The sequence below is a fragment of the Pan paniscus genome, chromosome 13 (genome assembly GCF_029289425.2).
Source record: "Pan paniscus chromosome 13, NHGRI_mPanPan1-v2.0_pri, whole genome shotgun sequence".
Classification (NCBI taxonomy): Eukaryota; Metazoa; Chordata; class Mammalia; order Primates; family Hominidae; genus Pan; species Pan paniscus.
In genome coordinates, this window is record NC_073262.2 from 38903821 (window position 1) to 39031143 (window position 127323).

The window sequence follows — 127323 nt, forward strand, 5'->3', positions numbered from 1 at the left end:
TTCCAGTGTTCCCATCCTGGTTCATTGTGAGCTGAAACTGTTCGCCTAACCCTCAGGGTCAAAGAGTTCTGTGTAATTGGAACGCTATTTTGTTTTCAGGCTGTTTGATGTTAATGGCTTGATTACCAATACAGTGGTGTAGCAAGGAGTTTCATTTTGGGAGGTCTTAGTACCATATGTCAACAAATAACAAGAAAAACATTCCTTCGTGTCTCCAAAACACACACACACACACACACACCCCAAATCCTGATTTACTCCCCCAACAACAAATCTCTTTCTAAACATTCCATCTAAAAAGCTTTCCAATTAAATACTTTTTTAAAACCAGCTTTTTATTTTGGAATAACCTTAGATGAACAGGAAGTTGCAAGGAGAGTACAGAGAGTTTTTGTATACCCTTCATCAATTTCTCCTAATGTTAACATTTAACATAACTTTGGTTCATTTGTTCAAACCAGGGAATAACAAACTGCAGCAGCCTGTAGGCCAAATCCAGCCCACTGTCTGTTTTAGTAGGGCCTGAGAGCAAAGAGTATTAAATGTTTAATGGTTAAACAATCAAAAGAAGACTAATACTTCATGGCATGTAAAATTTATATGAAACTGAAATTTCAGTGCTCATACATAAAATTTTAGTCAAACAAGTTGGCTCACATCTGTAATCCCACCACTTTGGGAGGCTGAGGCAGGAGGATCACTTGAGGCCAGGAGTTTGAGACCAGCCTGGGCAACATAGTGAGACTCTATCTTTACCCAAAAAAAAATTTTTTTAATTAGCCAGGCAGTGAAGTGTGCCTGTAGTCCTACCTATTTTGGAGGCTGAGGCAGGAGGATTGCTGGCACCCAGGAGTTCAAGACTGCAGTGAGCTCTGCCATTGCACTCCAGCCTGGGCAACAGGCTGGGCAACAGAGCAAGACTCTGTCTCAAAAAAATAATAATGATAAATTTAAAAATAAACTTTTACTAAAATAGAGCCATGCTCATTCCTTTATATATTTGTCTGGTTGCTTTAGCTCTACAGTGACTGAGTTGAGTAGTGGCACACAGACCATCTGGACCACAAGCCCCAGAGTATCTCCTCTGCTCCTTTACAGAAAAAGCTTGCTGACTCGGGGTCTAAACTAAGAAATTAATGTTGTTACATTACTATTAACCAAAGGACAGGCTTTATAGCACCAATGTTTCCAATTTCACGATGCAATCCAGGAACCACACTACATTTAACAAATGTATTTTCGTATGGTGAGCCTCCATCTATTTATCCACCAGGTGCATGGTAGGTTCTACTTTGGAAAATTTTCCTGACTCACAAATGAATTTCAGCTGGCCACTTGAACAAGGTTTGTTTTTGTTGTTTGTCTGGGGTTATTTATGTCTTTCACACAATAGGCAGACAATGGAATACAACATCTGGGCTAGGAATGCTGTGCGAACTTGAAGATGGAGGAAGAGCTGTATTTGTTCAAGCAGTTCACGCGCTGGGCTAAGATAGAGCACCAATTCAGGGCCTTGAGAAAAGGGGGTTCCCAATGTCCCCCCTCGCACGGTGTGAGGCCTTCTCCTGATCCCACGCAATCCCTGCCTCAGCTCCCTGTCCTTTGTTTCCTGTTCCCCGGGACCGGCCTGTGAACCACGCGGCTCTGCCTTTCAACCCGGCTGCGGCGGCTTTCAGTGCGCTCTGCAGGCGCGATCGGGCGGCGTCCAGTTGCCGGGCAACGGCCTGACAGGCAGCTCAAGTTGCCGCCAGGGCCAAGACATCCGCACCAGCCAGTCTGCACCGCGAGCCTGTGGCCTGATTTCTCCCCCTCCATTGTTGTCGCTAACACAAAAGGCTACAACTCCAGTGTGGTCACTGGGCCTGCATTGAATTACACGCCAGGCCATTCTTCGGGCCGGAGCCTTTGTAGGCTGGGCTGCGTTTCCTCCCAGGGCCAGAACTCTGGGCCTCGCCAGCCTTTACGAGTTGTCTGCCTCCCTCCGCCACTTCCACCCACCTACCGCCTTTGTTCCTTTCAGCTGGCAGCCAGGCCCTCGCTTGCCTTTTGGTTGGTATGAGATCACTGGCGGCGGGCTTGAGCAGTCCTTCCCACCCGCTCCCCTCACTCTCAATTAAGCACTGCGCGTAAAATCCCAGGCCTATTCAGTCATCTCTTCTTATCTCTTTCTCAACCATCCCCCCAACACCCATCCCTCTCTCTCAAGTTTCTAAGGCTGCCGTTGCTAGGGAACTCAAACCTGAGGGCTGAAGGGAGGTTTTCTAAGGTGTCTGCCAAACTCCCAAAACTCAGAGGGCGGAGGCAGCACAAAGTCTTTGGGATTCCCCAAACGCTGAAGAGAGTTACATGTAACTCACCACCCTCTACCCCATATCCTTGTGTTCAGCATCATGTTTGGATTCCGGGAAATTCAGTGGTGACGTGGGAAAAGAGATTTCAAATCACACTAAGAAGCAATTGCTCCTAATGTAAAAGCTGGAAGGGGTCTCCTCTCAAAGGAAAAACATCCCAAGGTATGAGTTTATTTTTCTTCAACAGTGTAACATGGACAAAGAGTGTTCTTACATCAGCTATTTGATAGAAATCCTTACTTAATGAGGGAGGAATGCGTGACGATAACAATATGCTATCTGGCTTTTTAAATACCAATACCAGGCTTTACATGGTGGCTCACGCCTGTAATCCCAGCACTTTGAGAGGCCCAGGTGGGAAGATTGCTTGAGTCTAGGAGTTCGAGACCAGCCTGAGCAACAAAGTGAGACCCCTGTGTCTACAGAAAATAAAAATAAAAATAGCCAGTTATGGTGGCCTGAGCCTGTAGTCCCAGCCACTATGGAGGCTGAGGCGGGAGGATGGCTTGAGCCCAGGAGTTTGAGGCTGCAGTGAGCCTTGATCTCTGCAGTGAGCCGTGATCATGCACTCTAGCCTAGGTGACAGAATAAGACCTTCTCTAAAAAAATAAATAAATACTATTACCATTGTGAAATGCCTCCTCAGCTGGGGTCCCCAAGTGTGGGCTCCACTCACAGCGCCATCCGCAGGCCAGGGGCAGGAGTGCATGCTGGCTACAACCAGTGTGGGAATCCAGGTCTACCTTGCTCCTGCAGCCTTCTGCCATCTCTTTGTGTTTCTCCGATTATTCCCTCTACCCTCTGTGTAATATTCTGTTAAAACCTAGGCATAAGGCTGGGCATGGTGGCTCACACCTGTAATTCCAGCACTTTGGGAGGCTGAGGCAGGTGGATCACCTAAAGTCAGGAGTTCGAGATCAGTATGGCCAACATGGCAAAACCCTGTCACTACTAAAAATACAAAAATTAGCCAGGCGTGATGGTGGGCGGCTGTAATCCCAGCTACTTGGAGGCGGAGGTGGGAGAATTGCTTGAACCCGGGAGGCAGAGGTTGCAGTGAACCGAGATCATGCCACTGCACTCCAGCCTGGGTAACAGAGCAAGACTGTAAAAAAAAAAAACAAAAAACACCTAGTCACAATGAAGTAAGGTAGGCCATGAGAGGGATTCAAACCATACATTGTAACTTATTCTTAATACACAATTCATATTATGAGGGTGGCAGGGAGAAAGTCAAAGCCTGTATATGTTTCCTCTATTTTAACTTTTTCAGTTGGTCAAGGCTAAACTCCAGTTACCATAAATCAGTCAAGCAGGGGTGATGTGCAAATATTTGTCAACCAACGTGGCACAAGCACTGACCTATCAGAACAGATGCCTTACGGAGGGGCCTGGACCCTGGCTGGTAGCCAGCATGAGCACAACCCAGATGAACAACACTCCTGATACCCACTGAGATCACAGCCCCATACTAGGCAATTGCTGGGCTTCAAAGGGAAGCCCAACAGGCAACACATTGTCTTCTCCTCAAGATATTTACCTTTTGGTTAAAAAATAACTAAAACTAGCATACATGAAATGATACCAAATATTAGAAGAAAATAAAATTTACTTCATAGCTTGGCATTTTCTCATTAATAATAATAGCTAAACTTTCACAACAACCCTAAGAAATTATTAGTATTATTATTACCCCCAATTTACATATATGGAAACTGAATCACTACAGACTTCTTCCCCCAGCTTTGGTATATGTAGGATAGAAGGAAAAAGAAGAGGAAGACACTTATTAACTACTGCGGTGTTTCAGGTGCAGTTCCAGGCAAGATGGGCCATGTCTGCAAATGACCACATTGTAGAAACATAGATTTAGCAGGTATGTGTAGGACAAATAGGAGGAAGAAAAGCTGTGATCAAGAGCACTAATTAGGAGACGATTGGAAGAGTCTAGATCAAAAAGTATAGGAAGGAAACTAAGGGAATCATAGTAAACTAGTTTCAGTTATCTAGCAAACTCAGGGCAGCAAAAACAGAATGCTTTGAGGGAAAAGAGAAAAGAATGTCAGGGCTATAGGGGATCCCTGGGAGGAGGGGCTCCAAGCCTCAACCACAGAGTGGCAGTTGGGTAATAAGGCCTTCCTTCAAGACAAGCAGATGAAGAAAGGAAAGAAGTGATGTAAGAGGCACTTGGGAAAGAATCTTAGCCACTGATTTGTGAGGGGGATGAGACAGAAGAGTAAAAGTGGTGGAGGTTTTAAACATGCAGAAGTTTGTTATAATAAACAGCTAAAGTGCCTAACTCATCTCTGAGTAGCTTACCAGCAGAAAAACTGAACTAATGAATAAATATTAAATTACTTTATGTTATGCAAAACAGTGCTAGGCACACAGTAGTAGCTAATTGAGTATTTATTAATTGCTTAAATAAATTGAGGAACAAAGATATGTGCCAATCCTAAACTTTTCTTCAAATTGATGTGCTTTCAGCTTCTGCCCTGGGTGCAAGGCATGGAGGTACAATAGAAAGAAGCAGAAGACTGGTTTGTATCCTGGTTCTGGCTGTAACTTGTATGTCACACCTTAAGGTCATTTCATTCCTCTGTTCTTGGGTGTCCTTGCCTGTCGAATGCTGAGGCTGGACTAAATAAACTACGAAAATCCAAATTTTACAAACATATATCCACCCAAAGTACTTGAAGAAAAATGAAGCATTTTGCACTGAACAGAGCTTGGCAATTTTCTCCAAAGGCAATAGAAATGCATCTGACTAAATGGTGAAGGAGATGATCATAGGCTCTTTTCCTATAAGAATCCTGGCAATTTTCACACTCTTGGAGGGACTTTCCCATCAATTTTGATTCCCATGATTTCACACTCATGGAAATTTCCTCAGAGAAGCAGTTTCTTTGGCAACTTCATGCTCATGATCATCATAGCATCAATAGGAGTGACGCAGACATGTCAGCAGGAGAATAGGCCTCTTCTGAGCAGTGGGAAAAGGCGCTGTCTCCTTTTGTTACCAAAAAAATAAATACACAAGACACAAAAGATTTTTACCACACTTGTCACATACAGTGGCATAAGTGGAAGATAAAGCTAAAATAATCTCCATAAAACAAAGGCTTTGTGTGTGTTTCAAAGACATTTTATGTTGCATAACATGGAATTAACTCTAGCTCTTTGAGCATTACATATATATATGAGCATTACATATATATGAGTATTAATGCTCATATATGAGCATTATATATATATGTGTGTGTGTGTGTGTATAATGCTCAAAGAGCTGGAGCTAATATATTCTGAAATGCAAGTATATTGAATTCTTCCTTATGCTTCCCCTCCCAGGAAAACAGGATGCCACTTAAAAAAAAAAAAAGACTGAAAAGAAACATTGTTTGGGGAGAGCTTATCTATAAACAATGAGTTGTCCTCAACAATAAACAGTTCCACCAAGTGGTACCCGTGGTCACATTCACTATGCCTTGGTTTGGTATATGTTGTACTAAAATCTTGACTTAGCTTTGATTTACTATTGTCTGTTTAGTTGCATGTTCTTCTGATTGTGGTCCGTGGATCAGCAGCAACAGCATCATCTGGGAGTTGGTTGAAACACAGAATCTCTAGCCCTACCCAGGCCTATTGCAGCAGAATCTGCCTTGTAAAAAGACCCCCAAGTGATTTTTACATTATTACCAGAAATAGACTGCTCTATTCTACAACACCCCCTCTATCAGAGATAATGTTCAAAAGTGGTTTGATTATTTTGAAATGGCATTTTCCTTTCTGGGGAAAAAACTATAGAAATCATTGGCTACATCGGTCAAAAATGGCACTAGTACTCCAGTGACAGAGAACAATGAAATATAGCATGCTATCATTAGTGTAAGAAAATGCCAACAGACACCTGTGATCAATGAGGCTTGCATTTGTGGTAATTTTGGGACTCCTCCATCCACATTCTCTTGACCCAGGCTTCCTATGACCAAATGTTCACTTTTGCAAGATGGCTGAGGTTAAGAGTGCGATCTGGCCACAGAAAGGAGAAAAGCTTGCTGACCCATGCTGACCTCTGACCTTGACCTCATTAGCTAACCAAATGAGCTAACCAGCCATGGACATCAGAGAGCATTATGTGTTGATTGAGCCGAAGCATAAGAAGGACCAGTAAAAGATCAGTCATAAAGACATTTCTACCTTGATCACCTATACTTATTAAAATGATATGAGGAGCACATATGCGATTTCTTTTCTATCTTCCTGCATTTTTCCCCATTGTACAGCAGGACTTGAAGACAACAAAAGGTTCTTTTCTTTCATAGCTCTCTACTCTTTTCCTTCAAAGTAATTAAATTGTAATTATAAATTTATTCTTGTCTTTATTCATTTATGATAGTCTCTACCACTAAAACCCCTAAAGGCAGAAATCTTCTTCCTCTGGTTGGTCATCTATACCCAGCACTTATCAAGATCTCCAGTGCCCAGTAGGAGTTCAAGAAACATTTGCTAAGTAATGGACTAAGTGAATAAATGAGTGAATAGTGGGTCAGAGCTCTAAAACCAAATCTACCAAAACTATCCTCTAACATTCAAGAAGCATTGAATATTCTATTATGATAGGGATTGGATATACAAATTTGCCTTCCTTTTTTCCACATTCCTGTGGAAAAGATAGATTTATAATAATATTAACAGCTAATATTGTAGTCACTGCTTCAGGCACGTTACACATATTAACCTTGATCCCAACAGCAGCTCTAGGAGACATTATCTCCATTCTGTAGTCTGGGCCACAGAAAGGTTAAGTAACTTGCCCAAGGCCACACCTCTAGTACCTGTATGTGAATGCAGGCTGGCTGGCTCCAGAAGCCATACTCTTAAGGCACGTTGGTTACTTGCCTTCCAATAAGCCAGCAGCGACTGGATATTATGAGAAGCGGTCAAAGAAATAGACACAGGATCTAACAAAGCAGAGAAGGGACAACTAGTTCCAAACCCAGCCTATGCTCTTCAAACAAATAATCAAAAGCGAGCACTTGCTGCCAAGGAAGAATTCCCTGGCACGGTCTGTGTGGTGGCTGCAATGCGCAGCATGGTGTTCCTTGGGGTTGGAGTCAGCCTGCCGGAGGGTCAATTTCATCTTTCCTCAGCTTGCTCTTTTCAGCCTTGGTAGCAACAGAGATCCCAGTCCAATAAAAACGTGTATTAACCTACACTGTGAGTTTGAGGCAGGAAGCAAGCCCTGGCTTCAACAGTTTAGTGGATTCAGAGGAAGCTGGAACAGAATATCAATGACATCCAGATTCACAACTTAGGGCACAAGAGGATAATCACATACCCAGGCACAACGCGTACAACTGTTTTCCCTCTTGGCCATCTCTCTACCTTTATTCTTCCTTTCTCCCCCGGCCAGGGAGGGAGCTGTCTCCTTCAGTCTTCACATACATTAGGGTCTTTCAAGTAGAATCACTTCCTTTAATTCCTGATAGGTTATGAGCGTGACCTCTGGTTCCGCTTCATGTGTTTCAAGCTGAGATACCATCAGAAATCACATTTCCCTTCCAGGGCTTCACAAATTACTCTGGTGTGCAGATGACATAAAAATATACTCTCAGTTCCTCGAAGTAGTTTAACAGAATTTGAAACTTGGGGGAAATTATACACTGTGGCGCAATTTTTAAATAACTTGCTTAAACCAGTTAAGTTGAAAAAGGAAGATGTCATGAATTCAAGTCTTCTCGAAGGCAACTATTTTTGAGTAGCTCCTTGGTCACTGAATCCATAACTCTGGGACCTTTTTCTAAGGAATAAGTTATAAGAAGTAAAATAAAAGAAATCTTTCACTAAATTAAAACTTACTTAAGTCCAGGCACAGTGGCTCACATTTGTAATCTCAGGACTTTAGGAGGCCAAGGCAGGAGGATCACTTGAGCCCACGAGCTTGAGACCAGCCTGGGCAACATAGTGAGACCCCATCTCTACCAAAACAAAATTTTAAAGAAACATTTTTAAAGTTACTTGATATAGTCTTGGTCCATTTTATGTCTTTTTACCTTCTGCCTCCTTTTTTGGTTAATTGTACCTTTCAATGTGTTTTGTTTCTTTTCCTATTCCTTTTGTACTTAAAAGGTACCTGCATTTTTTATTCAAAAGAAAATCTCTCTTACAGCAATTCCACTTACCCTTTGGAGTTTGGTTGTACTTCCTCCTTCCCCTTCTTTTTCACCAGCCCCTCCCAAATTCTTTGCCTCTAAACTTCTATTTGCTTGCTTCTCCCACCACCAAATTTATCTTATTTCTCTCTCCCTTACATGCCTGGATGGCACAAAATGAACAGTATAAGGTGATAGTATTTTTATATGTGCTGTTAAATTTATTTGTATTTTTTCCTGTCTGTGCATATATTATCACAGAACTTGGTCATTCCTTGGAAAACATTACCAATGACTTGCAACTCAATACTAACAATTTCTATGATTCCCATCATTATAGAAATATACCAGCTATAGCCATATCAAGTGCAACTGATGACCAGGGTGAAGGCTAGGTAGTGGTGAGTGTTCTCTCCTTCCAAGTCAGTGCCCTCCCTGTAGTGGCCTGGGTGAAGGCGGCCATTTAAGTAAGGGGCACACTGAGTGGGAATGGGGTAGGATGCAATGGTAATAAATATTTTTATTAGAAACCATTCTGTTGGGCCAGGCACAGTGACTCACGCCTATAACCTCAGCACTTTGAGAGGCCAAGGAGGGTGGATCACTTTAGACCAGGAGTTCAAGACCAGCCTGGCCAACATGGTGAAACCCCATCTCTACTAAAAATATAAAAATTAGTCGGGCGTGGTGGCTCTTGCCTATAATCCCAGCTGCTTAGGAGGCTGAGGCAGGAGAATTGCTTGAACCCAGGAGGCGGAGGAGGTTTCAGTGAGCCGAGACCGTGCCACTGCTCTCACTCCAGCCTGGGCAATGAGCAAGACTCTGTCTCAAAAAAAAAACAAGAAACCATCCTGTTGATCTCATTTGCCCTGCGTGGCCTGACAGAAGAGCCTGAGAGCTTTAAACTTGACATTAATAACCACTTACTTATGATTTTCCAGCCATGTCTACTTTCTGAGTAATTGAAATACTTTTCTGTTCCTGATTTTGGACAGGCAGTACTTTCAATGCGCCACTGTCTAAGACACACACAAAAAATAATTTGAAAACTCAATTCAATTAGGTAGAATTATAAATGCAGTCATGTAATGTTTTATTATTAATACCTTATGCAGCACAGAAAGAATGGTTCAAATACTTTTTTTTTTTTTGAGAGGGAGTCTCACTCTGTTGCCCAGGCTGGAGTGCAGTGGCACAATCTCGACTCACTGCAAACTCTGCCTCCCGGGTTCAAGTGATTCTCCTGCCTCAGCCTCCCAAGTAGCTGGATTACAGGCGCCTGCCACCACGCCTAGCTAATTTTTTGTATTTTTAGTAGAGACGGGGTTTCACCATGTTGTCCAGGCTGGTCTTGAACTCCCGACTTCATATGATCCACCCGCCTCGGCCTCCCAAAGTGCTAGGATTACAGGCGTGAGCCACTGTGCCCAGCCGGTTTAAATGCCTTTAACATTTGGGTAACCACTTGCTAAATTTAACTTTTAACTAATGCTTGCTGGTAAGAATAATCCTAAGCTAACTGAAGTTTTCATTACCTTCCTATCTAACAGCATTCACCACAGTTTAACTCTTCAGCCCACCAAGGGAATAAGCAAGACTAGTGGGCAATTTTATTTTCATTGTATAATATCAATTTTATTTACATCCCAAGAAAGTATGGATGAAAAATTACAGTTGAGCGGTTAGACTAATGTGGTATGTAGTATTGCCTAATACATCAAGTTTTCTGCTAATAGTATTTCTAAATCTATTACCCTATTAGAATAGAATTAATAATTTGCTATGCATGCATAACAATAGAAATCAAGTTGGAAGCTTGTTTCTTCCATAGGTCTTCTGCACTGTCACTGTTCAAAACAAGGTCTCTTTCAACAAAATGCCCACATCCGACGAGTGATGTTGAAATGTTAAGTGATTTGTAATTCCTAATAATAACTTTCGTTTTGTTAAGTCTCTTTTTTCTGCCCATTAGCATCCTTCAAAGCTTTAATGATCCATGTAATTAAATTACAACCCAGAATGAGAACTTTCTGGAAACATATAATACGAGAAATATAGATTTTGATTAAAATCAAAGCAATGTAACTTAAAGACAAATGTCTAAATGTCATTAAAATTGGGGGAGCCTGGGCCTAAAACAAGTGCTTCTGATAAAGAAGCGAATTGAAGATGTGTAAGAGGGCAGAGAACCACACCCCTGAGGCCAAGGTCAAGATTAATTCACTTTCTAACTAAGACAGATGAGAATCATTGCACAGGAGCCCACAGAGATGAGGGCCATGCATCAAACCCTGATGCCTATGGATCCCAAATGCTTCTAATAGCCACTAAAAATTCATCAATTCCGTTTCAGAGGAGCAGTCTTAATGAACAAGGAGCAGGGCTCAGGCAATCACATAGTTCAGACTTGGGGGAGTTTCTACCCAAGGAGTAAGTGGTGTCAGATTCCTGCCAGAAACAGAGCTACAAGGGAAAAAGAAAAAAATAAAATAAAGCTGAGTTTCATCATCATGGGAGAACATTTTGCTATTTTGTCACCTGAAAAGAAATAACAGCACAACTGCATAGCTGATACCTTTGGATGAGGCCCTGCTGTCTTCAGAGAAAAGAGAACATCTGAGAGAAAAGCATGGCAAGTTTCTCAATCCAGATCCTCTGCTTTCATGTTTTTTAAAAGGTGAAAAAAAAATATTAAGGTATGAAATGAATGTGAGTGCATGTATGTGTGCACATGTGTGTACTCAACCTTGCTGCTAAATATATTGTGAGATTTCTTATTGCTAGACAAAGCAAATTAGCTATGCTGTTCTAGGTGGTCAGAGGACAAAGGAAAGAGCTCATCCTCCCCGACCCTATCCCTTGTACAGTCCAGGAGAAAATGTCTTCTGTCTATTGTAGTGCACTTTAGAGGATGATTAGCTTGGTCAGGTTCATTCTAGCATAGCATTTTAGTAGAGCACATCTGTTTGAATTTCTAGACTGATGCCTCAATGTCTACTCCCCAGACACTTAATTTAACACATCTACCAGACAGAGATCAGAATCTCCTGATATTACATGTTAGCCACAGATCAAAATAGTTGGCCACATGACAACTCTAGCTCCATCTAGCAGTTCCCACAACAGCTCAGCTCTGACCCATTATCTGCAATGATGAGAACTCACATCATCCTAGAATTGTAAAGAAGTAGCCAAAATTTATATTTGATAGAAACTACCCTTTAGGGTTTTCTTTCTACCCCTTAGAGACTCACTGTATCTTTCTTACACCTTTTTAATTGCACTTTTGAAATTACAACAGTTCATAGCTCTATGACACTTTCAAAATGGTAGGGAGGAGGTTTTCCTAAACACCTTGACTGAATGTGCAGAATCCATAGAGAAGGATAAATAACAATTCACAAATACCAACTCAGTTTTGTTTGGTTTATGTTACCTTTGATTATCCGCACTTAAGCCATATGAGATTATTTCTCTTTGACTCGAAGCTTAGTGATGCTTTTTTTTTTTTTTTTTTTTTCTGAGACAGAGTCATTGTGTTGGCCAGGCTGGCGTGCAGTGGTGCAATCTTGGCTCACTGCAACCTCCGCCTCCCAGGCTCAAGTGATTCTCATGCCTCAGCCTTCTGAGTAGCTGGGATTACAGGTGTGTACCACCAAGCCCAGTTACTTTTTGTGTTTTTAGTAGAGACGGAGCTTTTTTTTTTTTTTTTTTTTTGAGTCAGGCTCTTGCTCTGTCACCCAGGCTGGAGTGCAGTGGTGTGAACATGGCTCACTGCAGCCTCAACCTCCTGGGCTCAAGCAATCCTCCTGCCTCCATCTCCTGAGTAGCTGGGACCACAGGTATGTGCCACCGTGCCAAGCTAATTTTTATTTTTTGTAGAGACGGGTCTTGCCTTATTGCCTAGACTGGTCTCCAACTCTGGGGCTCTCACAATCCTCCCACCTTGGCCTCCCAAAGTGCTGAGGTTACAGGTGTGAGCCACCAGGCCCAGCCTGGTGTTTTTTATTTGTTTGTTTTTTAATGACAGTGCTGCTCCCAAAAGATCTTCCAAGATGATTTATACATTGGACTATCTAAGAATTCCTGAAAGCCAGGGCACTGAAATTCCAGACCTGCCTGTTGCCTAACCCTTTGTCCTCCAAACCTCGTGAGTGCCTTTTCCACACCTCCTAGCTGGTCTTCCCTCTCCTCAACAGGGAGAAATTCAAAAAGAGCGGGGAAGCAGCAGAGTGGGGAGGTAGAGGGAAGCCCAACAGAATGTGCCTGAAGGAGCCTGGAAAGAAAGAAAAATCTGTCAAGCAGAATGCCAGTGAAGAGCTTGCTCTGTGTGTTTGGAATACCAACTAAACAGGGTCCTAAGGAGAAGAGTTCTTAAAATAACTTTTTTGTCTTTATGTAACCACCATGTGATACTACTTAGAGCAGGGAAAAGCCAAGTGAAAGGCAATTATTCCATCTATTCCACATGCTCCAATTAAATATTCCCACTGTAACTTGTTTGTCCTATATTTTATACACAGGAATTTGGGACAATATAGTTCCTTCCTTGAAAAACAAGCATTTTCCCTCCTGGCCACCACATCATAACACAATTGTAACCCTGGTATGCTTGATGGGCCCTGTTGAGCCTGCAGCCTCTCCTTCCTTGCTGCTCTGAGAGCTTCCTCCCCACACTGTGTGTGCTCCAAGAGTTTGCTCTGCCTGAGCCTGTTTATAGCACGGGAGGAGGAAGAAACAAAGCAATTGTGAAGCTTGTTAATAGGCAGTTCATATGATATTAAAGGTGACCTTGCCATTTCCAGTTCTATTTATTCCACTTCCTTCCAAACCGGGGCAAATCCTTCCTTTCAGGGCAAGAGCACCGCTCTGTGGATACAGTCTGTGGGAACGGAGAAAAGTTCAAGCCCTCAGAGGTTATTCATTACCCAAGTCTGGAAATATAGTATTTCCCATTCACTCACATGTTGGGTCTGTAAATCACTGCTACTTGGCAGGAGAGGAACCTTGGTAAAAAGTAGTTTTTGTTGTTGTTTACTGCAAAAAGTATTCATATCAGTGAGGTTTAATTTTATCCCACTAGGGAACTTTTAAAAAAAAAGTAATGATCTCCTTTTTGCCAATATAATACATGCATATAAGAATTTATACATACTTACATACAGTGAAGAATCCATACTACATAGACTCTACATATATATGTGTATATATATGTGTGTGTATATATATATATATATATGACTTTTTTTTTGAACTTGGCCTTAGCACAATCTGCAAATATTAATCACTCAAGTATCTAACCCTGTCAGAGAGGGGACAACAGTTCACAGTTTGGTGTCAGCTGGCTGGCTGTGGTGGTGTTTTGGGTTGTTTGTTGCATTCTTCAGGAAGCAAAGGTATTTCCTGAAGGGCCGAGAAAGCCAGCAGGTGTATTGTGAAGTATAATAGGACATGTAGGTATGAGTTGTACTCAGTGGGGACAGAAAATTCCTTAGCAACACTTAGGCTTGACTATTCTGAACAGTAGTTAGGCTGTTCAGCTTAACTTCCTCATTGACAGTCTCAAGGCATTTGCACCATCAACATAAATGGAGTTTTTGCTGTATATTGAATCTGGGAGGGTAGAAATCAATGTGCGTCATTAAAATGCTTTCAAATTCCTTTTTCTCCACTGAGAACACTTTGTTTCTATTTTTATTTTGCCCCTCAACTATATGGATAGTCCTCATCTCTTCATTTTGTGGACAAATGTGCTGTCGTTGAGGCAGTAAAAGAGCTGATAACTTGACCATAAGCGCTTACCTCGTTGCAATGTCTTCATCAGTTCTCCCTTGGTAAAAACTCTAATTTATCCCTCTTCCACTAAGTATTGGGGTGACAGGGGTTGAGAGTGGGAAAGACTGCAGTTTCGCTTACCATTCTGGTCTCCCCTCTCAGTGGAGAGATGAGAGGCTCCCTTCAATGGCTCAGATGAGAAGTTTCAGCCTGAGGTCTCATGCCACACAAAAATCAAAGAGCATCTTTAGCACTTGTCAAGTTTATTCCATGTCTGCAGAGAATATAAGCATTTGGCTCCAAGTGTATTTTTGCATTCACTCACTCGCTTATTCAGTCAACAATCATTTTCCCAGCATGCTTTATAACTCTGGGGGTATAAATCTGAACAAGATTGGCCCCTGCCCTCAAGTTGTTCAAAATCTAACAGGAACAAAACAAGACAAAAAATATATACACACACATATACATATATTTCGGTAACTCTAACACAGGACAAGGGTGAGAAGAATAGAAAATGAACAAATTGCTATGAGCATACAGAGAAGGAAGTAAATCCTTCTGGCTGGATGAGGAAGGGGGACATCATAATAACATTATGTAAGGTGGCTTACACAATTGGGTCTTGAAGAGGTGAGACCTCAGAGATTAAGGAAAGCCATTGAGACAGTGGGAAAGCACGAGCAAAGGCAGAGAGGCAAGAAAGTGTATAAGGTCAGTTCAGGACACAAATAGCAAGTTGTCCTATTTGGCAGAAGCACAGAATATCTGAAGAGGAGGAAATGGAGGGGAGGGGATTGACCTTGGGTAGAATTATTAATACTAACTTACCTAAAACACTTGGAAGATTTTTTTTTCTAAGTCACTAGGCTTAGTTTCTAGGCATAGTGGACTGCTACTGTTCCCTTCCTGGCATAATACTTTTAAATTTATTAACCTGTTTCGGGGCATTTCTTTCTTTCTTTTTCTTTTTTTTTAGACGAAGTTTCGCTCTTGTCACCCAGGCTGCAGTGCAATGACACAATCTCGGCCCACTGCAACTTCCACCTCCCAGGTTCAAGAGATTCTCCTGCCTCAGCCTCCTGAGTAGCTGGGATTACAGATTCCTGCCACCACGCCCAGCTAATTTTTGTATTTTTAGTAGAGAAGGGGTTTCACCATGTTGGCCAGTCTGGTCTCGAACTCCTGACTTCAGGTGATCTACCCACCTTGGCTCCCAAAGTGCTGAGATTACAGGCATGAGCCACCGCGCCTGGCCGGGCATTTATTTCTTTACTCATTCTTCCCAATAATAAGCAAAGCTCTGAGGAATAATTTTGTACACAAGTTTTTGCATAGGTCCATACTATTCCTCTGGAATACATTCCTGGAAGTAGACTTGATGAGCTATTGGATGTGGATTGTTCTCCAGCCATGGTGAGCCAAGGAATATTCCATAGATAGAAGGAGAGAGCCTGTCACTCCTAACCTCCCCAATGCTTGGTGGCCATTTTAAGTCTTTATCAATTTGATAAACCAAAAACAATGATTGAATTTTTATTCTAGTTTTCATTCCTTTACTAATGAGGCTAAACACCTTAATCAAATACTAACGGCCATAGAGCCAACATATAAAATCCTTCAGGTTGGATTTTATTAGTGTGAAATAAACTAGAAAGAATGCTTCAGATTCATTTTCATTTTGCTACCCAAAATGAGATTATAAAACTGTTGATCATGAAACTGCATCTATGGGAAAATAGGAGAGGGTGGCCTGATTTTCCCATTGATTGCACCTGCCCTCAGCTTCCATCTTCGTTTGACTGGGAACAGCTGGCCTTTGAAAATTGGCCATGCTGTAATGCATTGTACCAGAACCCCAGTTCTGTGCCTTATCTTAGGCTTTTTGAACCTTGACCTCTTCTTCCAGCTCTTTGAAGCCTCATTAAAATTTATTCCTCTCTAAAGGCATGTATCATATCATATTTTGCTTGGAATAGGCACTTAGCTTTCCCTTCTACAAAGTGGTAAGTTTTTTGAGAGCAGCTTTGTCATATTCATGTTATCCCCTGCAATTGCTAACATGATGCCTCCAGCATTTTTTGAAAATAAATAAATATAACAGTTTAAAATGTATTTATCTCCTTCTCTTAAAAACAATGACATTTTGTTGTCATTGGGATTTCTTATTCTTAGAAAAACTACCCCCCCAACATGAAAACAAAATCTCAAAAAAAAAGATATAACCAAATTAAATAAAACAATGAATTAAATAATACACTTAATACCTAAGTAACACCCAAAAAGGGTATTTCCTCCTTTCTAGAAACTCTGCCCTTCATGGGCCAGCTGTCATTGAATCATTAAATTATATTGTATTCTAGTGGATGCAAATAAGAACGTGTTTTTAAGCTAAATATGGTTGGGTTTTTGGACCCAGTTGTTTTTTCCCTTCGATTCTAAAATAATTTCAGATTTTTATACATATTTAAGGACTGTTTATTTAAAACCCCAGATTGAAGCATTTTCTAAATATAATTCATGTTGTATTTCTCCACTGGAAAGGTTCACCTCCATTGAGCACAGGGACTTCTGAAACAGAACCTTAATAGCATACTTAGCCAAGGAATAGTCACCAGCTGACTAGCTATTGATTTAATGTTCCATCATTTCCATGGTTCAATCACACCTACCATGGTGAATCAGTTGGAACATCCTCAACGAACCAATAAATGAGCAATTTCCCCCACCAAAGGGATACGTTTCATGTGCAGCAGAGGCATACATAACTTATCTCAAACAATGTGAGGATCAAGTGCAGCATTGATTTACCCTGAATCATCCAGCCTTCTGTTTTCAGTAATGGTTTAGTCCTCTAATTGGCACAAACCCCACACACCAGCTTTTTGTTTAAATATTTGGGCATATGATGTATCTCTGCTTGAGGTCAGGGACCATTTCTTACATACTTTATCATTTTCAAGACATATATTAGGTGGTCAATATGTATTTGTCAAATGAGAATCATACGTTAAGGTAGAATAGGGCCAGAGTTTGCTATATGCCTGTGGTTCTCAACCCTCGGTATCCATTAGAATCACCTGGGGATCTTTCTGAACAATACCCAAGCCTCACCCTCAAAGCTGTGGGCTTAATTGGGTCTAAGGTAGGGTCTGAGCATTCCATCCAAACCTTACGTTTTAAAAGCTTCACAGGTAATTCTAATGAATTGCTAGGCCTGAGAAGCACGGCTATATTGTGACACAATTAGGCAGGCAGGAAGTATGGTAAATGGTCCGGTAAGTACCACACAGTACCATACTTCTCAAAGTGTGGTCCCTGGACCAGCAGCAGCAGCAGCATCCTGCCACTTGTTAGAAGTGAAAATTATTGGGCCCCTTTCCAGACCTAGAGAATCAGAAACAGGCCAGGCATGGTGGCTCACGCCTGTAATCCCAGGGCTTTGGGAGGCCGAGGTGGGCGGATCACTTGAGGTCAGGGGTTCAAGACCAACCTGAACAACATGACGAAACCCCATATCTACTAAAATACAAAAATTAGCCTGGTGTGGTGGCGCAAGCCTGTAATCCCAGCTACTCGGGAGGCTGAGGCAGGAGAAGCACTTGAACCCAGGAGGTGGAGGTTGAAGTGAGCCAAAATCACACCACTGTGCTCCAGCCTGGGCAACAGAGCAAGACTCCATCTCAAAAAAAAAAGAGAGAGAGAGAAAGAATTAGGAACTGTGGGTGACATCCATAAATTTGTGTTTTTGTGCCCTCCAGATGACTCTGATGCCTCCTAAAGTTTGGGAACCACTGTAATAGAGAAATCTATGTTGAACTGAAAAATGGCAAGGCTGGCACTGTCTTAGAGAAACTGATTTCAAGTTATATTAAACTCAAAACATAAAGCAGGTTATGCTTCATAAAACAACACTTTGAATCATAGTTTTTTCTTTTAAAGAGACAGGATCTCACTCTGTCACTCACGCTGGAGTGCAGTGGTGCAATCATAGCTCACTGCAGCCCCAAATTCCTAGGCTCAAGCTATCCACCCACCTTGGTCTCCCGAGTAGCTGAGTAGCTGGGACTATAGGCACGTGCCACCATGCCCAGCTTATTTTAAAAAAAAATTTTTTAGACACAGGGTCTTGCTTTGTTTCCCAGGCTGGTCTCGAACTCCTGGCTTCAAGTGCTGGGATTATAGGCATGCTGGCCATTCACTGCCCCCACCCATAGTTTTCCTTGGTATTATCCTTTTAGCACCTGAAAACAAAAACAAATTTCAGTATGTATAAGACACTCCACTAATACCAAACCATGAAGATGGCCATGTCGGCCTTCCCTATACAAAGATACTTGGCCTAGAGGGGGAACCAACCACATGTCATCAGCTCCTGCCTTCATTGCTGTATGCTTCGTAGTGGCCCTTAATACTTGGGCAAGAGACCTGTTACTCAACCTCAATTTCCACTCATTGTAAAATCAAAGGCAGCAGGAACCTCAAACCACAGGCCCAACTTTCTAGCCAGGTTTGCAGAGCTTCTTCAGAAGCCAGGGTCAGAATTAGGTGTGCTTCTTCTCCCAGCTGTGGGCTTGTGAATGTAGAATGGGAACACCCTCATCCCGCCTTCCACAGTGGCTTCTTCCTCAAGTGCCCAATGCTGGATCTGACTCAGCTATGGAGGGTGAGGAGCAGAGGGACAGTGGCCGTTGGTGGTGGCAAGGGGGAAGTGACAAAGGGAAACGGGAGGGTTGGTGGCAACAGCAGAAGTGATGACTGGCAGCACATGATGTGGTGAAGGGGTGATGCCGTGACTGTCACACCCCACTGTGACAGGAGGCTTGTTTGCCACATCTTTATCTGGATCCATTCAAGGGACAGGCAGATTAGGGTTGCTGGTTTAAAAGTGATTAAAAGGCCAGGCGCTGTGGCTCACACCTGTAATCCCAGCACTTTGGGAGGCCGAGGCAGTCAGATTGCTTGAGCTCAGGAGTTCGAGTCCAGCCTGCCTCTAAAAAAAATTTTTTTTAATTAGTTGGGCATAATGGAACATGTCTGTGGTCCCAGCTACTCAGGAGGCCGAGGCAGAGAGGATTGCTTGAACCCAGGATACAGAGATTGCAGTGAGCCAAGATCGTGCCACTGTACTCCAGCCTGGGTGATAGAGCAAGACCCTGTCTCAGAAAAAAAAAAAAAAAGTGATTAAAGGCCTAACAGAAAGTAAGGTTGGTGATGCAGTGCTGTGAACAAATCTCTCCAAGTTTGGCTGCTGTGCTACCTGTGTCAAAATCACCAGAGGTAATTGTTAAGGCTGCAGCCTCCTGAACCCCCACCCCAAAACTCCTGAATGAGCATTTCCTTTTTATTATTGTTTTATATTTTACTTTAAGTTCTGGGATACATGTACTGAACATGCAAGTTTGTTACATAGGTATACATGTCCATGGTGGTTTGCTGCACCTATCAACCCATCATCTAGGTTTTAAGCCCCACATGCATTAGGTATTTGTCCTAATCCTCTCCCTCCCCTTACCTCCCACCCCCGACAGGCCCTGGTGTGTGATGTTCCCCTCCCTGTGTCCATGTGTTCTCATTGTTCAACTCCCACTTTTGAGTGAGAACATGCAGTGTTTGGTTTTCTGTTCCTGTGTTAGTTTGCTGAGAATGATGGTTTCCAGTTTCATCCATGTCCCCGCAAAGGACAAGAACTCCTAAATGAGCATTTCTGAGGGGGGACAATCTGTAAATTTGCACACTAAACAAGCTCTTCATGGGGTTCTGATACAGGTGGTTCTTAAGATCTCGCTTTCAGAAAACCACCCGAACATAATTTTGTTGCTTGGAAATTTGAAGTTGCTTGTCCTTCAACGTTGACTCTATGCAAAGAACTGCAGAAGACACATAGTCTTAAGATATAGTCCCTTAAAAAGAAATTAACCATAAGTATTATTAGGAGGAGGAGCAGTAGTCGTGATAAACAAACAAATAAACACTAAACTGCAACAAGGTAGAATGAGGGAGGAAAAATAGCAATGAAAGTTTATGGGCATTAAAATGAGAAAAGTTAAAACTCGGGGTTTAGGAAAGGGATTGGGAAGGAGGTGACAGTTCAGACTTCTTAAATAACTTTTTTCCTTAAAACAATATGTGTGTAACAGTGGTTTATGTTCCTTGCAGACATCTGAGATCATTCTTGGACGAATGAAGAGAGGATTTCAACAGGTGGAGCAGGAAGGGGAAAGCACAGGATTCCAGGAGGAGGGAAAAACATAGGCATTGATGTGTGTTGACTAGTATTTCTGTCATCTCAGGAATTTGCCCTTAGTAAGAATCCTCAAGTGCCTTAACGTTAGGACCTTAGGAAATTGTGTTCTCTTTCAGGCTAGCCAAGGCTAATTTACATTTTTGGGGTCCAGTGATTTCTTATAATGTTTCCTGGTTCCATAATGTATACAAAATTGAGGTATTAAATTATTAAATGATGATAAAACACTATGCTGCTTTAGGGGAAGGAGTACAGATGTCTGCAATTCACTTCGAAAGGCATCCAGGAAATAAGGTGATAGAAGGATGGATAGAGGGATAGTTAGAAAATAAACAAGTTTAATAAAATATTAACAGTAGAATCCAGGAAATGCATATACAGCTGTGTCTTGTAAAAATCCTTTCAACTTTGCTGTGTGTTTGAATTTTTTCACAATAAAATGGGGGTGGGGATGTTCTGCTTCTGCAGGTCATGTGATTCTGAGCAAATCTCTGCTTAGCTCCCCTCGGCTTCACTTTGCCATTACTTTTAAGGGCAAAAACTGCAATTACTTTTGCACCAACCTAATGGTTAATCTGCAAGGTCCTGTCCAGTTCCCAAATTCTCTCTTATTCCCTCTTCTCAGACAGGGAACACAGGGGTTACTACCACAGAGAAGCAGTCCTCTAACCTACCATGACTTAGCTCTGCTAATAAAGGTAGTTAATCTTCCTTATGGTGTGGCAGGGATGACCTAACTTGGACCCAGACAGTGTCAAACTGCTGTCTGTGGTTCTAGAGCAGGTGCCAGGCGAGTCAGACCTTGAAATTTGTTTTGAAACTGACCACCTGTTACTGTAATTGTGTGGCTGTTTTCCTGGCTTATGGGATTTTATTTCAGCTGTTGTTCTCAGGCGAGAGTTTATTTCCTCTAGGAATCACTCAGTTCACTTGCCCTAAACTTAGAATTTGAGTGTAGGGATCTTCCGGAGACTGAGTCAACTACGCAAATCTGAATCTTCTGTCAAAAATCCTGAAGTTACCTACGGACTTGAGTAACAAATTTTAAGGGAAAAAGTGAGAATCCTCTTTCAAGTCTTTTGTTACAGATAAAACATCTTCTGAATTTTGCAGGGAGAAGCAGCTAAAGGATTAAATTTATGGTTGCTCCTCATTTTTGTTCCTGGCTAACAGACAGCATTGTGCTGAGTCAGCACTTTCCTGGCACTGACCACCTCGCTGAAAATTCTCATGCCCAAAAAACTTTACTGCAAGCTACAACTTAACAAAGAATAAGTCAATTTTTCCCTGATAGTTAGAAGAGAATGCCACAATTTTGGAACTAGAGTGGACCTTAGTGATTAACTAGTTCAATCCTTCATATTAGAATTGAAGCAAGTAAAGTTCTGTGACATTATTATAAACAGACTTGATCAAGATCATAAATCTTGTTCAGGGCTGAGATAGAAATCTCCTTATGTTGCAGAATGCACTCGTATAAAGGGAAAAATAATAAAAGCAGCTTAAAAAGCTGTGCTTATGAATATCAAGTTATTTTCTAAAAAAAAAAAAAAAAAAAAAAAAGCTATGGTGTTCTAGTTTCCTATTGCCGCCTAACAAACCACCACAAAACAGAGTGGCTTCAAACAACAATTTATTATTCCCTGCCATGGTTCTGTGAGAGAGGATAATACTAGGCTCCTGCAGGCAGTTCTCACTCGAGGTGAGCAGTGTGGTTGCATCAGATGGTAGCTGGGGCTGGGCATCTAGGATGGCTTCTTCACCACGTCTGGTGCCTGAACTGGGGATGGCTGGAACAACGGGGGGCTGGCCAGATGTCTCTCCAAGTGGACAGCTTGGGCTTCATACAGGAAAGAACACTTGAGCAGAATCATGAAAAACAAGTGGGAGTTTGCCATACACAGGAGATGGGAAAAGGAAAATCAATAGAACAGACACAGCATGTACAAAGGCATGGAAGCAGAAACATCACCGAGAAGGGAAAGCAGCTTTAGACTGGGAGTGAGAATGCAGTGCCTCCTCCCTCAAAAAGAGCCCAAAATGGAGTTAATCCTAATGGGGAGAAGAAAGTTGTTGAGGCCAGGCGCGGTGGCTCACGCCTGTAATCCCAGCACTTTGAGAGGCCCAGGCAGGCAGATCACCTGAGGTCAGGAGTTCGAGACCAGCCTGGCTAACATGGTGAAACTCTGTCTCTACTAAAAATACAAAAATTAGCCATGCGTGGTGGTGCATGCCTGTAGTCCCAGCTACTAGGGAGGCTGAGGCAGGAGAATCGCTTGAACCTGGGAGGCAGAGGTTGCAGTGAGCCAAGATCATGCCACTGCCCTCCAGCCTGGGCAACAGAGCAAGACCCTGTCTCGAAAAAAAAAAAAGCTGTTGAATATTTCAAGGGAAAGCTGAAGGAAAATAATGTTCCTAAGTGAGTACCATCTTGGGGTGAAGTTCCCCTTCATTATTTGAAACTTCACAGTTTTGTTAGAAATTGAAGCTTCTGCTGGGTAGCAACTGAACTCCCTGAAGCTCTCTTCTTTTGAATTTTTCACTGCTGGAGAGAAGGGTCCTTTCTGCCTTGTGAAGGTAATAGAAACTTTCCCAGACCTAACATTGACAAAGATGTGTCATGTGTCTCAGAAATTAAAATGGAAAACTCTTTTTTAAAAAAGTGAAAGCAATTTGACAGCACTGAAGCATAGAGCCAAAAGGAAGGAAGAGGAGAAATGAGGTCAACTAGAAGCACCGACAAAGGGACCATTTTGGAAGCCATCATGACAACCCAAGCAAGAGATGATGAGGGCTTGAACTGGAGTTGAGTAGAGATGAAGGAAGGGGTGGTGATTTGAGAGCAATCTAAGGAGTACAATGAAATGACTGGTTAGCTATCCAGAGACAGGATGGAAGGAATCCAGAAACTGCCTGGATTCCTGGCTAAGATGACACAGTGGGTGATATATGTAGTCATTAGCTGATAGAGTGTAGCCAGGAAGAAGAATGGATGGGGTGGGAAAGAAAGTAATGAATTTGGACATACTAAGATGAAGATGCCCGCAGGTCATCTAGAAGAGAACTGTTCCATATGCAGTTCAATGTATGGGCCTGGAGCCAGGGAAGCTGGGGCAGGAGAAGAGATTTGGGAGTTACTTGCCCATTTGGAGAAGTATTTTTAAAAGTTACTGTTTTTAGGCCGGGCACAGTGGCTCATGCCTGTAATTCCAGCACTTTGGGAGGCCAAGGCAAGTGGACCCCTTGAGCCCAGGAGTTTGAGACCAGCCTGGGCAACGTAGCAAGACTCAGTCTCTACAAAAAAATGTTTTTTAAAAATTAGCCAGGACTGGGCATGGTGGCTCGCACCCATAATCCCAGCACTTTGGGAGGCTGAGGCAGGTGGATCACCTGAGGTCAGGAGTTTGAGACAAGCCTGGCCAACATGGTGAAATCTCATCTCTACTAAAAATACAAAAATTAGCCTGGCATGGTGGCACGTACCTGTAATCCCAGCTACTTGGGAGGCTGAGGCAGAAGAATCACTTGAACCCGGGAGGCAGAGGTCGCAGTGAGCCGAGATCGCACCATTGCACTGCAGCCTGGGTGACAAGAGTGAGACTCCATCTCAAAAAAAAAAAAAAAAAAAAAAATTAGCCGGGTGTGGTGGTGCACTCCTATAGTTCTAGCTACTCAGGAGGCTGAGGTGGGAAGATCGCCCCCAGTGGGTGAGGATGCAGTGAGCCAAGATGGTGCCATCGCACTCCAGCCTGGGCAACAGAGTGAGGCTCTGTCTCAAAAAAAAAATTTTTTTAATAATAAATAAAAATTCCTGTATCACAAACTAATCAGGAAAACCTGCCACCCCTTAGTTGATGTCCAGTTAGTTGGTTCTATACACAACTAAATTATATACAAAGAAACAGTCCATTGTCATGGAGTTTGATTCTCCCTGGTTTACAACAGTAGCAAGTAGGGTTAGGGTCTAATAAAGGTGAAAGAATTACTGCCAGTTTGTTTTAACTATTTTCACTAAAAGATACTAAAGATCAATATCATTCTTTATCATTACTTACTCTTCTCAAGACTCTCTAAGAGCATGCCTTAGGAATGAGGAGCTATAAGTTCTGATATCTATTCCACTGTTTCCTGTTGCAATTGGTTCTCAAACTTTTAGCTTTAGAATGTCCTAGGAGCTTCTTTTTTTTCATCTAGATTCCAGAGCCCCAGCCGCAATGATTCTGATTCAGTAGGTCTAGGGTAGAGCCCAGGTATCTGCAATTTTAACAAGCGTTCCAAGTGATTCTGATAAAGCAAGTATTACCAACACAAATGGAATAATTTCCTAAGGCTCAATTTCTTCATCTGTAAAGGGGAAATAATGACACCTGCCATGCCTATTCTCAGGGCTTTTATGAAGTCCAGAACAACAGCGATATATGTAAGAGAGCTTTGAACACTGTGGGTTCTCCACACTGGTAAGATGTTGGTATTGTGTGGGGCAGTGCATCAGAATTACCTGGCAGGCTCCTTAAAACATAGAATGGTGAACCCTATTGCCAAGATTTCTGATTCAGTAGGTCTGTGGTAAGGCCCAAGAATTTGCCTTTCTATCAAGTTCCTAGGAGATATTGATGCAACTGCTCAGGGGACCAGGCTTTGATATGCTCATCCGGGCACCCAAAAGCACTGGTCTTAGGTCAATCAACTGAAAGCTGTCAGGTTGGTTCAGAGGGTGACATATTTTACCTTAGAATTGTCTGGGCCTAGGTTCTCAATGTTCATGATTCCCAAAACTGTATTCATTTACCCAATAAACATTAACTCAGCACTTTTGATGTGCCAGGCACTCTTCTGAACACTGGACACACAATCCTGAATAAAATAGACCCAAAAATGAATGAATAAAATTACTTCAGATAACAGTAAGTGCCATAAAAATATAAAACAGGGTAATGGAATAGAGAGTAGCTGGGTTGGAGGTAGTTCTTCATATAGAGGGGTCAGGAAAGCATCCTCAAAGGAAGTAAATTTTTTTTTTTTTTTTTTGAGACAGGGTCTCGCTCTGTCGCCCAGGCTGGAGTACAGTGGTGCAATTTTGGCTCACTGCAACCTCAGCCTTCCAGGCTCAAGCCTCCTGAGCAGCTGGGACCACAGGTGTGTGCCACCACACCTGACAAATTTTTGTATTTTCTGTAGAGATGGGGTTTTGCCATGTTGCCCAGGCTGGTCTCAAACTCCTGGGCTCAAGTGATCTGCCCACCTCGGCCTCCCAAAGTGCTGGGATTGCAAGTGTGAGCCACCGCTCCCAGCCAGAAGTAACAGTTAAGCTGAAATAAAAGAGTCAGCCATACTAGATGGGACAAGAGCACTCCAGGCAGAGAGAACAGCAAGTACAAAGGCTTGGAGGCCAGAACGAGAAAGACTAGTGGGGCTGGAACTAGTGAATGAGAGGTAGAGTGACATGGGATGAGACTGGAGAAGTATACAGGGCCAGAAATGTACGATCTTGCAGGTTTTGGGGAGTGTGGGTTATGAGTCAGGCCTATAGGGCTGATCTGTACAGATCTGCCCTTCCCAAACTAACATGCATGCAAATCGCCAAGGATCTTGTTAAAATGCTGATTCTGATTCAGTAGTCATAGGATGGTGCCTGAGATTCTGCACTTCTCATAAGCAAAATGCTGCTGTTCTGCTGCTGGAATCTAGATCACACTTTCAGTAGCAAGAGCCATAGAAGAAGATGCTAGGAAGCAAATAGACTCTGTCTTCCTTCAATCAGGGAAAAGCATGGATAAAAGGTAAAGGGAGTGGTGAAAGATAGGGACCAAGGAAAAAAATCATCATATTGAGGGAACCGTGGACACTAAAAATTATCTTTCAGGAGGATCTATAATGTCCTTTTCAGCATACAGTTCAAAGGATTAAAAGATTGTCACTGAAATGAGGAACCTAAATAAAATAATAATTCTCTTGGTAGTTTACTTAGAAGTGGCTGCATAGGTTTCCAAAGTGAGTTTGTCTGCTCACAGTTGAGTGCTGCTGCTTTCTCAAACCCCACCAGAACTGCTTGAAAAACAAATGACTGTTTCCACAACCTCTTTAACCTTCTGTGACTCTATGGCTATTGCCTGCCACTGCCTTCCTCGAACATTCTCTATTCCTGTTAACCAATGTTGCTGGCCCTTCTCCCTCCCTCTGCCATGTAAGGGCCCAGGACTTGGGTGGAGTAAGAGAGAAACATAGGCCTGAGGATAGCAGGGGGAAGAAGGCATTTCAGAGCCTGCCTGTTGCCTCTGCAGTACTGCCTGGAGTGCAGCCATAAAAATATAGCCAGAGTCTGCTTCCCTTCCTCCATTCTCTTCTGGGGGTTGGGGTGGGAACTGAGTAGTCTTACCTTATAAGCCATATGGCTATTTCTTTTAAGGAATGATCTTCCTAGAATGCAGCCAGAAGCCCAGAACGGTAAAAAAAAAAAAAAAAAAAACTTAAAATCGGATGCCTCTTTGTGTAAACTTCTATACCACACGATAGATCCCTTGTTTGTTATCATAAGCATGTTTCTCCAAAATTTCCTGTTTTTCAGATGATTTGTGAATTGAAAATTCTGTCTGTGGAAGGAAAGCCACATTATTGAAGCCCCAAACAATAGAATGACTATGGCTTTAATCCTTTGAATAAGGCTTTGTTTCCCATTGACTGAAAACTTCCGAAAGGAAGAAAAGCTAGGAACATTCAGGAAGGATTTGTATTTCATTTTACAACAGTTTTGTGAAAGGGGAAAATCATCTGGAGGCCTTAGACTCCCTTTCCTGGTTGATGGGTATCCGAACACACAGCCGTGCTGGGAGCTGGCTGCAGATGGTGGCTCCCGCCCACCAAACACTTCCCCACCCTACTGCCAACTTTGTTTCATTATTGTTGTGCTGACACCAACAGACGTTCATCCTGAGCCAGAGTTTCACATATTCCCTGGGCATGACTAGGAACAGGTGCACCCAGTCTATCTCAATTTACTTGCGTGGATCAAAAATGTTTCCCTAATATATTCCACAATGATTATATTGCATACTCCTTAATTTATGAATTTCCTATTAATAAAGAGATATCATAATTGAAAAATAGTCATCAACCATTGAACTCTTAAATTACTTTCAATTACACTCCCACTTGACTGTGTTTTCATTTACTTTACACATCAATAATTATTTTCTTTTAAAATAAAGTGAAATCAATGAGCTGAATCCTCCTTACAATTTGGGAAAGAGGTCTGTGGATAAAAAAAGCTGCTTTAGTCAGGCACGGTGGCTCACGCCTGTAATCCCAGCACTTTGGGAGGCCGAAGAGGGTGGATCACCTGAAGTTGGGAGTTTGAGACCAGCCTGACCAACATGGAGAAACCAGCCTCCACTAAAAATACAAAATTAGCTGGGCGTGGTGGCGCATGCCTGTAATCCCAGCTACTCAGGAGGCTGAGGCAGGAGAATCGCTTGAACCCAGGAGGTGGGGGTAGTAGTGAGCTGAGATTGTGTCATTGCACTCCAGCCTGGGCAACAAGAGCAAAACTTCATCTCAAAAAAAAAAAAAAAAAAAAAAAAAAAAGCTGCTTTAAATCCCCAAATGCTGATACGGCCATTCCTGCTTTGCACAGATTCTATGCCGGAGGCATAAATTATGGAGCTCAGTTCACGGGGCTGTCAGGCCCCATTGCAGAAGTCAAAAGGGCCTCTTGGACACCTGCCCCTTCTGAGTGATATCATCCTCATTTATAAATCCCTACTGAATGTAGAATACCACACACACCCTCTTACAGCCAACAGCCCTTAGGGTTTTGTCTCAGGTATGTCTCTGGGGACATAATTTAGAGATTCACCATCCTGAGAATTATGTTTCAGGTACCAAATCCTAATTATAGGTCTACTCTATAAGTGACTTCCCAGAGACAGAAGGTGCAGTTGAGGTTAGGCCTAGGTCTTTGTTAGCTGTAATTAGAGAAGGTAATACCTCTTCGTCCACATGGTCCTATCTTTACCACATTACCTGTACTGGTGGGAAGAGCCAGCCTCACCACTCTGTTAGGGACACATTGGAGAAAAGAGACCAGTCCTTGGCTAAGAAAGACAGGATCCATTTTTCCAGTGCTTTCCAAAGCAGCATCCACTTTAAGTCAGGGAAGGCCTTCAAATTACTTTCCATAGAAGAAGATTTAAAAGAATGTTTCTGTTTAGGGTTTTTCAGTCTTTTGTCCAAGGACTCTTCTTTTTTTTTTTTTTTTTTTTTCCAAGGACTCTTCTATATCTTTTGTCCAACCACAGAATCCTTTGAGAGTCTGTTGACAATTATGAATCATTTCCCCTCAAAAATGCACATATGTGTAGACACAAACAATGTTGCATGCAATTTCAAAAAGTTCACAGACCCCTGGAAACCCATAAGCCTCAGATTAAGAGCATTTAATCAAGATTTAGACACTTTTTAAATTTATAGAAGTTGTGAATTTATAGAAGTTGAAAGCAGAAGAGCTATTAAATGCTCCAAAGCATTTAAAGGACAAAACTAAAATAAGAAAGTAAAAAGAGAAGCGATTAAAATATAGCATTTTTCTAAAATAGATCAGGGTGATTGTCTTTTTTCCTCTGCAAACATTGTACAGCAGAGCATGAAACACCAGCTTTACCCTTTGCTGCTTACATGCTAAGACTGCATGGTATGTTAATGGTCTCATAGATCCACAATATATTCTATGTTTGTAATTAATAGCTACCCTGATGGTTGCCTGGTATATATGAGGCCAAGGGTTTTGACTATAGGATTACTTATTGCTCACAACAAGCATACAGGGTAAATATCACTAACCCATTCTACAGCCAAGAACATTGAGAATCTGAGAAGAAAACAGCTTTCCCAAAGCCACACAGCAATTAAGCAGCAGAGATGGAACTCTGACCCAGGGCTGTCTTCAAAGGCCTCACTCTTAATACAATGTAAGAATGCAGGCCTACTAAATTTTATAATTAGCTTTTAAAATGTTCCTTCAGAGTCCTTGGGGCAGTTATCAGGCAAATAGGAAGCAGGAGAACTTCAAGGGCTGCTTGAAGCAAAATCACAAGCTTTGCAGTGACAGCTCCAGGATGTCTGCCTGGGAGGGATCTGAAGGCCGTGGGGAGCTTGCCTTAAGGCTGCAATTGCAATTGCGTAGCAAGCAAGGAGACTTTCCTCCGCTTCAAGTCAAATGGCACAGTTTTGGCAGCCACAGCCCTTGCTATTGGAAGAAGCTGCCCTCTCCATCAGTGGGTGGTTGGTGAGAGTTAGGGCTGAGCTCCCGCCTAGCTCTCACGCCTGAGATGTGCAAATAGCTCCGCCCACCCCTGCCCTGCCTGGGCCCTCCATCAGTTCTGCTTCTCTGCCCCCTCTGCACCCTCAGCCTGTCACTCTGCTGCCCTCTGCGGTGGCCACACAGGGATGAGAAACCTGGGAAAACCAAGCAAACACTCTATCCTACCCTGAACTGTGAATGTAGGAATAGTTAATTCAGACTTCTCTAACATTAGAGTTTTCTAAATGTAACTGCCAGCGTGGGACACAGCCTGGAACCTAGAATAAATGAACGAGGCAATCAAAGCCTTAGAGGATTTTCTTAACTCAAGTAGGGCCAGGCATGGTGGCTCACCTGTATAATCCCAGCACTTTGGGAGGCCAAGGGAGGAGGATCTTTTGAGCCCAGGAGTTCAAGTTTACAGAGATCCATGATCATACCACTGCACTCCAGCTTGTGTGACAAAGCAAGATCCTGACTCAAAAACGTTTTTTAAAAAAATAAAAATAAGCTTGAGATATTATTTACGGGAGGCAGGACATCACAGTAGCTAAGCATGTGGCTCTGGGGGCCGATGCTTGGGTTCTGATGGTGATTCAACCCACTTACTGTTTTACAAGTTATTTTGCCTCTCTGTGCCTTAGTTGTTTTATCATAAAATGGAAATAATAATAGTGCCTAGCTCAAAAAATTGTTCTAAAAATTGTTTAGACTGAAAAACCCTAAACAGAAACATTCCTTTAAATCTTCTTCTAATGAAAGTAATTTGAAGGCCTTCCCTGACTTAAGACAAAGAGAATGCTGCTTTGGAAAGCACTGGAAGTGAATCCTGTCTTTCTCAGCCAAAAAGTTGTTCTAAAAATTAAATGTATTTTAATTTTGTATTTAATTTAATGTATTAAATGTATTTAATTTAATGTATTAAATGTAAAAAATAAATATATTATACTTAAAACAGTGCCTGGCACATCATAAGCATTCAAAAAGTCTTAATTAGTATTGTGATCATCATTTGGCCACTTTCATAGTCATTGATGAGTGAACCACTTTGTCCATGAGCTAAAATGACTGTGAAAACCCAGAAAGTAAGTTGTATTTCCCTGCAGAGGTTTGAGGGTGATGAGGTGAGCAGGTGAACGTGGTGCGCAGGTGAACGTGGTGCAAGGCCTCAAAACCAAGCTGAGCAAAGGAGCCCCAGTGTTTCAGTCAGGTATTGCTGCATAACAAACCACCTCCCAATGTACTGGCTTAAAACAGCAGTTTACATTTCTTATGATTCTGCGGGTCAATCAGGCAGTTCTAGTTTGTAGAGTGTTGGCTAGGGCTCCAATAGGCTGGAACACTCAAAATGGCCTCATTCACATTCCAACTGGGAGCTCAGCTGGGGTTGTTGGCCAAAGTCCTCAGTTATCCTCCATCAGGTCTTGTCATATGGCTCTGGAGTTTCCTCACAGCTTGGCAGATGGTTCCAAGAAAGAACACTCTAAGACATGAAGACAGAAGCTGAAGACTTCTTAAGGCTCAGCCTTGGAGATTATATTATATTGGTCAAAATAGGTCATAGGCCAGTCTAGATTCAAAGGGAGTGAATCTAGACTCTACTTCTTGATGAGGGAGTGACACAGTCACATTGCAAAAGAACATATGGGATGAGCGATATTGTGGCAGCCATCTTTGGAAACACGATCCACCACAGCTACGGGAAGAGAGAGGAACCAGATTTTCCTACCAAGGTTTGGATTGAGTGACTCAAATAGGAAGACCAATCCGAGTTTGCATCACAAAGTTACCTACTAAAATGAAGAAGTAAATGGAACCAAATGTTTTTAATTTAGCACAACTTGTTTATATGTGACTTAAATAGGATTATTCTTCAGAATATTAAAAATAGTTCCTTTAGGTCAAAAATCACATGGAGAGGTCGAGCGTGGTGGTTCACGCCTGTAATCCCAGCACTTTGGGAGGCCAAGGCGGGTGGATCACTTGATGTCAGGAGTTTGAGACCAGCCTGGCCAACATGGTGACACCCCATCTCTACCAAAAACACAAAATTAGCCGGGAGTAGGGGCACACACCTGTAGTCCCAGCTACTCAGGAGGCTAAAACAGGAGAATCACTTGAACCCAGGAGGCAGAGGCTGCAGTGAGCCTAGATCATGCCACTGCACTCCAGCCTGGGCAAGACAGAGTGAAACTCCTTCTCAACATACATACATACATGCATACATACATACATACATACATACAACCAGAACCATAAATGAAAATAGAAAAAAAGACATTAGGTTGGAGAAAATAATTATCAGTAAGGTGCCTTTCTAAAAGTAAAAACTTTTCCTTAAAAGGTAGATGATAAAACCACATACTCCCTGATAGTGACAATGGTGAGCTTGTAGTGAACACTGAAGGGCACTGTGTTAAAGTGAGCAAAGCAGAAAACCATAAAAAGGAGGCTGAGTGATGAATAGGAAGAGTCAGACAAGAGCCCCAGGAGAGTCCTGAAATTGCTATTGCTGAGATTTTGATTTTTCCCTACCTCCTCGCACATGTAGAATTCTTTTTAAAGTGTGATATACTTTATATTTGTATTTTACATTATAATTTATTGGGGTTGGGGGTTAACACCCTTTATAAAATTTCTGGATATGGCTGCAGTCATACATGGATTTACAAAATAAGACTGGAGATAATCTCACCAAATGAATTATGATTTACCTTGAATGTTCCAGTTCACAATTACAAAAAGTATGGTCTTTAAGATTCATTAGAGATGGATAATGTTAAAAAAGGAAAAGGCAGAAAGACTTTGATAGATTTTTGAATGGTGGGGAGAAGAGAAAGCAACAAGAAATGGCACCAAGATTTTGGGCCTCGGTGATAAATGAATGGTTATGTTTGCTAGAGTGATTGAGAAGGTGAGTAGAAGGAAAGAGAATTGCATATTGCAGGGCAGAATTACAAAAAACAACAAGTTTGGGACTGAAAGACTATATTAAGGGAAAGTAGCAGCCATTTAGCATTTTCATAACATCCTGATGTCCCTGGCTTACTTCTATTTGGGAGAGGGGCCCCACTCGTTCTCATTTTATAAGACTATAACTTTTTAGTATTCATTTTACTGTTTGTCATTTATTGAGTTGTTTCTACCCAGTGTGTTTACAACTCACATAAAATACTAAAGACAATCAAATATACAGAAACAAGGCTGGGAAATGCAACTTGCCCAGTGAAAATGTCATTAGTATCTAGTGGCAGCTGCGTACTGTAAAACCATTGGCATCGCCTCAGATAAAAGGCAGATGAAAAACAAGAGAAATGACTATCTAGATGCCTTGATGGAAAACTGTTTTTAATAGAAGGTGGTTTTAAATAGGCTGTCAGAGAAAGAGGATAAGTTGTCCAAGTGAGAAACTAGACAATCCATCAAGAACAGAATGCAAAGAGGAGAAAAAGGTAAAGTTCTCATGGGAACAGGATATAAAGTTGATGACAAAAGGCCTTCACAGGGAATGAAGAGCAACATAACAATGTGTGCCATGTATTATTTGCATAAACTCCAAAGAACTTGGCACAATTTATATTTCCCACATCACAATCATAAACCAGGAAGTAAGAAAAAAGAGTGTCAAGCCGCCAAAACAGGTAGAGTATTCAACTTCACTCAAGGGAGTTAAGGGAGTTCTCAGGTCCTCACTTTAACAATAATTCCAATAAGCTTGACTATCCGTTTCTCCAAACCCAACCATTTCAAGTGAGATGCAGATTCAACATTTACATGTTATGTATCTCAACAGTAGCTCACCCTTGTTGAGCATTAACTACGCATCAGGTACTGTTCTAAATTCTATCTAGATGGACCTATTTATTACCATAGCAACCTAAGAGGTAGGGACTAGAATTATCCCCATTTTACAGATAAGGAAGCTGAAACACAGAAAAGTTTTTAAAACTACCCACCAATCACATAGCTAGTAAGTGGTAGAGTCAGGATGTGAACCCAGGCTAGACAGGTTCCTATATCCTTAACAACTAGGCCAGCCCTGCCCATAATAATCACCTGTTGGGCTTTTAAAACAGTTTGCTGGGCTTCACCCTGAGAGTTTCTGATTCAGTACGTCTGGGATGGGGCCAGAGACTTTACATTTCTAACAAGTTCCCAGGTATATTCATTTGCTTGGACTGCCATAACAAAGTACTGTATACTGGGTGGTTTTAAATAACAAAATTTATTTTCTCACAGTTCCGGAGGCTAAAAGTCTGAGATCAAGATGTTGGCAGGGTTGATTTTTTTTTCCGAGGCCTCTCTTCTTGGCTTGTAAATGGCCCTCTTCTCCCTGTGTCTTCACATAGCCTTCCCTCTTGTCTGTGTGTGTCTGCGTCCTATTTCCCTCTTCTACAGACACCAGTCATACTGGATTAGGGCTTACCCCAATTACCTCATTCTAATTTAATTACCTCTTTTAAGACCCTATCTCCAAACACAGTCACCTTCTGAGATATTGGGGGACTCCAACATATGAATTGGGGAGGTGGAGGTGGGACTACACCTTCAGCCCATAACACCAGGTGATGCTGATGTTGACATGCTGGTCCAGGGACCACAATTTGAAAACCACTGAAATCAGCAAAAGTAGGTGTCATGGACTGTTTTCTCTTTCAATTATTTTTTTTTGCTTTTATTTTTATTTATTTATTTTTATTATACTTTAAGTTCTAGGGTACATGTGCACAACATGCAGATTTGTTACATATGTATACATGTGCCATGTTGGTGTGCTGCACCCATTAACTCGTCATTTAACATTAGGTATATCTCCTAATGCTATCCCTCCCCACTCCCCCCACCCCACAACAGGCCCTGGTGTGTGATGTTCCCCTTCCTGTGTCCATGTGTTCTCATTGTTCAATTCCCACCTATGAGTGAGAACATGCGGTGTTTGGTTTTTTTGTCCTTGCGATAGTTTGCTGAGAATGATGGTTTCCAGCTTCATCCATGTCCCTACAAAGGACATGAACTTTAATCCTTACATGAGAAAACACCATGACTCTTATTTTCTTGACAAAACTGAGGATCCAAGGTGTCAAATGACTCTCTTCAGATCACACAGCTAATGTAATGGACACAGCTGGCTATCTACTCAGCATCCATTCTTATCCTTCCTCCATCCTAACAGAATCTGGTTTTATTTAGATGTCCACCCCTCTCCCAGGTATACATGTGCTCCAGTGGAGGCAACACTCCCAACCCACCCCCAAAATTCTGAGGTAGGCCTGATTGCCTATTGATCCCATTTCCCTTACCAGTAACTGGTTTGAACACAAGCATGTTGATCCAATTCTGGCCAATCAGGTGTGAAGGAAAGCTGGCTGCAGAAATTTTAAGGAACGGTTTCTACATTTGAGGGAGAGGCATGGGAAAGTACGAGGTCTGTCTCCTTCCCTGATGTTGTCACAACTGAATGTGATGCCTGAACTTGCTGCAGTTGTCTTGCTACCAACCTCAGGGTGAAGTCTCCAGAGCAGCGAGAAGGAAAGAACTGCTCGGTCCTTGATGACATTGCTGAATGCACGGATCAACCAAACCTGGACTCTCCTCTTTCCCCAACTTCCTACTGGATGAGCAATACATTACTGTTTGAAACAGTCTGAGTCAGGGTTTCTCTTATTCGCAGCCAAAGGCATCCCACCTGATTCAGCTGGTAAACAGGGGTGTTAAGATTTGAATTACATCTAGGCGTGAGAGAAGTAATAGCTAAATTCAACATGACAGCAAGGCTGGAGCCAGAATGAATTTGCAATACAAGAACTCAAAAAGCTTGGCAATATACAACAGGACAAATACTATATGATTCCACTTATCTGAGATATCTAAAATAGTCAAAAATCATGATATTAGAAAGTGAAATATTGGTTGCCGATGACTTGGGGGAGGGGAAATGCCAAACTTACTCCATGGGTGCAGGATTTCAGTTTTGCAAGATGAACAATTTCTAGAGATTTATTACACAATGTGAATATAGTTAACATTACTGAACTGTATACTTTTAAAAGGTTAGAAAGATAATTTTTATGTGTTTTGTCATAATTTTTTAAAAAGATTGGCAAACTAGAGTCATTCAGGATAAAGAATCCTACACACTTCAGAGGGCTTAAAGATGTTACCCTAGGTATAGAACATTGGCCTCCTTGCTCCTCCCATCTTAAAGCCCTTACACTGGTTGTCCTCTTCCCTGGAATGCTCTTTCCCCAAATATGTACACAGGCACATCTCTCAGTGCCTTCAAATCTTCGAATGTCACTTTCTCACTGAAGCCTACCCTGACCACCATATTTAAAACTGCAACCACACCTCCCCAGAACTCCTGTTTCTCTTAACTTGCTCAATTTTTTTTTCATTTTCTCACGTTACATAATTTACTTATTTGTTACTTATTTTGTTATTTATTATCTGCCTCCATCCTCTAAAACATAAGATCCACAGGAACAGGGACCTTTATCTACTTTATTCTCTGATGTATCCCAAATGTCTAGACTAATGCCTGACACATAGTCGACTCTCAATAAATACTTGCCGAAAGAATGTATGAGCACTGGGACCAGGTGTGGTGGTTCACACCTGTAATCCCAGCACTCTGGGCAGCTGAGGCAGGCGGATCATTTGAGGTCAGGAGTTCAAGACCAGCCTGGCCAACATGGTGAGATCCCATCTCTACTAAAAATACAAAACTTAGCTGGGTATACTGGTGCTTATCTATAATCCCAGCTACTTGGGAGGCTGAGGCAGGAGAATCTCTTGAACCCAGGAGACGGAGGCTGCAGTGAGCCAAGATCGTGCCACTGCACTCCACTCCAGCTGAGACACAGTGAGACTCTGTCTCAAAAAAAAAAAAAGAAAAAAAAAGTATAAGCATTGGTATAAATTTTGGTAACTACAGTCATCAACCAGAAACTTTGTATACACTGAGGTTATAAAACATGAAAAGTGACTTCTGCACTAAGATGGCAGATCTAATCTTGCTCCTGCCCTTAATGCCACAAAAACTATAATCGAGAGGATGGGAGAACAGGAGAGGAGACAATCCCCCCAAAAATGCAGGAAGCCAAAAAGCAGCAGGTGGGCCAGTGGCAACCTACTTAGCAGATATGAAAAGCTGAATCCTAAGGGAGCAGTCAAGAAAGCTGAGAAGTGACCTCACTCATACCACAGAAATCACAAAAGACTCAAGACAAGCAGCACCAAATACCTCTGGAAACGGAGATGGGGAGTGGGAATGATAATGACAATTTGGGGAAAGTTACACGAGAAGTCTGATCCCTGCAGCCCTCCATACTCTACTCTTTTGGCAAGAGTCCTCTCCTACCCTGACATGATGGATTCTGTAGAGAAGGTAAAAGGTGGGTCTTTGACTTCAGGAACTGGGTACTGTACCCAACTAGGGGAATTCGGTGACCAAATACATGTGGGATGCCAGATATTCCCAGAACACTAGCAGTCAGACCTTTATTCTTCATGCAGCAGATCAGAAGAGCTTTCTCCCTGAACAATCTGACTAGCCAAAGGGAAAGATCTAAAGATACTGACACCCATCAAATGGCCCAACCAGACCATCATGCAGTAAAATCCACAATGGACAAACCCCATGGAAGTGCTCAGAGAGCTTCTAATCAGCTTTTTAGTCTCCCCCTTTTTTTTTTTTTTTTTTTTGAGACAGAGTCTCACTCTGTCACCCAGGTTGGAGTGCAGTGGCGCAATCTCGGCTCACTGCAAGCTCCACCTCCCGGGTTCATGCCATTCTCCTGTCTCAGCCTCCCAAGTAGCTGGGACTACAGGCGCCTGCCGCCACACCTGGCTAATTTTTTGTATTTTTAGTAGAGACAGGGTTTCACAGTGTTAGTCAGGATGGTCTCGATCTCTTGACCTCATGATCTGCCCGTCTCGGCCTCCCAAAGTGCTGGGATTACAGGCGTGAGCCACCGCACCGGGCCTAGTCCCCATTTTTAACATAAGCAGACAATCAAGGATTCACTGAACACCTGAGGTAGGTCTCTAACATGGAAGACAGAGGCCAAAAATAAACAAATAGAAAAGCAACTTGTAAGAAAGGGTTATGTAGAGAGAACGCTTTTAAAAATTCCCCAAAAAATCACTTTATTAATATGCTCAGTAAGATGAGAAGATATTATATACATTTTAAAAGATCAGGATTCTATTCTTTTAAAGGACCATTCAAATAACAAAAAGAGTGCTTTAGGAAATTATTAAATGATGGCAATAATGGGAAAAACGCAATTTAAAGACTATATGATAAAGTTAAAAAATCTCCCAAAAGCATATCAAAATGCAGTAAGATGGAAAAATGGAGAGAAATTATAAGGAAATTAGACCAGCTCAGAAAGTCCAATACTTAATAAGAATTCAGGAAACAGAGAAGAGAAGAAATGGAAGGTAGAGAATCATCAAAGACTTTTTTCAAGAAAATGCCCCAGAACTAACGAGCTTCCAGATGGAATGGCCCAATGTCCAGCACAATGATGAATTTAAACCCACAGGCTGATAAATATTATGAAATTCCTGAGCATTAGGAACAAAGAAGGACCCATGTAGTCTACTTAGCAGATGTCCTGTGAGCTTCTTTCTTTTCCAGGGGGAAAAGAACCACATACAAAGGACCAAGAATCAAAGTGGTGGCTGGGCGCAATGGCTCACACCTGTAATCCCAGCATTTTGGGAAGCCTAGGCAGATGGATCACTTGAGACCCAGAGTTCGAGATCAGCCTGGGCAACATGGGGAAACCCCATGTCTACTAAAAAACAAAAAAATTAGCTAGTCTCATAACCCAGTCTTGAAAAAAATAAAGAAATAAAAGAACCACAATGGCACTTCAACCCTCTTAACAGCAACAACTAGGTCCATGGACCTACCCAAAAGTCATTTTCCAGCTCCCTAAATGTATAGTTTGGGATGGATATTGTATTGGAAATTGGCAGAGTCCGACGCTGATTGCTGTCAAGACAGGAACACACAGGACAAGTAAGGAAACGTCAAGGCCTGAATGATTCCATCAGTAAAGCTGTAACATGCTGCTTTTAGATTTAGATGGTTTATTACTTACATAGACAGTGAAAACAAGAATAAGCCCCCAGCCTGGACAACATGGTGAATCCCCATCTCTACAAAAAATACAAAAATTAGCTGAGCATGGTGGTGCACACCCGTAGTCTCAGCTACTCCAAAGGCTGAGGTGGGAGGACCCCTTGAGCCCGGGAGGTCGGGGCTGCAATGAGCCTTGATCGCACCACTGCATTCCAACCTGGGCAACGGAGTGGGACCCTGCCTCAAAAAAAAAAAAAAAGGCCAGGTGCGGTGGTTCACGACTATAATCCCAGCACTTTGAGAGGCTAAGGCAGGCGGATCACCTGAGGTCAGGAGTTTGAGACCAGCCTGGCCAACATGGTGAAACCATGCCTACTAAAAATACAAAAATTAGCCAGGCATGGTGGCGGGCACCTGTAATCCCAGCTACTCGGGAGGCTGAGGCAGGAGAATCACTTGAACTTGGGAGGTGGAGGTTGCAGTGAGCCAAGATCATGACACTTCACACCAGCCTGGGAGACAAAGGGACACTCTGTCTCAAAAAAACAAAAATTAAATTAAAAAAAAAAGAGAGAGAAAGAAGAATAAGCCAAAGTTGCCAGGTCCCTGTGATTCTTGTCCCATTAAGGACATCACTGAAACAAAAGGCACCAAATGACTGCAACATGAGTAGTGGGACACTCTGTTGCTTAACAGCCACTTCTAGACTCCAGTTAAGCAGTAAGATATTATACACATTTTTGTATTCTGCATTTCCCTTGAGGGAAGGGGGCAAGAAGTCCCACACCTCATCAGAATCTAGGAGGTAGTAAGAAACCATCCCATAACAGCCTCTCAGGGAGACAGGGAAGTGAGTGGGAGATGGCCTTCCACCCTCTCATGTTCCAGCAGGATCACAAGATGTTTTTCCAAGATTCAGGTTAGCTGCAGTTCCCGCCCTTGCCTACATGGCTTATGTGGATCCTGCAAAGCAGCCAGAGCACTATGGCAGAGCTGTTCCCCTATTCTTTGGTCTGTGGAATAGGCTACCATACCGGATAAAGCTAAGAGGAAATCTCTAAAAGTCACTTTCCCAGCCCCCAACTAGGATAGGAAATCATAAACAATAACATGTCCCCAAGGGGAATAGTGGAGATCAGTGCAACCCTTAAAGACCTGATGGTTGGTAGTCTCCATCACATTCCTATTGTCACCGGTGTGGCTCCAGCAAAAACCAGACAAATTCAGGAACTTGACAGTAGACTACTGCAAGTTCAATCAAGTCACAGCCTCAGTTGCAGCTGTGGTATCTTTACTACAGCAGATTCTTAAGACCTCAGGCATATGACATGTGGCCACTGATCTGGCAAATGCTTCTTTTCTATCACTATCAGGAAAGGAGGCCAGAAACAAGAATATATATTTACAGTCTTATTCCAGGACTAAATAAGAATACTTTTATCAAGGCAACGGGGCCAAAGTAAGAAAGAAGTACATGGACAGGCCTCATGGACAGATGGAAAGGTAAGATCGCTACCCTAGCAAAGGGATAATAGATGGGATTTGTATTCAGATTTCTGATAACCAGTCCATACATTAGGACTATACCTGATTGAGGCAATCCAAGTTTTAAAAAAAATTCCAAGATGAAGCAACTTCACAGACCCCCTTCTGTATTCGAATCCCATGAGTATAATGGGATGCCTTTTTTAACGGAATGTGATACTGATCATGAATATTCAGTGTTGCTCCCCAAGGAATGAGTAAATTCTCCTGCCCCCATGAACTCAGGAATGACGATGTGACTTGTTCTCGCCAATAAACTAGGAGAATGTGAAATGTGTCACTTCCAGGCAGCCATTTTAAGAGCTAAATTCTCTTCCTGACTCTGTAATAATGGAAGCATGTATCAAGATGGCGCATCTATCAGCCTAGGTACCTGTGTAATATTAAGAACAGGAACTAGGACTTATCTTTTTTTTGCCAGCACCTGATAGAATGCCTGGCACAAAGTAGATGTTTGTAAATAATCTTTGATCAATTAAATAGGGAATAAAATTTCATACCACCTGCAATTAGAAGGAAAGCTACAGGCAAGCAAGGACCATGGCTGTCTTCTCACTACTCCATGGGGGAGCCTCCAGAGACAGCCTTTCACTTGCGCTGGGATCTATGTGCACCCCTTAACACTTTGTGCCAGACTAAGACACTACCAAGTCAGTTGAAACGACGGAGTGCAAACTCTGGCAGGGGAAACAGTATTAAACCAAATCTCCAAATTATTTTCAATTTCGATTCAAAACTCATGAATGATAGCTTTTTTTAAAAATCAGTTTTTTAAAAAAGCCTAACTTGGGGATATTCGCCCATTGGGCAACCAACACTATGCACTGTCCCTAACACTGCAACAGATCCAGGCAATCAATGCAATTGTATGCGTTTCTTGTTGTCGTTGCCACTGTATTTACACCTCACTTACACAGGGACTGGTAACCCATGCTGCCTTGGCAAGCCAACTGCACTCCTCTGTCCCAACAAGCAGGGCAATGGATTGCGAAGAGGCCTCCTCCGTCCCCAAGCAGCTACGTCGCCCAGGGGAAGAGAGAAGGCGGGAAAGTCCAAGAGAGGAGAAACCAAGGCCCGCGCTTAGGTGGGTGTTTTAGTGACGAGTCTGCGGTTACAGCCGAGCGGAGTTGAAAGGGCTGTTAGAAGAATGGAGCAGAAGTCGCAGTTGGGACGAAGCTGAAGAGAGCTGGCATTCGCCCAGGTCTACAGCCAGCCACCTGGTAACCCCGCCCCCGCCCCCAGAGCCAATCCAGCGAAACTACCGCGAATTCCCGGGAATTCCCTCCAACTCCGGGAAAACTCCCGGAGGGGCGGGGCAAGAGTGGGAGGAGACCCTGCGCGCGGCCGCCAGCGCTCCGGGATCTCGAGATAGCCGCAGCTCTCGCGATCTTTCTGGAGCCGCCCCTCCACGCGGAGTCCGAGCGCGTGTGCTGAGACCCGAGGGTCGGGAGGGCGGAGACTGGGAGGGAGGGAGAAGCCCCTTTGGCCTGCCTTACGGAAGCCTGCGAGGGAGGGTGGTGTCCACTGCCCAGTTCCGTGTCCCGATGCCCAGCGCCAGCGCCAGCCGCAAGAGTCAGGAGAAGCCGCGGGAGATCATGGACGCGGCGGAAGTGGGTTTCCTCCTTTCCCGGGCCTGGGAGGACAGACCCCTGGGCCGGGCTGCGCCGAGGGAGGGAGGAGGGGGAGTGGGGCCCTCCAGGTCCTTGTCGGCACGTTCTACGCAGGCTGCGGGCGTGGGGTCCGGGCGCCTAGAGCCCTTGCCCCAGCAGTGGGGCCAGACCCTCTCCGGACCGCGTTTCTTGCGGGGGTCACCTGGGAGTTTGGCCTACTAGAAGCGTGTCCCCGGGGTGGGGAGGACGGGAAGAACCAGCCGCCCCGGAAGTAGGAGCGCGGCGTCACGCTTGAGTCTCTCTGGGTTAGGCACGTCCTGCACGTAATGCACAATCCCTGGGAAAATTTTAATAAGCACTAGTAATCGATATGTACTCAGCCCTCGTGTTCCTAATGCTTTAGCAAGTAATGACAGTACTTAGCAAAACCATCTGCCAATATGTTTAATGACCATTTCCCATGTGACAGCTTTAAAGAACACATGTCATTTTTATTTACTTTCTCCCTCTCAGTGACCCGGTAAGGTAGGTAATAGGAGTTACCGAGAATGCATTTGAGGTGAAGTGACCCCAAATCACGTGGATAATTCATAACACCCAGTGATCCTTCGGTGCTTTTCAGAAATCAAAGTTTGAAACCATCCTACAAGTTATGTGTGCTGTAGTACTGTTAAGCCTTAATTTCCGTCTGGCTCCCTAATTTTTCTATAAGGAGTTCTGAGTTTGTGGTAAGCAACATGAGAAATAGGTCATCTTAGAATACTAAATGAGGAAGAGTCACTGAAATATTAATAGTACTAATTATGAATGCAACTTTTTTGTCCTTCACACAATTTAATCTCCTTCTGTTGCCCTCAGGCTTCATTGTGTGACTGTATCTCTCTACTCTGGCCAGGGTTATCTTTTTCTTTAAATTGTTCAGTAAGCGCCTTAAACATGTCTGGTTTTATTTTGGTGTAAACACAAAATCCAGCACCCTCCTGCTCTAAAGGAGAGGATTCCAACAGGTAGCTGTAAAGTGACAGAAACTTAATTGTTTCATACAGATCTTAAGTTACCTTGTAAAAACTAGGGCAATTATTTTTGTGTACTCTTAATCTGCTGAATTACATAAACTGTCAGTGTACCCTTACAGATAGTATAGGTCTAGATACAAGGTAGACATTGTGGCAGAGTTATGCCATTTTATAGCTAGAAGAATCTTAGATCATTTTAGAGGTAAAGTAAGATTGAAATAAAGGCCACTTATCTATTTAATAAGTATATTTTGTTAACAGATTGGACCCTAGGTCTTCTGTTTCCTGTTCCTAACTCTAATCTGTAACAAGAAATTTGATATTATTATATTGTCAGTGTCAAACTCCTGTAACCTGGTATCCTGAAGCTGGTTTTTAGAAACAGGAAGCTGGTGAATTTTTTGATGATGTTTTACAAAAGGAAAGTTGTAGTTACCTTATACCCAGCATCTCCAGTTTCTAAAAACTGTGGACATCTGGTGCTCAGAAAGCTTACCCAAAACGTTGGTTCTCTTTGAACATTTCTTCCTGTAATAGGAAGTTAATAAAACTGTGGTACTTCATCCTACTCCCTTCACAGAGGAAATTTATGTCCCTGCTTTGAAGTAGTTTCATCTTTTTGAAGAAGGTAGTTAAGATGTGTTGTACATATGTGTAAATTTTATCTGAGAATGTTATTAAGTATGGTAAATCCATCTAGGAGTGGTGATCTTCAAAACAAACTAACCAGAAACAGTACTTTTCTGTTTTCTGTAGAGTACATATGTAAATGAATGACAGATTTCCACATTATGAAACTACTGACTTTCTGAATTAATAAAATGATCCTGAAAGTTAAATTCATTTTTATATTCTATTATTAGTATTTATGTGTTTACTGTGCTCTTAGTGTTTACATAAAAAGTCACGATGCAAAAAACTTTTTTTGTAGGATTATGCTAAGGAGAGATATGGAATATCTTCAATGATACAATCACAAGAAAAACCAGGTTAGTAGCTATGTGACAGTAAATAAAGCTTTTTTGCTTTCTAATTCCAGGAAAGCTCTTCATGAAGTTTTAAGTAAGGTTGGCATAAATCTGAAGGTATAATTCTGAAAAGCTTAAATGACATTAATAATCCAAGTAGATGTCATAACCCTGTGTAAACATTGTCAGTTTAGGGTTCCAACTCTAGAAAAGGAAAAAAAAATGTTATTAGGTATTGTAGGTTAAATGGTATGTTTTAAATGGTAGATTATATTTTTTAAATATTCCTAAATTATTAGGTAAGATGTTGTCTAGGAGATAGGAGAGTGGCTAATAATAACTGCCTTCATCACATGTAGCCTTTTTGCATGCTTTAATAAAGCTACCTCTTTTACTTCCCCCAACCCCCACAACTTTACTTCTCTGACTGTTTTTAGCTATTATTTATTCCTATTTTGCTTGACTCTTCCCATTTATATTTTCACTTATTCTCTACAGCATCCTTGAAAAGTAAGGAACCAAAGTTGAAAGATAAGAAACTTGACTTACACAGAGTCTGCCAGACTTGGGATTAGAACCAAAGGCCATCTGACCCTAGAGTCCATGGGTCCTTCCATCTTACATCTTCTCTGGCTTCTTTGGCAGTACTATGATTTGAGTTTTAAAGCCTCCACCCCCACTCCATTTTGTTTACTCTTAGCTTTAGTGTCTGGGAATGAAATTAATTATTCTTAGACCCCAGTCTATCTTTTCTTATAACCGCTCTTTTTTGTTAGTGTATGTTGGCATCTTTATATTTCTTTTTTTTTGGGGGGGAGACAGAGGGTCGCTCTGTCGCCCAGGCTGGAGTGCAGTGGCATGATCTCGGCTCACTTCAACTTCCGCCTCCCAAGTTCCTACAATTCTCCTGCCTCAGCCTCCTGAGCAGCTGGGACTACAGGCGCACACTACCACGCCTCGCTTTTTTTTTGTATTTTAGTAGAGATGGGGTTTCACTGTGTTGCCCAGGCTGATCTCGAACTCCTGAACTCAAGGCAATCCACCCACCTCGGCCTCCCAAAGTGCTAGGATTACAGGTGTGAGCCACCGCACCCGGCCTTATATTTCTTTGAAATTGACCTGACTCAATGTTGTTTCTCTCAGACCTGTAGATTTTTTATTTATAAATGTTTGCCTTTCTTTTACTTCTATTTTATATATGTAATTTCAACAGATTTGTCTTACTTAACTATTTGACAGTAATTTTTCTTTTGGTAGACACTTCAAATTACGTCTCTCACTCTTTGGTGCAGTAATTGTAGACGTTTACATTCTTGCCCATTGGAAGCACTCCTTCCAGTTTAGAGGGCTGCCTATGAATATTATGCTTTGGAAATAAAACACCTCTAGGTTAATTTTATTGTTATATTTGATTTGCCACATGATCACAAAATCACTTTTCTTTCCCAGGCTTGTTGGGAAAGAATACAATAAAAGACCAAAATTCAGAGACTGAGTTGGGAGGATCACTTGAGCCCAGGAATTTGAAACTAGCCTGGGAAACATAGTGAGACCCCATCTCTACAGAAAGTAAAAAAATTAGCTAGGCATGGTGGCATACACCTTTTATCCCAGCTACTCAGGAGGCTGATGGGAGGATCACTTGAGCCTGTGAGGTCAAGGCTGCGGTGAGCCACGATCACACCACTGGACTTCAGCCTGGGCAACAGAGTGAGACCCTGTCAAAAAAATAAAAAATAAAAAAAACAAAGCCAAAATTTCTGAAAATCATTTTCAAAACATAAAGATGAAATAAAGTAATTGAGTACAGGTTGAGTATCCCTTAGCCAAAATGCTTGAGACCACAAAAGTGTTTTGGACTTTATTTATTTTTTTGGACTTTGGAATATTTGCATTATATTTACCACTTGAGCATCCCTAATCTGAAAATCCAAAATCCTCCAATGAGCATCTCCTGTGAACATCATGTCAGCACTCAAAAAGTTTTGGATTTGGGAGCATTCCGGGTTTTCGGGTTAGGAATGCTCAACCTACGTAAAATAGACTATGAGCAATAGAGTATAGGGGATGATATTCCTCTGCCAGGGCAAGCAAGAGGAGACACTTGAGACTTTGTTTTCTGGTTAGGTGTCTTTCTCAACTGTACTTCCTTGAGCTGTAACACAAAGAAGCTCACTGGAGTTTAGGTCTTTAACATAGGCCCAAAGCAGCCATTAACATAATTGCTGTTCTTCTTTTGCTGGCAAATCCACAGACAGTTGCGTTCTTCCACTTAGAGAGAAAGATAACCTATGTATGTAAAATTCGGCCTTTGGTTTTACCTCTGCAGAAATGCCAATTCTTTGCTCAAGGTGGTTTCCTTTCTCATCTGCTTTCATTTCTCTGCATTAATCACTCTGATGCCCATGACTCTTAAAAGTGCAGTTTTCAAACTGAAATCCTACTACCTTGGTTGTTACTGGTTAGCCAGTCATAGTGATGTGAGTATGGCATGGGCTTCGGGTATGTTCGGGTGTATTAAAGGTTGAGAACCCCTATGCTAGTTAATTGCCATGCCACAAGAAAGAAGAGCCATTACCCTTTTTCTTTTCCAAAGTGCTAGTAAAATTATCCTAATTATCACATATCTCTTAGACTTCTGCTTTTCTGTTTTATGTGGTTTTGAGTTGTGATTGCTTGGTTAGCCATTGCTTTTTCAGTCTTGGCATTTTCAAATCTGCCTTTTAAAATCTTCTGCTGATGTGTCTGTCTTTTCTCTTTCACGCTTTCTTTTGCCTGAGTTTACACAGCAGACTTGGAAGTTGGCTTAACTCATAAAGTCTGTTGGCAGTGTTTTGCAGAAATCCTCTTGTGATGCCAGTGGCTTTAAAATTCCTCTTTCATTCTCTTTGCTTTTGGCTATGAGAACCGTGTTATTTATTCTCCTGTAAATCAGATTCTCTCTGCAGCTGCATCTTTTCTTCAATAGGCAAATTATAAATACATTTAGACAAATTCGGTAAGACATACAGTATTTATAATTTGACTTTATGTCTCAAAAGGTATTCTCGATATTGTAATGTCATGTCTATTGCTATGTTTAATTTAACTAATACTTAAATGTTTTTCTCTAATCAAATGATTGCATTTAGAAGAGTAGCAAAAATGATTGTTGAATGTTGCGTTGTATACACATCTTTACATAACAATTGTTTTGTAGCTGTTTTCCTGTTTAGGAACTCTAGATGAATGTAGTATTTTGTTTAGTATTAGGAGCATAATAGTTGGGGCTCACTTACAGCCAAAAGGCTCGATAGGGAAATGTATGAGATGACATCAAGCATGATTGGATCTTGGGGCTCAGGAAGCATCTACAGGCCTTTCTCTCTCCAGCTTTTGGCTCTGTTTCCTTTAGGATATTGGCCTCCTTCTCGAATCCTGCAAACATAGCAGGAAAGGTGAATGAAAGCTGCAGCCCTGGGCCTGCACCGTGTCAGCGCAGCAATCCCAGGAAAGAGAGCTTCATTCCCAGCATCTGTATATTTAGTCCCAGAGAAAGACTTTCATTAGCTCAGTTAGAGTCACTGCGTCCTGGGGAATAGGATACTGCGACTGTTCAGACTTGGCAGAGACTAGCTGACTTAGGTACTGTGGCAGGCAGGCAAAAGTTCCATGTCCTAGGCAGGATAGGCTGTGTTTGGCCTTACAAGTCATTGAAGTGTTCAGATTTGCATTTTGAAACTGTCTGACTTCAAAGGAGACTGAATTAGAAGGGGACACAGGGATTGCAGTTAGGAAGCTATTGCTGTAGTTTAGGTGGGAGACAATAGCTTGGTTTAGTATGGCGGCAGTGAAGATGGTAGAGAAATAGACGGATTTTAAAAATATGTTTAGAAAGCACAGTTCACAAAACTTGAGGCAAATTGCATATGGAACATGATAGAGAAGACAGTGTTGTCAAAGATTGAGAATTATTCAGGATGGTTCCAAGTACTTATGCTAGCTGTCAAAAATAATTATGATCTCTTTGTAAATTCTGAATTTAAAAATTATTTTACTATATAAAAATCGTTTACTGTTATTACAGATCGAGTTTTGGTTCGGGTTAGAGACTTGACAATACAAAAAGCTGATGAAGTTGTTTGGGTACGTGCAAGAGTTCATACAAGCAGAGCTAAAGGTAGGATTGGTTTCATTATTAAAGCTCTTTCGGTAAGGACTCCGAATTTTTTGTCTTACATATTCCTCACAGACCAAAGTAAATCTTTAAAAACAAAACAAAAACATGTAACTTTTCTTTCTTAAAAGTCACTGTAAAGTATTAACCCATGGTTAATCAATTTTAGATTCCTATAAAACATCCTTACAAATAATTTGACCCTAAAGACTGATGAAATCTAAGACTTCAAGCTACTTTTCTAGCATCGCTCTAAAGTTTAATTATTTTCAGCTGGAGAAGGAGTAGCTAAAAAAAAAAAAAAATTGAAAAAAAAGAGTAAAGTTTAATTATTTAAGTGAAGAGTGTTTTTGAGAAACTTCCCGTTTGTTAATATTTTTATATTTGTAATTATCTAGATGAGGAGAGAAGTGAACAAAAGATAAGACTGGGCAATTCAATACAGTAACCACTGACCACATGCAGCTATTTACATTTAAATTCAGTAATTCCATCACACTAGCTGTATTTCAAGAGCTTAATGACCACGTGTGGCTAACGGCTCCCATTTTGGACAGACAGCACAAATACAGAATATTCTCATCATAGAAAGTTCTTTCAGACAGTGCTAAAAATTTAGCCTCAACAACAGAGAAGAAACGTTAGGATCATTTAGACAGACCTCTGTTCCTTATAGAAAATTGGCCTACTGTAGTGTTCAGAATTGTCTAAAAATATCAATTGACACATTAGTTTATAACTTTATACTTTTCATACTTTTTCACATTTGATCATCCCTGCAAGTTTGTGAAGTAGGCAGAACAAGCATTCCTATTCCACTTTATAAATGAGGAAACACGTTCAGAATGAAGCTACTTACCCAAAGTCTCATAGTAATTGGTGGAGTATAAACAGAAGCTAGAAGCTTTCTAAGACATCTCCGTCTCTTTAGCAGAGTTCTTTGCTTCTGTAGTATTTAATATGTCCCATGATAATAGCATTTTTTAATTGTGTTTTATAATATTTTTATTGTAGAATTAATACATGCCCATTATTTTAAAAATTCTACTTTGCTTCTATAGTATTTAATATGTCCCATGATATATAGCATTTCTTTCCTTTTTTCTTTTTTTTTTTTTTTCTTTTTTGAGACAGAGTCTTGCTCTGTCACCCAGGCTGGAGTGCTGTGTTGCGATCTCGGCTCACTGCAACCTCTGCCTCCAGGGTTCAAGTGATTCTCCTGTCTCAGCCTCCCAAGTAGCTGGGATTACAGGCATGCGCCACCATGCCTGGCAAAGTTTTGCATTTTTAGTAGAGACAGAGTTTCACCATGTTGGCCAGGCTGGTCTTGAACTCCCGACCTCAGGTGATCCTCTCGCCTTGGCCTCCCGAAGTGCTGGGATTACAGGCATGAATCACTGCACCCAGCTGATAGAGCATTTCTTAATTGTGTTTTATAATTTTTTATTGTAGAATTAATACATGCCCATTATTTTTAAAATTCCAGCACTTTATACATACATTTCACTCTTAGGGCCACCACTGTTAAGAGTTTGTCTATTCTTTCAGTATCCTCCCCTGATGAATACTGACAGACTTTGAGAAGAGTACTGGTGGAGTTTTAAATTTTCAAATAATGTTGATTTGCCTTCCTGAAAGGTTGGGCCATTTATTCTGCCAATAGTCAGTCACATTGTATTATAATCCTTCATTTACTCGTCTCTCTCCCGTTATACTGAGAGCCTTTGTTCTGTCCAAATGGGGCACTTTTTCCTAAACATAGTAATTTAGCAAATTAAAAGATAGAATGCATGCTACAAGTAAGCCTGAACCAAGAATATTTCCCTTCACACCCATCCCTTTATTTTATGACTGCCATGTCTGTTTCTTCTTAACAGTTAAAACTCATGAGTGATACTTCCCAGTGGTTATGAATAAGACCTTTTCAGTGAGACAGATGTGTGTTTGAATCCTGGATTTGTGCTTACAATCTGTTTACTCTACGCAAATTGCATAACCTTTCCAATCCTCAGTGTCTTCTCTTAAAACAAGTATATATTAATACCTAGCTCATAAGATGTTATGTAGTAATATTTATAAAGTATTTAGCTCTATGCTTGGTGCAGTGTAAGCCTTCGATAATTGAGTCATGTTAATGAGCATGACAGTTACTTACTTGCCTTCCATTGTAGTTTTTTGTGTGTCTTATTTCCTGTTGTCAGCTCTTGGAAGGTGCTACTGCTTATTTTCTTGCTTTGTTTGGTACACAACACATAATAAGAACCCTACCGAATAATAGATGAATAAAACAGGTGTTTTATACACATATAATAGAGCATTGTCTTCTGGGTCTTGTTCTTGCTGTCCAGTAGCTCACTCTAATTGAGATCAGCATGTAAGTATGAAGCATCACGTAAGTGAAAAAATATACAGGTTGAGTATCCCTTATCCAGAATACTTGGTACTGGAAGTGTTTTGGATTTTGGATTTTTTTTTTTTTTTTGGAATATTTGCATTACTGGCTGAGCATGCCAAATCTGAAATCCAAAATGCTCCAATGAGCATGTTTTTTGAGAGTCATGTCGGCACTCAAAAAGTTTTTGGATTTCGAAACATTGCAGATTTTCGGATTTGAGAATGTTCTTCCTGTACCATCTGCTAGTGTTTTTTTTTTCCATTTGTGACAAATTATTTTAGTCTCTTAATTGATAGTGCCTCCTGCCTCAAAACATGAAACAAATTGCAAGGTGTAAGGACTTTATTGATGATATGAGCTAATCATGGTGGGCGGATAGGGAGAATTTATGAGTGTCAATGTTATGAACAGACTGAACGGTTTAAAACTTTCTTAAGAGTTTTTAATTGAGGAATTTCATAGCACTTTTTATTAGTATATTAACTGTTATTCTATCTCAAAAAAATAAATTATTTATGGGTATTGGGGAATTTTGGAGGGGCTAAATGCTAATTGCACTATTTTAAAACTCAAACAGCACAAAAACTAAAGAATAAAGCAGAAAGTGTAATTCACTTGTTCTGCTCCCAAGAGAATAAAAACACTGTGAAAGTTTGAAATGATAGAAATTGCTTTAAACAAAAATTGATACTTTTTCTTTTACAAAAGTGAGTTCATATGCTGTATCAGTGTTTTATGTAGCTCTACATGATCATTTACAATATTTTTAATTTGTAAAATTGAAAAATTTATTCTAGATTATAAAAGTAATAACCATTTTTTGTTAAATACTCAAGCATTATAGAATTAAATCAGGTATAAAGTGGAAAACTGACTGTAATCCTTCTTTACAGATTTGTGGTGTTTTTTTGGTTTGTTTGTTTGAGGTGGAGTCTTGCCCTGTCACTCAGGCTGGAGTGCAGTGAGGCAATCTCAGCTCATTGCAACCTCTGCCTCCTGGGTTGAAGCAATTCTCGTGCCTCAGCCTCCCAAATAGCTGGGATTACAGGTACCTGCCACCACATCCAGCTAATTTTTGTATTTCTAGTAGAGATGAGGGCTTTTTTTTTTTTTTTTTTTGAGTCAGGGTCTTGCCCTGTGACCCATGCTGGAGTGCAGTGGTGTGGTCTCGGTTCACTGCAGCCTCCTTAGCTAGGACTACTGGCATGCGCCACCATGCCCAGCTGATTTTTGTATTTTTAGTAGAGACAAGGGTCTCACCATGTTGGCCAGGGTGGTCTCAAACTCCTGACCTCAGGTGATCTGCCTACCTCGACCTCCCAAAGTGCTGGGATTACAGGCTTCAGCCACTGTGCCCAGCCTCAGATTTGTTTTTATGAGGAAGTTGAGGGTCAATGTGAGTGTATATGTGTGTTTGAGCTAAAATTTTTATAATACTCTGTATTATTTTATAACTTGCACTTTTCTTTATCTTTTGGATATCTTTTCATGTCTGTGCGTATAGGTTTTGTTTGTTTGTTTGTTTTTTGAGACAGAGTCTCGCTCTGTCACCCAGGCTGGAGTGCAGTGGCACAGTCTCCGCTCACTGCAAACTCCGCCTCCCAGGTTCACATCATTCTCCTGCCTCAGCCTCCCAAGTAGCTGGGACTACAGACACCTGCCACCACGCCCGGCTAATTTTTTTGTATTTTTAGTAGAGACGGGGTTTCACTGTGTTCGCCAGAATGGTCTCGATCTCCTGACCTTGTGATCCACCCACCTCAGCCTCCCAAAGTGCTGGGATTACAGGCGTGAGCCACCACGCCCGGCCGCATCATTGTTTTTTAATGGTTTCATAGTATTTCATAGTACGGCTATATTTTTTTACATATATTTTTCTCATTTGTGTAAAGTTCAGGTTTATCCATTGTTGCTTTAATTTGTGTTTCAGTCATTGGTTAGATTAAACTTCTTTTCCTGATATGTTAACTATTTTGAACTTCTTTTATATATTGTTTGTTCTTGCCCTGTTCCTATTTTATTAAAAAAGAACAAATAATTTTCTCCAAGTCTGTTTGCATTTCAGTTTTTTGAGGCGAAGAGAGGCATTACAAATGATGATCATTATGTCCTTTTCTTTCAGATGTTTGTATCTCATTTCTTGTTTCTCTTTGCAATAGTAGTAGGTTCTCTAGTACTTCAGGGATTCACACAATGAAGAATTTTTGAAAGAGCAGAAATTCCGGTTCTAAATGAATGATTTTGAGTTTAAGGTTCTACATAAAATGTCATTAGAAAATAAATGGCAAAGTTTTAAAAAGTAGATTAAAAGTAGTTTCCCAGCCAAGTTTTCTGTTTGTCAGGAGGAGATGTTGAATTTTATCAGACCTTTTTCTAGCATTTCTTCCCTTCAAAATATAATTGTGTTATGTATATGTAGAGAGGTTCATTATACTATTCACTCTGCTTTTGTGTTTGTTGGAAATTTTCTGTGTAATAAAATAAATTTTAACGTAGTTGATCCTCATTATTCGTGGACTGCGTATTCGCAAATTCACCTACTGGCTAAAATGTATTTATAACCCCAGAACACTTGCAGCACTTTTGTGGTCATTCTCAGTCATGCCAGACCTGTACATGTGCAGAGTGGCAGAGTATTTGCGTCATCCAGTACACACATTCCCAATTAAAGTCAAACACAGTAATGTTCTGCCTTCTTGTTTCAGCTCTCATACTGTAAATAAGCGTCCCTTTCACAGTCTCTTTAATGCCACATTTATGCCTTTTAAAAAAGGACTTTTAAAAACTTTGTGTGGGTACATAGTAGGTGTATATATTTTTGGGGTACATAATAGGTGTATATATTTATGAGATACTTGAAATATTTTGAAACAGGCATGCAATGTGTAATAATCACATCATAGAAGATTGGGTATGCATCCCCTCAAGCATTTATTCTTTGCGTTACATACAATCCAGTTATATTCTTTTAATTATTTTTATTTTTTAAATTTTATTTATTTTTTGAGACAAGTATGGCCCAGGCTGGCGTGCAGCCGTGTGATCTCAACTCACTGCACCTGTGGCTCCTAGGCTCAAGCCATCCTCCCACAGCCTCCTGAGTAGCTGGGACTACAGGCACATGTCACCACGCCCAGCTAATTTTTATTTTTTATTTTTTCATTTTTTTTGTAAAGATGGGGTTTTGCCATGTTGCCCAGGCTGGTCTGAAACTCATGAGCTCAAGCTATCTATCCACCTCAGCCTCCCAAAGTGCTTGGATTACAGGTGTGAGCCACCACGACACCCAGTCATTCTTTTAGTTATTTTTAAATGTACAATTATTATTGGCTGTAGTCCCCCTGTTCTGCTATCAAATACTAGGTCTTACTCATTCTTTTTTTTTTGGTACCTGTTAATTTCCCCAGGACCCCCTGCCTTCAACCCCTATTACCCTTCCCAGCCTCTGTTAACTATCTTTCTATTCTCTATATCCATGAGTTCAATTGTTTTGATTTTAAGATCCCACAAGTAAGTGAGAATATGCGATGTTTGTCTTTCTGTGCCTGGCTTATTTCACTTAAAATGACCTCCAGTTCCATCTATGTTGTTGCAGATGATAGGATCTCATTCTTTTTTATGGCTGGATAGTACTCCATTGTGTATATGTAGCACATTTTCTTTATCCATTCATCTGTTGATGGATACTTAGGTTGCTTCCAAATATTGGCTGTTGTGAATGCTGCTGCAGTAAACATGAGAGTGCAGATATCTCTTTGATACACTGATTTCCTTTCTTTTGGGTATATACCCAACAGTGGGATTGCTGGATCATGTGGTAGCTCTATTTTTAGTTTTTTGAGGAACCTCCAAACTGTTCTACATAGTGATTGTACTAATTTACATTCCCACCAGCAGTGTACCAGGGTTCCCCTTCCTCCACATCCTCACCAGCATTTGTTATTTGACTTTTTGATATAAGCCTTTTTAACTGGAGGGAGATGATACCTCATTGTAGTTTTGATTTGCGTTCCTCTGAAGATCAGTGATGATGAGCACTTTTTCATATGCCTTTTTGCCATTTGTATGTCTTCTTTTGAGAAATGTCTATTTAAATCTTTTGCCCATTTTAAAATTGTATTAGATTTTTTTCCTGTAGAGTTGCTTGAGCTCCTTATGTATTCTGGTTAGTAATTCCTCGTCAGATGGGTAGTTTGTAAATACTTTCTCCCATTCTGTGGGTTGTCTCTTCACTTTGTTGATTGTTACCTTTACTGTGCAGAAGCTTTTTAACTTGGTGTGATCCCATTTGTCCATTTCTACTTCAGTTGCCTGTGCTTGTGGAGTATTACTCAAGAAATTTTTGCCCAGACCAGTGTCCTAGAGGGTTTCCCCAATGTTTTCTTGTAGTATTATAGTTCAAAGTCTTAGATTTAAGTCTTCAATTCATTGTGATTGATTTTTATATAAGGTAAGAGATGGGATCAAGTTTTAGTCTTTTGCATATGGATATCCAGTTTTCCCAGCACCGTTTATTGAAAAGACTGTTTTCCCCCATGTATGTTATTGGCACCTTTGTCAAAAATGAGTTTACTGTAGATGTGTGGATCTGCTTCTGGATTCTCTCTTCTGTTCCACTGGTCTGTGTGTCTGTTTTTATGCCAGTACCAAGTTGTTTTTGGTTACTATAGCTCCGTAGTATAATTTGAAGGTAAGTAGTGTGATTCCTCCAGTTTTATTATTTTTGCTCAGCATAGCTTTGGCTATTCTAGGTCTTTTGTGATTTCATGTAAATTTTAGGATTTTTTTTTTCTATTTCTGTGGAGAATGTCATTGGCATTTTGATAGGGATTGCACTGAATATGTAGATTACTTTGAGTAGTATTTAACAATATTGATTCTTCCCATCCATGAACATGGAATATCTTCCATTTTTTGTGTTTCCTCTTCAATTTCTTTCAATAGTGTTCTATAGTTTTCAGAGATCTTTCACTTCTTTGGTTAATTCCTAGGTGTTTAATTTTATTTGTGGTTATTGTATGTGGGATTACTTTTTTTTATTTCTTTTTCACATTGTTCACTATTGGCATATAGAAAAATGCTACTGACATTTATATGTTGATTTTGTATCCTTCAACTTTACTGATTACTGAATTTATCAGTTCTGATAGGTTTTGCTGGAGTCTTTAGGTTTTTCCAAATATAAGATCATAGCATCCACAAAAAAGGATAATTTTACTTCTTCCTTTCCAATTTGGATGCCCTTTATTTCTTTCTCTTATCTGATTGCTCTAGCTAAGATTTCTAGTCCTATGTTGAATAACAGTGGTGAAAATGAGCATCCTTGTCGTGTTCCAGATCTAAGAGAAAAGGATTTCAGTTTTTCCTCATTCAGTACAATACTAGCTGTGTGTCTTTCATATATGGCTTTTATTATGTTAAGGTATGTTCCTTCTATGCCCAGTTTTTGGGGGGTTTTTATCATGAAGGGATTTGAACTTTATCAGCTGCTTTTTTAGCATCAGTTGGAAATGATCATATCGCTTTTGTCCTTCATCCTGTTGATACAATGTATTACATTGATTGATTTGTATATTTTGAACCTCCTTGCATCCCTGAGATAAATCCCACTTGGTCACGATGAATGATCTTTTTACCGTATTGTTGAATTTGGTTTGCTAGTATTTTGTTGAGGATTTTTGCATCAGTATTTATCAGAGATAGTGGTCTGTAGTTTTCTTTTTCTGATCTATCTTTGGTTTTGGTGCCAGGGTAATACTGGCCTCTTAGAATGAGTTTGGAAGTATTTTCTCTTCCTCTGTTTTTTGGAACAGTTTGAGTAGGATTGGTGTGAGTCCTTTAAATGTTTAGTAGAATTCAGCAGTAAAGCCATCAGGTCCTGGGCTTTTCTTTATTGGGAGACTTTTTATTACAGCTTTAATCTTGTTGTTTGTTACTGGTCTGCTCAGATTTTGGATTTCTTCATGGTTCAATCTTGGTAGGTTGTATGTGTCTAGAAATGTCCATTTCTTCTAGATTTTCCAACTTATTGGCATATATTGCTTATAGTAGCCACTAATCTTTTGAATTTCTATGGTATCAGTTGTAATGTCTCCTTTTTCATCTCTAATTTTATTTATTTGGGTCTTTTCTCTTTTTTCCGTAGTCTGGCTAAAAGCTTGTCATTTTTGTTTATCTTTTCAAAAAACCAACTTTTTGTTTCATTGATCTTTTATATTGTTTCCTTTATTTCAAATTCATTTATTTCTGCTCTGATCTTTATTAGTTCTTCTAATTTTGGGTTCAGTTTATACTTTTCTAGTTCTTTAAGATGCATTGTTAGGTTATTTGAGGTTCTTTTTTTAGGTAGATACTTATAATTTTCCTCTTAGTACAGCTTTCACTGTATCCCATATGTTTTGGCATGTTGTTTCCATTATCATTTGTTTCAAGAAATTTTTTGATTTCCTTAATTTCTTCATTGACCCACTGGTCATCCCAGAGCATATTGTTTAATTTCCATGTGTTTATATAGTTTCCAGAATTTCTCATTATTGATTTGTAGTGTTATTCTGTTGTGGTCCAAGAAGATGCTTAATGGGCTCTTTTTTTTTTTTTTTTTTTTTTTTGAGACAGGGTCTCACTATGTTGCCCAGGCTAGAGTACAGTGGTTATTCACAGGTATGATTGTAGCGCACTGCAGCCTCCAACTCTTGGCCTCATACAATCCTCCTGCCTCACCCTCCCAAGTAGCTGCGACTGTAGTTATGCACCACTGTGCCCAGCTTGCTTTTGCCTTTTAAAATGGCCCCAAGTATGGTTCTCAAATGTTTCTAAAGTTCGGAAGCACAAGAAGACTGTGCTGTTCCCTTAAGAAGAAAATACCTGTGTTTAGATATGCTTTGTTTAGGCATGAGTTACAGTGCCCTTGGCCATGAGTTAAGTGTTAATGGCTCACCAATATATATTAAGGTATCTTTAAACAGAAACACACACAAAAGAAGGTTATGTATTAATCAGTTGGCAAAAATATTGTGACCATAAGCGTGAAGAAACCTAACCCTAAACTTCCCTCAGGAGCAATGATTCAGTATGCCCTAATTCAGTATTGTGGCAGCTTTACAGAGCATAACTTCTATAAATAACAAGAATCAACTTTATGTAATTGCAGTGAGTGACAATAATGTATTTTATAACATTGAACCATTTTTAGATTCTTTGAATAAACTCAATTTGGCAAAGGTGCAGGTGGCTTTTTTTTTTTTTTAGTATAGTGCTTATTTAACTTACTTTTTGTGGAATTTTGCATTTATAATCTGGTCTTCATCATTTTTAACTGGAAAATTCTATTCTAAGTTATAATACTTAATGTAAGTTACTCAAATAATACATTAATACTTGCACACGAATCTTTAAAAGAATACAGAAATAATGATACTCCCTTTTTTCTTCTGTACTACCTATCCTCTGCCCCAACCTTTTCTATTCATTCTTTTTTTTATTATTCATTCTTAATTTGTTCTGTGTCTTTCCAAATCTTTATAATGCACGTATGTGCACATACACACCCACACACACAGTTTGTTTTATTTTGGGTGTGTGTATGTTTAATATGTCTTGTTATACTTTACATATTATTTTTCAACTTTTTAAAATAATTAACAGTGTTTCTTGGAAACCCTTCCATGATAACTAGTTACAGATCTACACGAGGTAGTATTTCTCCAAGATGGGTGTATAGAAATGAAATTGCTGGGTTAAAGGGCATGCATATGCATTTTTAAAATTTCTAATACTAGATCATCCTCCCAAGAGGTTGTATTCAAATATATTCCCACAGGTATGTCACAGTACCACTTTCTCCACATCCTTGCTGCCGTGGTTTCGTTATTTTTCCCATGCTATATTGAAACTTAATCCTGGTCAGGCACGGTGGCTCACATGTGTAATCCCAGCACCTTCAGGGGCTTAGGCAGGGTGGATCACTTGAACCCAGGAGTTCAAGACCAGCCTGGCCAACATGGTAAAACCCCATCTCTACTAAAAATACAAAAAATAGCCGGGCATCATGGCACACGCCTGTAATCCCAGCTACCCGGGAGTCTGAGGCATGAGAATCACTTGAACCCAGGAGGCGGAGGTTGCAGTGAGCTGAGATCGCACCACTACACTCCAGCCTGGGCGACAGAGTGAGACTCCGTCTCAAAAAAAAAAAAAAAAAAAAAAAAAAAAAAAAAAAAAGCTTAATCCCCAGTGTGGCATTGTTGAAAGGTGAGGCCTTTAAGAGGTGATTGGGTCATGAGGGCTCTACCCTCTTGAATGGATTATCACAGGAGTGGCATTAGTGACTTTATAAGGAGACCTAAACTAGCACACTCAGCTTTTCACCTTGATGCCCTCTGCCACCTTAGGACTCTGCAGAGTCCCCACCAGCAAGAAGGCACTTACAAGTTGTGTCCCTTCAACTTTGGACTTCCCAGCCTCCAGAACTTTAAAAAAATAAGTTTGTTTCCATATAAATTACCCAATTTCAGATACTCTGTTACAAGCAACAGAAAACGTACTGAGACACTTGTCAGTAGTGATTGTCAGTGTTTTTTATTTCTGCCAATGTAGATTATCTTTATTTATTTTTTGAAACAGAGTCTTGCTCTGTTGCCCAGGCTGGAGTGCAGTGATAAGATCTCAACTCACTGCAACCTCCACCTGCCAGGTTCAAGTGATTCTCCTGCCTTAGCCTCCCAAGTAGCTGGCTGGGACTACAGGCATGCACCACCATATCCAGCTAATTTTTATATTTTTAGTAGAGTCGGGGTTTCACCATTTTGGCCAGGCTAGTCTCAAACTCCTGACCTCAGGTGATCCGCCCACCTTGGCCTCCCAAAGTGCTGGGATTACAGACGTGAGCCACTGCCCCCGGCCGTAGATTGTGTTTAAGAATAAAATCTTGTGCTCTGAATTTGCAAAAACCCTGATTGCTAGTACCCTCTTCTTCCTATATCTTATGTACGAAAAATCATATCAATAAATATGACTTACTTGGGATCATTTGCGTGCTTTAACCCCAGGAGTAATATATTAAAGCTGGGCTTCAAGAAACAACTCATAGTGGCAATTTCTAGTAGAGCAAAGCCCTGAGAAACTGTGAATAAGGAAATGGAAGTGTCAAAATCCTAGTGTCAAAAGTATGACATTTAGAATCCTATAATGCAAAAATAAGAGTCTCTTCGTATAAAAAAACAAAACAAGAAAAGCCTGTATATTTTTTCCTTAAGGGCAGTGTTTCAGACATTTTTTAAAATGAAAATCAGATTCCTTATGGTAGGTTTATATATAACATCCCTAAAGTGAAGTGTTTTAAATAGGAGCAAGGAGAAATTTCTTACCTTAATGATATGCTTAAAATTAGTTTCTTTCAAGAGTGAAACATATGAGCATAAGTCTGCATATTGAAAGAGTAATTGGAATGTCTGTCATTCCTTTCAAATTTTATACATACCGTGTGGAAGGCACTGGCACAAAATAATTATTTCAGCACTATTCTTCCTAAAAACTTACTTACACTTCCAAAATAACTTCAACTTAAATCTATGCAGGAACATTTCAGGGGAAGAAATAAGTGGAAAATACTTCAGAACGTTGAGATCTTAATTGATTAATACAAATCATGAAGGAAAATATTAAGGTTGGATATTAGGAAGTTAAGGTACATTATCTAAATAATGAATCCAGGGGGCTTAGCAAGCTAAAAGTCAGCAGGAAGAGATGAAAACATAGGATTGCCTCACATCTTTGATACTCTGGTTCTCCCATGAAGGCCTATTTCATTGCTGAGCCATCATCATAATGGAGCTGAGAAGAAACTTTTTGTCCTAACTACCTACCATGTTTGTTCTTCAGCTCAGAACTAAAGACTTCACGATAAAAAATTTCTAACTTTACATTTTTCTAAAACACTACATCCATATAAATTTAAGAAATAAACTGCTTCTTCTGAAAACTTAATCAAAATGCAGCACAAAGTTTTAAGTGTTAAGAATTTAGATTTAAAATATCAAAAGATAGACCAGGCTTGTAATCCCAACACTTTGGGAGGCTGAGACAGGTGGATCACTTGAAGTCAGGAGTTCGAGACCAGCCTGACCAACATGGTGAAACTCCATCTCTACTAAAAAAATACAAAAATTAGTTAGGCATGGGATTACACGCTTGTAATCCCAGCTACTCGAGAGACTGAGGCAGGAGAATCACTTGAACCCAGGAGGCAGAGGTTGCAGTAATCGTGCCATTACTCTCCAGCCTGGACAACAGAGCAAGACTCTGTCTCAACAAAACAAAACAAAAACAAATAAAATATCAAAAGATAGTTCATTCAGCTGTTTTGAACACTGACTTTGTTTTCTATAAACTGTCTTTTTTGTTGGAAAGTTCCAAGAAGAAAGATTAATAATATTTAGCAGTTGATTAATCTGCCCTCTAAAGTTCATATACCAGCTTTTCAAGTGAGAACTTTTTACTAAACTGAGGAATTCTTAAAATAGAAAGTAATTTATGGGTATGGTAAAAATAAAAATTCCAGTAGTAGAAAAAGATATGGAAATAGAGGTCTCACGATTCTCCTCCATCTCACCACAGTCTCTTCCCTGCAAAATAGCCACTGTTTTTTCTTGTGTGTTCTTGCAGAAAAAAAAAAATACATTTACAGACAGACAAAATATACATACAGACATGACCATATTTTTTGTTTTTTAAATTTGCACAAAAAGGATCATGTACACACTGCTCCTATTTATCTCTCAGCATGTGGAAGGTAGTGCCTTGTAAAACATGGAACTAAGCTAATCATGCAGTAAGGTGTGTCACCAACCACAGCCAAAGAAAGAACAATTTTGTTTCCTAATACATGACAAGAGCTTGGTCTCAAAAGTACTTCATAGAGAAGTAGTCTGAGTGGACAGTTCTATTTACCAGGAAGCCAGTACTGATGGTTTGTTTGTTTGTTTGTTTGAGTCCTTTAAAAATCATTTTAAGTGGACCATCAAGGTTCTTGTATTTTAAAGTGCTTTGAATGTAGAAAGCTTGAGGACCATAGCATTAGTCACAAGTAGTTCTGTTTCAGTTTCCTTAACATATATTCTAAAAAATGTATTTATTGAGTCAAAGATAACGTTTTTAAGCCTTTTAATGCTTATTGCCAAATTGTTCTCCAGAAGCATTACACAAGTTTACCCTGCCTTCAGCAAGTTATAAAGGAACGGTTTTACGATTTTAATTCTCCCAAGCATTGAGTAATAATTCGATTTTATATTTTGTATTTTTTAAATCTTTGCTCATTTGAGAGGTAAATAATCTGTCGTTGTTTCCTTCAACTTGCATTACTTGCATTACCAGTAACATTTTTTTCCTTATACGGTATTTACTTACTATGGTTTTTTTCTTGTTCCTTCAGATTATCTGTTTTGGTCTATTGCCTGTTTATCTATTGGGACCTCAGTGTTCTTTTCTCATAAATCTTTAAGATCCTTATGTATTAAAAAGATTAATTTATATAGGTTATATGCTGTTCAGCACTTATTTTTTCTCAGTGTTATTGTTCCTTTGATTTATTTTGTATATAGATGTTCTTTCATTCTTAAACTTAGAAAGTTTTCCCTTCCTCCGTGATATAGTTTAATATTCAGTTCCATTTTTTACTCTGTTTTTGTATTCGTTGGGGTGTTTATTTAAATTTCGTAATCTCCTGAATTCTGTTTAGAATTAGGATCTCCTTTATCTAATACGGTCTATTATCAATTTTTTCTTATGTTCTATTGATCTGGTTATTTTTGTACTGGCACACTTTTACATACTATATAGGTTTTTGTAAAACAATATGCTCATAGACTGTTCTCACTACTTCATTCCCTTCCTCCCCCATCTGTTGCCTTTTTTTAATAAGAAAAATTTTTTAGAATTAAATCTAATAAGCACAGTAAACATTTAAAGGGTATAGTGAACATTCTTCACTTTTTTTTTTTTTTTTTTTTTTTTTGAGGTGGAGTCTTGCTCTGTTACCCAGGCTGGAGTGCAGTGACACAATCTCAGCTCATTGCAACCTCCGCCTGCTGGGTTCAAGCAATTCTCCTGCCTCAACCTCCCAAGTAGTTGGGATTACAGGCACCTGCCACCACGCCCGGCTAATATTTGCATTTTTAGTAGAGATGGGGTTTCACCACGTTGGCCAACCTAGTCTCGAACTCCTGACCTCAAGTGATCCGCCCACCTCGGCCTCCCAAAGTGCTGGGATTACAGGCGTGAGCCACCATGACTGGCCTTCACTTCACTTATAACCGTTGATTTTCTTTCTTTTCTCTAGCAGGCATGCAAATCTTAGGAGGTACATTTGCTCCTATGTTTAGCTATCTAAAACTTCCCAGGTTCTACTTACTGCTTGTGTTTAATTTCGAGCTTGGCCAAAATTTCCTTTCAGCCCTTACCTTTCTTCTGTACCTACCTGTGAGTGTATAGTTCTCTTAAAAATTTTTTATTCTGATTAGAAAAGTAGTGCATATTTATTGTAGAAAGTTCAGAAAATACAGAAAAATACAGGGACAGAACAATTTCCTATAATTTCACCATTCATTGGTAGCCACATTTTGGTGGTTTTTTCCCCATATGATCAATCTTAATATACTTCTTACACAAACAAAATTGGGATTACACGTTACATATGGTTTTATCACTTTTTCCTCATGTAAGAGTCTATCTGATTTTCTAACAAATACTTACGTTCGTGTTCCCAGCGCCCTGCATACTTTTTGTATATAGTCATCCAGCTGCGAAAAAGGAATGATAATCAATCATCAAATAAGTAGTCAGTGGTAGTGGTGTTACTAAAAATAGTCATTAAGGCCAGGCGCAGTGGCTCATGCCTGTAATCCCAGCACTTTGGGAGGCCAAGGCGGGTGGATCACCTGGGGTCACGAGTTCAAGACCAGCCTGACCAATATGGTGAAGCCCCCGTCTCTACTACAAATACAAAAATTAGCCAGGTGTGGTGGTAGGCACTTGTAGTCCCAGCTACTCAGGAGGCTGAGACAGGAGAATTGCTTAAACCCAGAAGGTGGAGGTTGCAGTGAGCTGAGATTATGCCATTGCATTCCAGCCTGGGCAACAGAGCGAGATGCCATCTCAAAAAAAAAAAGAAGTCATTAATAGGCCAGGCGCGATGGCTCACACCTGTAATCCCAGCACTTTGGGAGGCTGAGGTGGGTGGATCACCTGAGGTCAGGAGTTCGAGACCAGCCTGGCCAACATGGTGAAACCCCATCTCTGCTAAAAATACAAAAATTAGCTAGGCCTGGTGGCACGTGCCTGTAATCCCAGCTACACAAGAGGCTGAGGCAGGAGAATCGCTTGAACCCGGGAGGCGGAGGTTGCAGTGAGCTGAGGTAGCGCCATTGGACTCCAGCCTGGGCAACAAGAGCAAAACTCCATCTCAAAAAAAAAAAAAAGTCATTAATAGTTAACATTAATTGGGCTCCGTCTCAACTTTAAACATATTATAAAATCCTTATGATTATGGAAGAAAACCCCATGACTATTACCGTCTCCATTTTCCAGATGAAGAACTGAGATATAAAGTGGTTTAATAATTTTCCCACAGGCCCCTTCATAGGAAGTGATAGGATATGATACCAGGCCTTTTGATTTCAAAGCTTTTACTTTTTTTTCTACCAGACACACTAATTGTTACCCCCTAGTGCCGACCCATAGACTTATCCTGTGCTCACCCTTTGTAAGTCCTTTAGAGTTCTCCATTCTTTCTCCAGGGTCTTTGTGTAGCACTGAAATTATCACTGGACAGCTTTGTGAGGCAGCTAGGTTGGTGCTGCTTCTGTCTGGACTATTAGAGTAGCTAATACACTCTGACTACATTATGGCTTAGCCTAGCACTGTCGTGTGCACATTACCTTCCATTTCACAGTAACATACTTTTCTAAGTGGGGTAACGTGGCTGTGGTTTCAGTAGTAGTTCCTAGGAAAATGTTATTTTTATTCATCTGCAAGTTTCTCTGTGGTAATAACCTTTGTCCTTCCAATATTTTAAAACTCCTTTGAATTTGTTTCCTGTATTAATACAACTTCGTTTTTTAGGATTTTACTTTGTGACTGGATCATCCTCCAAAGCAAAAGGGAAAATTAAGAGTGTTTTTTAGTGGTTAAAAACCTGCCAATCATATATGACTCTAAAGTCAATAGATTATGTCTGTGTTGACACTTCATTTGCAACCTGTCTTTTTTAACTTGTGATTGCTATCTGATTTGCATTTCAAAATACTGTATGTTAAAAGTAGTAACTGTAAGTCTGCTTGCATTTTTGCTTTCCTTTTTCTTTCTTCTTTTGGTTAAGGCCCATTCTAAATGTAAAATATAATGCTCAGTTTAAAAAACAAAATCTTGTGATGTTTTACAAAACAATCTGATGTGTAAAGTGGTCTTGGAGAGATTAACCCATTTTTTATGAAGAAGTAATTTCCCAGAATTTGATCAGAGACTTAAGAAGGATCTGCTTTGGAGGAAAAAGGGATGTCACGAGGATACATAATAACGAAATATATTATGAATAATGTTTTTCAGAAGGTTAAGAATAAGGAGTGACAGTTCTTTATCAAAGAAGAAGGAATAAAGAGGCCCAGGATATGTAAAAATAAAACTGGTTATAGGGCTTGAAGAAAATGACCTTTAATAGACAATATAAGTTATTTGGAGTAAAAAAAAATGTGAGACTCATAAAATATGAAGGACTAGGAAGGTGATAAAGGAAAAATGAAGAACGTAGAACATGAAAGGCACTAGCCTGTCAATTTAAATGCTGTTTAAAAGGTACTTTGGTAGGAAGAAACTCTGTAGATGGACCACCCCATAGTGTTTGTGTCCTTGTTTTTAAGCACTGTGTTAGCACTTTTGTGGTTGCAGTATTGAAACTTCCATAGTAGTACAGTGCCTTTGCATGTGGAATATACTAACTATTGAATGAATGTTGAAAGTGATCTCAAGTTACTTGAAATTTGTTTAATAAATGAATGCAATGACAAAATAATTTTCTTGATTTAGAAGTTTTTTTGAAATTGGTGATTTGCCTGTGTTCTTATAACAAGTTGAAAGCATTTCTTGTTACTCATCATAGGAACTTGAGTTTCTTTAAGGGTTGTCAGTTGAGTGTGAGTATTTTGTCTGTGGAAGCCAAATGGATAGTATACACATGCGTGCGTGCCTGATGAGTATAGTAAATTTTGGCCCACTTTTAAAGTAGAGAGCATTTTCCTTCTTTGTAAAACCTGAAGTTGCGTGTCCTTAATACATTTGTGTTCTTTCTGTCTTTTTCAGGGAAACAGTGCTTCTTAGTCCTACGTCAGCAGCAGTTTAATGTCCAGGCTCTTGTGGCGGTGGGAGACCATGCAAGCAAGCAGATGGTTAAATTTGCTGCCAAGTAAGTAAGCAATTATATCCTGTTGTCAGAATAAACAATGGTGGGAACCAAGACTCCCAGGGGTTTGGACCATTTTCATACATTAACATCAATGCTTCGTTTGTTTAAAAATGTAGTTATTTAAATTGTCAGTTCAGTGTTGCTGAATACATTAAACTTACAAAAGAGAAAATATGGAGCACAGGCTTAAAATTCATTTGGAACTGCTGAAGCAGCACTCTCTACAGACAAGTCACATTTACTTTCAAGTAGAGTAACAAAAAGCCTGGCAGCCTCAACATAGCAGAGCAACTTTATTTTGTTGTGTTTGTTGAGCTTCATTTCCTCCCTCCTTCCCTCCCTCCCCCAGTTTGAGATTTGCATATTGAGCAACAAGTTTTCTAACCAAAAAATAAAAGTATATAAAATAAAAGAATGTAGTTTGGCAAATGATTGCCTCCAGAAGGAAGTAAAACAAATGTTTTACAACTTTTAGCTTTGACACCAAAAGGGTTTAGGAGAAAAAAGGTAAAACTTGCTTTTTCCTCCTGTAAAAGTCTGGGCTGTCTGGCTCAGAGTTCCCGTAGAAGCAGCACATTGTTTTGTTCAGCTTATAGGAGGCGGATATAGAGATAGAAGTGTGGTTGTGTGTGCAGTGGCTCTAAGGTGATGAGAGCTGTTTTACTTGGTAGTGGTGATGTGGCTAATTTTGTTTCATGTTTTTTTTCAATTTCATCAGAATTTTATTTCCATGATAATGATCTCAGAAAACATGAGAAAATGGATGGTCTTTGTGTTTTAAGTAATAAAGTAATTTCATAGTGTGTGTTTTTTAAAAGAAAGAATTCAATCAGAGTAAATGATATATTTTTTCTATTGATTTTTTAAATGTTTGCTTTTTAGATGCATGCTTTCTGAGTTAATACAGATGGAATTATGAATTTTAGAATTGGAAAGAAACTTAAAAATTATCTAATTCAATATCGTAATTTAGCTTTCAGCCCTCCCTGACCCTCTAGCACAATGTTATACATATAAAGGATGCTCAGCAGCTGGTTTTGGTTTAGATATTTATCAAATTACGTCATAGTAATACCTGCACTCGGATTTAAGAACTTAAGTGCCATGAATTATATCGATTCATTGATGAGATCAGTAGTATTTTAATACTACTAATACAGTAGCCCCACCTCTCCCTATCTCCCAGTGCTGCCCAGAGATGGCCACTTTTCTTCTACGTGTGTCTTCTGGTAATTAGGTTTGCTTGTTTCGTCTCCTGGTTAGAGTGTGTGCTTGTGGGGTGCATTTGTCTTCCAACCTTTTAAGGTTAGTGTGTATCCTATGAAGTCAAACATAAATGAGCTTGGTCCCTAGAAATTTTATCTGCACAGAGAACCTTCTATAAAAGAAAAAAAGATGGTCCTGGAAACCGCAGACATAGATGCTAAATTCTATTAAATATACTGAAAAATACTGGAAAAAAGTCAACCTCAAATCAACAAACAACTTTTGTCTTTTGTATAATAATTTGGTTTTGAAAACTAATACATGAAGCCGACAGTTACATAGAGAATATATTTTTCCATTAAACTGCATTATAACCTCGGCGTTACATTCCTAAAGCTTCCAGTGGAAAAGCCTTTTGAAAATCCCAGTTACCCATAATATTCAGTGAGAGGCATTCTACTGACCAAGTGGACAGTTAATCCATGTGATGTGTTTAGAAGCAGACACATTAAAGTACTCCGCAAATAAGTTATTCCTATTATTTTGGATCTTCTCAGAAACTCCTGGGACTTGACTAAATAACAGCGATTGACTATATCAGATGTCAACCATAGCTTAATAGCTAAAAGAGCTACTTTAAAATGGTCTCCCAAACAGAACTTAGTTCACTAATGCCCTCATAAAATTAAAGAACATCTTTTTATCATTATTTTATTAAAGGCTTTCATCCAAATGGGATGATATACGGGCGATCTTTTTTTTTTTTTTTTTTTTTTTTGAGACGGAGTTTCACTCTTGTTGCCCAGGCTGGAGTGCAATGGCGTGGTCTCCGCTCATCGCAACCTCCTACCCGGTTCAAGCAATTCTCCTGCCTCAGCCTCCCCAGTAGCTGGGATTACAGGCACATGCCACCACCATGCCCAGCTACTTTTGTATTTTTAGTAGAGACGAGGTTTCTCCATGTTGGTCAGGCTGGTCTTGAACTCCCAACCTCAGGTGATCCGCCCGCCTCAGCCGCCCAAAGTGCTGGGATTACAGGCATGAGCCACCGCGGCCAGCCATGGGTGATCTTTCTTTTAGACAAGGGAAGAATATAGGTAATTTAGCCTAGATTTTTAAATTCCTGAAGTGGAACTCCATAAGGATCTAGATGCAGTTCAGGCTTAACTAAATTGTGACTTGATTTTTTTTTTTTTAAGCAAAGAACATGCAGCTATTTTTAGTCCCTTTAAAAAATGGACTTTATATAAAGTAGCAATGTATGGGAAAAGGTTGAGCTGTTCCAAATTATAAACCTTGTCACTGGTTATATGTAAGTGAATGGAGCCAATTTTATACAATAGGTTCAACATGTGGTACATAGATAACTATTATTAAACTTTTGGCACTAGTATGTTAAGGAATCGAGCCTGAATAATTACCAGTAGGTGGGTTAATGGCTTTTGCTATCTTGCGAAAAAGGAAAATTCTTACGGCTAAGACTCGTTGGCAAAAAATGATGAGTTTTTAGGTTTTGTAGTTGGTTAAGATAATTTTCTTAGGAACATGATTTTATGTTCCAGATGGGTCAGTCAGTTTGTCCTTTCTGTGTGATGTAACCTATACTTCTAAGATAGTTCAGAAATCCTGATCCTTCTTGGTAGGAGAAGTCTACTTTTAGACTTCAGCAAGAACTTTTTAGAACTTTTTTAGGGAAAAGATATATGGGGTTTTTCTTTGTCTTTTAAAATCCTTTTCCTAAAAATTGTTAACTGTGTTTTAGCGCATAAAATGGGTATGCGCTAAAATTGTGAAAGCAAAAATTAAGGTAGCTTTCATACATTTATCTTTGAGGTCACTTGTTTAGGCAGCAGATCACTAATAGTATAACAGTTGGATGCAAGGAAAAATGTTTCTATTTCTAGTTCCAGTTAAGTTCAGATACTTGATAATTCATTTGATACAAATTTTAACTAACAATGCCACATTAACTTTCACATAAGTAAGACAGTTTTATAAAATGATTGACTGATACTTTATTTAAATTGTCATTCTTAGATTACTCTTTGCAGAATTTTGGTTAATTGTGAAGCTGAAATATCCTGACTCTACCTCAAAGTTAATGTTTTAAGTAACTGAACAGGTATTCTTCCCATTACTAGTATTGAAGTCAGAATACAGAAACAAATTAATTATGGAACTGGCTCTAAGGCTACAAGCTTCATACAGTAAACCAAATGTCAGCAATTTAGTTTTAGTGAAATTAAAAATTAATATTACTTATTAATTTGAATTTTGTTTTTATTTAAAAATTTATTTCTATTTTAAAGTTAAGGTCTATAAGCATAAGCATTTACACTAGTTTGGTATTTGTAGGTCTTTAAGTAACATGACAGAACTTATTTAAGTGATTAATGGGGTTTGCTGACATTTTTTGTTCCACTAAAGAGAACCTATAGAGTAGTTTTAGAACTGCTGGTCTGTGCCTTATTGAGTAGTGCATACTTCTCACCACGCTTATTTTGGATCAGCTGGGCATGGTGGCTCATGCCTGTAATCCCAGCAATTTGGGAGGCCAAAATGGGCCGTTCACTTGAACCCAGAAGTTTGAGACCAGCCTGGCCAACATGGCGAAACCCCATCTCTACCAAAAAAAATTTTTTTAAATTAGTCGGCCGGGCGTGGTGGCTCATGCCTGTAATCCCAGTACTTTGGGAGGCCGAGGCGGGCAGATCACGAGGTCAGGAGATCAAGACCATCCTGGCTAACACCCGTCTCTACTAAAAATACAAAAAATTAGCCAGGCATGGTGACGGGCACATGTAGTCCCAGCTACTCGGGAGGCTGAGGCAGGAGAATCGGTTGAACCCAGGAGGCGAAGGTTGCAGTGAGCCAAGATTGTGCCACTGCACTCCAGCCTGGGCGACAGAGCGAGACTCCGTCTCAAAAAAAAAAAAAATTAGTAGGACATGGCTGCATGCACCTGTAGTCGCATCTACTCTGGAGGCTGAGGTGGGAGAATCACCTGAGCCCAGGAGATCCAGGCTGCAGTGAGCTGTGATTGTGCCACCGCAGTCCAGCTTGGGCAACAGAGCAAGACTCTGGCTTAAAAAATAAGTTATCACAGGCCGGGCGTGGTTGGTCACACCTGTAATCCCAGCACTATGGAAGGCCAAGGTGGGTGTATCATCTGAGGTCAGGAGTTCAAGACCAACCTGGCCAACATGGTGAAACCCCGTCTCTACTAAAAATAAAAAAAATTAGCCAGGTGTGGTGGTAGGCGCCTCTAATCCCAGCTACTCGGGAAGCTGAGGCAGGAGAATTGCTGGAATCTGGGATGGAGGTTGCAGTGAGCCGAGATCACACCATTGCATTCCAGACTGGGCGACAGAGTAGGACTCCATCTCAAAAAAAATAAATAAATAAGTTATCATGGTTTAAAGAATGATTTAAATCTTTAATTTTTGCAAAGCACCAGTGGACAGATGGGTGTAATAGAGGTAGAGAGAACGCAAGGATTTAGTTCCCTACTAACTAGTGACAAAGAGTCCCTCATTGACCAAACTCTCCTCAGATTCCTTTGAAAGAACTTTCTGCTCCGGTAAGCCTTGACTTTTTTACTTCATGTTTATGCCTGCATTGTTCAGTTTTAGTAAGAATCCTGCTGAGTTGCTTTAACTATAACCCCTGTCATCCCCCCTCAGTATCTGATCACCCGCCATAGCTAATTGGGTTCCTTCTCCTCCACCGTCCCTCAGGTGATGTCTGATCACCCTCGCCTGCCTTCAACAAGAATCCTGTTAGGTCATTTTAGCCAAAATCTTCCGTTTCTCCTGATGGCTCCTCTTAGTAATTTTCCATCCACTGACTCTATATTCCCATCTTTGGCCCTAAGTTTCCACTTGCCAATCGTGTATTCAAAGTTAAGCCTAGTTCTATACTCAGATCTCTTTTCCCCTATTGCAATAATCTTGAATAAAATTTGTTTTTACCACTTTAAGTATTGTCCATCTCTGGTTTTCCCTGACACAACCATGTGACTTCTTACATTGTTTACTGTTTGCTTATCTTAACTCATTCTTCAAAGCTAAGATGCTGATTCAAACACTTATTTCTACTTGGGTGAGAAATATAAAAGTCTGAGGTCTAGTGTGGTACTAATTCACTATAATTGAAAGAAGTGCTTGACCTATAAATGAAGCTTATGCTTACCTTAGAATTGAAACATATGGCTGGGCATGGTGGCTCACACTTATAATCCCAGCACTTTGGGAAGCCAAAGCAGGCAGATCACTTGAGCCCAGAAGTTCAAAACCAGCCTGGGCAATATGGTGAAACATCATCTCTACCAAAAAAGTCAAAATAATTAGCCAGGCATGGTGGTGTGAGCCTGTAGTCCCCAGCTACCTGGGAGGCGAAGGTTGCAGTGAGCTGAGATTGTGCCACAGCACTCCAGCTTGTGTGACAGAGCGAGACCCTGTCTAAAAAAAAAAAAAAAAAAAAAAAGATTTTTATTTTCAAAAGGTGGTGGTGGTTTTATTATTTTTTGAAGTACTTACCTAATTTATTTTTGTTCTTTTGATGCTGTTTTAATTAGCAAATACGTGGTTTCTTGTGTTTGGGCATTTTGTACTTCTTTGCCTCAGTGAATTGTACATTTAATTTATAACATTGAAGCATTTTATGTTGGTGCATTATTTGAAGAACTGGTGTGTGACAACTTTATGGCATGCCTCTTTTCTAACTAATCTTTTTTCACCCCCCTTGCAAAGATTTAAAAATTACTCATTTGAATGTGGGTGGTTGTGTAGATCTGTAAGTATATTTATCATTGAGTATATAGTAAGATTTAACACATTATTTCTGACAACCAGAAAGCTAAAAAATGTATCGGTTTTGCTGAAAATCTTTAATAGTCAAGTTTCTGTGTTAAAAATTTTAGTAGTTTTTGTTGATATAAGGATATATAAATATGCAAATGGAAAAACTGTTAATGTACATAGTGTCTCTTTCACCATTATTGACTTTTTTTTTTTTTTTTTTTGGTGGTGGTAATAAATGGAAATAGTTTAGAAAAATATGAGCCGATGACTACCCAAAAATAAAATTTGGTCATCCCCCAGTCTCTACCAACTCCCAAGTTTATCCCTACTATTAACAAGACAATCAGAATACATCAATATATAGGATTTCTGTTATATTTTAGGCCTTTATTGAGACTATCTAGTATAATGAAATACTTCAAGGTGCTTAAATCTGTGGTACCTAGAATGATGAGAAATAAAAGGTAACACTATTAGTGTAAAGGTTATGCTGCCCATCTTCTGTCATCTTGGGTTTATTGATAGATTATGTGAATAATGATGGGCTACTCTTCCTCGACCTCTGTAGCAGGTGTCATGTATTTTTTAGATGAAAGGTCATGGAAAACCCATCCCCCACCACATACCAGACTCGTTGCATGTGAAATATTATTTTTAATATTTAAGAAGCTTAATCTGAAATTAAAACTCAGTATAGTAACTACACTTGCTTTATTTTGCCACCTTTCCAGTGTCTAGCATGGATTTTTATGCTTATTTGGATGCCTCTTCTCTGTTAGTCCCTGTACCAGACCCAAAAGTTACAGTACAGTGGTCACCAGCATCTTCCCCAGTTGATGTACAGGGGAAATAACAGGTTCCCTTATAATAACTGACTCTTATTCTATACTAAGCGTGGAGCCACAAAGTGCCAGATTTTTTTCTCACTTGATCCACACAACAGCCCCATGAGGTGTAAATACTGTTTTTGTCTTTTTTTGTTTTGGGGCGGAGAGGAGGTTGGTTCTGTTCTCTCTCTCTCTTTTTTTTTTTTTTGGTTTTGTTTTTTTGGTTTTGTTTTTGTTTTTGTTTTCAGATGAGGAAATCGAGATGTGAAATATTAAGTGTCTTGACTAAGGTCTCTTAGATTCTGGATTCACACTCTAGTCTCTGTGTCATCCTGCCTCTCTGAAATAGTGTGTAATGGTGTTAGATCAAAACCCTCCACATTATAGCTCCACTTAGAATACAGTTTGTTAGCTAGACACTGCTCCCAAGGTATTACGAGTCAAAACTAAAGGGAAAAAAGTTTAGTTTAAAAAATAGAACTGGGCCAGGCGTGGTGACTCATGCCTGTAATCCCAGCACTTTAGGACGCTGAGGTAGGAGGATCACTTGAGCCCAAGAGTTCAAGACCAACCTGGTCAACATGGCAAAACCCTGTCGCTACAAAAAAAAAAATTAAATAAATAAATAAAAATTAAAAATAAATAAAAAGTGGATCTGATTATAAAGTAATAAAAAATATTTTTATGTTTGAGTGATAAATTCCTGCTAAAAATTCCAAAGGAGGAATTTATTTTTAACCATTAGTAACACTAATGAGTTTGTCTCTTCCACTATAAAGCAGTAGCTGCCTTCTAAGGAATCACCCTATTGTTAAAAAGCATGCTCTAAAAATAAGGGGGAGGGACAGGGAGTTGGAACCTAGAGAGTTTCATGTTTTCAGTGACAGTTATTCTTCCTGAATAATCTCAATAAGAAAAATTTTGATAGTTAAAAACATGAAACCTAACACCACTAGAGGCAAATCTAATAATCAATTGCATCTACTTTTGCTTAGGCTTTGGGCTTTTTTTTCTTATCAGCACTGCCATTAACACAACACAATACATTTTGCACCTTTGTATCACTCTCTTGAGAAGTAAGGCACAAAGTCACTCAAAAAAGCAGCTGTGTGGTGTATGCCACTGATGTTGAAAATAAAACCACAGACTCAGAATTTAAAATAAGAATTTATCTTTTACTAAGATTGTGGATGCAGGAAAGAATTGAAAGGATTTGGCTGAATAACTAATACTGTTCCTTAACACATCTAATTGCAGGCGCTTTGTTAGACACTTGTACCAACTAAAGTCCTTTCCTAGAATTGCTCCGTCAACAGCAAGGGAGAAGAGATCTTGGAACATTTAGGTATGGGTGTCCTTTTAGATTAGCTTTTTGTAGAGTGTGCTCATGTACTGTCAGTTCTGCTATGTGACATATGCATTCCTAAAAATAACCGTCCTATGCAAAATTGTGCAATAAAAACCACAGTGTTTATGGAGAAAATGGGATTAATGGCATAACACTCAAAAACTTGATGTGGAGAAAGGGAAACCCCTCATACACTATTGGTGGGAATGTAAATTAGTATAGCCTCTATGGAAAACGGTATGGCGGCTCATGAGAAATTAAAAATAGAACTACCATATGATCCAGTAATCCCATTATGGGGTAATTATTCAAAGGAAATGAAATGATTATGTCAAAGAGAGATACATATTTGCACTCCAATATTTATTGCAGCACCATTCACCATAGCCGAGATATGGATTCAACCTAAGTTTCCTTCAAGAGATGAATGGATAAAGTGTGGGATATATACACTCTAGAATACTATTCAGCCATCAAAAGTGAAATCTTGTCATTTGTGGCAACATAGATGAACCTGCAGAGCATTATGTTGAGTGGAATAAGCTGGACACAGAGAAATACTGGATGATCTCATGTGCTAAAGATGTTGATCACATAGATGTAGAGAGAATAGTTGGTGGGGGGCAGAGGGGGATGAGGAAGAGATTGGTCAGTCTGTTCAAAATTACAGATAGGAAGAAGAGTAAGTTCTGGTGTTCTCTTGCACAGTAGGGTAACTATGGTTAACAATATTGCATATTTCAAAACAGCTGGAAGAGAGGATTTGGGAAGTTCTCACCACAAGGAAGTGATAAATGTTTGAGGTGATAGATATGCCAAATGCTCTGATTTGATTTTTACGCGATGTGTACATATATGGAGACATCACACTGTACCTCATAAATATGTACAATTATGTGTCAATTTTAAAAAAAAAACTTCATTAATGGCATACTTTTTGAAAAGATGAGACAGAGTCTCACTCTTGTTGCCAAGGCTGGAGTGCAGTGGTGCAATCTCGGCTTACTGCAACCTCTGCCTCCCAGGTTCAAGCGATTCTCCTGCGTCAGCCTCCTGGGTAGCTGGGTAAATTACAGGCGCCCACCACCACGCCCAGCTAATTTTTGTATTTTTAGTAGAGACAGGGTTTCATCATGTTGGCCAGCCTGGTCTTGAACTCCTGACCTCAGGTGATCCACCCGCCTCAGCCTCCCAAAGTGCAGGGACTACAGGCATGAGCCACCACGCCCGGCCAGTAACCTAACTTCTTAAAGGTAACAGTTTTATACTCGTTGAATGGTTAAGAAATACATAAATACTACAATAAATATAGCATTTTACCTTGAAAAAAATGTGCAGTTTGCTTGTGGAAGTGGGTATCAAAAGAAAGGCAGTTTGTAAGTTATTTTGAAGTGATGGAAGGAACAGTGTCTGAAATCAGAGGGAAAGTTGTAACACCAGATGTGGATGGGTATGGCTCATAACATGAGTTACAAGTAGATGTTTAAGGTGTGTGCATTTTGTATATTCCTGCATGGCCGAGTGCACCCAAGTGTTGTTGTCTGCATTGACCAAGTGTTCTCACTGATGAAATCTGGCATAGGCAAAAGCAAAATTCTCATTATACTCAAATTGTTCCCTAATGTGTCAACGATGTTGAAACATTCACATTTTCAAAACAAGCTTTATAGCAAAACTGTACTCTTGAAAGTGACAACGGGGTTTGCTAGTGAATGGATAAAACATGAATCTTAGCTGTTTGCTTACTACTTATGTGTGGGGGTAAGGAAAATAATGAATTAGAAAATTACTGGTTTGAGAAACTAAGTGGAAGTGACACCATTAATCTGGAATAAATTGCCAACATGGACTGAGAGTATACATGACCCACTCTTTGGAACTGAGATGGGCTCATCTTCCCATATGGCACTTGGCCAAATAAAGAGTAGACACCAAAGAGGAGTGAAGCTAGCCCCTTTAGCAAAGAAGGAGGGAAGTCCATTGGGCAGGCAGCCAGTAGTGTTTCCTAAGCTTAACTATATCGAGTTAATTGAAGAGAAGTTCCAGGCTTTTGAGTTTAGAAAAAGCCCAACAGGTTGTTTTACCCGGTAATCCTCTGATTATAATTTCCACCAATCTGCCTCCCCCAGGCTGCCTAATTTTCCGTTGGACCTCATCAAGACTTCTAGTCTTTTTATCCATCTCCACATTCTCTCCCAGTCTTTTCAGCCTCCTCCTGACCTCTCGTGGCCCCATGCTCCATTCCTGAAACTACTCTCTGCACCTTTATCCACTGTTCCCCGCCCCTTTGTTTCTCTTGCCCCACAAACACCCTACAAACTCCCCTGTCCCAAAGACTCCTGATTCCATCATCTAACACCAGGCTAGAGTATCCTGTGTGTTCATGGCATGACAACTGATTCCTATTCCTCAGCTGGGCCCACTAGTGTATATTCTACTTTATAATGAAAATAGAGGTTTATGGGCTGTGCCTGTGTTTTCGTTGTTTCACTGACCTCTTCAGGATCTCATTCCTCTTTATCTCTTAGTTTCTAAGTATAATTGGAAAGGCAAAATTTGGAAAGCACTGTGAGTTTCATTGCTTAGTATTCTACCACCCTTCTGTTATTATTAAAAACAGTACATCACCAACATCTAAACCAATTCTAGTGAGTTCTGTTGCTTAAATAAAACAAAAATCTTTACTTAGAAACTTGAGGATCAATGAAGCATGAGATAATTCAGAAGAATATTTAGTTAGTAACACATTCTCTTTGGGAAGCTAGCAGCTCAGTTAGTGGACGAGCTAACTATTCTGCCAGAATCTGGTTTGGAAAATAGTATGGAGAGAAATATGTCTGTTAGGAAAAGGCCATTTCTAATCTCCATTTAATTTTAATTCTGTCTTAGATCAGTTGTTATATATAAAATGCTTGGAGCTAGAGGAGTGCCTTAGGACTATTTGTTTATTTTCAAGATGTTTCGTTTCCATTTTGAATGTTACTGCCCAAAGAGACTGGACGTGAACTCATACACAACAAAGTGGGAGAAACAGTGGTATTTATATGTTAATTCCATGAAGCCCTATATTTAATTCTATTCCCTCTGGCCATATACCAGGTGGAAAAAAGCAAGGACTGTGCTATTAAAAATATCAAATCAGATAGTTCCAGCTGGGGTTTCTTAATCATTTAAAAGGCAAAATATGAGGTCACTTTTAATATCTTAAGTAGATAACGATCTTAGCATTTACTTTAGATATTAAATCTGAAGTGCTTATCTTTTGCCTTACTGGCTAGACAATACTACTAGCAGTTTCTAGCTTTGGAGTATTTTCCTTAAAAGAAACATTGGAATTTAATACGGAGCCAACTATTTTGCCTCAAATTGTCTGTCTTAGGAATATCCAATTCATCAATAGAGTAATCTAAAAAGTTGATTCACTAATTGGATTTAAGTGCCACAGGACTCTTCACACATTATTTTAATCAATTTGTTGGAAAGATCAATATTCTCATGGATGAATGCATATAAAAATGAAGCAATTGAATGAGTTACATAGGAAGGTTGGCACATCTAATTCCCTAGAGGTTCTAGGAACAGGTTCTTAATTATATATCTGAAATGGTTTGAGGTTTTTAAATGAAATTTGTCTAGAAGCAGGAAGATGCAATACCCATCTATCCAGGCCTGTATTTCTGGATCCCCATCTTATCTAATATTTAATAGTTGATCCTGAAGTTGAGATATTATCCCTTTATTCTTTTTAGAAAAATTTTTTTTGTATGTGTGCCATTTTAAAGTAATTAACAGAGTAGTTTGTGTTAGTTTTGGTTAAGTGTTATAAAGCCAGTTTTTTTTTAAAGGAAGTCCTGGAGGCCTTTTTGTATTGACTGTTAGAGAGGACAGTGAGTGTAAACACAAGTTTTTAAAGTTTAAAGTTACAGTGCCCGCTATAAAGGACTACAATTAATGTGAAAAGTAGTTTTAAAGTTAAAATTTATATATCGCTGTTTGTGCTTATATAATACTTCCCACTTTCCCCAAACATAGAGGTATTCTGATTCTGAAAATAAGCCTTTTTTAGTACCATTATGTGTATACATATATATTTTATTTTATTTTTCTTCATATTAGTCATTGTGGTTAAATGATTTATTGGTAGCTGATGAGTCACAAGTATGTTTCTCATTCTCTAATGAGTCACCTAGCTACCTACAAGTTTGTTTATTTTCTTTCCTTTCTAGATCTTTCACCTAAAATAGGTGTTTTACTAGTTGGTAGGTTAAAATTTCAGTTTGCTACATTAACTTTTTTTTTTTTTTTTTTTTTGGAGACGGGAGACGGAGTCTCGCTTTGTCACCTAGGCTGGAATGCAGTGGCACAATCTTGACTCTCTGCAGCCTCTGCCTCCCAGGTTAAAGCGATTCTCTGCCTCAGCCTCCCGAGTATCTAGGACTACAGGCACACGCTACCACGCCCAGCTAAATTTTTTTTGTGTACTTTTAGTGGAGACGGGGTTTCACCATGTTGGCCAGGCTGCTCTCAAACTCCTGACCTCAAGTGATCCACCCGCCCTGGCCTCCCAAAGTGCTGAGATTACAGGCATGAGCCACTGTACCCAGCCTACATTAGCTATTAGATCTGGAAAATACCAAAATAATACTCAGAAGAAGTCTCATTGATTTTTACAAACTTGTATTTAGCACGTGCTCTGGTCCAGGTACTCTGCTGGGCTTGAGTATGCAAAGATTTATGTGTGTCATATATATCTTAGGAGAAGCTTAATTTTGGGAGAGGGCAAGGGAGATAAACAACTGCATGCAGAGGCAGGGTATACAGGTGCTGTGATAGGAGTGTATATTGTCTGTAGTTGAGGCCCAAAGAGAGGTGTGCATGTGGATACCCCTTGAGCATCCATATGGATAAGTTGGTGAATGTAGGCAAGGCCATTATACTGTTGTGTATTGCAACTCCTTGAACAGTTGCACCTACATTTTATACCTCTTTGTTGGAACAGGGTATTTATCTGTTAGAGGAAAAACAGCTTCTATTTTCAGTCCTGTCCACTGCAACATCTGTATTGAAAATTTGGATAATGCTAAACGTGTGCTAAGAAAAAAAACGGGTCTAAAATCTGCTGTCAGAAATTTTCAGATCGTTTGTGGGATTAATTCTCCTGGGCTAAATATAACTTTGTATAAAACAATATGAAATTATTATTTAAAGATTTTGCTGAATTTCTACTAAGGTTGGCAACAACTGCAAAACATCAAGATACATCAGTGTTACTGGGGAAGGTAGTATGATTCCTGGACATTTGGGAAACTATTACTAAAGGGCCTATTATTTTCAGTTTTGTTTTTTTTTTTTCACAGAAACTATAAAGCAATCTAGCAGCTCATGAGCTTCTAAGAATGAAAATGTATTATTTCATAGTGAGCTAATGATGCATTCTGAGATATTTAAATTTAGTTCTAATTTGTCAGTCTGTAACAGAACTGTCTAGTGCAATAATCATTAAATGATCTTATTAGCTATGTGATGGTAGTCTAATTACTTAACCTTGTAGAGTCTCAGTTTTCTCATCTGTAAAATGTTGATAATACCTACCGTGTAGGCCTTTGTGAAGCGCAAATGAGATAGTGTCTACCTAAAGCACTTCACACAGAACCTGGAACATAAAAGGGAATTGCTAAAGAAATAATAGAAATAATACTTTAGGGATTTAGTTGTTAAATCTCTTTTCTTTTTTCTCTTTTTTCTTTCTTTCTTTTTTTTTTTTTTTTTTTCTGAGATGGAGTCTCGTTCTGTCACCCAGGCAGGAGTGCAGTGGCACAATCTCTGCTCACTGTAACCTCTGTCTCCTGGGTTCAAGCAATTCTTCTGCCTCTGCCTCCAGAGTAGCTGGGGCTACAGGGCCACGCCACCACACCCAGCTAATTTTTTTGTATTTTTAGTAGAGACTAGGTTTCACCATGTTGGCCACGCTGGTCTTAAACTCCTGACCTCAGGTCATCCACCCACCCCGACCTCCCAAAAGTGCTGGGATTACAGGCATGAGCCACCGTGCCTGGGCTAAAATCACTTTCATTTGAGCTATAAAAATAAAAGTGTGTTTGCCAGGCATGGTGGCTCACGCCTGTAATCCCACCACTTTGGGAAGCAGAGGCAGGTGGATCACTTGAGCCCAGGAGTTCGAGACCATCCTGGGCAACATGACGAAACCCTGTCTCTACATAAAATACAGAAATTAGCCGGGCGTGGTGGTGCCTGCCTGTAGTCCCAGCTACTCAGGAGTCTGAGGTGGGAGGGTCACTTGAACCTAGGAGATGAGTTTGCAGTGAGTTGATCCCAGTGATTCTTCTCTATATGCTCAGGAGGACTCGTCAGAGTCAAAACCTGATACTGGGACCCAGCAGCAAGAGATAAACTGCTTTTTCTCCCGATTTATGTCTCCATTTATTTGCAAGATGGTGACCTCTTTGACTGGAGTTGTGTGCTGTTAAATATTTTTTCACGTATCTCCTATACAAAAATTATACCTTCACCCTTGATTTTCAGATCATCTACGGTAGCCATTTCTCAGGGTTTATGATTCTTGTTCTCTACCCCAGTGCTCTCCAAAGTGTGATATGCTCAAGATTACCCATTGAGGGAAAGAAAATAATTCAACTTCCTTCATTCCGCCTACCCTTTCTTCCCTGCTTTTTTCTTTTATCTAAAAGGATGAGAATGAATTTGAGTTTTTCCAACAGTTAATTTATACATAAACACTGGACCCATAACTTGGATTGCTTCTCAGAAGGTTACATATCACCTATAGCATGTGAGGTTTCTGAAGGAAGATTGTGGGATTCCAGTAATGAAAAGAAGCTAGCAGTGGTACCCTCATTCTCCTCTCTCCTCCCTTCTTTCTTCCCCTCCCCTCCTTTCCTCTCCTGTAGATATTATGCCATCTTCATATACAATGTCAGTTAAAATCATATAATCAGACTCTTTCTACAGTCAGTAGAATTTTATTCTTCTACTGGCAGTAATGTACGCAAGTATTCCTGTCTCTCTTGTTTTGACTCTATTTTATATATACACACATAAAACCCTCGGATAGTCTGACCCTTTTTCACAAATGGAACCTTTTTGATTTTAATGTTTTTTCTTCTGAATTCACTCATGTCTACAGTAAGACAAAAATAGATGTAGATACAGATGTAGCTGTATAGAGATAATAGGGCTAAATTGTCCAAAATCATGGAATAGTTTTACTAATGTCTAAATAGGTTATGATTTTTAACAGCTGCATATAATAAGGGGAAATACTGAGATTGGAAGGGTTAAAAAAAATTAACTGTTCTCTATGTCTGATTAATCCTGCCTTCTTTCCCGTTGATTCAGTAGAACAATTTGTAATTGCAGAAATTTATAATAGCTTTGGCCCTAGCTTAAGAAATAGTTTGTGGTTTCAGAAGTTAATTTGTAAGTTGTTTTGTCCTGGAAACAATGTTCTAAGTGGTAGTTGTTTTCTAGACTAGCTGATCTAATATTTTAGCACTCAGTACTACGAAATTAAAGTACTAAAGGTAGATATAGTTCCATGTTTCAGGTCCTGGGTTAAAAGAGTCATCTGGTACTTTTGAATGAGAAAGAAGAGGGAATTTTTTTTTGCTTTAATTGGACCTACAGCCAGCCCTGGGCAGAGTATCTTTGACTACATTCCACCTTCTTTCTAGAAGGATACTAGCATGACTCTCAGTCCTTAAAAGTAGATGTGTTTGGGCCGGGCGCGATGGCTCATGCCTGTAATCCCAGCAGTTTGGGAGGCCAAGACGGGTGGATCACCTGAGGTCAGGAGTTCAAGACCACCCTGGCCAACATGGTGAAACCCTGTCTCTGCTAAACATACAAAAATTAGCCAGGCATGGTGGCACATGCCTATAATCCCAGCTACTCAGGAGGCTGAGACAGGGGAATCACTTGAACCCGGGAGGCGGAGGTTGCAATGAGTCAAGATGGAGCCACTGCACTCCAGCCTAGGTGACAGAGACAAGACCCTGTCTCAAAAAAAAAAAAGTAGATGTGTTTGACTTGAGTTGGCTTGAAGAAGACTGTCTGATAATGGAAGGTGCAGAGGGCCAGCAAATGCCTTCTAATAGGAGTCAAAGTTTGTGAGATGAGGGGACCAAGGGGTCAGGGATATAGAAGAAAGGTAGCAGAGTGGACCTCTACTTGGGACAGGTCAGGTTGCTTGATGAAGCAGTACATTGATCGATACAGAGGAGAAAACCTTCCTTGTGAAGATGTGTGAGATAAGCAATAGAATTCTCACCAGGCCTGAGTATACACTCAGTTATCACATTTACTGGTAGGTGGCAGTCAAATTGAAGATAGATTCAGTTCAGTGACACTAGATTGCAAGTATTAGAAAACTTTATAACAGTCCACTGGAGCCTCTTGATCCCTTCAAGCCTCAGAAGAGCCTTATCTTAGTTCACCAACTACTTCTTTTGCCATAATAAATTCTGAGTTTCTTCAGTAGTCAAGATTTTAGCTAGGTATTAGGTGATAGCCCCAGTGCAGGAGACTTACGAGAGTACAAGAGATATGCATGCTGTTGATTTTTTTTTTTTTTTAAGTTAGTTGGTAACAGACATACAGATTTCTAGGCAGTGTAGCCAAGTGACATAAACAATTTTCTTTCTTAACTACTCTTCACCTATTATCCTCATTTTGATCCTTTTTCATTGAAATGGATTCTGGTGTTCTCTTGTTTAAAGTAAGTACTGTCTGGTTTCTGGAATGTCTAATTGCACCACAACTACTAAAGACCCAAATCCTCATCAGAATGAATAGAATTTTTCCATGAAAATTAAATCTTATCCTTTTCATCAACTATATTGTGATATACTTTGTCAGTACAAGAATATACACAAAAGTAAAACTGGTACATTTTGTATGGGAATCACCATTTTGGAGTATACATTTTCTTCCTTGGTTATGTACTAGTGATTAAAAAAAAATCATTGTGTTTAATAAGCTACTTTATAAATTTTGTATTTTAGAATTTCAGTGTCTGGTGTTCAGAATTCAAGTTATTATAAAAATAAGCTGTCCAGGAGATGCATTTATTTTACACTCATCATATATTAAACTTCATATAGGCACCCTTTTAAATGGGAGTACACAATCCAATAATCATAAATCCGATGACGGAGTATACTCAGAAGCTAAAGGTAGTGAGGATTTAATTGCAAAACAGCACGCTAATGTCCTCTTATTACCTTAAAATCTTTTCAGTTGACCGTCTTCTATTATTTAATTCCATCACATACCAGTAATTGCATTTATTGAAGCCAGTATTTCTCATTATAGGAAATGCTGATCTTAGTGATTCTCAAAAATAGGGAGGGAAATGTTCTTTAATAAATAATTAAAAGACTTTTTACTACTTTTCCCAATTCGGTACTGGTTTTATTACCTTTTATGTCCAGAGTATTTTATAAGTGGTAACTAAATTATGGCATCTAAAAAATCATCTCTTCAAGGAATCTCACAAGGTATGCTACGTAATAGCTTATTCTAAGTAGGTTAAATAGACTGGCTTTATCTCAAGTGGCTTACTGTATTAAAAAAGAGTTTAACATATTCAGCTTTACTGCTGAAACACCAGAGGAGTTCTGACACCTCTGATGAGATGATTCAAGTTGGGAATTTTTTCTCTCGACAGCATCAACAAAGAGAGCATTGTGGATGTAGAAGGTGTTGTGAGAAAAGTGAATCAGAAAATTGGAAGCTGTACACAGCAAGATGTTGAGTTACATGTTCAAAAGGTAACTTTTTTCAAAATATAAAATCGCATATAGAAATAGATTTGGGTTCTAATAGTTTTCATGTCAAATTTATATGTTCTTACTAATTAATGTAAAATACTGAGGTTTATAAATTAGTTACTGAATCAATTAGCTTTTGTTATATAACAAATCACCCCAGTACTTAGTGACTTGAAACAACAAACGTTTATTTGCTTACAATTCTGTGATGCACCCAACTGAGATAGCTCATCTGCTCCATGCAACATTGGCTGGACTCACTGATAAATCTGGCACATCTCTTTCTGTGGCTTCCTCTCATCCAGCAGGCTAGCCCACATATGTTGATATTCAGGTACCAGGAGGGTTCCCAAAGGCAAGAGTGCGAAACCCTAAGAACAGACACTTTTCAAGCTTCTACTTGTGTCACATCTGCTAAATATTCCACTCGTCAAAGTCACACAGCAAAACTTAGATTTAAGGGGTAGAGAAATAGATTCTAGCCCTTGATGGGAGGAAAAGCAACATGATTGCAGGGGAATATACATGGAGGAGCAAGAGGAAGTATTGCAGCCATTTTTGCAAACAGTCTACCACAGCCACATAGGGAAAAATACAAAACACATCTGAAAAACTACTCACCAATATAAGTGAATAATAATGGACCTATCTTGCTATAAGTTTTTTGATGATGTACTTTTATTTTATTTTTCAGTTTCCATTTTTTACTTTTTCTTTATTTTTATACTTTAAGTTCTAGGATACGTGTGCACAACGTGCAGGTTTGCTACATATGTATACATGCGCCATGTTGGTGTGCTGCACCCATTAACTCGTCATTTACATTAGGTATATCTCCTGATGCTGTCCCTCCCCACTCCCCCCACCCCACTACAGGCCCTGATGTGTGATGTTCCCCTTCCTGTGTCCAAGTGATCTCATTGTTCAATTCCCACCTATGAGTGAGAACATGCGGTGTTTGGTTTTCTGCCCTTGTGATAGTTTGCTGAGAATGATGGTTTCCAGCTTCATCCACGTCCCTACAAAGGACATGAACTCATCCTTTTTTATGGCTGCATAGTATTCTATGGTGTATATGTGCCACATTTTCTTAATCCAGTCTATCATTGATGGACATTTGGGTTGGTATCAAGTTTTTGCTATTGCGAATAGTGCCGCAATAAACGTACGTGTACATGTGTCTTTATAGCAGCATGATTTATAATCCTTTGGGTATATACCCAGTAATGGGATGGCTGGGTCAAATGGTATTTCTAGTTCTAGATCCCTGAGGAATCACCACACTGACTTCCACAATGGTTGAACTAGTTTACAGTCCCACCAACAGTGTAAAAGTGTTCCTATTTCTCCACATCCTCTCCAGCACCTGTTGTTTCCTGACTTTTTAATGATCGCCATTCTAACTGGTGTGAGATGGTATCTCATTGTGGTTTTGATTTGCATTTCTCTGATGGCCAGTGATGATGAGCATTTTTTCATGTGTCTTTTGGCTGCATAAATGTCTTCTTTTGAGAAGTGTCTGTTCATATCCTTTGCCCACTTTTTGATGGGGTTGTTTGTTTTTTTCTTGTAAATTTGTTGGAGTTCATTGTAGATTCTGAATATTAGCCCTTTGTCAGATGAGTAGGTTGTGAAAATTTTCTCCCATTCTGTAGGTTGCCTGTTCACTCTGATGGTAGTTTCTTTTGCTGTGCAGAAGCTCTTTAGTTTAATTAGATCCCATTTGTCAATTTTGGCTTTTGTTGCCATTGCTTTTGGTGTTTTAGACATGAAGTCCTTGCCCATGCCTATGTCCTGAATGGTAATGCCTAGGTTTTCTTCTAGGGTTTTTATGGTTTTAGGTCTAACGTTTAAGTCTTTAATCCATCTTGAATTAATTTTTGTATAAGGTGTAAGGAAGGGATCCAGTTTCAGCTTTCTACATATGGCTAGCCAGTTTTCCCAGCACCATTTATTAAATAGGGAATCCTTTCCCCATTGCTTGTTTTTCTCAGGTTTGTCAAAGATCAGATAGTTGTAGATATGCGGAGTTATTTCTGAGGGCTCTGTTCTGTTCCATTGATCTATATCTGTTTTGGTACCAGTACCATGCTGTTTTGGTTACTGTAGCCTTGTAGTATAGTTTGAAGTCAGGTAGCGTGGTGCCTCCAGTTTTGTTCTTTTGGCTTAGGATTGTCTTCGCAATGCAGGCTCTTTTTTGGTTCCATATGAACTTTAAAGTAGTTTTTTCCAATTCTGTGAAGAAAGTCATTGGTAGCTTGATGGGGATGGCATTGAATCTATAAATTACCTTGGGCAGTATGGCCATTTTCACAATATTGATTCTTCCTATCCATGAGCATGGAATGTTCTTCCATTTGTTTGTGTCCTCTTTTATTTCATTGAGCAGTGGTTTGTAGTTCTCCTTGAAGAGGTCCTTCACATCCCTTGTAAGTTGGATTCCTAGGTATTTTATTCTCTTTGAAGCAATTGTGAATGGGAGTTCACTCATGATTTGGCTCTCTGTTTGTCTGTTATTGGTGTATAGGAAGGCTTGTGATTTTTGTACATTGATTTTGTATCCTGAGACTTTGCTGAAGTTGCTTATCAGCTTAAGGAGATTTTGGCCTGAGATGATGGGGTTTTCTAAATATACAATCATGCCATCTGCAAACAGGGACAATTTGACTTGCTCTTTTCCTAATTGAATACCCTTTATTCCTTTCTCGTGCCTAATTGCCCTGGCCAGAACTTCCAACACTATGTTGAATAGGAGTGGTGAGAGAGGACATACCTGTCTTGTGCCAGTTTTCAAAGGGAATACTTCCAGTTTTTGACCATTCAGTATAATATTGGCTGTGGGTTTGTCATAAATAGCTCTTATTATTTTGAGATACGTCTCATCTATACCTAGTTTATTAAGAGTTTTTAGCATGAAGGGCTGTTGAATTTTGTCAAAGGCCTTCTCTGCATCTATTGAGATAATCATGTGGTTTTTGTCTTTGGTTCTGTTTATATGCTGGATTACGTTTATTGATTTACATATGTTAAACCAGCCTTACATCCCAGGGATAAAGCCAACTTAATGGTAGTGGGTAAGCTTTTTGATGTGCTGCTGGATTCGTTTTGCCAGTATTTTATTGAGGATGTTTGCATCGATGTTCATCAGGGATATTGGTCTAAAATTCTCTTTTTTTTGTTATGTCTCTGCCAGGCTTTGGTATCAGGATGATGCTGACCTCATAAAATGAGTTAGGGAGGATTCCCTCTTTTTCTATTGATTGGAATAGTTTCAGAAGGAATGGTACCAGCTCCTCTTTGTATCTCTGGTAGAATTCAGTTGTGAATCCATCTGGTCCTGGACTTTTTTTGGTTGGTAGGCTATTGATTATTGCCTCAATTTCAGAGCCTGTTATTGGTCTGTTGAGGGATTCAGCTTCTTCCTGGTTTAGTCTTGGGAGGGTGTATGTGTCCAGGAATTTATCCATTTCTTCTAGACTTTCTAGTTTATTTGCATAGAGGTGTTTATAGTATTCTCTGGTGGTAGTTTGTATTTCTGTGGGATCGGTGGTGATATTCCCTTTATCATTTTTTATTGCGTCTATTTGATTCTTCTCTCTTTTCTTCTTTATTAGTCTTGCTAGCAGTCTATCAGTTTTGTTGATCTTTTCAAAAAACCAGCTCCTGGATTCATTGATTTTTTGAAGGGTTTTTGTGTCTCTGTCTCCTTCAATTCTGCTCTGATCTTAGTTATTCTTGCCTTCTGCTAGCTTTTGAATGTGTTTGCTCTTGCTTCTCTAGTTCTTTTAATTGTGATGTTAGGGTGTCAATTTTAGATCTTTCTTGCTTTCTCTTGTGGGCATTTAGTGCTATAAATTTCCCTCTACACACCGCTTTAAATGTGTCCCAGAGATTCTGGTATGTTGTGTCTTTGTTCTCATTGATTTCAAAGAACATCTTTATTTCCGCCTTCATTTCATTGTGTACTCAGTAGTCATTCAGGAGCAGGTTGTTCAGTTTCCATGTAGTTGAGTAGTTTTGAGTGAGTTTCTTAATCCTGAGTTCTAGTTTGATTGCAGTGTGGTCTGAGAGACAGTTTGTTATAATTTCTGTTCTTTTACATTTGCTGAGGAGTGTTTTACTTCCAACTATGTGGTCAATTTTGGAATAAGTGCAATGTGGTGCTGAGAAGAATGTATATTCTGTTGATTTGGGGTGGAGAGTTCTGTAGATGTCTATTAGGTCCGCTTGGTGCAGAGCTGAGTTCAATTCCTGGATATCCTTGTTATCTTTCTGTCTCATTGATCTGCCTAATGTTGACAGTGGGGTGTTAAAGTCTCCCATTATTATTGTGTGGAAGTCTAAGTCTCTGTAGGTCTCTAAGGACTTGCTTTATGAATCTGGGTGCTCCTGTATTGGGTGCATATATATTTAGGATAGTTAGCTCTTCTTGTTGAATTGATCCCTTTACCATTATGTAATGGCCTTCTTTGTCTCTTTTGATCTTTGTTGGCTTAAAGTCTGTTTTATCGGAGACTAGGGTTGCAACCCCTGTTTTTTTTGGTTTTCCATTTGCTTGGTAGATCTTCCTCCATCCCTTTATTTTGAGCCGATGTGTGTCTCTGCATGTGAGATGGGTCTGCTGAATACAGCACACTGATGGGTCTTGACTCTTTATCCAATTTGCCAGTCTGTGTCTTTTAATTGGAGCAATTAGCCCATTTACATTTAAGGTTAATATTGTTATGTGTGAATTTGATCCTGTCATGACGTTAGCTGGTTATTTTGCTTGTTAGTTGAGGCAGAAAAGCTGAAAATTCTAAAAATCAGAGCGCCTCTTCTCCAAAGGAACGCAGCTCCTCGCCAGCAACCCAACAAAGCTGGACAGAGAATGACTTTGACAAATTGAGAGAAGAAGGCTTCAGACGATAGATAATAAACTTCTCTGAGCTAAAGGAGGATGTTTGAATACATCACAAAGAAGCTAAAAACCTTGAAAAAAAGATTAGATGAATGGCTAACTAGAATAAACAGCATAGAGAAGAACTTAAATGACCTGATGGAGCTGAAAACCATGGCACAGGAACTACGTGATGCATGCACAAGCTTCAGTAGCCAATTTGATCAAGTGGAAGAAAGAGTATCTGTGATTGAAGATCAAATGAATGAAATGAAGCAAGAAGAGAAGTTTAGAGAAAAAAGAGTAAAAAGAAACGAACAAAGCCTCCAAGAAACATGGGACTATGTGAAAAGACCAAATCTACGTCTGATTGGTGTACCTGAAAGTGACGGGGAGAATGGAACCAAGTTGGAAAACACTTTTCAGGATATTATCCAGGAGAATTTCCCCAACCTAGCAAGGCAGGCCAACATTCAAATTCAGGAAATACAGAGAACGCCACAAAGATACTCGAGAAGAGCAACTCCAAGACACACAATTGTCAGATTCACCAAAGTTGAAATGAAGGAAAAAATGTTAAGGGCAGCCAGAGAGAAAGCTCGGGTTACCCGCAAAGGGAAGCCCATCAGACTAACAGCTGATATCTCGGCAGGAACTTTACAAGCCAGAAGAGAGTGGGGGCCAATATTCATCTTTTTTTTTTTTTTTTTTTTTTTATTTTCTTTCTTTTTTTTTTTTTTAAATTATACTTTAAGTTTTAGGGTACATGTGCACATTGTGCAGGTTAGTTACATATGTATACATGTGCCATGCTGGTGCGCTGCACCCACTAACTCGTCATCTAGCATTATTTTCATCATTCTTAAAGAAAATAAATTTCAACCCAGAGTTTCATATCCAGCCAAACTAAGCTTCATAAGTGAAGGAGAAATAAAATCCTTTACAGACAAGCAAATGCTGAGAGATTTTGTCACCACCAGGCCTGCCTTACAAGAGCTCCTGAAGGAAGCACTAAACATGGAAAGGAACAACCAGTACCAGCCACTGCAAAAACATGCCAAATTGTAAAGACCGTCGATGCTAGGAAGAAACTGCATCAACTAACGATGATGTACTTTTAAAGAATGATTAATTAACTAATTCTTAGTCTTATAATAATTACTTTTCTGATATTTTTTACAACATAGAGAAGTCAAAATAAATAGTACCTTATTGGTCTTATATTCCAACAGTAGCTTCCTTTTTTTTTAAACAAGACTTATCTCTGATCTGTTTTTTTCTCAGGATTAAAAACTGAAAGAGCTCATTATCATTGACTTAAAATACCATAAGTGTCACTTGAGGTCAGGAGTTCAAGACCAGCCTGATCAACATGGCGAAACCTTGTTTCTACTAAAAATACAAAAATTAGCCAGGCGTGGTGGCAGGTGCATGCAATCCCAGCTACTCAGGAGGCTGAGGCAAGAGAATTGCTTGAACCCAGGAGACAGAGGTTGCAGTGAGCCAAGATCGCACCACTGCACTCCAACCTGCGTGACTAAGTGAGACCCCATCTCAACAACAAAAAAAACCATAAGTGAATTCACACATATTTAGTACTATTGAAATAACCCTGCCAGTTTGAACCTACAGTGCTCAGATTTAGGTCTAGATTGTATCTACAATATACATCACTAAATTTCTCTTAAGGAGTAGTCTTTAAGACAGCATGGCCTCTTCCCGCCCTGATCCGTGTGCACATGCATGACCATATGTAAGAGTCAGGCAGACCAACAGGCAGACAGCTTCAGAGATAGGCCTATATGTACTTACTGATTTAAGAGTAACATTGTATTTAACTGGAATCTGTTTTCATGGAACTCTTCAAGATTTACAAAACGTTGTAATTTTTACTGACCTAATTTGACAAATGACTTTGTTGTCTTTGTGTAAGTCTCATCTTGAACCAACCCCACCAGGAAGTTTGTAACCTAGTAAAGACAAACTGACCAAAGAGTAAGAATAAAGATAAATGAATAAACCCATTTATGTTGACCAAGAAAGATAACTCCCACATCTTCCAAGTAACACATCTTTTTCAGTACTTGAATAAAGAAAATTTGGCCAGATGTGGTGGCTCACACCTGTAATCCCAGTGCTTTGGGAGGCCAGGGTGGGAGGATCACTTGACCCCAGGAGTTGGAGGTTACAGTGAGCTGTGATCACACCACTGCACTCTAGCCTGGGTGACAGAGCAAGACCCTGTCTCAAAACTAAAAAAAAAAAGTGTATGTGTGTGTGTGTATATATATTTCTGTTTTTTTACTAGAAGCAAATGTAGTTTTAAGATATTCTTATTGTCTAGATGTATGCAATGCAACATTAATAAATATTAGTAATAAATTTTAAGCCAGAAGAGCTTACAGAATTTGCCATAATAAAAATAATTATGAAGTATTTCACAAAGCATGAAGTATTACCTACTAAGTAGAATCTTACATAAGTAGTGACTTTGCTTTATCACTTATTTATTTATTCAGCCAGCAGTTACTGTTGATAGGTACTTTGTGCCAAGCACTATGTGAAGACTCTGGGGTCAGAGTACTCATGGTCTAGTAAAGAGGATGATGAATTCCCACTAGTTATAAAAGTAGAAGTAGCAGCTCTTCAGCTCTCCAGTTTGGATTGGAGATCAAGTTTCTGTTAACTTGTCAAAGGGAATCCTAGAATTTGGGTTTAGGGAGTGGTGACAAATAATTCTATTTTATAATAAGGAATACTAGAGTATCCTACACTATTTCTTGGAGTATCTAAGCTGAATGCCAATATTGATCTGCCAACTAGAAGAGTATAATTCCCTTTCCTGAAGTAACTAAATAAGGTATTTTTCCCGTTTGTGCTTTAGCAGGTTTTCCAGACATAGTTTGGGTTAACTAATATGGTAATATGGTTTTTAAAGGTAGCCAGAAAAACAAAAAGCAAAAAACTCTAGTTCAGTCTTTATGACCCAGTTGCTTTTTATCACTAAAATGTGAAATTAGCGTGAGTGAATATTGATGGAATTTTTATTTATTTATTTATTTTTTTTTTCAAGACAGAGTCTCGCTGTGTCACCCAGGCTGGAGTGCAGTGGCGGGATCTCGGCTCAGTGCAACCTCCACCTCCCAGGTTCACGCCATTCTCCTGCCTCAGCCTCCCGAGTAGCTGGGACTGTAGGCGCCTGCCACCACGCCCCACTAATTTTTTGTATTTTTTTTTAGTAGAGATGGGGTTTCACTCTGTTAGCCAAGATGGTCTCGATCTCCTGACCTCGTGATCCGCCCGCCTCGGCCTCCCAAAGTGCTGGGATTACAGGCGTGAGCCACCGCGCCTGGCCTATTGAGGGATTTTGACAACATAAAGGAACATCCTCTAGGGCATTTCCTAACCAGGAGACTGGCAGGAAATGAGATGTTTGTAACATGTTTGATGAGAGAGAGCAATGAAGGGGTACTTGAAAGGAGAAAGAATGAGAAAAGAAGTGTAGCAGAGCTGGACTGAATTTGGTCCTAGTGGTGGCAGTGGCAGTGGCGCTGGCCAAATGCTGTTAAAAATAACAAGATGGCCGGGCGTGGTGGCTCATGCCTGTAATCCCAGAACTTTGGGAGGCCATTGCAGGCAGATCACGAGGTCACGAGTTCGAGACCAGCCTGGCCAACATAGTGAAACGCTGTCTCTACTAAAAATACAAAAATTAGCTGGTGTGGTGGCACGTGCCTGTAGTCCCAGCTACTCAGGAGGCTGAGGTGGGAGAATCGCTTGAACCCGGGAGACAGAGGTTGCAGTGAGCCAAGACCACACCATTGCACTCCAGCCTGGGTGACAGAGTGGGACTCCGTCTCAAAAAAAAAAAAAAATGATAGCAAGTCATATGTTAATTGCTCCTTCACATGAGTAAAGTGTTTTCACATTTATTATTCTGTTTGATTCTTATAGCAGGCTTTATTTTAATTGAAGCTCTGAGATTAAGTGATTTCCCTAACAATAGCTTTTTTGTGTTTATGTTTGTTTTTGTTTCTGTTTTTGTTTTTTTGAGACAGGGTCTCACTGTCACCCAGGCTGGAGTGCAGTGGTGCGATCTTGGCTCACTGCAACCTCTGCCTCCCAGGTTCAAGTGATCCTTGTGCCTCAGCCACCCAAGTAGCTGGGATTTTAGGCACGTGCCACCATGCCTGGCTAATTTTTGTGTTTTTTGTAGAGACGGGGTTTCACCATGTTGCTTAGCCTGGTCTCGAACTCCTGGGCTCAAGTGATTAACCCACCACAGCCTCCCTAAGTGCTGGGATTATAGGTGTCAGCCACAGCACCAACCCCTAACCATAGCTTTTTTGACATAGCTAGACCGTAAGCCAGTGCCTACACCCCAGTCATTACTTATTACATTGGTAGGCATCTTAGAATTTACAAATAATTTTTATATATGTTATCTTATTTGACTGTTCTAACAACCATAGAGGTAGGCAAAAAATATTATTATCCCCATTTTAAACAAATCATCAAGGTGAAAAAACCTGTATCATCTTGTTTGATTTCAGCAAGTAGTTTCAATTAAAGATGTATGCAAACATTGCTTCATGCTTAAGTCAACTGTAGATTGTTTTTTAAGCAAAAGATGCAGATTTTGTGTGCCTTCTACTATTTTTGGTAATCTCTCACTTACAGATTTATGTGATCAGTTTGGCTGAACCCCGTCTGCCCCTGCAGCTGGATGATGCTGTTCGGCCTGAGGCAGAAGGAGAAGAGGTAAAAATTATACTTATGAAATATTATGCTTCCTCTGTATATTTAGTTTGCAAAACATTGAAAACCTGATGTACTAAGGGTGTCTGTGAATTGATTTTGAGCTCCATTGTTATTTAAACTTACTCTTAAAATCAGCAATTCTCAAACCTTTTGGTATCGAGTTGCCTTTTACATTATTAAAAATAATTAAGAACCCTACAAGCTTTTGTTTTTATTGGTATATATATCAATATTTACAGTATTGGGAATTAAAACATTTTTAAATATTTATTACTTTATTAAAAATTATATATACATTGCATACATGTTTGCATATGTAGTATTATGTAAATAATGAAGCTAATAACATTTTATGAAAAAATTACAGTTGTCCAAAGCAAAAAATAATTATTGTTAAGAGTGACATTGTATTTAGCAGTCCATTGCCTTAACCACTCAGCTCCCTCATCCTTCGGATGACATTCTGTTTATATAACCACAATTCTTTGTGATTTCTGGCTTAATAGACAACTAGATTCTCTTATTGCCTCTGCATTCATTCTATTGTGATAATACACATCATAGAATCTTTAGCAGACTGCTCAGTATACTCATGAAGAGTGAAAAACAAAAAGTATTATTATGAAAAAGTAAGTTTGACTTCATCAACTTCTGGAAAGTCTCAGGGACCTTCACTGCTCCCCAGACCACATTTTGAGAACCACTACTCTATGTCAGCTTTTATCTGTTCCTTCAACCTGGGGCTAGCAGGTTAAATCCAGGAATCAATGAAGAAGTGGGTGGTTAATTTTTCTTATATCCCAATAATGAGGCAAGGCTTTGAGGGGTGGAGGAGGGAAAGGACCATTAATATCTGTTCATTCTTTGTCTTCTTTCCATCTCTCTTTTAACGCTAACTTCTCTCTGGCCGCACTTTGTGTTTCTACCATTATCTGATTTTCGGGCATAATATTAACGTACACACATCCTACTCAATTAAAAGTAAACATGGCTTCTAAAAGTATTTTTTGTGCTCTTCAAAATATTAGTAAAATTTATTTTTTTCTTTTCTTTTTTTTTTTTTTTAGGAAGGAAGAGCTACTGTTAACCAGGATACAAGATTAGACAACAGAGTCATTGATCTTAGGGTATGCCTCATTTATTTATTAAGTGAAGCAATTATGCCGCATTAGAGAGGGGCAGGGATACCATACCTGTCTCAGGCTTATAAAGCTAAATGGTATTTGCCTGACTGTAAGTATGATAATACAGGAAACAATTTCCTTTTCTGACTGACCCTTCCCCTAAAAAGAATTGCAGGCAACAGGAGCGGTTAAATACTAGTTAACAGGATATTGACTTTCTTTGTTTTAAAATGACAAATGAATTTGAAGCCAGTAAATGATCTTGCTTCCAGGTGATATCTTTTTTAGACAAGTTATTCAGCAAGTAGAAACATAACCTTTAATATCACTACAAAGTTATGAAAAAAATTACATGCACATTTGAGATCAACCAGGTGGAGATGAGTAATTAATGCTTCAATCCTTTGAATTTGATTGGAGCACCAAATTAAAAATATAGAAGCAGTTGGCTCTGGTGGTTTATGCAGTAGTCTCATGGGTCTTCTGTTTCCCTTTCTGGTTTGGTTGCAAGTGAAAGACAGTTTAGTGGTTTCATCATTATTGTAGTAAAACCATTGCATCTTTCTTAATATTTTGACCACATCTTCCTTTTTTACTTAAATATTCTACTCAAGCTCAAATTTTTTGTCACCTTAAGAGTTCTTCTTGGCTATTCTACCATCATGTGAGTCTACCCTTATTATATACTCATGTTATTCCTAATTATTTGCTTTTTGTCTTTTACCTTTTCCATTTTAATTTGTATAGGAAAAGCAAGCAGTAATCCAAAGTCCTCTTGATACTACCTAGAAACCTCAGGTTTTTCATGTATGTTGGCCACAGGAGTGAGACATCATTCTTTATTTATTTGCCCTTGCTAGTTGTTCACACAAGTTATTATTGGTTTGTGCCTCTAGAATTTGACCTGAGGAGTTTTTGGGTTTTGGGTTGTATTGTTTTGTTTAAATTCATTGCCACCATTGAAAAATGGGTTTTCACATTAAAATGTGGATGACACTTCTTAAAAAGAGGAGAATCTGGAACATGAGCTAGCATGCTAGATGGGACATATACAGGATTCTTACACTGTCTTTTGCTTTGTCCAGCACCACCCAGCAAATATCATTCCTTTCATTCATGTTATTTGGCCCTTGCAAGTGTTCACATGCTTAACTCCTACTTTGACTTTACATTTTGGGAGATGTTGTGTACATTAGTAACTTTAAGTTTTTAAGCACCTTAGTTTCCTTCTAAACTACTGTCTTGGTTTGGTGCAGTGTCTCACACCTGTAATCCCAACACTTTGGGAGCCTGAGGTGGGAAGAATGCTTGAGCACACGAGTTTAAAACCAGCCTGGGCAACATGGCAAGACCCCTGTCTCCTTAAAAAATGTAAAAATTAGCCAAGTATGATGGCCTGCATCTGTGGTCCCAGCTACTCAGGAGGCTGAAGCAGGAGGATTGCTTGAGCCCAGGAGGTTGAGTCTGCAGTGAGCTATGTTTGTACCACTGCACTCCAGTCTGGGCAACAGAGCAAGATCCTGTCTCAACAAATAAAAAATAAACTACTATCTAATTTAGTCCCCAACTAGCTCTTTCATAGACTCTCAGCAAAGTCAAGGGTTAAAGAATTTGGAAATAAAAGGCAAAATTGCCATTCTTCTTCTATAATACAAACGTTCTAAGATATATCCTCTGTCAGGTTCTAGTGTAGCCTAACTTTTTTCTCGTATATGAATTGTTTTCTCTCTGAACTTTACAGGCAGGTGCCCTGATTAAAAATACTTCACCTTCCAGCCCCCAAGAAGGTTAAAGCAATTTTCATTCCTAGAAAAGTGAATTAAAATGTCTTTGGCACCCTTTTCATACATAGCACTCACATAACTCATATTCCAGATTGGCACGGCAAATTAGCTTCATCCTCATAGGTTAGCAGGTTGTTAGGAGGGTTTTCTCAGAACCTATTCAGGAGAGTTCCCTTTAGATCAGAATTGTCCCCTTTATTTCACCTCACTCTTAGGTACAGGTGAAGGTTGTCCTAGGAGTAAATGTTAGTCTTCCCTCTTGAGAATCATTGTTTAAGTACTTTTCCCAAATACAAATGGATTCGTTGGTTCAAAATTAGTCTATTTCTTTTATTTCTTTATCTAGACCCCCTCCCTGTACTATAGCTAGTCTACAAAATATTTATTATGTTCGTATTACAGGTTTCTTATACTGTGGAATATGTATTGGTCATCTTCAAAGAACACATCATTTTGTTGGGGAGATAAGACTAGTAGTGTGAGGTCTCCTTAATAGGGATGCCCTCCCTTGGGTTGCCAGGTAAGCATAGAAACTGAGCCATCTTTAAAGGTGAATCATCAGCTCTTTTTTGCTACTTGGTTTCACATGCCAAGGGGATAGACAATTCAGGACTCATGGGCATCCTAACCCTTGAGACCCCATGGCGTTCCTAAAGTTCTCTTTGTTTGCTAATAACACCACATTATCCTCAGTGCTACCTCTGAAATCACACTATCAAATAGCCCCTACTATGTAATTCTGTAACTTTTTTTCCTGAATGTTTAGGTCTATTTTGGCATGCAGGGATTAAGAAAATAGCTATCTGAGCATATATTTTATAGTTCACTAATGAACCCTACTTTGACCCTGTGGGTTAATGAATGAAAAGTATCTGCTATTATGGTGTGGTTTCATCTTATCAATTACATATTTTTGTTTTGAAATTTGTCACCTTTGTCTTCACCATTCTTTTCTCTTGGACAGACTGTTAGCCCCTTAACTCATGCACTTGCCTTGACTTAAGTTACCAGTCTGTCCAAGAGAAAAGAATTACATTCATGGCAAATGCCCCCAGTCAGGCACAACATACCATATACATAATATTCTTGATGAGCTTAAAGTAGCCACACAGCACTCAGGGCAGCCTCCACTAACTGATTGGAAATAAGCCTATTTGCCATATCTCCCTGAAACTTTCTATTAACAAAGCCACAAAACGCTTAAACAAAGAAAAATTAGATAATATCAATAGCCCATCTTCTAACACATTGCCTAGCTCATTACTTTCAATACATATTTTCCAAACTAAAAATTAAAATCTCAACTCTTTAAGAGAAGTTTCGTAATTTTGTAGTATAAGAGATTATCCTGGCAATGTAGTTTTGATGCCAATATATTGAAACTTATATGACATTTCAGTGGTTTTGCAGTGTTTTCCCAAGTATGGTACCTTTACCACTGAAGGTACACAGTGATTTCTGGGTGTTAAACAGATGAACATTTTTTATTTTAATAGCTATACAATATAACCAGCAAATAAAATCCATGTTTTCATGGATATTATTGCTTAGAGTTAGTTAAGTTTTAAAATGTGATTTAAAGGAAAATTTTAAGTACTAGTACAAGAGATACCCAGTATGACAGAAATGATAGTAGAAGGCAAAAGACAAGTTTAAGAAATGCTGGTTTGTGTCAGCAGTGGGCAGAAAATTGGGGACTCGGGGCTGCCATGAGAATGATAGGTGTTTGATCACCACAGCTATAGGAGTTCTTTGAAAGTAGATCTGGACATTTTGAAATAGTCAAGGGGAGGTGTCCTCAGGGATGTCATAACTGTTGACCTCAAGACCAATGCATCAGTTAGAGAAACATTTTAAGGATGCTCAGCACTGCTATGTATCACAGGGTCCCTCCATAGGACATACATACTTGATCTGCTAGCGTTTTTGTCATACGTTAGAATGAATGAATATGTGTTGGAATGTCTTGACACAGTTAACCTGAACACATACAGCTGGAATCCCCCTGTTGCAGTTGTTATTATATGTAATATAATAGCAATTGCAGACAGCTTGGTTTCTTTCTCACAGATATTCCTTTTGTTCAGTTAGAAATTCTACATAATTCTGGCCGAGCACAGTGGATCACTTGAGGTCAGGAATTCAAGACCAGCCTGGCCAACATGGTGAAACCCCATCTCTACTTAAAATACAAAAATTAGCCAGGCGTGGTGGCAGGCACCTGTAATCCCAGCTACTCGGGAGGCAGAGGTTGCAGTGATCCAAGATCACGCCATTGCACTCTAGCCTGGGCGACAAGAAAGAAATTCCATCTCAAAAAAAAAAAAAGGAAAAAGAAATTCTGCGTAAATCTGGCCAGGCATGGTGGCTCATGCCTGTAATCCCAGCACTTTGGGAGGCTGAGGCAGGTGGATCACTTGAGGTCAGGAGTTCAAGACCAGCCTGGCCAACATGGCGAAACCCCGTCTCTACTAAAAATACAAAAAAATTAGCCAGGCGTGGTGGCATGTGCCTGTAGTCCCAGCTACTCAGGAGGCTGAAATCACACCACTGCACTCCAGCCTGGGCAACAGAGTAAGCCTCCATCTCAAAAAAAAAAAAAAAAAAAAAAAAAGTTCTACATAAATCTGATTTTTTAAAATAATAGTTCCCTTTGGAATTAAATCAGGTATCATTTTAGAAATGTCTTTCCCACTGCCTTTTCTACTATCTCTCCTGACCCCTAGTCCAGCTTCACAGTAGTATCTCTGTAACCTGATAAACCATAAATGAACAGGAATTCTCTACAGCCATTAAAAGCAAAAGATATAGTGGGTATCTTAACTAAGATGATAACTTAAATAGGTATTTTTAAAAGCTACAAGTCTAATACAACATGGAAGTAATTTGTTGTGAGGATTGTAAGGCGCTAAGTACTATTAAAGATTGCTGTATAAAGTTTGGGTTTGTTTGAATTTTTGTCTCCTATCGAAATTCTTTCTCTCAACACCCTTACTTCTCTCCGTGTACCTGCCTCTCTTCTCCACAAAAGATATAATTTTGCTTTTTAGTGCTATGAGGACCTCAGGGAAAGGAATTCTATAAATGCAGAATATTGTTTTTCCCTTTATTTCAGATCTTTCACATAATACAGAATAGCAGTGTTTTAATTTTAATAACCATACTTTTGGGAAGTTTGCTATAGAATTTAAAAGTACTATTTTAATACAAGGAATGTCAAGCTTTTTTAGAACTAAAGTTCAAGGACTGGGTTTTTCGTTTTGCTTTTCTAAAATTAATTTTTTTAAGTGTAGAAAAATTAGTTTTCTGCTTTCTATTTAGTTTATCTTCTACCTCATGCCCTCTGTAATCACCGTTATCATCTAACACCTAGCCCAGTACTAGGAGGCATATAATAAATATTTGTTTAATGAGTGAGGAGGAAGTATTTTTTTTTTACATATTATGGAATCATTAAAATATTTGTTTGACCCAAAACAATTTTTAGATTTAAACATTAAGGAAACTAATATTATTAGTATGATTTATAACTTAAATGATAAAGAAGGCCTTTTTCCTGTTCATTTAGGTATCTTAAGGTAAGGGTAAGTATAGTAATGATAAAGTAAATATATAAGGTATTTGTACATTCCTTGTCAATTGAAAATAAGGTTGTTATATATTTGCATTGAAATTAACATATGTTGCATTCATTTTATGTACTATAGTTTAGAAGCATTTAATTTGAGATAGATTTAATATATAATTACCCTATTAAACATACTTTTCTTTTGTTATATACACTCTGTAATCTTACTGATAAGTTGGATCATTGTTGATTTTTACCTTAACCGTCAAATTCTTACACACGTGTAGAAGTCAGTTGTAGTAATCAATATGTAATAGGGAAACAGTTTTAAAATGAGTCTATAAAAAACCGATTTTGTTTCTCTTTAGATGTGTTCTACGCAAGAGTGTCTTGTTTTGATCAGGAGAAGAAAAAATACCATTACCATTTCTTATTTTAACTATATTGTGTTGTTCTCTCATGTAATGATAATGCTTTTTGAAGGAGGAATAAATGTAGAAAGACAACCCAGCAGTAGGTACAAAAAGTTTCTCAGACTCTGATGCAGTCTGCTTAGTACTCTTCCTCTGCTAAATTAACTGACTAACCTGGGCCTGAGGACATTATTTTCCTCTGAGCAAAGTCAGAGAGTTTACAGGATACTAATCTTACCCGTTTGTCTTGTTCCAACCAGCAGAGATAGCTAGTCTGAATTCGCTCGCACAATGTGATTCTGTTTGCAGTAATGGGTATTCTTGCTAGTAAGATACGTAATCAAAATAGTTGAAGATGTATTTTGAAATATTTGTTTTTCTTCCTTGTTATTTACTTTTAAAGAACATCTTATATTTAGTAATTCCTTTTTGTTTAATTCTTTTCCCATCTACCCCTGTGATTGGTGGTTTTCAAATTAAACCATTTAAAAGCTAGAATCTTCTAGAAAATATTCTCCAGTATGTAAATCCTAGGTGGAAATTAGGATGTATTAGAATTGTCATGTGAATAACTGTTCACTGTCTAATCAAGTAGGTGCCGTCTTCCTATTAGCAAGTGCCTTGAAGAAACTAATGACAAAAAAATCATTTTTCTTATATATGACAGATCCCCATAAATGTTACACATTAACATAGTTGTTTGTACAATCAGGAAGTGAAGAAGTACAGTTTTTTAAAAACATAATTGGTGAAATTTCTATTCATATTAAATAATCTATGACAACCAGTTCATAAGTTTAATTTCCATTTAGCAAGATGTTGAAGTGAGTTTAGGCCAGGCGTCGTGGCTCACACCTGTAATCCCAGCACTTTGGGAGGCCGTGATGAGCAGATCGCCTGAGGTCAGGGGTTCAAGACCAGCCTGGCCAACATGGTGAAACCCGGTCTCTACTAAAAATATAAAAATTAGCTGGGCGTGGTGACGGGCACCTATAATCCTAGCTACTCAGGAAGCTGAGGCAGGAGAATCACTTGAACCCAGGAGGTGGAGGTTGCAGTGAGCCAGGTTTAGTTGAACTAGCTAAGAGGCAAGCGGCAATAAAATGTATTCAGTGACCCTCTTATAGAATATATTCTAAATGAAATACATCTCTGTACATTTGTCAGTAACAGTGAAACAGCTTTTTGCTAAATAGGTCACTAGGTTTTTGAAAGCAGAAGATTATGCCATTTGTTTTGATTGGATGAACCAGACGTTTCTACTAAACCACATAATGTGAAAAAAATGCAAGTCTTTTTCTGTAGTTTAAATGTAGACATCTTGAAAATGAGTAAGTAAATAATCTAATAAATTATAAAGACCTTTGAAATGGTTTTGTTGTTTTATGAGAAACTATTGATTTGTAACTTTGAATGTAAGTTATAAAATAATGTTACTTAAATATGACCAGTTTACATGAATGTTTTTATCTGATCTGCAGAAATTCAAGATTATTTAAATATCATTCTTTAGAGTGAAAGAAATGTAATCATTCCATTAACAGTGTTTTCACAGGGTACTACTGTGTAAATGCAGAAGGGGTGAGCCCTTTGATATGGGAGAAGTAATTGAAATTCTCGTAATGAGACTAAGAAGACACCTTCTTCACCTAACTCAGTTATTCACAGCTAACTTAGTGGTTTGAGGTCACATGTTTTACTAAACACCTACCTAGTCATAGGATAGCTATTTTTTAAAAATATAATAAGCCAGGACCTAAAGATAAGAAGTCACTTCTTTTGACCAGAGAAGTGGACAAAAGTTAGTCTAAAGTAGAGATAATTACCTCTAGAGCTTTCTGGTCACCATCACAACTGATTGAGGCTAAAAGTAAATAGGAGGACCAGAGAAACTGAGAAAGAAAGGAGGGAAAGAGAGAGAATAGAAAGAACAGGCAACTGTGCTGCACAGTTGGAGCGCTACTATTGTTTTATGTACCACATTGGAAATCAGTGTCATGGGATGCCTACCCCTTTTATTGTATTTTTTTCTTTTTAATTTCTTAATCTAATTGAACAAATACACAAGTATCTGCAATTGTATTGTTGTAATGGTTAAAATAAAAATACATGGTTTTTATTCATCTATTGTCAAATACCAAAATCTTACTTAGAACATTAGTATGCTGCACAAACATTGCTATGTCTCACTTTATGGGTTGGTTGCCTTTAAAAAAAACAGACCATTCACAAGTAAGTTGTTTCACTAATTGTTAAGAAACATTTTTCTTTTATGGAATTCCTACAAATTAAAACATCTGCTCACTAAGGATTTCTGGTGAAATACCTTTATATGATCATATATAGTCATTGTATTCCAGCATGCCTTTTTGCCTTGTATTTATTCGTGTCCTTTTGTCTTCTCTGCAATTATTAGAATTTTAAAATGTTGAAAGCAAGAATTGTTAGGTTTCCACAGTGCCTAGCCCACAGAGTTAGTGCTTAGTAATTAAGTACGTTGATTTAATTAGATTTTATTACTGTCTTCTAGACATCAACTAGTCAGGCAGTCTTCCGTCTCCAGTCTGGCATCTGCCATCTCTTCCGAGAAACTTTAATTAACAAAGGTTTTGTGGAAATCCAAACTCCTAAAATTATTTCAGGTATGCTTCAAAATATTTCTCTTAATTTTTAAAAATAAATTTGCTCTCCCCAGAGTTGCTTTATATTAATAAAAATTTTAACTTGAGAATCCCAAGTGTCCATTAAGGTTTATTGCCATGAGACTACTATTTTGAAGACCATCTTACATAGCAACAATCATATATCACCAACCTTAATAAGTACATTTTCTTATTCCAGGAGTCCTTTTGTGATAATGATTGTAATGTGAGGCAGTAACACACAAAGCAAGATTCTTGTTACAGAACTTACACCAGGAACTACTTTCATTATATAGATTTCTTTTGAAATTAGTATTGCAGTTTTGTTTTGTATAAACTGCATTGTAAAATCAGTAAATACTAATGATGGGGAAATTTCCTTAATTCTTGTTGCCCAGGCTGGAGTGCAGTGTTGTGAATTCGGCTCACCGAACCTCCACCTCCCAGGTTCAAGCGATTCTCCTGCCTCAGCCTCCCGAGTAGCTGGGATTACAAGCATGCACCACCACGCCAAGCCAATTTTGTATGTTTAGTAGATACAGTGTTTCTCCATGTTGGTCAGGCTGGTCTCGAACTCCCAACCTGAGGTGATCCATCTGCCTCGGCCTGCCAGAGTGCTGGGATTACAGATGTGAGCCACCACGCCTGGCTAATTCTTATTCTTGTATGAGAATCTTGTCTTAATCATTTTACCCTTTTTAGATTTGTTTAACACTAGAAAGTGTGTTACAAATGGCATTTTGTTACAAATTCACAATTGAACATTGCATTCTTAATAATTAGAAAAATGATTATTCCAGGCTGGGCGCAGTGGCTCATGCCTGTAATCCCAGGAGTTTCGGAAGCCGAGGCGGGTGGATCACGAGGTCAGGAGTTCAAGACCAGCCTGGCCAAAATGATGAAACCCCGTCTGTACTAAAAATACAAAAACTAGCCGGGCGCGGTGGTAGATGCCTGTAGTCCCAGCTACTTGGGAGGCTGAGGCAGGAGAATCGCTTGAACCTGGGAGGCGGAGGTTGCAGTGAGCCGAGATCGTGCCACGGCATTCTAGCCTGGATGACAGAGCAAGACTCCATCTCAAGAAAAGAAAAATGATTATTCCAGCTCCTGGGGAAATTTTTTTAAAAGAGGAAAAATGATGAAGAATATCTTTTTTCATTTTAAAAAAAAATTTTAACAACTCCAAAGAGGCTTTAATAGTTTTGAAATTGATGCAGAAAGGGAGCATATATATCCACAGAAGTGAAATAAAAGCATAGCCAAAGAAGTAAATCTGGTTTAAATATAAACTATTTAGAATCACATAGAAGACGATGTATATAGACTATGATTTAGCCACAATTCTTCATTTTCCAGTTTTTGTTAAAGTGAGTTACCTGAGTATAAACTTTTTAACTAGAGGTTTGCATTGATAAGCTTACAATTGATTATAATAATATAAATATAAATGTTTACCTTTCAGCTGCCAGTGAAGGAGGAGCCAATGTTTTTACTGTGTCATATTTTAAAAATAATGCATACCTGGCTCAGTCCCCACAGCTATATAAGCAAATGTGCATTTGTGCTGATTTTGAGAAGGTTTTCTCTATTGGACCAGGTAAGATTTTGGCCATTATGTTTTATCCAAGTTAATTAATTATACAGCAGTTATAATTTTAGAAACATTTTACTTATATAATGTACAGACACTTTGAAAGCTTAAATTATTTTATCTGCTGACTACACAAATGCTAGACTTTGAGTTAGAGATAATATATTTGGGTAGACATTTTCTTAAAAGTAATAATAATAATAATATGGTCAATAGTACTTTAAACAGTTGAGCATCATTCCATGTGAATACAATTATAAACATATGTATTCTTACAGAGGAATGCTGAAGAAAATTTTTATCTTGAGAATATGTCATTTTAAAAATGCGTTTTTTGAAAATATACACCATCTGAAATATACCTAAGTATATATTTTAATATACCTCAGTGCAGTTAGAACAGAATTAGCTCCCATTTGGACTCTTTTCAGCTCCCTATCAGCACTGAAGAGCGGGTAGTTGCAGTGGTCAAAGAAATATATGTTTTTGTCCTTTATAATTTCTTACTCCTGTAAGTTTACAGTGTACCTCTGTCTAATTTGCTATCAATTTTATTCCAGAGCTGTTCTGTTTCACTATTTTGTTTGTATTGTCCTTACTATTGGTAATGTGCTGATGTCCATTAGAAACTACTAACAAATATGTTATATTTAATAAATTATATTAATATGGTTTTTAAGAAATGTTTGCTAAAAGTCAAGCACAGGCACATAATCATGTGGCAAATTCTTTTTTGAAGCTAATTGTAAGTGAAAAGCCAGTGTTACTTTATTTAACACTTACCAAGTTATTTTATATATGTTTTTTGATACCTTAATAAAAATTAAATACTTGCTAATAGAGAAACTGGCAAGATCCTTAAGGGTCTTAATTTTCTGAATTTATTAACTAGTTATTTGTTGAACACCTGCTGCTTATATAACCTTGTGCTAGGTACCATGTACATAAAAGAAGAACCAGCCAGCACTTCTCAAATGTTAATATGCACACAGATTACCTGGAGATCTTGTTAAAATACAGATTCTGATCAGTAAATCTGGGGAGAGGTCTGAGATTCTGCAGTTCTCACAAGTCCTGGGTATTGTTGATGCTGCTCATTTCCAGATCATGCTTTGAGTGATAAGGGAATCAATATTGTGCCTGCTCCCAAGACTAAGACATACATACATATCACAGTCATAGGGAATAATCAAATAATTTTCACAACGAATGATCAGATTGTCCTATACCATCAGCAAATGGGTGTTAATTATGTAGTATAAATAGTAACTGTAAAAAGAGAGAAAATGGAGTTTGCTAGAGTCACCATAAAAGAAAATTCAAACTGAGATGTACTTTAAGGACAAAGTAGGATATATAGACAACAGAGATGGAGTTCTAGACAGGAAGCAGAGTAAGTAAAGAGCAAGAACTACACAAGAAAACAAAAATAAGACAAGTTAGTATTAAGAAGTGAGAAATATAGTTTAGGATTAACTTACGAAAGCATAAAGGTTTTAGGGTTTTTTTGGTCATTTTATGTCTTACTACAGTAGTCATTTGGGAACCATTGTAAGTTTCTGAGCGAGGATGTATTATAGGAATATTAGTGATGTGAAAGATGAGTCGAGCTAGAGTCAAAAAGACTGGACAGGAGGAAAAGGCACTGAGGATATTAAGGCTGGACTGGATATTAGCTGGACTGAGCTAATGGCTCTTAATATCCTCAGTGCCTTTTCCTCCTGTCCAGTCTTCCTGACTCTAGCTCGACTCATCTTTCACATCACAAATATTCCTATAAATGACTACTGTAGTCAAATGGAATACGTATGTTACTTTATTGGTAGAGTTTCACTTAGTTTGAGTCAGGTTTTAATAAAATTGAGAAGAACTCACTATCTTGGTCATAATTGAATATATTTTTAAATATTGAGAAGACACCTCAGGATCTTGCATTCCCCCAGGGTTCTCATGAACCTCTCTTATTAATTTACATTTGGTACGGCTTTTATTGCACGACCGTAGGAGTTTATAATGAACTTGCTGTCCAAGAGAATGCTCAAACAGATGGTTCATCAGAGGTCCTTCCAGCCCTGTAATATGAAAATAATACCACTGGAATCCAACTAAATAAAAGTTTGTATTTAAATCCCAATTTATCCAAAATTGAAATCAGTGTTTGCTCTCTATTTCTTTTATTAACTTCACAGTATTCAGAGCGGAAGACTCTAATACCCATAGACATCTAACTGAGTTTGTTGGTTTGGACATTGAAATGGCTTTTAATTACCATTACCACGAAGTTATGGAAGAAATTGCTGACACCATGGTACAAATATTCAAAGGACTTCAAGAAAGGTAAAAAGTATTTTATGCACCTAGATGGACTTAATTTCAAATGTTTGGGCCCTTTAAAAAAAAATTCTTCAATTTAAACATACAAACTTAAGTTTCTATGAACATATATATAAAGATTTACCAGTTAGATGATCCATTTAATTGGTTGGAAAAATCTACACTCAGAATACTGCTTCTGGATCCAAATCATTTGGGGGCTCAACTAATTAACCTCTATTGTGCTAGTAAATTTACCACATTGTGAACAGTCCAACTGTATTTTGTTGTTGTTCTTTTTGTTTCCTTTATACTGACATCCCGAATGTCTCAAGAAATACAGCATGTGTTTCTTTTAACAGTTTATTTGGGAAACAGTATGAGGGTAGTGTGTAAGAGGTTGGATTCAGCAACATCCAGATAGCCTGAGTTCAAATCCCAGCTCTGCTCCTTCTCTGTGTGGGCCTTGCGCAGGTTATTTAATTCTGTGCCTCAGTTTCCTCAGCCATTAAGTGGAAATAGCATTATTACCCACCTCAGAGGCAAAAAGTTCCTTCAGTCAACTGAATCTGTCGACATGTAAATTAAGCCTGGTCAAATATGGTTAATTCTTAAATCAATTTATATTTACATTAAGTGCTCAGTAAAGATTAGCAACTAGTAGACTGAACGGATATTTAAATCTATTTGGATCTGATGAATTAACATTTATAGAAATATTAGATGTGTTCTAGATGTTCAGAAAATTGAATTATGTAGAATGTCCACTTCACCTACACCCTCTAAACTGGCAAAGAGCTCTTCCCTTTAAAGGTCATTGAAAGTTGTTTATTTATGATGATGTTTAACATAGAGAAAATAGGAAAAGAAAATAGAACCGAGTCAAGTTGATTAAGAAAGTCTCTATTTTTCCCTCTTTCTGTATTTGTGACTGAATTTCAAGTATTAGGTAAGCTATAATAGTCTAAGCTAGCATTTTAATAAGTGACAGAAGATCATATTTAAAATTTTTATTTGAAGACCAGCAATTCAACTATTCCTTGTTGATGTATTTGATATGTTTCATTGGTATTTTAAAAGAGTTCAAAAATACGAATTTTATTTACTGCATTGCAGGACTAATGAGTATGTTTAAGAATGTAGAAATTGGCCTGGCAAGGTGGCCCACGCCTGTAATCCCAGCACTTTGGGAGGCTGAGGCGGGCGGATCACTTGAGGTCAGAAGTTCAAGACCGACCTGGCCAACTTAGCGAAACCCCATCTCTACTAAAAATACAAAAATTAGCTGGGCATGGTGGCACGCTCCTGTAATCCCAGCTACTTGGGAGGCTGAGGCAGGGGAATCACTTGAACCCAGGAGGCGGAGGTTGCAGTGAGCTGGATCACGCCACTGCACTCCAGCCTGGGCAACAGAGCAAGACTCTGTCTCAAAGAAAAAATAGAATGTAGAAATCAATCACTGATCTTAAGAATACTGTAGCGTAAGTGCCAGTATTTCCAGGCATTCTCTGCAGCTTTGTACCTTTGATAGCTAGTTAATTGCAGACAGCCTTTTTCTTTTTATATCTTTGTTCTCTAAAACATTTTGATGCAGTTTATTTTAATCAGTTTTCAATGGTTCATGGAACAACTGATAACATTTTCCTTATAAGACAAAATATACTTTAGAACTACAATGAAGGAACACACACAGCTTTTCTCATTTTCTGTTCGCATTTATAATCCAAGAAAGTTTCAGAAACTCATTTTTTAAAAATACTGATAGCTTCTCTATTAAATAATAGAGTTTGACATTTCCACTTTGATTTTTATAACAACAGACCAAGCATGAATTTGAGTCCTTGGGATTAATCAAATCTCTACTTACAAATTAGACTCAAACGCCATTACTGCTGAACTTTTTCAGTAGAGTTAAGGTGGCAATTTGAAAATAAAAACCTTCTTTGTATGTTCTTCAAGTCATTTAGGAATTTTAAGTTTTGGTGTCACTTGTTTATTGGGTTATCTGACCTGTGTCATGTTCCTCTCGTGTTTATCATTAGTATTTACCTCTCATAGAAAAATACATATACAAATGTATTTGTATTCTATTGTATGTATATGTATTGTATATATATCCAAATATGTATATGTGTATAAAATACATATATAAATGTATTTTAAAGTATTGATAGTCATATTTTTGTACTACCATTGATGGACATGATGAATGGGAGTTGATATATAAAGCAAAGAAAAGCTATTTAAAAATCATTTGGGAGCTGGGCTCAGTGGCTCATGCCTGTAATCCCAGCACTTTGGGAGGCTGAGGTGGGCAGATCAGGAGATCAGGAGTTTGAGACCAGACTGGCCAGCATGGTGAAACCCCATCTCTACTAAAAGTACAAAAATTAGCCAGGCATGGTGGCACATGCTTGTAGTCCCAGCTACTTGGGAGGCTGAGGCAGGAGAATTGCTTGAACCCGGCAGGCAGAGGTTGCAGAGAGCCGAGACAGCTCCACTGCACTCCAGCCTGGGCAACAGAGCAAGACTCCATCTAAAAAAAATAAAAAATAAATTTTAAAAAATCAATTATGGGGTCTTTTTAACCCTTCTTACATCAAGATTTTAATAAATCAATGGCTAAGCTTTATTATTCCCACGAAAGCCTGTAAGACCAATCAAGAAATGATAGTGTTTTAATTTCGAGAATATAAATTCTAGGCCAGGCATGGTGCACATCTGTAATCCTAACACTTTGGGAGGCCGAGACGGGCAGATTGCTTGAGCCTAGGAGTTCAAGACCAGCCTGGGCAACATGGTGAAATCCCATCTCTGCAAAAAGTAACAAAAAATTAGCCGGTCATAGTGGCACATACCTGTAGTCCCAGCTACTCAGGAGGCTTCAGGTGGGAGGATCGATTAAGCCCAGAAGGCCGAGGTTGTGGTGAGCCAAGATTGCACCACTGCGCTCCAGCCTGAGCAACAGAGTGGGACCCTGTCTCAGAAATAAAAAAAAATAAAAATAGAATGTAAATTCTAGGTAAAGAATTCTATATATAAAATACAAACATACTTTTTTCTGTATATAGAATATAAACATACTTTTTTCAAGTCTGTTAATTATGGAAAAATTTCAAACACATACAAAAGGATGTGCAATAGTCTAATGAGCCCCCATGAACTCATCAACCAGTTTCAGTCCTTGTCAACCTGTGGCCAATTGTGTTTACCCATTTCCCTCATTCACTATTATTTTGAAGCAAATCCCAGCCATCATTTAATACATAAATACTCCAGCAAAAATAGACATTTTTTTCTTTTTCTTTTTCTTTTTTTTGAGACGAGTCTTGCTCTGTCGCCCAGGCTGGAGGGCAATGGCCGATCTTGGCTCGCTGCAGCCTTCACCTCTCAGGCCCAAACAATTCTCCTGCCTCAGCCTCCCGACCACACCCAAATAATTTTTGTAGTTTTAGTAGAGATGGGGTTTCACCATGTTGGCCAGACTGGTCTTAAACTCCCGACCTCAAGTGATCCGCCTCCCAAAGTGCTGGGATTACAGGTGTGAGCCACTGCGCCCGGCCAAAAATAGACCTTTTAAATCTCAATAAAATATTATCTTCCATAGCAGAAATTCAGCTCAGTGCAGTAAACATTGTCCTGTACCTTCTATATATATAGGGTAGGCATTGTATTATAGAGATTATCAAAATGGGAAAGAAACTGGCACTCCCCTGAACATACAGTGTAATACTGATGGGGGAAGATAAGACAAATACTCATTAATTTGGTCTTCCTCAGTGATAACAAGAATTGTTAAAGGATTAAAAAGTCAGATTTTTGTAATGCTTCATAAAATGGGCATTTTATATTTCTAACCATATTAACTGATATGAATTATAAAGAAAATTTTTAATCCTTTGATGTTACTGTGGTTACAAAAATGAGATTGAAAAATGGTGTTAAATATTTTAAGTATTTAAATTTCATTCTTTAATAATTTGATAATGCTTTTCCTGGTGTATATACTGATTCAAAGATTGATTTTTGTATATTGCCACAGTGACCTCTTGTGGGGGAAACATTTATCTCATATATTTTATTAACTAAATCATTCTGCAAATAGGTTTCAGACTGAAATTCAAACAGTGAATAAACAGTTCCCATGTGAGCCATTCAAATTTTTGGAGCCAACTCTAAGACTAGAATATTGTGAAGCATTGGCTATGCTTAGGGAAGCTGGAGTCGAAATGGGAGATGAAGACGATCTGAGGTTTGTCTTTGTGGCTTTTTTTCTACTTTAAGTTCCAGGATCCATGTGCAGAACGTGCAGGTTTGTTACATAGGTATACATGTGCCATGGTGGTTTGCTGCACCTATTGACCCGTCCTCCAAGTTGTCTTTGTGATTTTTAAAACCTTGGTAATTTGGTTTAAGATAAGAAAAAATGAAAATATTAATAAATGATTTTTTTCACCTGATACACTTACATTTTATTAACTTTGGTATACAGTATGATGCTCTTTTATATAATGTGTGATCTGAAATAAAAATGTTTACTGTAGGCCGGGCGCGGTGGCTCACGCCTGTAATCCTAGCACTTTGGGAGGCCGAGACGGGCGGATCACGAGGTCAGGAGATCGAGACCATCTTGGCTAACACGGTGAAACCCCGTTTCTACTAAAAATACAAAAAATTAGCCGGGCGTGTTGGCGGGCGCCTGTAGTCCCAGCTACTTGGGAGGCTGAGGCAGGAGAATGGCATGAACCTGGGAGGCGGAGCTTGCAGTGAGCCGAGATCGCGCCACTGCACTCCAACCTGGGAGACACAGCGAGACTCCGTCTCAAAAAAAAAAAAAAAAAAAAAAAAAAAAATGTTTACTGTAGTTTGCCTAAGTTTTCATAATTTTGTTTATAAACACCATTTTCCATTATTTTCCCCTCATGTTTGTAACTCTTTAAAGAGTATAGAGAGTTTTGCCTGTGATTTTATCTTCTAATATGTTACTTCTCTTTCCAGATTAGTGGTATTAGAGAAGGTAGACAGCAGTCTAAATCCATCCCCACACAGGATCGGGGTATAAACTGTTAACATCCAAAAGTTATAAAAGTCAATATTGTTTATATAGTATCATACATACTATATTATATATAGTATTTGGTATAGTATTATCTAAATTTAGATCATACGACTTATAATTTTGAAACAAATTATGTAGTTTAATAAAGATTGAGGCTGGGCATGGTGGCTCATGCCTGTAATCCCAGTACTTTGAGAAGCCAAGGTAGGAGGATCATATGAGCCAGGATTTCGGGACCAGCCTGGACAACACAGAGAGATGCTGTCTCTACAAAAAAATTTAAAATTTAGCTGAACGTGGTGGCACACACCTGTAGTCCCAACTACTCCAGAGGCTGAGGCAATTGGATCACTTGTGCCCAGGAGTATCAAGGCTGTAGTAACCCATGATCATGCCACTGTACTCCAGCCTGGGTGACAGAGTGAAAGCCTGTCTGTAAAAAATAAATAAATAAAACATGTAAAGGTAATTTCTATCTACTTATATTTTATTCAAGACTTCCTTGAATGATTCCTTTAAACCATCACAATACATACGTATTTAGGAGGGAAAGGAAATGATTATTGTCACTTTTTAGGGTTTCTCAAAAAACAATTCACCCAAAACCCTTTATTTTTGTTTAACAAATATATATATATATATATATATATATGGCTTTAAATATTGCCTACATTGCTAGATGACATTTTAAGGCAAAATGAAAATCCTATAAGCTTAGGTAGTATTTTTTTAAGTATTTTAGAAATTGTTTTTACATAAGATAGAAGCTGAAGTAGCTACCTCTTGGCTATAGAAATGTAACGTGTTTATATAAACACTTTTAAAACCTTGGATAATACTAATTTTTATTTTATAAACCATTGATAAAGAGTACCAAAAAGGGAAGATTATTTCATGGCAAGACTAGCCCATATTAGTATAGCGAACTTTTATTATGTGTAATTGTAGGAAATTACTTCATCCATGATATTTCTGAATCAATGAATTGCTATATTCTGTTTATTGCTCTAATTAAATATTTGAGCAGCATCTACTAAGCACTGAGTCACTGTACCAAGGTATACTCATAAGTGATTTTCAATAGTACTTGCCTTTTAAGATAAGAGCAGAATAGACAACTGCGTGTTCTGGCCAAATTTTGTAATCCCTTGAGAAACTCAAATAGAAGAAGTTCCTTATTAATGTTTTTAAGTTGCCATTTGATCTTCAAACACTGATTTCACGTTTCTTTTTCAGCACACCAAATGAAAAGCTGTTGGGTCATTTGGTAAAGGAAAAGGTAGGACTCTTGTATATGCTGGATTTCTTTTCCTAATTCTGAAATGTCTCTTGGGACTAAAAACAATTGCAGAGGGGTCTGAGCTTCCTAGAATGGTATGATTCTGGAATAAATAAAAACCGAAGAAGGACAACATTAAAAAATTTTTTTTCTTAGAAAATTGAGAAATATTCAGACAGCCTGCCTTTCTCCCAGATGATCTGATTAACTCAGTATTTAATATTTTTACGAAGTTGTTCTGAGGTGTCTCTAAAAGTGATACCTATGTCGGATTAGTTGGAAATGACCTCCAAGTTATTTGAAAATTATTTAGAAATGGTCTTCCCTGTGTACCCCTGCTGTCTCATGAGACTTCAAGATGAATGAGGTTCCTCTCTCCCTCTTATGTAATAGCTACTTTCCAATCTCATTTTCTAAAACCAAGACTCCAAAGAGGATAAAAGCTAAACTTAGTATGATCTTTTTAAAAGTTTTAAGATAATGATATAATGAAAAGGAAAATTAGTCCTTGAGCTCCTCCTACTGGTGGCAGTTGAAACTGTTAGACTAGAGAACTGATATTTCTGAAGTCATACAATATTCAGTTTATACCTTTAAAATGCTGTTTCAGCAGAGCCAATTTCAGTTTGTCAGCTATTAACATCCTCATCTCAAGTTTTATCAAAAATGTTGAAAGTCAAAAACTGTTGAAATGTAATTTTTTTTTTTTGAGACGGAGTTTCGCTCTTGTTGCCCAGGCTGGAGTGCAATGGCACTATCTTGGCTGACTACAACCTCCACCCTCTGGGTTCAAGCGATTCTCCTGCCTCAGCCTCCCGAGTAGCTGGGATTACAGGCGCCCACCACCACACCCAACTAATTTTTTGTGTTTTTAGTAGAGATAGGGTTTCACCATGTTGGCCAGGCTGGTCTCGAACTCCTGACCTCAGGTGATTCACCTACCTTGGCCTCCCAAAGTTCTGGGATTACAGGCATGAGCCACCGCGCCGGGCCCTCAAATGTAATTTATTTATTTTTAATTAAATCTAGGTCACATAGTAAGCATTCTCTAAAAAAAGTCATAATTTCAAGTTAATGTCATTTATTTCTTTCAGTTGTAGCATTCATTTGAAGAAAACTACCAAAATCTCATGTATATATCTAGATAAAAATTTAAATTCTTGGGAAGATAATCCGTGTTTTTCAATGATGGATATCTTAAAATACATCAAATTTCCCAAAATAATTCATGGACTTAATATAGTTTCTATAACAATCAAAAGGATTTGAGATAATTTTTTTCATTATAAAATGCATCAGAATGACTAGATGAACTAGAATAACAAAGAAAAAAGTAAAAATCAAAGATGTTTATCAAAGTGTAATTTAGAATGGGGGAGAAATTAGAAAGGGCTTACATGTTCAAAAAAAAAAAAAAAGGAAAAAATGAATATTTAAACCGTAGGCCTGGCACTGTGGCTCATGCCTGTAATTCTGGCACTTTGGGAGGCCAAGGTAGGAGGATCATTTGAGGCCAGGAGTTCAAGACCAGCCTGGGCAAACATAGCGAGATTCCATCTCTACAAAAAATTTTAAAAATTAGCCAGGCTCCTGCTTAAGCCATGATCTCATCATGCACTCGAGCCTAAGCAACAGAGCAAGACCCCATCTCTTAAAAAAAAAAATTTAAAAACTATGGATAATAAGTAATGCCTAAAAATTAGGTATTGCAAGAATTTATGACACCATGGCAAAATGCTATAGGATAAAAATGTTACTGAAAAAAAGCAAGATATTCATTGTATATACAATATAATTAGAGTAATTACGAAGAACCAAAATTTTTGTATAAAAAAGTTAATTACCAAAATGTTAGCCATTTTACTTTTTAAAAATGTATTTTAATTGCATTTATTCTCTTTATAGTATGATACAGATTTTTATATTCTTGATAAATATCCATTGGCTGTAAGACCTTTCTATACCATGCCTGACCCAAGAAATCCCGTAAGTAATTTGGTTTTAAGTAACCCATTTTGGGGCAGAAGGGAAATTTTATTGTCACTGTCAGATTGTATAATAGGAATAATGGTTTTCATTAATAATTTGCAGTTTTGATAGACATACGTATTACCACTGATGTCTGTCACCACTGGTCAAAATGATATTGTAAAATTTGAATATTCTAGAAAATTAGTTTTAAAAACCTGTGTTAAAATCATTTTACTTGGTCATTTTTCTGAAGATTTATGAGAGAGAAAGACTATGTAAATTATAAATAGTACTACTAGATTTGCATACTTTAGTAAATCATCCTGTCATTGACCTTAAACTGGGAATTCACATTGTATCCTGGGAGTTAATAATCTAAATAATGTCTTATGGTCTTTTACCGTTTTTCCATTGCAGTGGTTTCTAAACTTTACCATGCATCAGAATCACCTAGAGGGCTTTTTAAAACACCAATTGCTGAGGCAGAATTTCTCATTAGTTGCTGTGGAATGGGAGCCTGATAATTTGCAGGCCCCACTCCAGACCACCTAAAAAATTTCTGGTAATACTGAAGCTACTGGTCCAGGAATCACACTTTGGGAACCACTGGTTTATTGAAAGACAGGGGATTAAAGTAAAAATAATAATAATTTAAAGACTCACACCTGTTAATAACTTGGAGTTCCAAAAGTCACCCCAAAATAATATCATTCTTAAAAACATCTCAGATGATAAAGTGAAATAAGGATCAGCACTGCTTCTTAAAAATTAGATGTGGCGCTCTGATTTGTTATTGGGGGGTGTGGGAGGAGAGCACAAAATCTGATATAAACAAAGAAAAAGTTATTCAGCCCTCAGTAGTTTAATTCTACTTTAGAGAACAAGATTGCATTGTTAATTGTAGGAAAAAATGAACCTGCTCTTCATGCAGCGAGATTTTTTTCCGTATATATGTAATAGAAATAGGATGGTAGTCACTTGAGGACTGGTGTTTTTTCTCTTGCAGAAACAGTCCAACTCTTACGATATGTTCATGAGAGGAGAAGAAATATTGTCAGGAGCTCAAAGAATACATGATCCTCAACTGCTAACAGAGAGAGCTTTACATCATGGAATTGGTAAACAACTTAAAATAATTTAGGAGAGTGTATATTCTGAAAATAATACATTGTAAACATTTAAAAGACTTCTCAGTCTTTTTAAAAATCTCCATTGAACAGTAATTGCTTTTGTGACCTTTTAAGATAAATAAGATGATAAATTATATTTTGTTTTGTGTCTTTTTGCAGATTTGGAGAAAATTAAGGCTTACATTGATTCCTTCCGCTTTGGAGCCCCTCCTCATGCTGGTGGAGGCATTGGTAATATTCTGTTATTGCTTACAAATAAGTTCATAAGTTCTAAGTATAATACAAATTTGAATTACAAGAATTTTTAAAAGTGAATTACGACATAAGTGAAAATTTGATTTCCAAGAAACAAAATAAACAGCTAACTTGTGTGTTATAAAATATTATTGTCATAAAGTTCTAGCCATTTTTTTCTCTTAAGAATTTAGAAGCCAAATGTCTTGTAAGTGGAGTATCCTGTTTTCTCTCTGCTGCTGTGAGTTCATTCGCATTAGCACAAATTAAAGCTCTACCTTAAAATAGCTCAAAGAGCTGCTAAGTGTTTTTATTGAGATGCAGCACTTGATTCACTTTAAGATCACTTCTACAGTATATGTAAGGGACTGCTCTGCAATTTAAAATGAGTAAATATTTAACTCATCTTTGGATGTCCATATCAAACACTCTTAAAAAATTTTTTGAATGTATAGTTTCATTGAAGTTTTTATTTGTTGTTTGTTTTGGGGTTTTTTGGAAAATACAAAATGTACTTACAAAATTTTCAAATTAAAATTGGTCGAGAGACAGTTTTTTCAACAGATGGTACAGAGAAAACTAATGTCCATTTGCAGAAGATTGAAATTAGACCCTTACCTAACATCATATACAAAAATTAACTCAAAATGGATCAAAGGCCTAAATGTAAAACCTACATATAAATGGCCAATAGGTATATGAAAAAATGCTCAACATCACTAAACATTAGGGAAATATAAATTAAAACCTCAATGAGATAACCATCTCACACCTCTGGCTGTTAGTAAAAAGGTAATGGATAATTGTTGGTAAGGATGTGGAGAAAAGGGAATCCTTGTTTGTAAATAGTTGATGGGAATGTAAAATTGGTACAGCCATTATGAAAAACAGGATGGAGATTCTTCTAAACATTACAAAGAGAATTACCATATGATTCAGGAATTCCATTTCTGGTCTTACATACCAAGGGAAATGAAATCAGCATGTTGAAGAGATTTGTGCACTCTCATGTTCAATGCAGCATTATTTACAATAGCCAAGATATAGAAATGACCTTAGTGTCCATCAGTGGATGAATGGATAAAGAAAGTATAGATTGAGTATCCCTTATCCAAAATGCTTGGGACCAGAAGTGTGTCTGATTTTGGATTTTTTTCATTTGTTATCATATTTGCATTGTGCTTACTGGTTGAACATGCCAAATCTAGAAATCTGAAATGCTCCAATGAGCATTTTTTGGTTTTTTTGTTTATGTTTTTTAGTATCATGTTGGCACTCAAAAAGTCTCAGATTTTGGAGCATTTTGGATTTTCATATTAGGAATACTCAAACCTATTTTATCTATACAATGAAATAACACTCTGCCTTACAAAAGAAGGAAATCCTGTCATTTGTAGCAATGTGGATGAACATAGAGGACATCATGCTAAACAAATTAGCACATCAGGCACAGAAAGACAAATACTGTGTGATCTCACATATATATGGTACCTTTTAAAAGTTGAACCCATAGACAAAGAGTAGAATGGTTGTTGGAATGGGGAGAAGATGGTCAAAGGGTATAAAGATTGACTTAGGATGATTAAGTTCTGGAGATCCATTGTTCCACATTGAAAATTGCTAAAAGAGTAGATTTTAAATGTTCTTTCCACAAAAAATATAGGTATGCAAGATGATAGATATGTTAATTAGCTTGATTTAATCATTTCACAGTGTATCAGAGTGTCACATCGTACACTGTAAATACATACAATTTTTGTCAATTATAACTCAATAAAGCTGGGCAAAATTTTAAAAATAAATAGCACCAGTTAAGGTCGTTACATATGGTTTTTTATTTTTTGTTTTTTTAAGTTCTGGGATACATGTGCAGGATGTGCAGGTTTGTTACATAGGTAAACATGTGCCATGGGGGCTTGCTGCATCTGTCAACCCATCACCTAGGTATGAAGCCCTGCATGCATTGCTCTTTTTCCTAATGCTGTCCCCCACCCCACCCTCCCGACAGGCCCCAGTGTGTATTGTTCCCCTCCCTGTGTCCATGTGTTCTCATTGTTCAGCTCCCACTTATAAGTGAGAACATGTGGTGTTTGGTTTTCTGTTCCTGCGTTAGTTTGCTGAGGATAATGGCTTCCAGCTTCATCCATGTCCCTGCAAAGGACATGATCTCACTCCTTTTTATGGCTGCATAGTATTCCATGGTATATATGTACTACGTTTACTTTATCCAGTCTATCATTGATGGGCATTTGGGTTGATCCCATGTCTTTGCTATTGTGAATAGTGCTGCAATGAACATACACGTGCATGTATCTTTATTACTCAGAATCCACAAGGAACTTAAACAAATTTACAAGAAAAAAGCAAAACAAACAACCCCATTAAAAAGTGGGCAAAGGACATGAACAGACACTTCTCAAAAGAAGACATTTATGAGCCAACAAATACATGAAGAAAAGCTCAACATCACTGATCATTAGAGAAATGCAAATCAAAACCACAATGAGATACCATCTCACGCCAGTCAGAATGGCAATTGTTAAAAAGTCGAGAAACAACAGATGCTGACAAGGTTGCAGAGAAATAGGAATGCTTTTACACTGTTGGTGGGAATTTTAAATTAATTCAACCATTGTGGAAGACAGTATGGCGATTCCTCAAAGATTGAGAACTGGAAATACCATTTGACCCCGCAGTCCCATTCCTTTGGATATAAACCTGATTTTTTTTAAGAGTTATAGAGATGAACGGCAGTGATGATTGCACAATGCTGTGAGTGTATTTGGCACTACTAAACTGGACACTTAAAAATGGTTCAGATGGTAGATTTTATATGTATTTTAACGCTGTTTTTTAAATTGGAGGAGGAAAAAGAATAGTGCGTATTCGCCTCCCTACAGGAAAGCATTGTTTCTAGTTTTCAGCTTAACCTTTGCAAAGATACCTTTTCATATACGAAAAGACACACACATTTCTTTAAATATTTTTACACAAATTGTAGCATACTATTATATATAAACCATTTAGTACTTTGCATTTTTTACTTAATGTATCATTTTTTTAATATGAGTCCGGATGGAGAAGAAATACTTTAATGTATCTTGTAACTTGTTTCCTATCAATACCTGAAGAGCTTTTTCATTCTTTTTACATCTCTACATAGAATCAATTGAAAGGAGGGACCATAATCTTGTTAACCACCTTCCAAAAATCAGTTTCTTCTTTACAGTCAAAACACTTAGTATAATAATGTACTCCAGAGCTTTTTATCGCAGGGTCCACCATGTTAAATGTCTATAAAATTAACAGTAAATTTTCTCATACTTCTATTATTGCTTAAGCAAGTTTATGGCTCTCATCCTCATTGCCTGGACTGTATAATCAGAGTGTGGTATCATTTGAAACGTTCAAGCTTATAAAGTCTTTTGTTTTGTTTTTCTTATTGTTACATCATAGATTTAGTTCATTCGTATAGATTTTTGTGGTTCACATTTTAGACTCCATACCACTCAAGGATATATTACTTAGTCCTTTTCATTTATAGCAGCATCTTTATTTCTGAATCAATACTCAAAACAGTTTTAAATAAACCCAAAATAATAAGAGTCATTTTCTTTCCTAACAAGGAAAAGTATTTAGTTTAACAATTACATTTATGTTTGTAGTTCTAAGTAAGACCCTGAGAGATTTTCAAAAAGGAATTAATGATTATTTTTGTCTTCCCCAGGATTGGAACGAGTTACTATGCTGTTTCTGGGATTGCATAATGTTCGTCAGACCTCCATGTTCCCTCGTGATCCCAAACGACTCACTCCTTAAATTCACACTTTGCCACTTAACTCCAGTGTGGATGACAGAGCGAGACCCTGCCTCAAAAAAAAAAAAAAAAAAAAAAAAAAAGAAAGCCACACTTACTCTTTTCAGTAACCTGCTAGTGCACAGGCTGTATTTTAGGTACTTAAAATATGCACTAGAATAAATTTGCAAGGCCCTAAAATATCACTGTTATTTTTGGAGTAATTCAGTATAGGTTCGTTTAAAAGAGATTTTTATAACTTCAGACATGCATCAGTAGGAAATACTTGAGAAATTCATATGGTTATGTTACAAATTCATATTCTGTTACTACAGTAAACGTTAAGAGTTTTAAACAGTTAAGATTGTACAATTTTTTTTCTTTTCTATATTACAAGGGCCCCAGTGTTAATGTCTTAGATTTTCAGTATTTGAACTTATTTTTTTAAATTCTGTCATTGAGATAAGAATAATTCAGGTAGCATCTGAAATTTTAATGAATGTATAATTGGCATATCATGGAAAATTAACCAGAAAGTATCAGTTCTTAAAAGTTATGCCTAGAAATTATGTAAAGCTAAACTACTAGTTAGAAAGTATTCAGTGTAATATTGTATTAATTTGTTAAATTCTAAACTTGAATTTCAATAAAATTTTAAAGCTAATTATAGTTTTTGTGTAACTTTGTGGCCAACTGATTTTGTAAGTGGTGCTAGGCATTTATAATTTGGTAAAAGAAAAAATACACAACTAGTTTATATAAATAAAGACTAATATGTTGTCAACATGTATTCATTTCAGGATATTAGTTTAGATGGGTGTAGGGATAGAGCTCTTAAAGTTGACAGCTTGGGTCGGTTGACAGAGTTCATTTCACATGGGTTAAAATATATTGCAGAATTTTGTTTGATTTTTAACTGGAATGGTACTGATACTTAGTGAATGTCAGTAAAAATCCAGTCCCATCTTATCCGTCAAAAAGAAATTTTTGTGTAAGAATTAGTTAGAAACACTTTCGCTCTAGATTATTACAAATGTTGATGCTAATGTTAATTTTACATGACCACAAATATTGGGGAGGAACAAAACATAACATATTTTTGTACAGGAAGAAAAAATTACATGCAGAAAAATATGAGGGTCAAAAAGTTAGGAAGTTACCCCTGGACCACGAACATCTGCCCATTGTGTTTGAAAGTTAAAGGGGGTGTTTACCATCTAGATTGTACAGTCTTTGAAAGTTTAGATTCAGTTCTTATTTTTTTCTTTCATATCCTACCAGAATACCTTAAATATAGAAGGCACCCCAAAAGTATTTCATAATTTAATCCACAGCAAGAATAAAATATCCATCTTCTATTGTGTGTAATTGCTAGACCCTAAAATAGTACAATAATATTGGCCCTAGAGCTCTTCTTAATTTCATGTAATTATAGCTTGTTTCAAAATAAAGTTTGTAAAGTCTTAGAATGATGTAATCTTTTTTATTGTGAAGGTTTTCAAACATGCTGACCAAATTAGAACATGATAAAATACACTTGTACCTATTATCCAGTCTTATCAAATCTTAACACTATCATATTTGCTTCAAATATTTTTTTTTATTTTTATGTATTTGTTTTGAGACCGGGTTATGAGACTGGCTAATTTTTGTATTTTGGTAGAGATAAGATTTCTCCATGTTGCCCAGTCTGGTCTTGAACTTCTGGCCTCAAGCGATCCATCTGCCTTCACCTCCTAAAATGCTGGGATTACAGGTGTGAGCTGCTGCACCTGACCTTTTATTTATTTATTTTTTTGAGACAAGTCTTGCTCTGTGGCCTAGGCTGGAGTGCAGTGGCATGATCTCAGCTCACTGCAACCTCCACCTCCCCGGTTCAAGCGATTCTCCTCAGCCTCCCAAGTAGGTGGGATTACAGGCTCCCACCACCATGCCCAGCCAATTTTTGTATTTTTAGTAGAGACGGGATTTCTCCATGTTGGCCAGGCTGATCTCAAACTCCTGACCTCAGGGGTGATCCGCCTGCCTGGGCATCCCAAAGTGCTGGGATTACAGGTGTGAGCCACTGTGCCTGGCCCTTATTTTATTTTTTAAAGAGAAAAGAAATTTAAAAAAAAAGAAATTGTGGGCAGTTAAGGTACCCTCTTATAGGAAACTATTATATGAATTCAAACTTTTATTCTTTTGTTTTTATATTTTCGCTAAATATTTATGTTTCTATAAATGTCTAATATTGTTTTGCAGATTTATTTGATATGTAAATCCAGAGATTTTCATTGGAATTACCTTAAATTTATAGAATAATTTGAAAAGACTTGGAATTTCCCTCTCTTTAGTCTTCCAGTGGATGAACATGGTATATCTCTTCATTTATTGATTTTTTTAATTGTTGTAAAACATTTTTATTTTATACTTTAAAAGTGTTTTGCTTTTTGTGTGATGTTATTATTTATCCTATCAGCATTTTATTCTCAAGATTATCAAAGAATTTAGTACTGTTAATGCTGGAGGCAAATATCTTTCCATTTTAGCTCTATATCCTTGTGCTTTGCAGATCTGAAGATATTTCAGCTGAGTCAGAACAGCCTTGCCAAGGATCTGCTAATCATGTGATGAAGGGAGAAACTGGTGAGGTAGCTTAGTGTTTTTTTGTGGGCAGGATTTAATGAGTACTCTTGAAAACAAAATATTCAGTGTAACAAAATTTAAAAGATCTCACCCTGTTGCCCAGGCTGGAGTGCAGGGGCAGGATCTCAACTCACTGTATCCTCCACCTCCTGGGCTCAAGCAGTCTACCTCAGCCTCCTAAGGTAGCTGGGACTACAGGCGCACACCACCACACCCAGCTAACTTTTGTGTGTTTAGTAAAGACATGTAGTAGTTGTCATGTTGCCCAGGCTGGTCTTGAACTCCTGGGCTCAAGCAATCCACCTGCCTTGGCCCCCTAGAGTGCTGGGATTACAGGCATGAGCCACCACGCCCAGCTTGTGTATTTTTTCGGCTTCAGCCCGGAAATAAATGTTTCCCATGAATTCAATCATAATATAGACAGTACTTTGTTCACTGTAGTTTTACTTAACATTAGCATATTAAAACTGCTTTTAATTTTCCAGTTTATGTTAGAACACCTTACAGTGTTTTGTTTTGTTTTTTCTATTGGGAATGAAACCATGCCCCAAGGAGTTAAAAAAAAAAAAAAAAAAAAAAAAGTTGAGTAACAAATTCTTGGGTGTGGAGGATAAACAGATAAGAAAAAACAACTTACTAACACTCCCCTCCCTTATAACAAAACTGTCTAAAATCAGTTAAAAGCAATATGGCTAACTAGAGTTTACACAGCAAGCTTGCTAATGTTACAGCCTAAAGTTTCACCACATATTTTATACTACCTACCTCCAAATTGACACATGGGACCCATAAAGAGGCATAAAGAGGTAACTACACATGCCGAAGAACTTTCCAGACCTCTTCCACCAATCACCTACTAATCCCAGAATCCGTCCCCTGAAGGATAAAATCACTGCCTTAACACCAGCACAGAGAGAGCAATTTGAGCTGCACTCCTGTCTCCTTGTAAGTCACTTGAAATAGAAAGCTTTTCTCAAAAACCCAGTGTCATTTTATTGGCTTAGAGCATTGGGCAGTGAGCCCCTTCTGCTTGGTAGCAGGATTGGGATCTTTTCCGTGACATTTTTAAATTGTTACAAGGGTAAAGAACACTATCAGTTATCAATTTTTTTTTTCTTAGATGGCTAATTTTTTTGTATTTTTAGTAGAGACAGGGTTTCACCGTGTTAGCCAGGATGGTCTCGATCTCCTGACCTCGTGATCTGCCCGCCTCGGCTTCCCAAAGTGCTGGGATTACAGACGTGAGCCACCGCGCCTGGCCTCAGTTATCAATTTTTATATGTTGCCATTTTATGCAGCAGTATTCTTGATCTCTTACTCGTTCTAATAGTTTGTATTGAATATCTTGTATTTTCAAGGTAGATGGAGAGGTGTGAGAAGGGATAGCATAACAGTAAAAAGTATGGATTCTGTTAGCCACACTGCCTGGGTTCAGATTCTGGTTTTGCTCTTACATTAATGTATAACCTTGGATAACTTGCTTATCCTCAGCTTTCCTCATTTGCATAATCCTACATCATGAGACTATTATGGGAATTAAAAAGTGTAGAACACAGAATAGTGTGGGGCAAAATAAGAGTTTAGTCTTTTCCTGTCTCATTCTTATATTTGCCTATTGCATTAGATTAGTTCTTCAGTAGAGTGTTGAATAAAAGCAGTGATGGAGGCATGCTTGTATTGTTTTTATTTAAATACTAAAGTCTTGAGATTAAGTGTGATAATTTCTGTAGGTGGTTTTTGTTTTCGTTGTGTGTTTTTTTTTTGTTTTGTTTTGTTTTTGACGCAGGGCCTTGCTCTCTTACCCAGGCTAGAGTGCAGTGGTGCAATCTCAGCTCACTGCAGTCTCGACCACCCAGGCTCAAGCAATCCTCCCACCTCAGCCTCCCAAGTAACTGGGACTACACTTGCATGTCACCACACCCAGCTAATTTTTTGTATTTTTTTGTAGAGACAAAAAAATGTATGTTGCTCAGTCTGGTCTCGAATTCCTGGACTCAAGAGATCCACCTGCCTCAGCCTCCCAAAATGCTGGGATATACAGGCATGAATCACTTCGCCTGGCCTTTAGATTTTTAATAAATGTCTTTTATCAGGTTAATGGAGATTTTATTAGTTCATTTTCTATTATGAATAAATTTTGAATTTGTCAAATACTTTATCAGTATTTGCTGTGATTTTTTCATGTTGTTTGGATACAGTGGGCTATAATAACAGAAATCCCTGATACTGTTTTTCTGGAATAAATACTGTTTGATCACTACATATTATTTTGTGTATGCAGCTGGGCATGGGCAACATAGCAAGACCTCATCTGTACAAAAAATAAAAATTAGCCAGTATGGCGGCACATGCTTATAGTCCTAACTACTTGGGAGGCTGAGGCAGGAGGATGACTAGAGCTCAGGCATTCAAGGTACTGTGAGCTATGATTGTATCACCACACCCTAGCCTGGGTGACACAGTGAAAACCTGTCTCTAAAAATAAACATTTTTAAAATAAATTTTGTGTATATACTGAGTTCAATTTGATAATTTTATTTAAATTTTTTTCATTTTGTTCAGGTATACACAACAAAATTAATTTTAAGTGTACCGTTTTATGAATTTTGGTAATTATATAGAGTCAATTAACCTTCACCATACTCAAGCTACAGAACATTTCCACTGCCCCAGAAAGTTTCATAGTGTATCTTTATAGTCAGTCCCCATTGCTAGCAACTCAAGGTCTGTTTTTGCCTTTTCTAGAATTTCATATAAACAGAACAATACAGTATGCAGTCTTTTGTATTTCTTCCATTAAGCATAATTTTTTGAGATCCATGTTGTTGCATATATTAATAATGTGTTTCTTTTTATTGAGTAGTATTCCGTAGAATAGATATACCATAATTTGTTTATCCATTCACCAGTTAATGGATATCTAGGTAGCTTCCAGTTTTTAATCTATAATGAATAATGCTGCTGTGAGCAATCATTTGCAAGTCTTTATATAGACATGTTTCTATTTCTTTTGGATAGATACCTAAGAGTATATTTTCTGGATTATGTAAGTGTACTGTCTTGGTCTGTACTACTATAACAAAATACCATAGATTGGGTAATTTTAAAAAACAGAAATTTATTTCTCATAGTTCTGGAGGCTGAGAAGTCCAAGATCAGGGTGCCAGCAGTGACTAGTGAGGGACCCAGTCCCTTCTTCGAAGATGGTGCCTTGTTGCTGCATCCTCTGGAGGGAATAAATGCTGTATCCTCACATGGCAGAAGGAACAGAAGGTCAAGAAAGGGTCTAAACTACTCTCCAGCCCTTTAATAAGGTGGATAATCCATTCGTGAGGGCACAGCCTCATGACTTAATCACTTCCCAAAAGGCCCCACCTCAATACCACCACAATGGGGATTAAGTTTCAACATGAATTTTGTTTTTTGTTTCCAACTTTTATTTTAGGTTCAGGGGGTACATATGCCAGTTTGCTACACGGGTAAATTGCATGTTGAGGGGGTTTTGGAGTAAAGATTATTTCACCACGCAGATAATAAACATAGGTAGTTTTTTGTTTTGTTTTGTTTTTGTCTCTTTTTCTGGAGTAGGTGTTTGTAAGAAAATTACAGGTAGTTTTTCAATCCTCACCCTCCTCCCACCCTTGACCCTCAAGTAGGCCCCGGTGTCTATTCCTCCTTCTTATGTTCATATGTACTAAATGTTTAGCACCCACTTGTAAGTAAGAACATGCAGTATTTGGTTTTCTGTTCCTGCATTAATTTGCTTAGGATAATGGTCTCCAGCTCCATCATGTTGCTGCAAAGGACATTATCTCACTCTTTTCTATGGTTACATAGTATTCCGTGCTATAAGTGTACCACATTTTCTTTATCCAGTCCACTGTTGATGGCCATTTAGGTTGATTCCATGTCTTTACTATTGTGAATAGTGCTGTGATGAACATACATGCATATGTCTTTCAGGTAGAACGATTATATTCCTTGGGTATATACCCAGTAATGGGATTGTTAGGTTGAATGGGTAGTTCTGTTTTACGTTTTTTTGAGAAATTTCCAAATTGCTTTCCATAGTAGCTGAACTAATTTACATTCCCACCAGCGGTGTTT

General features: G+C 38.7%; 1 protein-coding gene and 1 long non-coding RNA gene across 2 annotated transcripts; one reads left to right on the forward strand and one right to left on the reverse strand.

Annotated features, from left to right (window-relative positions):
- Positions 1 to 22068: 22068 nt before the first annotated feature.
- LOC129397254 (uncharacterized) lies at positions 22069 to 42089 on the reverse strand. Its single transcript, XR_008624483.1, has 3 exons — positions 41956 to 42089; positions 24009 to 24131; positions 22069 to 22384 (listed from the first exon to the last, which is right to left on the reverse strand). It is a non-coding gene; the product is annotated as an uncharacterized LOC129397254 (long non-coding RNA).
- DARS1 (aspartyl-tRNA synthetase 1) lies at positions 41812 to 121252 on the forward strand. The gene is made up of 16 exons (XM_003822817.5): positions 41812 to 42069; positions 44017 to 44074; positions 48120 to 48212; positions 65953 to 66055; positions 83942 to 84044; positions 93604 to 93684; positions 94752 to 94811; positions 103104 to 103215; positions 104678 to 104812; positions 106996 to 107143; positions 111225 to 111371; positions 113415 to 113457; positions 115363 to 115443; positions 116435 to 116546; positions 116718 to 116789; positions 120520 to 121252. The coding sequence occupies exons 1-16, from the start codon at positions 42004 to 42006 to the stop codon at positions 120609 to 120611; spliced, it is 1506 nt and encodes a 501-aa protein (XP_003822865.1). The 5' UTR covers positions 41812 to 42003; the 3' UTR covers positions 120612 to 121252.
- Positions 121253 to 127323: the final 6071 nt, after the last annotated feature.

Excerpts from the sequence above, each read along its gene's own strand:
- DARS1 (XM_003822817.5), top strand. The coding sequence starts at position 42,004 with ATGCCCAGCGCCAGCGCCAGCCGCAAGAGTCAGGAGAAGCCGCGGGAG. Across the intron at positions 44,075-48,119 it reads ACAATCACAAGAAAAACCAG|ATCGAGTTTTGGTTCGGGTT; the intron begins GTTAGTAGCTAT and ends CTGTTATTACAG. Across the intron at positions 116,547-116,717 it reads AGCTTTACATCATGGAATTG|ATTTGGAGAAAATTAAGGCT; the intron begins GTAAACAACTTA and ends GTCTTTTTGCAG.